Consider the following 116777-nt stretch of genomic DNA (forward strand, 5'->3'; position numbering starts at 1 on the left):
TTTTTGTTTTTTTTTTTTTTTTTTTTGTTTGTTACCAGTGGTCTTTTCCAAACATGGAAAACATATATATTTTATTTACTGTTATTCATCCAAGGATCATCTCACAATTAAATAGGATCTGCCATGGTAATACAATGACAGTCAATAGGCCAAAGTATACAACAAACAGGGTACATAACCTGTTTTATGAGGACAGGACAGGTAGCCTATGGGGCACAGAAATCTGTAGTAATTTATGGTCAATAATGGAGCTAATTCACTCATAAATTCTGCATTGAATTTGATACAGACTTCATCTGCTGTGACCAGTACTACTTACTATGTTACTCATCATAGCTGTAGTATGGTACTGAATGATATGAACATTCCTGGATTTTCCGTTTTGACGGAATGTTTGAAGAGTAATTCAACACTGCAATTTTGATTTGCTATTTTAATTTCTGTAGATCGATCTACGTGTCCCTGATAGCGCGAACATATGATCAAAATGACTTAAGAGTTTTGAGACAGAACTACAATAATATTTTGGTACAAAAGTTACTGAAGGCTTTACACAATGCCCTCTAGAAGCTGAGTGCATTTCAATTAAAATCTGCCTATTTGCAGATTTTTTTCTTGTTGTTGTACCTGTTACCTCTGAGATGGCACTGATGAATGACACTTCCTCTGACCACGTACTGAATGTTCCTTGTGTGTTGCAGGCTGTGTGACTGCTGCAGCGTACTGTAAGCAGCAGAATGGTCCTGCTGAGCTGGTGTTGTGTATAGCCAAGCAGATGGAATTGGTTGAGAGGCAGCGAGGCTATACCAAAACAAGTACCCTCACAGACACAAACCACATCACACAACATTTCAGGCCCTGTCTGTTCATCCGTGTGATCATTGACCCTTTCAGACAGATGAACATGCAGGGAGGTGGCAGAGTGTGCACACACTTGATTTGGAGGATTGGGTACTCCAGGATATTGAGACAAACCCTAGTACAAGCTCCAAATTTGGTGTATGCACAGTCTTCCATCTCCCTCCATGTTCATCTGTCTGAAAAGACCCCTGACCACACAAACGCCAAAAATGGGCTTGAAATGTTGTGTAGTGGGGTTGGTGTCAGTGAGGGTACTTGTTTAGGTATAGCCATGCTGCCTCTCGACTGTTTCCATCCGCATGGCCATACACAAACACCATCTCGGCTTGTTCCTGACATGAATACTGGACCATTCTGCTGCTTAGAATACACTATATCAATCACACAGCCTGTAACACACAAGGAACACACAGCTTTGTCAGATGAACTATCATTCATCAACACTATCTACTGTGGCGACAATGCATTTCTGGACACATGTTCATAGGATCATTTTTTGTGCATTTCCAGTCAGTAATCCACCCCTGCAGTTTGTCAGTTTTATTAATTTTTACCCTGTACCTTTTTCTAGAGCTTGGTTGACTATTTGAACCTCCATATGTGTTTACTGCCAGAATCAAATGGTTGTAACTGATTTCAGTTAAATGAGGTGTCCATTTTACTATGTATGCAGAAAAATCTGCATACTGTCTTAGTCATTTGTAGTTTAGTGCTCATGACTGCTGTAGCTGTAGCTGTATTGTAATAATTGATTCCTGTCTATTTGTACGAAATCAGGCCTGTTGGCAGTCAATAGGTTTAATATAGTTCCATTGTGGGAAGATGCCAAACAATCTATTCCTGGTAATTTCCTAAGAAAGCTTTTACAACTGTTTCAACAATATTTTCTCTCATCTGCCACTACTGTACTTTTTTTGTCTTCAGTCCTAATACTGATTGGTTGGTTGGTTGTTTGATTGATTCAGGAGAGGGGACAAAACAGTGAGGTCATCAGTCCCATGGGATTATGGAAGGGAGTCTGCCGTGCCCTTTCAAAGAAACCATCCTGGCATTTGCCTGAAACAATTTAGGGAAATCACAGAAAACCTAAATTAGGATGGTCAGACACAGGTTTGAACCGTTGTCCTCCCAAATGTGGGTCCCAATGTGCTAACCACTGCACCACCTCACTCAGTCCAAATACCTTGTTTGAAGTGGCTCCTTGCACTAGTCTATCATGCAAAGGCTTTTTCATCTTTGCGTAATTTGAACCTGCTTGCTGTACTCGAACATTGGTCTCCCTGTAGAACTTTTAGCCTCCCCCCCTCTCTATCTTCCCTCCCCCCCTTTCCCCTCTGATTACGAAACCGATGATTCCCTGATGCCTCAAGATATTTCCTATCAACTCACTCCTTCCTTTAATCAAGTTGTACTATCATCATGTGGCTGTAGTAAAGATTAACCAGAACTAAATGACTTACCTCTGCAATTCTGTGAGCAGCTTCAGAATTTTCTTGGCAGAGATGGGTTTGTCCAGCTGTCAGCTAAAGAGAATCTTTAAATGAAAAGCTGGAATGTTTTGAGCTGAATTGGAACTTTGCTGGGATAGGAGAAGATTCCAGGGGTAGAACCCAACTGATAAATCAAGGTTTATTTTATAGATTAATACAACATCTGAGACAAGGCTACACTGAAGTCCTTTTTCACCTTAGTCAAAACAAATCTTAAAAGGTTTACTTAATAACATGAATCTGATAACAGCTGAGTGTTCACACAGAAATCTATCAGTCATTCTATGACCATAAAACAGTGAAGTCTAACTTCTCACTCTTAACAAAGAGACCACCAAGTCTTAACAGATAAATCTGTTACAAACTCTGAGACTATCAAGTGTCAACATGTAACTGTGTTAGAACTCTTCAGAGAGACCACCAAGTCTCCATACACAAATTTGCTACAAGTATCACCAGACACAAAATGGTACAAGTTTTACATTAGGTTTTAATGAGAGAGGAGCATTATCTTAGCCGGGGATGCAGGCATGGGACCTGCTGTATGATAAAGTCAATGTGGATGCTGGAGTGAACTGCTCTTATTGTTCTTGGGACAGCTTTTATACTGGAGTGAGGGTCTCAGTGTTCTTTTTCAAACACTACCAAATGTCTGATGGGTGCAACCTTGCATTCTGTATTGCCCTCAAATTGTTACCCTACCTTGTGGAAGATTTTGTGCAGGAAGTAAGGTGTTTGTGCCCTTGCGCTTGGCCATGGTCAGTGTTACGAGCTGGCATCTCTCATGTCCACATACTGACTGCGGAAACCTAACTTGCTACTGTGTGTCTCTATATCTCCATATTAAAGCCTTTTAATTATCAGATAGAAATAACCATGCTGCAAATTTACAAGTGTTAGTTGCAATATGTGACACCATAAACTATTTTTTTCTTCACATTGGTTCAGTACCTTGTTATTAGTTATATAAACTACAGAATTCTTCTGCACCCCAACATTTCGAAAGCTTATATTCTCTTCTTGTCTAAACTGTTTCTTGTCCACCTTTTTAGTTCTGTACAAGGTTACATTCCAGCCAAATACATTCAGAAAAGACTTCCTAACATTTAAATTTATATTTTTTTTCTTCTGAAATGGTTTCCATTCTACTGCCAGTTTGCATTTGTATCCTCTCTTTTTGGGCCATTTCAGTTATCTTGCTGCCTAAATAGGAAAGCTCATTAATGCTTTTAGTTCCTCATTTGACAGAACTACACTGTCCTCAGGAGACCTCAATGTTTTCATTTATTATCCCTGAACTTTACTGTGCTTCCCAAATTTCTTCTTGGTCTCCTACACAGATTTTTAAACACACAGATTGAATAACAAAAGGGACAGGTCACAACCCTGTGTTGTGACTTAGCACGACAGCCAAGTCACAACGAGAGGAAGCCGAAAGGCACCCGTTAAGCTCACGCAGATTGGCGTGAGGTCTGGAACAGTTAAAAGGAAATGAGAACTTAGAAAATGGACGCAGTTGCTCTAATATTTAACTTTAATCCACATTTGTAGAACATCGCTCTTGACGATACATGCTTCACAATATTAATTATCAAAGGTATGGCGCCTTGCTAGGTTGTAGCCTATGACTTAGCTGAAGGCTATGCTAACTATCGTCTCGGCAAATGAGAGCATATCGGTCTCTGTAGCTTCGCTAGCAAAGTCGGCTGTACAACTGGGGCGAGTGCCAGGACGTCTCTAGACCCGCTGTGTGGTGGCGCTCAGTCTGCAATTACTGACAGTGGCGACACGCGGGTCTGGCGTATACTAATGGACCGCGGCCGATTTAAAGGCTACCACCTAGCAAGTGTGGTGTCTGGCAGTGACACCACACCCTGTCTCCCTCCCTTCTCAACTGCTGCTTCCCTTTCAACTCTGCAAATTGGAGCCTGACTTATGTAAAAGTTATGAATAACATTTCACTCCATGAATTTTATACTTGCTACCTTCAGAATTTCAGAGTGTATTTCAGTCAAAATTGTCAAACAATTTCTCTAAATCCACAAAAGCTATGAATGTAGATTATCCCTTACCCATCTTCTAAGATAGGAAGATATGGAACCCAAACTAATTCTCCCCGAGGTTCGCTTCTACCAGTTTTTCCATTTTTCTGTAAGTAATTAGAGACAGTAGTTTGCAACCATAACTTATTAAACTAGTTGTTTGGTAGCATTCACACATTTCAGTACCTGTCTTTGGAATTGTAATTATTAAATTCATCCTGAAGTCTGAGGATGTTTCACCTGTCTCATACAGGGTGTCCCAGAAGGAATAGTCACTACTTAGGGATATGGCAGGAATAATAGTAATAATAATGACGTCATCTACTCCAGGTGCCTTTTTCCACTTCCATCTTTCAGTGATCTGTCAAATGCTTCTTGCAATTTCATATCTCCCATCTTGTCTTCATTTACGTCCTCTTCCCTTTCTATAATATTGTGTTCAAGGTCATTTCTTTGTATATATGCAATATGCTCTTCAGCTTTCCCTTTACTGCTTAATGGTGACTTCCCATTTGAGGCCTTGATATTCATATAGCTACTTCTCTTTTCACCAGATGTTTCTTTAATTTTCCTGCAAGCATCAGCTATCGTTTCCCTAGTCATGCATGCCTCTACAGCTTTTCACTTGCACTCTAACCATTCCTACTTAGCCACATTGTATTCTTCTTCTTCTTTTTTTTTTTTTTAGCAGCTCAGCAAAGTTAATTTTTTTTGGTATTGTATTACAATTGTGCTCAACAGATCATATGTTTTGAGATTTTATTTTTTGTGATTCAGGACCAAAACTATGTTAGTATGTACAGGGTGTTCAGAAACAACCTGAGAAGCTTGCAAGGGTGTTGCATTGTATGAGTTTTCATTACACATGAAAAAATAAAAAATATCATTTTGTATTTTTATTTTACTTGTCACAACATGAAAAATTTCTAGAAACTTCATTTATCACAAATAAAAAGCAGCTGATACAAGTTCAAACAACATATATTGTAGACATAAAGCAATGTGTTCTGACTTCACATGTGACAACAGCAGTGAACTCATCACAAACTGATCATTGTAGCAATTTTTATACACCTAGTACAGTGTCAGGCACGTACATAGGTGGTAAGACATATTTCCATAAACTTTTTAAACTGCTAAGATGATGGTAACTATGCTACCCAAATTCCACAAGAGACATTAATTCTGTGGTAACTATACTTCCATGTCTACATCTACATGTAAACTATCCAAATCACACTCAACTGCCTGGAAGAGGGTTCATCGAACCACCTTCACAGTAATTCTCTTTTACTCCACTCTTGAACAGCATGCGGAAGAAACAAACACTTGTATGCATTTTCAACTTCTCACAGCGTAATGAATAGTCCATTAAATTTTGGGCATGGAGCAGTGCAAATAAAATTTCCTCCACCGATATTTCGGCATGTATTGTCTGACCATCCTCAGAGTGAGTCACAAGGCTGACAACAAGATGCCAAGCGCAGCCTTATATGCTCCACCAAGGCGGTACTGCTAATGTAGGTCACAGATTCTGGTTGGCGGCAAAGAAATACACTTACACATGTGCCGCCTGTGGCGAAGGTGTACAGATATTCAATTTGCTTATCGATGCATGATCGGCAGCAGTGACACCGTGATGACTTCTCTGCAGTTTAATTACCCCAAGAGCCGGATTCCATGCTTTGTCCAAATTAAAACCACTATCTCTATTTAATAAATTATTAGCTAATCTAATCTCTATAGCTCCCTTGAAGACAGATTCCCAAAAGGAAGAGGTGGATGTTAAAATCTTCACATCACTATAATTCATGGAATGCCCTGTATCAATACAGTGTTTGGCCACAGCTGACTTGTCTGGCTGTAATAAGCGTGTGTATCTCCGATGCCCCACACATTTCTCATGAACAGTGCGTTTCTTACGTGGTCTGGGTTACAAAGCTTTCAACAGAAAAAAATCCTTTCACAAACAGCTAGTATAAAAGAGTCTACTGCAAAAAAAGTTTCTTTTCTACATTTATGAAACCTGCTTACTGAAAAAATAAATGCGGAAGATCCCCTATGCAAAACATTCCCAACACAAAAATCGGAAATTAGCCTAACAATAACGAAACAACAAGCAGAAAGCTCTGTGGTACACCCTTCTGAGCATGCATGAGTTATCGTTGCCTACTGCGCAGGCGTGGATTGATGGCAGTTTAGAACTGCTCTCTATTCTGGTGCGTGGATAATGTGTCTGCTAATTTTGGTAGTTTCACCTGCTCTACCGCTAGACGGCTGTTGCGCTAGACCAGTGCCGTTCGCGGCGGATTGTCGTGTAATACCCGCTAAGTGTTCCGCCAATAAACAGCACTCTTTGGTTCACCTTCTCCACGAAATTTTCTGTGTGTTCTTTCCAATTTAAGTTGTTCATAATTGAATTCCTCAGCATTTAGTTGAATTTACAGCCTTTAGATTTGATTGATTTATAGTGTAACCAAAGTTTAAAGGATTCCTTTTAGCACTCATGTGGATGACCTCATACTTTTCATTATTTACAGCCAATATGCCAATTTCTGCACCACACAGCTATCTTTTCTAAATTATTTTGCAATTTGTTTTGATCTTCTGATGACTTCACTAGACGATAAACGACAGCATCATCTGCAAACAAACTACGATGCCTGCTCAGATTCTCTCCTAACTCATTTATATGGATAAGGGACAGCGGAGGGCGTATAGCACTACCTACCACAACACCAGAAATCACTTCTGCTTTACTTATTGATTTTCCGTCAATTACTATGAAATGTGATTGTGACTGTGTTGTGGGAAAACTACTTTGGATATAAGCATACTTCCGAAGGACCCCTAAAACAACATTACTTGGTGGTATGCATACTCCCTACAGCCTCAGAAGCTATATTTCACAACAACCAGAAACTACAGCTGGTGCAGCAGACTACAACTAGCTGCCCGCAGTGTACAGAGGTAGTAGGATGCCTTCCCACAAAAGCAGTAAAGAAACACAGTTACTGGTGAGTATATTTCCCATGGCCCACAAAAGAGTTAATCTACAGTTCAAAACATAAATTATGGTCAGAGTCTACATCTGCCCCTGGAGAGGTTTTGCAGTTTTACAGTCAAATAGAGACTGTAATTCAAGAGTAGAAAAAATTAAACAGTAGGAGAACAATGGCTGGGGTAAAGGAATGAAAGGGGAAGCTGTCTGGTGAATTTTACACAGAGTACAATTTAATTATTGCAAACATTGTCGTTAAGAATACTAAATGTTGCATACCTGAAGCCATCAAAAGGTTCCATATAGACCATATAATGGTCTAACAGGTGATCTGAAGGTGATACCACATTACTAGATTTCAGTGTGGCTTGTTCCTTCAAGCAGTATCTAATAAAATTGTGTGTGTATGTAGTTTCATCTCGCCAGTGTAATCTGCTGTCAATAATGTTACAGCCTAGTGACGGACAGTAACTCATTTCATGAAACTGAAGTTACTTCTGGAGTAAAATTTCTAGATTTTTTCTGTTGGCCATGAGATTTGGCTGTGGAAGTAACTGATGACTTCAAACAAAAATCAGATTCATAGTATGTATGTGTGTATTGAAATCATGCTAAATAACTGAAGATTTTAATGATTTCCTAATTGGTTGGGAAAATTATAGCTTCATGGACCTTTCCAATGTGTGATGGCTTGTATGCTTCAGTAATACATAGCCATATCATAGATGCAAACACAATGGGAGGCTATCTATGGAAAGGACTGACAGACCTAAAGAGGGAAAGCAGTCTTTTTCAGAAGTTGCTGGGGTACCACTCTGGATGATTGACTGATCTGCCATTGTAACATTGAACTAATGCAGACTTTCTATGTTATTGTGAACAGCTAAAAGCAAGGGGAAACTGAAACCGTTATTTTTTCTGAGGGCTAGCAGCACTACTTCATGGCTTAACGATGAAATATTCTTGTGTAAAATTCTCTGGAGATAACATAGTCTCCCATTTGGATGTCCAGGTATGGAGTACTCAGGAGAATGTCATCACGAATGGATCTGTGTGTGTGGAATGCTAGATCATTTAATCAGGTATACAGGTAAAAATAGAGACTGGAATTCAATAGCAGGAAAAAAGAAACACTAGAACATGGGATGGGGTAATGGAATGAAAGGGGAAGCTGCCTGGCAGAATTTCACACAGAGCATAATTTAATTTTTGCAAATATTTGATTTAAAAATAATGAAAGACATCTCAGTGAAATCACTGTCCAACTGGCATTTACTTTGACTGCTGCCAATGCACCAGAATCAGCATTGTGTCAGAGGGTGGACACCTCACCTTGCGGCATCCCATCACCTATCATCTGCAGCACCCATCTGCTCCACCACCTACCATGGTTTTATGGTCTTCACTGTTGTACACACATTTCAGGCAACATCTAGGATTGACTTTTCTGTTTCTAATTAAGTAGTGTGGAAATTTGTCCTGAGAAACTGTATTTTGTGTTTTATTTCTTAGTTTCTTCGCACCCCTTGGCCACGGTCACTGAACTGGCAATGTCGCTGACTCTCACGTGTGTGACACTCTTAGTAAATGTGAATTCTATTATTGATTATAAGTCCATGCTGCACCAATAGCCATCCACAATAGCAAAAGTGTTCCCGTTGCAGTATTTTATGCACAAACTGACCTCTTGATTATGTCTCATAACGGTTTGATGGGATTCATATTGGGTGATCTGAGAGGCCAATTCAGTTGCTTGATTTGGCAAGGCAGGAAAGAATGCCAGTGTGCACTCAGTGTGTTTGCCAGATGTCTCATCTGTGATGTCGAGGAGGTGCTGCCAGCAGCTATCGAGCACACTGGGTGCAACCAGCTGCATATAGTGGCACATGTTGGCACGAATGATGCCTGCCACTTGGGTTCTGAGGGCATCCTCAGCTCCTTTTGACAGACGGCTGATTTGATGAAGCAACTAGCATCGCACACAGGATGCAGGCTAAGCTGTGTATTTGTAGCATCATATCAAGGGTTGATCGCAGTCCTCTGGTTTATAGCACAGTTGGAGGTCTAAACCATAAGCTCAGACGACTTTGTGACAGTATTGGATGCAAATTTCTCGACCTCCACTATTGGGTGCAGAATTCTAGTTCACCTCTATAGGTCAGGCGTGCACTATGTGCAGAAAGTGGCTACTAGGGTAGCAGAGTACATGTGGCATGCAGAAGTTTAGAGGAATCCTCCCTTGAAATCTAAGCCGATTTGCCTGATAAATTAGCCACAACTTCCTCAGAGAATGTTCCTCGTCACAGATCAGAGACACATAAATGTTAATACGATTTTAGTAAACTGCAGGAGCAGCCAAGGAAAGGTCCCTGAATTAGTATTGCTTACTGCAGATTATAATACACAGGTAGTATTAAGAACAGGAAGTTGGTTGAAACTGGACATTAATGACGACAAAATCCCAAGTTCAGATTGGAATATTTATCATAAGAATAGGGTAGTCACCAATGGTGGTGGCATGTTTATTGCAGTAAAGAATTTGATAAAATCTAGTGAGGTTATCACAAATTCTGAATGTGAATTAATCTGGGTAAGTATCAAAGATAGGTCAAAAATGGCAATCAGATGCTTTTATAGACTGCCTGGGCCAGGAGCTTCAGACAGAACTTGCAGAACATTGTTAATAATTTTGCCGCTCATGCCATTGTAATAGGAGGTTACTTCAACTTGCCAAGTGTGGATTGGGAGTGCCCATGCTATCAAAACTGGTGCCAGAAACAGGGATTCATGTGACAATGCTCTAGACATCTCGTCTGAAAATTACTTTGAGCAGACAGAGAAACAACTCATGATGGTAATGCCTTAGACCTCCTGGCAACAAACAAACTTAAACTTATCAAATCAGTTAATGTAGAGGAAGGTGTCAGTGATCATAAGACTGTGACAGCATCTACGACAAAGGGTCTTTCAAAGGATGTTAGGAAAGTTAGGAAGATATTTTTGCATAGCATGAGTGACAGGATAAAAATTTCAGAGTATCTGAGTAATCAGCATCAAATATTCGGTGATGAGGACAAAGATGTGGAGAAAAAATGGAAAAAATTCAAAGGCCTCATGCAATATGCCCTACACAATTAAGTTCCGAGTAAGGCCTTAAGGGATGGGAAGGACCCAACATGGTTTAATAGCTGTGTTAGAAAACTACTATCTAAACAAAGAGAACTTCATCTCAGGTTCAAAAGTAAAAGCCCAGCTGACAAACAAAAGCTGAATGAAGTGAAAATGAGAGAAGTATTCAATGATTTTGAAAGTAAAACCTTGTCAGTCCATCTGAGCAAGAACCCGAAGAGGTTCTGGTTGTATACAAAATCAGTAAGAGGGTCAAAATCATCTATTCATTCATTGACCATATTGGCACTGAAACAGAACATAACAGAGTGAAGGCCGAAATACTGAACTCAGTCTTCCGCAATTGTTTCGCCGCAGAAGACCTCTTTTCAATTGTTGTAAAAATGTTGAGATAATCGATCATGGAACAGAAAAACAATTACAATTGCTTAGTTGTGGAAAGGCATTTGGCCCAGATGAGATACGTATAAGATTCTACAAAGATTATGCAAAAGAACTTCCTCCCCTTCTAGCAGTACTTTACCATTGATCACTCGTGCAAGGGTACCTAGTGACTGGAAGAAAGTGCAGGTCATTCCCATTTTTAAGAGTGACCATAGAACAGATACACACAATTATAGACCTATATTGTTGATGTCAATCTGTTGTAGAATTATGGAACATGTTTTATGCTCAAGAATTATGACTTTTTGAAAAACAAAAATCTCCTCAATAAAAATCACTGTGGATTCCACAAACAGAGATCCTGCAAAATTCCGCTCTCTCTGTTCCTCAACAAGTGCCATGGACAACAGCACTCAGGTTGACGCCATGTTCCTTGAGTTCAGGAAAGCATCTGACACCATCCCGCACTGCTGTTTAGTGAAAAATATATGAGCTTATCAAGTATCGGAGCAGATTTGTGACTAGATTCAAGACTTCCTTGCTGACAGAACTCAAGACGTCACTCTTAATGGAACAAAATCAACAGATGTAAAGGTAATTTCTGGAGTACCCCAAGGAAGTGTGGTAGAACCACCACTGTTTACAAAAATGTGTGTGTGTGTGGGGGGGGGGGGGGGGGGCTGTCCGTGTGCGTGCAGAGAATTGATGAACGGTGCAAGCTCTGGCAGTTGACACAGAATGTAACATACTACACAGCTACTGTACAGCTACACTATTGATAACAAACTGCTGGAAATAGCATCTAGACTTACCATAAAATATCTAGGAGTAACTATCCAGAGCAACCTTAAGTGGAATGATCACACAAAACAAATAAAGGGAAAAGCAAATGTCAGACACAGATTCACAGGAAGAATCTTACAGAAATGTAGCTCACGCATGAATCAACTGGCTTATAAGGCACTAGTTCGACCAGTTCTTGAATACTGTTCATCTATCTGGGATCCCTACCACGTAGGACTGATAGAAGAGATAGAGAAGATCGAATGAAGAATGGTATGTTTTATCACAGGGTCATTTAGCTGGCACGAGAGCTTTACGGAGATGCTCAACGAACTCCATTAGCAGACATTACAAGAGAGGCATTCATTGTGGAGGGATTTACTATTGAAATTTAGAGAGAACACTTTCCAGGAAGAGTTGGACACCATGTTACTTCCCCTGAGATACACCTTGTGTAAAGACTATGAGGAGAAAGTTAGAGAAATTAGAGCCAATACAGAAGCTTGCCGACAATCATTTTTCCCATGAACTATTTGTGTTTGGAACAGGGTTGGAGAGCTCAGTTAATGGTACAAAATGTACCCTCCACTACACACCATCAGGTGGCTTGCGGGGAGGGGGGGGGGGGGTATGACATCAATGTAGAATTGCCCAGAATGTTCTTCAAACCTATCGGGAATAATTGTGACACAGCATATTATATTAAAATACCACTGTTGTCTGGGAACATGAAGGCCATGAAATGCTGCAAATTGTCTCCAAGTATCTGATTTTAACCACTTCCAGTCAATGATCAGTTCAGTTGAACCAGAGGACCCAGTTCATTTTATGTAAATACAGCCACACCATAATGGGGACACCTCTAACTTGCACAGTGCCTTGTTGACAACTTGTTGTCAACTTGGCCTCATGGGGTCTGTGCCACTCTCGCACCCTACCATCAGCTCTTACCAACTGGAATCGGGACTCATCTGACCAAGTCAAGGTTTTCCAGTCGCCCAGGGTCCAACCGATATGGTTATGAGCCCTGGAGAGGTGCTGCTGCCATAACCCATTAATGCTAAATTTGTCACACCGTCCTAATGAATATGTTTGTTGTACATCCCACATTGACTTCTGTTTTTTCACACAGTGTTGCTTGTCTGTTAGCACTGACAACTCTATGCTAACACTGCAGCTCTCGGTCATTAAGTGACAGACATCAGCCACTGTGTTGTCCGTGTTGACAAGTAATGCCTGAAATTTGGTATTCTTGGGACATTCTTGGAACTATGGATCTTGGAATGTTAAATTCCCTAACTATTTCTGAAGTGGAATGTCCCATGCGTCTAGCTCCAACTACCATTTTGTGGCCCACGTCTTTTAATTCCCATCGTACAATCATAATCACATTGGAAATCTTTTCACATGAATCACCTGAGTGCACATGACAGCTCTGCCAATGCACTGAACTTTTATATGTTGTGTACATGGTACTACCATCATCTGTATATGTGCATATCGCTATTCCATGACTTTTGTCACCTCAGTGTATAGTAGTTTGTTTCACTGGAGCAGATTTTGTTTTCTCATCATTGTTCATATGAATTTTCAGACAAAACTGATGATGAAGATTGTGTCCTTGTCAGGACTCTCTTCTCATCTGCCACACACTACACATGTGTCAACGTGTTGTGGTTAGTTTGTTTCTATAACTGTGTGTGTTGATTTGGTTGTCTAGATTTTTGTGGGCATTCATTCTAATGTTGGTATACATGTCTTCCTAGTGAAGCTTCATGTTATCAAGTTTGCTGCATGTTGGTTTTGCAGTTGGTCCTGTTCCACTCAGTAAAGTGCAACACCCATTTTCTCCTGCAGTGACTCGCCCATCCAGCTGCTGCCTTTTCCAGAATGTGCTTGCACCATTACGGGCCTTCATTGAGGTCGTGGAGTGTGGCTTTCTTAATCCAGCTGGAATAGTATTTCGTGGCCTCCGTGATTTGTCAGGACTCTCGTTGTAGAACATTTCTCCTCCTCTTGTTCAGCACTTTAGCACATAGTATCCTTCAGCCTCTTAACCCTGGGATTGACCTTCCCGCCATTTTCTACAAGCACCTGTGGGACCAGCTCACAGTTTACTATGCTGCCATTTGTAGATCTCCTCTCCATGATCATCCATATCCTCTGCCACCTCAGGGTTCAACAACATAGGCTCCGATTCCTGTCAACACACTGGTGTCAGCCTGGATGATTGTGGAGACACCTTCACCTCCCCCACCCCTGACTCCACTCAGTACTGCCCCTTCTGTGCACCGACAGGTGCAGCCACTGCATTGGCATTGGTCCAGGCATCTGTAGAGAAGCCTTCACCTCCGCTGCCCCCAACATGGCTGCAGTGGTATCGGGCCAGCTGCCTCCAGAGGCGGTTTTCTCTTCCACCATCCTGCACCAATTGCCAATGGCTACTCTGTAGCCACCCGAGTTGGCACAGGTACTTGCAGACACACGTCCACCTCCTCTGCCAGCTCTTTCACAGCCGTCCCTGTCAATGCATAGGTATCAGAAGGGTGACTGCAGAGACACCTTCTCCGCCACGAACACAGACAATGGCCACAGACATTGACGAGTCACTGCTTGCTCCCACCATCAATATGGTTGGCTCCACAGAACAGCAAAGCTCTCTTGCTCGTTAATGCCAGCCTCGTGGCCATTCCTCTGCTTCCTGGACGTTTGGTTGGGCTCCTGTGGAGATGTTTTCCCCTCCGTTGCCCCAAACACTGCTCATGAGTCGCGTCTCACTACCTGCTGCTGGTGCGGCATCTGCCCCTTGCGATGCCAACCTGGTCGCCTTTACCTTTGTCACAATCAGCCCTGGTGGTGATGTGCCAGTCCACTCACTGCCGGCCCTCTTGACATTGGCCTGATTGATGCTGGCCCTGTCAGGGACACCCATACTCTCATTGCTAGCTCTTTTGTCATCAGCCTGGTTGACACTGGCCCTGTTCCACTCAGTCCTGATGAGGCCAATGCTGCCCCTCACATCATCTGCCTGATTTCCAACAGCTCTGTTGTGACTGACCCCACCACTGCCGGCCCTGTGGCCATGGCTGGTATAGCTATCCCTATCGAGTCACCCATTCCTCAGCTGCTCCTCTCACCATGTATTCTGTATTTCATGTGACCACTCTGCATGCACACTTCAGGGACTCCTCCCTTATGTTCGAAGGGGAAAGTGTGGCTCCTCCCACTGGCAGTGCAGGCTGTAGGTTGCTCATCTGTACCCACATTTTGGGTTTTTCATTCCTGGGAATTTTGCTGCAAACCCTTGGGGATGCCAGGCCCTGCCTGTCACTGCTGCCTGCTGACCCTGTCCATTTGTGGTTTTTCAGATCGTCAGCCTTCGTGACCTTTTGTCGACCACATCAGATCAATTGCCGGCCCACTGGCATTGTTGCTTTCCAGCTGGCCACCATCAATCGAGTACTGCTCTCCTTGGCAGCCAATTTTGCCCCCACAGCTGTCTGTTCACATGGTGCCACCTCCCGGGAGCTGCTGCTTTGCCCTTGAGCAAGCTGCACAACATCTTTTAAAAAGAAAGGATATTGTATGTCTGGACTATACTGCTACGTACAGCAGATGTGTACTGTGGGCTACCACCTCTCCAGGAGATCACATGTCAACAGCTGAAATTGACACAACTTACTGAGCTGCTTGGGCAGTTTATGTTGTAGCCTCACATGGCTTGGGCTGTTTACATCGTAGCCTCCATGGTGTAAGATGGCACCAATCTTGCTGATAAACAGTGCTCCTATCACAGTATACAGCACTACAGTCATGGGCACCACTTCCCTATGCAACCTGTTATTGCTAAGAAAAATAAAGTTCTTGGCATGAGCCAAAGGATATGTTGACATCATCAGCAACCTCTATGATGCCGATTCAGTGACTTTCCAGAACCATTTTCTTTACTACTTCCACTTTATTGTCAGTAATTTATATGCTGGGTATCCAAGGCAGTCACCATCTTCACCGTCTTCTCAACCCTGCCAGCTCCACACCGACCTTGAGAATGAATTCACAGAGATTTTGTGGGACCTTTTATGAATTTCTATTGGCTTCTTGTAACTGATGCATATTCCAAGTCTCCGTATGTGGTCCATTGTCCCTCTACTTCTGTAGTGACAACACTTTCAGCTCTGTCAAAAATTTTTGCAATGGAAGAATGGCCTCCAGTTCATATCTCATGAATTTGAAGATTTTTGTAAAAGAAGCAATGACTGAACAATAGGTAGTTCGGTTCAGTGAAGAGCGGGATCTTATTTCTGCAGATTCCTTCAAAACAATGTGGCACCCTTTTCCACGATAATGGTTTGTGATCTCTGCTTTTGTAACACAGGATTTCAAATTCCTGAGACTTTCAACATAGCCTCATCATCGAAGACAACAGTGAATACTATATAGTGCCAATGTCTCCACATAGCGAAACAATGCAAAGCATTCAATAATACAGGCAGATAGTAAAATGTAGAGTAATAAGTAAAAGAGTGAAATGTGGCTGAAAAGGGCACATCAGTTAATTTTGGGATAATGGGGAGCTTTTAACAGGGAGCTTGTAATATACAAATGTAAAAGTAGTGATGCATTAGTTCCACAGGGCCTGCTAGTTATGTCAAACCAAGGTATATTTGGCAAAGACCAGATGTCCATAACAGACATTCTGTTGTGTATAGGAACAATTCAGTGGAGAGGAAGTTCTGTACAGGCAGTAGTGATATCAAACTATCATGATTAAAAACTCATAAAGACAGAGTCAACTTCATATGAATGACACAAATGCAACACTTAAACAAAATATTCTAGCTATCAGGGCCTCATTGCATGTCAGTACATGAAATTACAACATAAAAGTAATAACAGGTATAATAAAATGTTTATGAACCCAAAAAAGACAAACCATATGTTTATGTAAATTTAATCAACAACGTAACAGAGGAACCAGCTTAATTTTTCAAGTAATTTCTTTACAGAATAGGAGTGACCCATGAGGAAACACTTCAGTTTAGATTTGAAAGCACATGGATTACTGCTAAGATTTTTGAATTATTGCAGTATCTTATTGCCCATCTAGTAATGAAGAAGAAAGGCTCAGTACAGGGCAACATGTGCATCACAGTACTTCAATATTATGCTAGGTACTCCATCATATCCATGAGGATCATCAGTGGCTTAATTATTGACTCAGTCTCCTCCTTTTCAGTATCACAGAGGGGTATTTCAGACATCAGTCTTGGAAAGGCATTTTCCAAAAGAATTATACGATTCCCTGTACAAATTCAGTTTTTATTTAACTCACCAGCAATGCTCAGAAAGCAACTGTTAAATACTGTACATATATCTGACTTATCAGTAACAGAAATATTTTTATTACGAACTGTGCTGCTGATTGGACACTTCCTTCATGACTGACCACATGGTTTTAATTTTAACCTGTGAATTAGCTATTCTATTTGCATACCACATACTCTTTGCCTTCCTAATAAAATTTTTAAGCACCTTACAATACTGCTTGTAATGGGCTACTGTAGTTTGATTTGACTACCTCCAACATTTTGATATAATTCCCACTTTGCTTCACACGATATCCTTATCCCACTAGTCAGCCACCGAGGCTGCCTTTTACTGCTAGTTCCCTGTTTAGAGTGTTAGAGCAACTTTCAAAGAGTGTGAGAAATGCGTTAAGGAAAGCACTTTATTTGTCATCTATGTCAACAGCCCTATAAACATCCTGCCACTCTTGTTCCTTAATAAGGTTTAAAAAACTGACTATTGCCACTGATTAGATTTTCTACACAGTTTGTAATTATATATAACATTTGTTTGAGTACAAAAACCTTTTTGTGTTAAAATTTGTGCATCATGGTCTGAAAGGTATTCACCCTTTTACTGACAGAATGCCCATCCAGTAATGAAGAATGAATAAAAATATTGTATATAATTGTGTTACTGTTCTCCTGCATCTCGTTTGGGGGGGGGGGGGGGGGGGGGGGGAACACAATCTGCATCACATCATATCAATTTAGGAGAACTTCCAACATCCTTTTTCTTCCACAGTCACATATAAAATTAATATTGAAGTCACCATACATAAATAATTTTCGGTACTTCCTATAAAGTGAACCAAAAACCCTCTCTAGCTTGAGCAGAAATTCTCTGAAGTCAGAGTTAGGGTGCCTATAAATAACAACAACAATATATTGACAATAAAATTCAATCTCAATCATTGGACACGGAGGGGTAGAATGTAAATTATAGTGACATGAACTCACTGGGTGCTGTGTAAGAGTTGTAGTGTGCATTGGCTATTTTACTGAATGGTTCTTTAAGAGTTTTTCTGGACCCGAACTACAGTCTTGTGATCTGGGAGCTGTAATTCAGCACTGACAGGAGATGTGAAATGCAATATCTGAAATGGTCCATCCCAGGGGCACATAAATTTCTTAGATCTGCCCGGCTTTTTGGTGGATTGTTAACATTACATAATTTCCTGCTTGGTGTAGCGGCACCCTAAAATTGTTGCGACTAAGAGCTGTTGTTTCCATGTCACAGTTGCGTTGTACTGCTACAATCTCTTCCAAATTAACTTTAATCTTTTAGCCAGGTGCTTCAGATTGCTGGAATTTATTTGAGGAGGCAACTTCTCTATCTCTTCATTTTGCAGCTGTAAATGACCTCAAAAGGATTAATCCCTGTTGCTTCATGTATCCTATCATTGTATGATGAAATTACAAATGTAAGTAGTCTATCCCAGTCAGAGTGTGACATGTTCACATAATGAGACAACATTTTAATGCCTGTTTTATGTGCAAGTTCAACCCTGCCATTACTCTTAGAGTGAAATGGCGTAGTTCTCCACTCCATTATTTTAAGTAGTCAAAATATCTTAAACCTTAAGATTGGACAAAGTTTGCCCCTTGCCCCATTATTATATCCTCTGGACTTCCAAATGGTAGTACTAAATGAGTGACGAATGCTTTCACAATTGTCTCAGTGGTCATGTCTTCAATAGGTATCATAACAAGATAGCAAGAGAAATGGCCAGTGATAGATAAAATATATTGGTTCTTTTGGGCAGCTATGAGGAACAGTTCGACTGTATCGAGTGCTAAGATTTGAGAAAGTTCTACTACCTCAGGCAAAATTTGAAGAGATATATTTGGTCTTTGTCTTGTGCTCTCCTTGCACACAGAAGACAATTTTGAACATTTTCTTTGACATCTTTCTTTCATTGTGGCCACCAATAATAGCCTGTGACATAGACTTGTGTAGCCCTTTTCCCATTATGACACACCTGTACGAGGTGTGATCAAAAAGTAATGGGAATTTTTTTTAATTCCACAGGCTTTATACATCTGATTTTCAAAAAAATTCCCTTGTTGCTAAATGTTTCTGATGTATGTTTACATTTTCAGCTGTTTTGAATATTTAGTTTATTGTTGGCAGTCAAAAAGGCTGCGTGTGTTTTTGAGGGCTCAGCGAAATTTTACTTTCAAAAAAGACGGATCAAGGAATATGCATTAAATTTTGCTTGAAAAATGGGATACAGTGCAGCACCACATTCAAAATGTAGACTGTAGCTTTTGGCACATCTACTATGAGTAAGACAAGACTTTATGCGTGGTATAAATGTTTTAAAGAGGGTCGAGGAGATTTTGAAGACAATGATTGTCTTGGATGCCCCAGCACATCAATTACTGACGACAATGTAATAGTAGTAGCAGTAAAGAAAATGGTTCTGGAAAATCACCATATCACCATCAGAGAGGGTGATGATGTTGGCATATCCTTTAGCTCATACCAAGCAATTTTTTCAGATGTTTTGGACATGAAATATGTAGCAGCAACATTTGTTCTAAAAGTGTTGACTTTTAACCAAAAACAATGTCATGTAGACATCACTCAGGAAGTGTTGAACGAAGTCGAAAATGATCTAGAATTTTTAAAGAAGGTTATAACAGGTGACATAATGTGGGTATATGGGTATGATGTCAAACCAAGGCCCAATGACCCAATCGAAACTGGCTGAATAGCTAATACTGAAAAAAATTTGACACATTCAATCACATGGGAAAGTTTGTTTCACTGTTTCCTTCCATTACAGTGGGATAGTGCATCATGAGTTCCCTCCTTATGGTTACACAGTCAGTAAGGAATATCACCTGGAAGTTATGTGCATGAGGTAATCCGAAGAAAATGACAAACTTTGTGGCAAAACCACTTGGGCAAACTGCATTGTGATAATGCTCCAACTCACACCTCAATGCTTAATCATGATTTTTTGGTAAAAAAAAAACAAAACTTTTGTGTTGCCTCAGCCACCATAATTGCTGGACATGGAGGCCCAACAGTTTACAAAATTTCAGAATGCAAATAACACTGGTATTAGTGCCAGTGAAGATAGTGAGCCTATCTCCAGCAAAACTGGAGGTTGTACTAATATCAGTATATAAGGCACAAGTAGCCAAAATACTCCCTTTGTCAGAAACGGTCCAGGACAGGCTTTGTTTTTAAGGAAAAAAAAGAATAGAAAATTGCACTTACCAAGTAATGATCCTACTTCCTATTGAAGTAGCTCCCTTGGCTATCTATACACAGTTGCAAACATTTCTGATTTCTGGAGGTCTTTGAAGCAAGCACAGAAATTTTCAGCTGTGAGGCTTATAAGCTCATTTCTCACAGCCTGTTTGATGTCTGCGATATCTTGACGACGCTTTCCTTTCAGTCACCTATTCACTTGTGGAAACAAAAAATCACAAGGTGAGGGGTTGGGTGAAATGGCTAATGTGGGATGACAATGAAGAATGTCTGACCAGATACTCAGTAATACAGGTAAAGCAGTATGAGGTCTGGCATTGTCATGCATTAAGACCAAGTCCTGAGAATGTCACAAATCAGGGCATTGTCATTGAATTGCTTGTCTCAAATGTTTCAAGACTTTGATGCAAAGAGTTCGGCTCACTGTTTGACCTGGAAGAACTTACTCACGAACGCTTCATGTGAAGGTCACATGGGAGCATCAACTTTCATTCCCAGCAATAATCTTTGACAGAAATGTGTCATCACGTCTGACTGTCCAGTAGTTCAGTAAAAATTCTTTGTCTTCCCTCTTTCTGTTTGTCTGTTATTGTGTGAGAGATGAGTTTTGCTTTTAGTTTCCATTTCCCTAAATCTTCTTGTGAAATTTTATGATACACATCATGATTCAAATTAAGTTGACCTGATATTGCACGCACAGTTACATGACAGTTTTCTTGCAATAACTGAGCTACACTCTTCATGTTTACATCAGTATGTGCTGTAGATGGTCAACCAGCTCTGGGATTGTCGTGCACTGAATCTCTGTCTTCAAGAAACCTTTTGTGCCACTCACAAACATACCCTCTTGCTTAATCTTTGTCCACATTTCACTGCGGATTTTTCTGAGTCTCGTGCAGAACTTAATGTTCACTCCTTGCTCACAATCTGCATTCATTGTGTCACAGTAATTAATGCACCAAGAACTCAGACAGTGTGTTGCTAAGCACAACCCTGCCACCTAGTGAACTTGCGTGGAAATATGCCTAACGTCATTTCGAGGATGCACACATATCAAGTAACATAAAAAAATGTTATTTGCTCCTTTTTAGTACTGTAAACTCAGAAATTAAAAAACCTGTCCTGGAACTTTTCTGACAAAGGGAATATGCTGAACTGGAAGTGACACACCACAAACTTCACAAAGTGGCACATCTTTCTGCTGGAGGTGGAAACTGTGTGTTAAAGGATTGTGTTCTATGTGCAGTCTGGTGAACAGCACTTTCTGCCATCAGTGAGTTTGGCATGAGGTCTGCCATGCCTTTGTGGGTGATTTGAGTGATCACAGTGTTTTCTGCCACCTCCAACCATTCAGTTTCCCACTGAAGCACGATTGGTCTGTCAGATTGTTGTGTCGGTAGCTGGGCCGACACCGCGAAGTTGAGATGGCTGAAAATGAACTCTAGACTAACGCTGTAGCCGATAGGGCACGCACGGCTAAAGCAGACGGGCGTGAAGTCTGGAACATGAGAACTTGTAAATGAATAAGAAGAAAGTATGTAGATGCTTATTACTTATCTTTTTATTAGTCCTTGGAATACATCTCTCTTGAATACTCGTAAGCTATAGGCACTGATACAAATGGCGCCTTGCTAGTTGTAGCCATTAAATTAGCTGATGGCTATTCTGTCTCTCGGCTAATGAGAGAGAAAGGCTTCGTACAACTGGGCGGTAGCTAGGTTCTCGTACAACTGGGGCGAGTGCTCTCTCGTATCACGAGACCTGCCTTGGTGGTGGCGCTAGGTCTGCGATTACACAGTGGCGACACGCGGGTCCGACATGTACTAAATGGACCGCGGCCGATTTAAGCTACCACCTAGCAAGTGCGGTGTCTGGCGGTGACACCACACAGATAATGTGATGACAGTGTGCAAGGTGATGGCACATTGACATACAACACCATTCCCACATGCTTCCTGAGCTGTTCTGTCCTGATGTGTACAGGTACACAGCAGAATATAAAATCCTTGCCACAGTGCTGGAGCTGCTGTACAGAGTAATGGATGGAACTGATGAGAAACCTTGTACGGTGATGCCAGTGAATCCACTCCAGTGCCATCATAATACCATACAACTCCGCATCATAATTTGTAAATTATTTCAGAAGGTGCACCTTGAAAACCATATTAGTGAAAACAGCAGAAAAACAAAGTATTCTCTTGCTGGGATTCATTCATATAAATAATGATAAAACTACAATACGTACTCCAAATTGAAGAAAACAGATTTGCAAAAATGTAATGTATAGTATAAGTTTTCTTATACTGGGTCAAACTTAAAATCACTTTGGGCCTCTGAAGATGCCAAGGTGGCAATTTATTCCATTCCTGGCTGTGCATTTGAACGTCTAATATATCCAGATACTTGAGACAGTCCATCGCACATATCCCAAATGGCTTGGTCGTATGGGGCCGGTTCCTGATGAGCTGCTCAAAGTTGGACTGGACCGCACTAAATACCAATGACTGAACAACCCTGAGATTTTCAGTGTCTGCTGAGCCAGGAGGCGGCGCCACCAAATCCAGAGTGGTGGTACGTCAGCCTCTGCACCCAGACTCTGAACTGGGCCCTCTGAAAGGTTCCAGTTGATATCCGAATGCCTTCATGGTGGACAGAGTCCAACTAATTGAGGTAGGAAATATGAGCTGATCCATGAACCATGCTGCCATAATATAACCATGATCTGACAAATGCCCTATAAAACTGTATGGGGTGGGACCTATCAGTTCCCCGCGACTTTGTGCTGAGGTACTGCAAAATATTCAATCATTTGAAACCCTTTGTTCGCAAGTCTTTCAGGCGTGGGAGCCAAGTAATTTCGAGTCAAACAGTAGGTCCAAAAAGCACTGAGTGTCCTCAAAATGTAAAATATTGTCCCCCACTGTGAACTCTGGTTGGTTAAAATTTTGACAAGCATTGTTAAAATACACACGCACAGTCTTTCCTGATGAAAACCTAAAACCAGTTTTATTGGGCCAAGCATCCAGCCTCCTGATGGTCAGCTGTAGTTGTCTCATTGCTGTCATAAGATGGGAGGAAGAGTAAAAGATAGAACTAAGATAATAGCATTCCATGTTAAGGAGCATTTAAAGGCAAAAATAATAATTGAATATAAACCGATGGAACTTTCAAATCCCTGGGATGTTAGATATCATATCACACCCAATGATCAAGAATTCAAATTCCAAAAATTCCAATAGTTGGGAAGTATTTTAAATCACACTCCCCTCAGAAAAGTTTATAATGGTATGGCCATTCCAGTTCTGATGTATGGGTCACAGAACTGGACTAACTGCTTGTCAATGGAGGATGGTTAAAGCAGAAGATGAGACTCCTAAAAGCACTAGCTGCTTACAAGCTCATAGACCAGAAAAAGAATAGTGAATCTGGAAATTAACTGGACATTAATAATGTACTTCAGATAACAGTAGTACAGAAAGAAATAGCATAAGCTCCTTAAAAAATGTCAGATTAACAAAAACTAAATTAATATACAAATAAAGCATATATCTCATGAGGAAAGAAATGTTGGGCATCTTAAGAAGAGATGGGAAGCTCATCTGGAGGCTACTCTTGCGTGTGCATGCACGTGTGTGTGTGTGTGTGTGTGTGTGTGTGTGTGTGTGTGTGCGCGACCTAAACCCTCCAGAATACAACTGAGTGTGAAGCATGTTACAAGCTAACTGAAATGACCTCCAGAGAATATAAGAACATGAGTAAAGTGGCACTACAAGTGACTAATGGAAGCACGAAGAAACAATTATGTTGATAATTACAATAAATGTAAATGAATAAATACTCAACAATATATAAAATGTAACATAGCACAAAATATTAGAAATTCATATGCATGAGTAACAGTCATCTTCAAAAGCCATAAAAGTCAAATTTAGGGGCATAAGAGGTAGTAAAAACAACACACTTTATAGATATAAGAAATTGTAAAAAATCCAAAAAAATTACAGCAAAAATGAAGGGGGCATCATACACACACACACACACACACACACACACACACACACACACACTAAATGAAAAAAATAGGTAGCGGAACAATGGGACAACGGGACGAAAGGGGGAAATATTCACAGATTATACAAAATTACACACAATTTGAATCAATATAATGTTAGATATATTAAAAGCAATATGCACCATATCACCCTAGAGCAATATACCCAAATATTAAAATTTTATTTTGTTGCGATAAAAGTAAAAAAAGGGAAATCGACAAAAGGGTGACCAGATACCATGCATAAGGAAACTGCAATGTGTGAAGTGAAAGGGCAATGGGAGCATAAAAATATACCAGGTGCACAAATGAAACGAACAGTAGAAATATGTAGGCAGTCAGTGCACCATTCCGAACAGACAAAGGCTGTGCCATCAGCAATCTGCCAAAAATACTAAGAAAGCTATTGGTGAGCAGGACCTGTCTAATTGCAGAAGGGTTAGCAGCATGATGAATATAAATTTCCAGCTTGCTCAGAAGACTGAGCTCTCATCCTTTAGGTTCAACACGTAGTACTTTCGTGCTCTCGTTTGTATCAAGCCATAAAGCCCTTTCCTGTTTGCCTACGTAGAAACCATTGCACAAGCAACAATGACTTTTTTATACCCCCGGTTTTTTAAAATTTATCTGGCTTGTCGTCAAGACAGTGACAAAGCCCAGATCACATAAGACACCCAATGACCGAGCACTTGCTCTGGCAGGCAACCCTCATCAGAAACAACAACCAGGTGGCAACAGCCTTACACAATTACTAATGGCATCAACAACTAGGTGGCACTCCATTTGGTGAAATTTGTGATACCTTTGCCTGACCAAAAGCAGCCCCAAGTTACTTCTCAATGGCTGGTGGCTGTGAAGTCCAGCTGTTTCCAAGATAACATCAATAGTCAACTGAGTCACTGTGCTGTGGAAGGACCAGGCTGACAAGTCTTGAACTTAAATTGTTCATATTTCCCATCAAAGATGATGAAAGGTAACATATGTGGGTTTTGAATTCAGATGAATGCATATTTTAGTTACGCATATGAATAAAGAATAAAGAGCCATAAGCACTCGATACTGTCCAAATTTTGTCAATTTTACACGTTAGTATAACATGGAAACTGCACTTCCTGCACAAAAACCATATGATACTTTTAAATGAAATCATTGCTGCTGTTTGACATTTATTTACTTCACTACACCCATTTCTGCTGTAGAGCCATTTTTAAGTGCAAGGTGAAAACTGAAACCTATAAAACACACAGAGAACAAAGTGCAAGGCATAATGAGGCAATGTTTGATAAACAATGTAATTTAAGGAGCAGTACTTAGTTGTGATCTTGCACATGGAAAATAGCTCCATAGCTGAAATGGTGAAAGTGAAATAATGAATAGTAAAAACTTATAGTCTAATGGCAGCAATGATTTCATTTGAAAAGTATATTATGACTGTGGTCCCCAGCCAAGGAAAAACCATCATATGATATCATTTGCACATCTTAAAGCCTGGTGCACACTACAGCGAATGGAAGTGGATGTGAGTAAACTAGTGTAAAGTCTCTTTTATACCACAGTGAATGGAAGCGAACAAAAGTGAATGAGCATTCAGATGGTTCACTGGCATTCACTACCATCTGTGTGTACCTGTGAACAAGTGGTTACACAGGAGAGAATGGGCATAGCGTGCCAAATCTACTAACACTGCGCCCCTCCCCCCCCCCCCTTTTTTTTAATAATCCTCACACAGGTTTCACACAATAACAGCACCGAAACTTCTTGGCAGATTAAAACTGTGTGCTGAACCGAGACTCGAACTCGGTACCTTTGCCTTTCACAGGCAAGTGCTCTACCGACTAAGGACAACTCACGACACGTCCTCACAGCTCTACTTTTACCAGTATGTTGTCTCCTACCTGACAAACTTCACAGAAGTTGTCCTCCAAAACTTGGGGGATTACTACTTCTGGAAGAAAGGGTATTGCAGAGGCATGGCTTAGCCACAGCCTAGGGGACATTTCCATAATGAAATTTTAACTCTGCAGCAGAGTGTGCACTTATACAAAACTTCCTGGTATACTAAAACTTTGTGCCACGTAGAAGATGAGGTACTGACAGAAGTAAAGCTGTGAGGATGGGTCATGGGTCATGCTTGGGTAGCTCAGTCAGTAGAGCACTTGCCTGTGAAAGGCAAAGGTACTGAGTTTGGGTCTCGGCCTGGCACACAGTTTTAATCTGCCAGGAAGATTCCTTTCTGGAATAACAGCACTAGCTATAACTATGATGTAAATCTTTGACACTGAGATAGTTTTTGCTGCTGTTTTTGACAATGAAAGCAAAACAGAAGAGCAAAATAAGCATGTAGGTGCCTGAATTTTTATGTGATCCTGAAATGCGTCGAGGCAGTGCACTTTAAACTGAATTGTAGATTCTTTAGTATTATTGCAAAACTTTGCACATATGTTGGCTGATGGCCTGCTGCCTTTTGCTGGCTCCTAATACTTGAGGAGGAAATTTAAAATCAGAGCATTAATTACTGACAATCACCATAAAGCTGTTCACACACACAACAGCAGAGGATACTAGTGCCAAATCTGAGAGGATGCAAGCTCCTTTTGATACTTTGCAAAAAGACCAACAACTAGCTGAACATGAGCAAACACCAGTGAATGCATATCAAACACAATGAAAGGTTTTCTCGTGCTCGGCCACTGTTTTTACCTCACTACGGTGGAAACCAGGCTCAGGTGAGGAAGACATTAGTGCTCTCTGCCATTCTTTTGTATTATTTGGTGTCCGTTTCATGAGCTTTTGCAAACATTGAGATTATGCATTCGCTAGTAAATTGTTTCTTGCTGTGAAAGCAGCTAAGCACTAAAGGGAAAACAACGTTAAAGACAGGGTTTGTTTCACTTACAAAATGCAGAAGTGTAGAAGAAGAGATTAGAAGCGAATTATGAATCAAACATAACAATGTTGTTTGCTCGCATCCACCTACCATTTGCACATGAGAGAACACAGCCTGCACTCATTTCTGTTTGCTTAGAGTTAACCAAACTTAAAATACCCTTGTAGTGGAGACAACATTCCCAGAATTTAAGGACTGAAATGTATTGTAGAACAGTCTCTGGAATGCATGCTAAATTATATGATGACCCAGTAATCAAAGTACTTAAATTAGTCCAAGAAAGCTTGAAAATAGTGAGTTCTGTTAGCAAATACTCAATGAAAGAATTTTTTTCATAAAGCCAACATTACTGAGCTACCAAAGAGATTAATGAAATACAAATATATATTTTACATTTTTCTGAGAGACTTATTGTTACAGGAAATGTCAAATTCCTAGATATGGATCCAGAAAAGTTGCACAAGAAACTCCTGTGCGGTTCTCATGTTGAAGAGAAATCATTTGTGTACAGTAGGGAACAACAGCTTATGCACACAGCAGTTCCTCTGACACTGGTTCTTCAGCAGTATGAGAGGGATCTAGTGAGAAGACTAAACTGCCATCACCTGAACTGAATGTGAGTACACCAAGAAGAACATACAATGCAGCTAGTCATCTTATGGCAGAAACCATCATAACATCACAAAAGTGTAAAGCATTTTCAAACCTGAAAGAAGTCATAGAAATGCCTGTGAGAAAAATTAAAAGAAAACTCTGTATGGTGTTTGATGATGATGACACTCTAAGGAAGCAAAAACGGCAACAGAAAATTTATACAATGAACAGATATTTAAAAAACAAATCTTCCTGTATGTTAAAAATTAAGGGTAGATTACTGCATTGTAGAAGCTCAAATAATATTGCCCACATGTTCAGCAGCTTCTGTTTCCTTTCTCATTATTCCGGGGCACTGACAAATCTAATCCAGGAGTAAAAAATGTCAGTGGTCACTGGTTGAGAAAAAGCTCTAACAGTATTTTAGAAATCTCCAGTAGCATATAAAGTTTGTGTGTGTGTGTGTGTGTGTGTGTGTGTGTGTGTGTGTGTGTGTGTGTGTGTCCACTGCTGACAAAGGCCTTAATGGCATCTCCACTATATGGTAAGTAGCATCTTTCCTTCTCTCATATTGTTTGATAGTTCTCAGACGCACAGGTTCAGCATAATGCACAGAAAAATGTTCGACTATGACACCGCAGTTAAAGAAAATAGCACTGTTCAAGGAAATACCAAGTACACCTACAGAGAACTGGTATCCATAGAGGCATCTGAACTTCGTCCAAACCTGCGAAGAAGGCATATGATGTCCAATGGTTGAAATGTCCTGTTCCCACCATTCTTGCTTCCATCGTTTTATTAAGTGGTGGACCCAGCCACGGAGCCGTTTAAAGGCATGAGGGTCTCAATTGATGGATGCCACTTATCACATTGGAGAGCCCACTATGATCTGTAATGGCCTCAGCAATTTCCACGTTCCAGCAAGGTACTACCTTCTGACGGGGGATCTCTAAGAATATGGGATCACTAAGTCAGCTGTCAATAGAATGGCTGCTGTCGCATTCTGGACAGCCTCATCAAAGCCTCCATTTAGTGGGGAGCTCAGAACAACAGTGGAGGTGAAAGCCTCCCAGTCAGCATTGTGGAGAGCCCATCTAGACATGTGCGTGGGGGAGTGACAATGAGGGAGGGACAGGAAGATTGGGAAGTGGTTGCTACTACACAGGTCATCATGCACCCTCAAGTGGATGGATGGAAGAAGACGAAGGCTACAAATGGAAAGATCAATGGCCTAATAAGTTCCATGTGCCACTGTAAAGTGTGTGGAAGCTCCAGTATCCAAGAGACAGAGGTCGAGATTTGGCAATAAGTTTTCAATATCTTTACCAGGCCAGTGATCATGGTTCCACCACACAAAGGTTATGGGCATTGAAGTTGACCAAGATTAGCAAAGGTGGGGGAAAAAGAAACCAATGCAGACAGTACATTCTGAGGTACTCCACCATCAGGATGGAGACAAACATTACAGGTGGTAAAATCCTGAAATGCCCTTACCCAAACAGCCACGGCCTTCAAAGTTGTATCAAGAGGCACAAGTTTGCTATATACACAGTTCAAAAATGTGCAAACGCTACCTGATGCCATATCGTAATCGGCACAATTCTTAAAATGTCCCCAGTAGCCATGGAGGACAGTGGTTCATGTTGATGGAAACCAAGTTTCCAGAAGGGTAATGTAGAATGCGGGGGAGGAGCTTACAAAATGCCATAGCTTAGCCAAGTGGTGGAAAAAACGACAACAATTCCACTGGAGAATCATGCTATCAGTATACTATGAGGGTGTAAAGGGCAGGTTATGTACCAGTGTCACATGTCACCACCGGTTCAAAGGTGATGTTATGAACACAAACAGGACCTGATAAAAGATGTGTGGTGAGATCTGGAGTCTCAGGACCACCAGGATCACTGCCATGGACACAGAACCAGAACATGAGGGATTCAGTGGCATGGGAGCCACTGGAATTTCCTTTATCTTGCAAGACTTCTTGTTGTCTTTCTCTTCTTTAGGGAGGCTGGGTGACTGGGAGGGCTTCCCTGAATTAGTTTCGGGGACTGAAGAGGACTGTTAAGCCCTACAACCAGCAGCCCTGGTTGGTGGGGGGCTATTGTTACCAAAGTGGGTGTGGTGGAAGCAGGAGGAGGAGAACCCCCAACCATCAGGGGGCAGGCATGGTCTAGCAGCCCTGAGGGCTTGCTGTAGGATGCATAATGGAAGGGAGTATTGTTGGCAGAGAGAGATGTCGTCATACCTGTAGCATATGATTCTGTCTTGTTCTTGGCTTCTTGGTACGTTAGTCTGTCCCGAGTCGTATATTTTTGTATTTTTTCTCTCCCTGAAAGACAGTGCAGTCTGGTGAGCAGGGAGAATATTGCTCCCAAATGTTGATGCAGATGGGAGAGGAGCACAAGAAACATTTGCGTGCACAGACGTCAGCGATGCCTACAGACTGGGCTAGCGTCACAATGTGCAGATATGTGCCCAAATTTCATACATTTGAAGCATTGCATGAGGGGGTGGGAGGGGAGAGACATACAGTTTCACCTTACTTCAGTATACCATCACATCACCTTGACCTTTTCATGCAACGAATCACCCTCAAAGGCCAAAATGGAGGCCGCTGTAGCAACCTATAGCCCTTTGGCTGCCTAGAACAGACAAGGAGCACACCCTGTTGCTCAAAGTTGGCACTTAACTCATCATCAGGATGCAAAAGTTCACAATGGAAAATGATGCCTTGAACCATGGTTTAGACTATTATGAGGAGTGGCGGTCACCAGAATACTCCCCAGCTTGTCACAAGCAAGCAATGCCAGTGACTGGGCAGGGGATGCTGTTCTAATCAAAACTGACCCACTCTTCATTTCAGAGATCACTGAAACTTCGCTGAACTTGTCCCCTATAGTCTCTACAAAGAATAAAGTCTTTATGGCCAAAATAATCGCCATCTGTCCTTGTACAAACCAGATATTGGGGCAGTATCTCTCTGCTTGTCCCTTGGCATAGCCATGGTAGGAAATGTTTTGGGGTCATACATCTCTGTGTTGAATGAGTTCTTTCCTTCTGAAGAGACTGGTGGGGCCATGTAACCAACGGTGGGAGAAAGCTTCATCCGCCTCATATTCAAGTCATCTGTCATTGTGCCACCCACTCCGAACAGGGGTTCTCCCCATGGGCACCACCCAGACTCGGCATTGGCTATCCAGCCACTACTCAGTTTATTAGAGTCCCCGTGGCCCAGTATGGGCACATACTCCTTGCCATACATGGGGAAGTTTCAACTCAGGCACCAACAGTGCGATCGCTAACAACGGGGACCATGTATTTATTACTGTAAAGGTGTTGAGAGTGCTGGAAGTGAAATGGAAAACCAGGGTTCTAAATCATGTACCAGGTCCAAGTGGGGTCTAGGCCAGAAAGATCGTCTGAGGTAAAAGCAGGGGGGGAAAGGCATAGTGGAAGTATAGGCTTGCAGCACAGAAAGGGAAGTAGAGATGCAAAGGCTGGGGACCCATGGTAGCCAAGCACGTACTCTCAAAAGACTTGTGACCTGCATGGAAGGTGCAATAACTGCATACATACTTTCATTGTTCATTTCATTTATGCACCTGGTATATTTTTATGCACTTGCTTACCCTTTTGTTTCGCACATTGTGCTTTCCATATACATGGCATGTTGTTAATCTGACTTATCATTTGAATCTTCCTTTTGTCCATTTCCCCTTCTCTTACATTTATTGTAACAAAATTTGAAAAATAAATTGTGATGTTTGGTACACTGCTCTAAGGTGATATGTAGCAAATTGTTTTTTAATGTGTCAAGCATTACAATGGTCCATGTTGTGTGTAATTTTGTATAATCTATAAAAATAGTATTCCCTTTTGTCCCGCAGTCCCACTTCCATTTTTTGTTTACCACATATCTGTATGATGCCCATTCATTTTAGCTGTAATCTTTTTGTATTTTTACCATTTTTCCATTTATACAGTGTTTTGTTTTTACTGCCTCTTTTTACCTTAAATTTGCCTTTTATGCCTTTTGAAGATGACTTACTCAAACATACGATAGTTCTAGTACGTTTTGCTGGGTTCTATTTTAAAAATTGTTGAGTATTTATTCTTTTGTATCTTATTGTTTCTTCATACTTTCATTAGTCACTGGTAGTGACACTTCACTCATGTCTTACCCTATCTGGAGATCATTTCTGTTAACTTCCTAGCTTGTAATGCACTTCCCACTCAATTTTACTCTAGAATGGTTAGGTCACACGACATAGAATTGTGTATGAAGAATTCCACCTTTCTTCTATGTTCATAGGTTTGCTTTGTATGTTTTAAAATTTTTTGTTAATTATGATTCAGAAAATCTTTATTACTTATTCGCTTATGACTCTTGTAATCTTTTGACACTGTTCTGATGATGAGTTCGTCTCAAAACATGTCTAAATGTGAATTACTGAACACCAAGTGAAAAATTTTTTCTAGCAACCTAATAAACATTGTTAAATATTTTATGAAACATATTTATTACTTGCAGAAAAACAGTGCACATTGCTATGACACAAAAAACTTTTTAATGATGTTATTTGTTCACATAAATTTTCAATTTCTGCATCAACACTCTTGTCAGAACATTTATTTATGATAATATAAGCAATTAAAAGGTTAACACAATGTTCTGAAAAAATCTCCCCAAATTTTCATCTTTGTACTTCTGTTGACAAATTAATCCACAACAAACAGTGAGACTTGCATTCTGCATGGGTCCTCGCATAAAGTTGAATCTAAATGACATACCAGACTGTCCAAGAATCACACCACTCCCTAAGAGTTGCTCGCAATAACTACCTCTTTAAGAAAATCTCAATGTTCACAGGTAACTTTCAAAATGACATGAAATGGTTCTTTAAATATTTGAGAAAATATTTGCACATATTCGTTGTCATGGAACTGACATTTTGAAAATTCTTTTCTTTTCCAGTAATGCCATTTCTTTTAAAACTGTTGCTACCACATATCTCAGATGATGGAATTTTGATACTGAAATTTCAAACTGCCTTTTCTCATTGTTAGACATTGAAATATCAAGGGTTACTGATGGCTCAAGCACACGTGATGAATAACTGAAACAACGAGATATACTGAATTAACATTAATGTGCTCCAAGTAACAATTAATTAACCTCATTTCTCATACTGTTAAACATACCATGATGCAATAGTTATGTTAATTCTCCAATCAACAGATATCAGCTTTGGCAGTATGTTACGTTTTGATGCAATGCCACTGAGAATGGCTGCTCTGGGTCCTGTTAAAACACTGGCCAAGTCTTGTGCAGATGCATTAGGAAATCTGCAAAAAAAGGGGATTTGATTTTTTAGAACACATCAGATAAAACCAATAATACTGTGTTGATATTAAAATACCTGATTTAAGCTACCAAACTTTTCATACTGGTAAAATTGAAGTATGAATGTATGTTTGTTTTGCATTAAACAAAAACATTCATTATTACTTCCCCACATCCTAACTAATCTGAGTGGGTCATTTTCACAATTACTTATCATACTAAACATGCTGACAAATATATGATTTTCAATTGTTTCTCGGAGACCTGCTGAATCAGACAGTAGTGAAATACTTTTCTCAGAATTTACAATAATTATCATAACAACATAAACAGAAAGGACTACTCATGGCCAAGGTTTATGAACAAATCACTTCTTTCTACACAATTTACAAGAAACAGGTAGAGAGATGAGAATCTGGTTTGAAACAGGGGGTAAATTTTGCAGCCTTAAACATATTTCACCACTTCTCTCATGAGCTAATAATGCTGATAAAGGTGTGTGTGTGTGTGTGTGTGTGTGTGTGTGTGTGTGTTGGGGGGGGACCTCAGGTTAAGTGTAATATCTAAACACAAAACAGTCATATAAATGGACGGAGAGTTACTTTACAAAATGCTATTATTTTAACTAATGAGTTGTCACTGTCTACACCATAGCGAGACACCACAAACACAATCTGTGGAACATCAAAGTACCTGTATTTGATGGAAAATTCCTCCTGGATGAAGGCAACAGTAAGTAAAGCAGTTCATCAAAGAAAATCTTTACAGATCTTCTCTAGTATGACGGAACACTTTATCTGCTACAAGCATTGTTACTTTGAATTAAACTAGGTTCTAGGGCTCAGACCCAAGGAAATCTAGGTCCAAACATTGTTTTAAGTCAGACACAGCTTTCTTTTACTTTACATCCAATCCCATTATATACACTGCTGGCCACCTTAAACGCAACACCAAGAAAGACAAGAGGTAGCACAACAAGATTTATTTTGTTGATAACATGTTGACCAAGTATCAAATGATTATGTTTACAGACGTCTGTGACATGTGGTTCCTGCCAGAATCAGTAGCCAGAGTAGCCGCCATTGTTGGAGATCACCGCTGCCACACGTCTCGGCATTGAGTCAACGAGACGTTGGATGTGTTCCTGGGGTACAGCAGCCCAAGCAGCTTCCACACGTTGCCAAAGATCATCTGGTGTGGCAGCTGGGGATGTAATCTGGGTCACTCGTTGAGCAACCATGGACCACATGTTTTCTATCGGCGAAAGATCCAGAGAGCGAGCCGGCCAGGGAAGCAATTCAATCTGGTTATTGACGAAGAACCTTTGGACAATGCGTGCCACGTGTGGTCGCGCATTATCCTGTTGAAATATGGCTGTGGCCGAGCCCTGAAGGAAAGGAAGGACAACTGGCTCCAGCACCTCGGATATGTAGCGCCGGCTATTTAAAGTACCGGCAATGCGTACTAGAGGCGTGCGAGAGTAATATCCAATACCACCCCATACCATAATACCCGGTGCAAGACCAGTGTGGCGGTGCATAATGCAGCTGTCCAGCATCCTCTCTCCACGGTGTCTCCACACTCGAATCCGACCATCGTGGTGCTGTAGACAGAAGCATGCCTCGTCAGTAAAGACAACGTCATTCCATTCTGCTGTCCACATCCGTCTGTCATCACACCATTGGCGATGGAGACGTCTGTGGTTCTGCGTCAATGGTAAACGAAGCAATGGACGTCTTGCGGACAGACCACTCTGCTGTAAACGGCGTCGAATGGTACGCGCAGACACTGGATGATGCGTTACAGACACAATGTGCTGTGCTATGGTTCGGGATGTCACTGAGCGATCCGTCACTGCCATGCGCACAATTTGCCTATCAGCACGTGCAGTGGTGCACCGAGGTGAATGCGATCGACCACGTCGGTCCATCGTACCCTCCTGCATCCAACGGTCACATATCCGCATTACAGTTGTTTGGTTTCGTCCAACACGACTAGCGATTTCTCTGTATGATAATCCACAATCTCGGTAAGCCACTATCCTTCCTCTGTCGAACTCGGATACTTGATCAAAAGACGTTCGCTGTTGTCTACGAGGCATAACTGATCGTCTTGTGAAACAACCACAAGGTAAACACGTGCCGAACGTACACTCGTCGAAATCACCAAGCCTTAAATGGCGCTATGAGGTGGCGCCACAGGCGCGCGTGATGTGCGCCTGCGCTGAAATTCTAATCAGTTGCATATCTCATCGCTGCAAACCCATGGTGTAAATTTCACTTGATTCGGATGCTTCCTTCAGGGTGTTGCATTTACGGTGGCCAGCAGTGTATAAACAATATGAATGAAAGCAACAAAATTTTTCTTAATCAGATATAATCACCTTTATCTTTTTTTATTTCTTTAATGGAATCTTAATTTTATATTTATGGTCATAACAAAGAGTGTGCATGCTTTTAGTTTTCCTGACATATTAAGCTTTGTACAAATAGTTTAACTGTGTAATGCAGCACTCTAGTCCAAGCCACTGGAGACAGCGGTCATGTGATCGTTGTCATGGTTGTGAGCAAGCACGTGTGTGTGTGTGTGTGTGTGTGTGTGTGTGTGTGTGTGTGAGAGAGAGAGAGAGAGAGAGAGAGAGAGAGAGAGAGAGAGAGAGAGAGAGATATGATTATGATGATGATGATATGAAGAAGAAGAAGAAGAAGAAGAAGAAGAAGAAGACAACTCTGCCACAGCCAGTCCCAAGGTGGGGGCCTCATCTTGTAAATGATCAGGAAGGAGGAGATGGAAGAGAAACAAAAACTCCTGTCAAACTTGTGTGAGATCCTCTGGGATTTCACCACCAAAAGCTCAATACAAACCAATAATCATGACAGAACAGTGGAAAGTATCCACTACCCTGGGACCCAGTCAATAAGAGCGGGTAATAGACTTTCTCATCAGATTCCAGAACATTAGGCATTTCATGACAAGAAGAATCAGAGCTTCTCAAAAATCCTGGAGACTATTTTCCATGAAAACACTCAACATGAGCACACTACTGAAACCAGATAAATTGAAACAACTGGCAAACACCACAGATAAACTCAATATCAAAATTCTGGTAATACAGGAAACATGATTCTCAGATGAGAATATACAGGGGAAAATCAGTCATAACCATTTCAGAAAGAAATCTCAAACTCTTCAGAACAGTATTTGCAGGACACAAATCGACACTGGCCTCTATAATAGATTTCGCTTCAAAATCAGAAAAAAAATATCAACACTCACAATTCGATATGGAAACAGAGTGTATACACTAATGAATGCATATGCCCTACAAATAACTATAACAAGAAAAACACACAGATGATAAAGATTTCTGGGGAGATCTAAAAGAAACCACCAACAAAATCCCCACAAAGTACATGAAAGTATTACTAGGAGATTTTAATGATCAATTAGACAGGGAAAGAAAATTCAAAAGACACAATAGGAAAAAACACTGTCCACAAGCAGACGGACAAGAATGAAGAGAACCTGATAAATTTCTGCAGGAATTTTGACCTCAAGATCTTGTCTACCCAATTCTAGAAACCACACAAGAAACTACAAACTTGGAAATCACCAACAATGCCCTATGAGAATTTCAGACAGACCAGATAGTGGTATCCATGAAAAATACCAGAAAAATTATGAATGTAAGAACAAGGAAAGGATTTTTTTAATCCGATCATCACCTGCCCAAATTAAAGCCAAATTTATACCCAACAAACAACTCATGAGAACCAACAGAACCAGAGTACCTACCATTAAACAAGGAATAAATAATAGGAAACATTAAGAAAATTGACAGTAATGACTCAACAGAACTGTCAGAAAAATGAAGAAACTGATAAAATTGGGGCAACCACGGAGAAAATGGAAATATCAGTGGCAGAACAGGACATGTGGCACAGCTACCCAAGACAGAATACAAGCCTGGAAAAAATTTAACATTCGTAGAGCATCTGAAAAATGGGAAGAATTCAACAGGATATGGAAGACCACTTCTAAAATAATCTGTAAAGGAAAAAGAGGTTATGGAAAGAACAGACTGAAAGAGATGAAAGAGGACTTCAACAAAAACAACACACACAATTGCTATAGGACATTTAGAGAAAATATGACAGGATATCAGCCACCAAGCTTATGCTTCAAAAGACAAGAGGGACACTGAAGACAAATCTGAAAAAGAACTTGAAATACTAGCACTATACTTCAACACATCTAAAATATGATAAACTGATGCACATTCTACAGTTTGAGAAGCCAGAACCTAACCTTGATTTCAAGCCGCCAACACACAAGGAGATCGCGAAAATAATAGAATCATTGAAAAATAACAGAGCACCTGGAGAAGACGGACTGACTGTGGGAATTTGGAAATTCGACCACAAAAACATCACACCCAAAATACACAGAATCATAAAAAACATCTTGGAAACAGAAAAGGTACCAGAAGAAAGGAAGTCAGTGCTAATACATGGCCTCCACAAGAAAGGAAACAAAACAGACCCTTTTAATTACAGAGGAATTTCACTACTGCCTGTGACATACAAAATTATCCAAAGCCCTGTTAAATCAACTAGAGCCTCAAATAGATACTGAGCGATATGGTGCAATGGTTAGCACACTGGACTTGCATTCGCTAGGATAACGGTTCAAACCACTGTCCAGCCATCCTGAGTTAGGTTTTCCATGATTTCCCTAAATAACTTCAGGCAAATGATGGGATGGTTCCTTTGAAAAGGCATGGCCGACTTCCTTCCCCGTCCTTCCCTAATCCAATGGAACCGATGACCTCACTGTTTGGTCCCCTCCCTCAAATTAACCAACCAACCTCAAATAGATTGACAGGTAGGAGAACACCAAGGATGGTTCATAAAGGGAAGATCAAGCAGTGAACATATCTGGTGCTCGAGAACAGTATTAACAACAAGAAAGTCCAGGAACACCACAATGACATTTGTTGACTTCAAAAAGGCCTACAATGCCATAGACAGAGAAGCAAATTTCAACAATCTAGAAGAATTGAAGGTGGACAACAAGACCAGAATACTAATCCCTGAAACATTAACAAACACAACATCCAAAGTGGGTTTATGGGAGAGATCTCTGAACCACTTGAAATCAAGACAGTGGTGAGGCAGTATGCTCTGTTTTGGAGAAAATAATCAAGACATGTAACACAGTAGTCAATTGGGTAAGCATGAGAAGACACAAGGACAGAACTGTCAACATAAAATGTCTAGCCTTTGCCAATGATGTAGCTCATAACAAATAACAGAAAAGAAGCCAAAGAAGCTCTAGAGACATGACATAAAATCTCAGCCAAAACAGGACTACAAATCTCATACGAAAAAAAGCAGTACACGGACACAAAATCAACACCCACTGGTAAAGCAAATAGAAAGTTTCAAATATCTGGGAGAGATTATTCAGAAAACAGGACTGAACTCAACACCCAATGAAGAACGGATCACAAAATTAAAAAAAGCATACAGACTTACACGGAACCATTACAACAAAAGAAGTATTATCATCAATGACACTATAGTAAAGTATTACCATCAATGACACTATAGTACAGTAGTCTTACCACAAGCCTTGCATGCCTCAAGTAATCAAGGGAATAACTAAAATCAAGGAGATGGAAAAACAAGAGAAGAAAATACTGACAAAGATCTACAGTTTGATTCAGAAAGAGGGGATCTGAATAACGAGACTGACAAAAGAACTGTATAAATAGACAGACGATTACAAACATCAGGAAAAGAAGGGCAAAGTTCTACAGACACATACATAGGATGAATGAAAATAGAGTGACCACGAGAATTTTTAACATAGTGACAACTCACAAAGTGGACACCAACTGGGTAAACGAAACCATGTAAGACCTCAAGAAACTTAACATCTCCACAGAAAACCTGACAGACAGAGAGAAAAAAAAAAAAATCAGAAAACAAAAATTTCAGCAAACACCCCATGAGAAGAAAACAGGAAAAAAGTGGACAGAAGAGAGGGAGGACAAAAACAGTGAATATATGAGAGGTTTTGGGTGGGGGAAAGGGACAGAAAAAGTGAAATGAAAACTGATTGTCTTTTAGTGCTCTCCTTAAAGGGAAATTGATGATATGATAAGAGTAATAATAATAATAATAATAATAATAATAATAATAATAACTACTACTACAATAATAATGAGATGGTCAGATGAAGTTAATCAACACCTCATGTTCTGTTATTACCAAGCAACAAACCTAGGAACCAACACAACTGGATACAGATCACAAGTATACACAACATTTATTACCAGTTACCCAGAATTAAAATTTTTAACAGAACAACGACTAGCTGATCACATCCGTGTAATAATAAAAAATAACAGGATACCCCAGTCAGAATTAGAAAACATCAAACAACAAGTACAACAAATACTGGAACAAAATAATGTGCAATCAGAAGAAGAAGAAAATACAGTAATGGACTTAAACATCCCAGACAAACAAAGAACAACACGCATCAATTAAACAGTCAGAGGAAAACGAAATCTTAAGACAGCCACCAGAACAAGCACAAATAGAACACGAAGTGACACACATGTTAGACACAGAAGAAAAATTTCAGCTGACATATATAGAATACAAAGACACAAATACAGACATTAGACCATTCTCGCATAGACCGCCAAATAACCCACAAGTCGAAACAACAATTAAAACTATCAACACAATCATACACAACAAAATAAATGAAAACACAACTATGGAAGAGTTACAACTACTGGTTTATATAGGAGCACTCACTACACTAAATATACACACTAGGCAGAGATCAGAACCAACCAACACACAGAAGAAACCCACAAAACCAGCATGGCAACACAGGCTACAGATCAGAATAGAAAAACTGAGAAAAGACATCGGACAGCTAACACAATTTATAAGAAATGAAATGTCAGAAAAAAAAACGAAAAAGGTTAGGTAAAATCTCACAACAAGAAGTGATAGAGCAATTAGATGAAAAGAAGCAGAAATTACAAGCATTGGCCAAACGACTTAGAAGATACAAAAAAAAGTGAAAATAGAAGGAAACAAAACCAAACATTCAACACAAACCAAAAGAAATTTTACCAGACAATAGATAACACACACATTAAAATAGACAATAGATAACACACACATTAAAATAGACAATCCACCAAACATAACAGACATGGAACACTTCTGGAGCAACATATGGTCAAACCCGGTACAACATAACAGGCATGCACGGTGGATACAAGCAGAAACAGATACGTACAAGATGATACCACAAATGCCTGAAGTGATAATTTTGCAACATGAAGTCACCCAAGCAATTAATTCTACTCACAATTGGAAAGCCCCTGGAAAAGATAAAATAGCAAATTTCTGGCTAAAGAAATTCACCTCAACACATTCACATCTAACTAAATTATTTAACAGTTACATTGCAGACCCATACACATTCCCTGATACACTTACACATGGAATAACTTATCTGAAACCTAAAGATCAAGCAGACACAGCAGACCCAGCTAAATATCGCCCCATAACATGCCTACCAACAATATACAAAATATTAACTTCAGTCATTACACAGAAATTAATGACACATACAACACAGAACAAAATTATAAATGAAGAACAAAACGTCTGTTGCAAAGGAGCACGAGGATGTAAAGAGCAACTGATAGTAGATGCAGAAGCTAAAAGTAAACAAACGTCGCTACACTGCGCATACATTGATTACCGAAAAGCTTTTGATAGTGTATCCCATTCATGGTTACTACAAATATTGGAAATATACAAAGTAGATCCTAAATTGATACAGTTCCTAAACATAGTAATGAAAAATTGGAAAACCACACTTAATATCCAAACAAATTCAAATAATATCACATCACAGCCAATACAGATTAAGCGTGGAATATACCAAGGAGACTCATTAAGTCCTTTCTGGTTCTGCCTTGCTCTGAACCCACTATCCAACATGCTAAATAATACAAATTATGGATACAATATTACTGGAACATACCCACACAAAATCACACATCTGCTATACATGGATGATCTGAAACTACTGGCAGCAACAAATCAACAACTCAACCATTTACTAAAGATAACAGAAGTATTCAGCAATGATATAAATATGGCTTTTGGAACAGACAAATGTAAGAAAAATAGCATAGTCAAGGGAAAACACACCAAACAAGAAGATTACATATTGGATAACCACAGCGACTGCATAGAAGCGATGGAAAAAACAGATGCCTATAAATATCTAGGATACAGACAAAAAATAGGAATAGATAATACAAATATTAAAGAAGAACTAAAAGAAAAATATAGACAAAGACTAACAAAAATACTGAAAACAGAATTGACAGCAAGAAACAAGACAAAAGCTATAAATACTTATGCTATACCAATATTGACCTACTCATTTGGAGTAGTGAAATGGAGTAACACAGACCTAGAAGCACTCTATACACTTACACGATCACAATGCCACAAATATAGAATACATCATACACATTCAGCAACTGAAAGATTCACATTAAGCAGAAAGGAAGGAGGAAGGGGATTTATCGACCTAAAAAACCTACATTATGGACAAGAATTAATAGAGGGAAACATTCCACGTGGGAAAAATATATCTAAAAACAAAGATGATGTGACTTACCAAACGAAAGCGCTGGCATGTCGATAGACACACAAACATACACACAAAATTCAACAAACTGTTGCCTCATCAGGGAAGAGGGAAGGAGAGGGAAAGACGAAAGGATGTGGGTTTTAAGGGAGAGGGTAAGGAGTCATTCCAATCCCGGGAGCGGAAAGACTTACCTTAGGGGGAAAAAAAGGACGGGTATACACTCGCGCACACACACACACACACACACACACACACACACACACACACACACACACACACACACACATATCCTAAATATGTCTACTTGTGTCTGTATATATATATATATATGTGTGTGTGTGTGTGTGTGTGTGTGTGTGTGTGTGTGTGCGCGAGTGTATACCCATCCTTTTTTCCCCCTAAGGTAAGTCTTTCCGCTCCCGGGATTGGAATGACTCCTTACCCTCTCCCTTAAAACCCACATCCTTTCGTCTTTCCCTCTCCTTCCCTCTTTCCTGACGAGGCAACAGTTGTTGCGAAAGCTTGAATTTTGTGTGTATGTTTGTGTTTGTTTGTGTGTCTATCGACGTGCCAGCGCTTTCGTTTGGTAAGTCACATCATCTTTGTTTTTAGCTACATTATGGACAGGTAGACAATTTAAGAAAATTCTTTATAGAACGAGCAGAAACTAGCAAAATACACAAAGCAATCACTCATATAAATACATCGGCTACACCACTGCAATTTCATAACCACTTCTACAACCATTTAGATCACATAACATCAACAGATACGAAGAAAGTAAATTGGAAAAAGAAAACACTACATGGCAAGCATCCGTATCATCTAACACAGCCACACATCGATCAAGAGGCATCCAACACACGGCTAAGAAAAAGGCAATATATACAGTGAGACGGAAGGATTCATGATTGCAATACAGGCTCAAACAATAAACACCAGATATTACAGCAAGCATATTATTAAAGATCCCAATACCACATCAGATAAATGCAGACTTTGCAAACAACAAATAGAAACAGTAGATCACATCACAAGTGGATGTACAATACTAGCAAATACAGAATACCCCAGAAGACATGACAATGTAGCAAAAATAATACATCAACAGCTTGCCTTACAACATAAACTTATAAAACAACATGTTCCCACATACAAGTATGCACCACAAAATGTACTGGAGAAGGATGAATACAAATTATACTGGAACAGAACCATTATAACTGATAAAACAACACCACATAACAAACCTGACATCATGCTCACCAATAAAAAGAAGAAATTAACACAACTAATCGAAATATCCATACCCAATACAACAAATATACAAAAAGGAAACAGGAGAAAAAATTGAAAAATACATCCAACTGGCTGAGGAAGTCAAGGACATGTGGCATCAGGATAAAGTTGACATTATACCAATTATACTATCAACTACAGGAGTCATACCACACAATATCCACTAGTACATCAATGCAATACAGCTACATCCAAACTTATACATACAACTACAGAAATCTGTAATTATTGACACTTGTTCAATTACCCGAAAGTTCCTAAATGCAATGTAACATATACCGTACAGTTAAAAAAAAGTCACGATTGATCAAGGTCCGCGTCACCTTCCATTTTTAACCAGACATAATGACTGAGACAAGAAAGAAATAATAATAATAAAGGAAACTAAATGAATAAGAAGGGTTCCTTTGCAGAAACACATTTCTAATTTCAAAATTCCCACGACTCCTTGTAAGAGGACTTTTTTCACGGCATTTCCTAATGGCAACCATAAATAAGGTATTGTGGTACAATTATCGTACCCCATAAGTTTTCTTACTAATGGTATGTTCATGAGGACTGACTAGTATCTCAAACTCTATTGATAGACCACATTTGTTGTCCACAGGAGGAAGTGCTTGAAAGTAATAATTTGGCTCCATAGTTTCCCTAAAAACTGCTAGGGAGATACACCTCAACCATGGCAACATGCTTGCATTCCTCAGTAGGCCTCATACAATTTGTGCACATAGTTCCAGAGGTTGTACACTAACTAGTGTTCCATCTTAACATTCACCTCCTCACCACTTTGCAGTTTCTCTAATGGCCAAGTTTACTTCCTCTCTCTAGAGGTTTCCATCATCACTGCCACCATAACCACCACTGGAACCAGACCTTGCATGAACACTGTGTCACTAAATACAACCCCAACCACTGCCATCTTAACTCCCTGAGGTGACAATAGCATCACATAGGTCCATTCTCTCCCCAAAAATCCATTTTTTTATGTAAGGATTATTATTCTTCCACTTGGACCATCTTTCAATTATTCAACAAATAAAAAAATCATGAAAATTCTTTTGGCTGTAAAAACATTTCAGTTATAGAATGATTGAAGAAGACACCTGCTGTAGCAATCAGCACATTTAATGCGATTTTGGAATTGAATTGGTGGCAAACCATAAGTTCTTTAAGAGTTTTCCCATATGATTTGGAGTTAGTGGCTATCACACCTTATCTAAGCATTAGTATCAGCAATTTATTCAACCAAGGATCATTTTACAAGGCTCACTGTTTGAAGTTAAATCAAAATATGTTTAATATGTTTCATTCTGACAGGTCAAAACCAATGTTCAGCAGAGTAATTTGTGACAGAATGTGTGTGTATCAATTTTACCCAGGGGAAAAAAAAAAAAATCTGAATTTTTTCCTTGCGTTTCTCTGTGAAAACAAATGAAGAAACCAAGGAGTGAGGGCAAAATGAAACTGCTCCCTTTACAGTAAGTGGGCACTAATCCGCAAGCAAACTTTAAGAAGGTAGGAGAGTAACTACATATTATCATACTGGCACACAGCCGAACAAAAACTACATAATATCTGAAGTTTTCACTAACACTATATGGACTATTCTGAGCTATCAGAAGAGGTACCAATACCAATTATGGAAAAAGCATTATCTGTGAATAAGAAACTTAAGCTTTAGTTATCAAACAATGTTTTATTTCTTACCTTAAGTCTTTCAATTCATCTTTCAATGTTTCTGGTTTTACTGCAGATGATTGATGATAAAAAAACATCTTCATCACAGAAAGCACTAATGCATACAGCTCACAGAGTTCATCACATGTTATTGTTTTTATTTGGACTTTAGTGAGTGCTCCTTCCTGAATTGGCTTCCCTTCAAGTGAACGTACTGCTACTGAAATGGGAAGATAATTAGCTAACACTGAATAAACAACAAAATTGCAGATGGAGATGAGGATAAGCATGTAAGGACAAGATGAATCAAATAGGGAACTCTATTAAAAAGAACACACCTTTTCATAGGAAATGTCTGATAGTGAAATCAAAGATACATTGGGATTAATTTTTATAACATCATAGAATCTGCACACAGCACACAATTGTGGACACTTTAAGACTACATTTCACAGTGGGCCTACTCAACAGTGGAGACAAATCAGTCAGAACACCAGCAACGTGCACTATGCTATTTATTTAACTTTATCCATACGACCAGTGTCCATGAAACAAAATCATGAAAAAAATCATTACATGTCTATAACCTTAAAGGAAAACATATCAAATCCCTGAACTATACTCTGACAAAATATTGTTGTTATTATTACTATTATTATTATTATTATTTGTGGTGGTGGTAATGATTAGGATTTTATTATTCTAATATTATATTACAATTATAATTGTAACAGCAATAGTAATAAACAATGAACAAAATAATTGACTCATTTTTACAAACAAAGATTTATGTGGGTAAGACGTCTGCCACAGTGTCTAGGTAGGAGTCAAATACAGGTTTCATTGCCCCATTAGTAGGAGACTAATCATTGGCTTTTATTGTGTAAGGATGGGAATGAAACCTCCCATGTCATTTCCGAAGAAAACATCCCAGTATTTACCTTATGTCATTTAGGAAAGTTATGGAAATTTAAGTCTGCGAGGGGATTTCAAAACTCAAGTTCCACATTAATACAACATGCTAAGTGACTTTTAGTGAATACTTCAAAGAGTGGCACTACTTCTTGACGCAGTCACCAAAGCTCTGTAAACACCATTCAGAATATTTTATTAATGATTCAATTCCCCTATGACAGAAATCTATTCCCTGTTCCCCCCCCCCCCCCCCCCCCCTCCAAATGTTGGAAATCGCACGTTGCAAGATCTGGATTTCCCAGTCAGCATCACCCCCACCTCTGTGGCCTTTGTCAAGATTTCTTGACACCATTTCACTACGTCTGGGTGCTACATTGTATTTGGTCCACGTAGGCTACTACCAGAATTTTGCAGCAAATTTCGGTGCAATTTAGATGTTTTGTCCACAAGAATCATACTGTCACATGTACTTAAACTTCGGAGTGTGTTTCCAGCTGCCATGCCCTTTCACTCCTGCACTGTGCTGCAGCTGTTGTCTGTATCCCAGATCTGTATATGCAGGAAACTCAACATGTACTCTCTTTCAATGCTCCACTCTTGTAGCACAATGGTCATAGTAGGAGACATTATGTGTATGTCACTTTCTGAAGTCCCTATTTACATCCCAGGATGAGGACTTGAACCTTCCTAAACAGAAGTCCAATGCCTTAATACACTGTGCTCCTAGCTCTGTTCAGTAAAACTGTAACAGCAACTGCCTAGAATGATAAATACAAATCAGGATGTCTGGATATGGTAAATTGATGAAATGAATCAAAAAGTAGCAAAAAATTCAGTTAGGTTTAAACACACACACACACACACACACACACACACACACACACACACACACACACACACTCACTCACTTTTCTCCTATTATGTACTTGTTACACTGAGTATATAATCAGAACAACAAAACCAAGCAGACCTGAAGTATTCATGTACAATATAAACAGTATTTTCCTACCCTTCTTTTCATTTATCTGAGTTGCTATTAACATACTGCAAATGGCATACATGAAGTAGTCCTCCATGTACTAGAATAGTTTGGGTCAACTTTGAGCATGATCAGAAAGAGAAAGACCACTGACTATATTTGTTTTTCATCTGTACTATGTTTTTTCTTTCTTTCTTTCTCTCTCTGAGTATAGGTTGTCGTGACAGGTTGATCTGTTACATAACCTGAGGTTTAGGTTAGGCTGAAAGGTCAGCTTGGTTGTGAGTTAGTAATGTTGCCAGGCTTCCATATTTCCCACCAAAAGACGGAGGTAGCAGCATCTGTACCATTGGAACAATGCTGAACAGCTCAGGGTCTATGGCACATAACTGCCCAGCTGTTCAATAATGATGAGCTGGTTTGTGCATCCTTAAATACTGGTGCCCATCCTGATTTTACAGTAATGGCGGTGTTAGTGTGTCATGCCAAATAGTCTGGAATGGGGCTATGACCCAGTTGTCGTAATCGTGCTGCAATACTCCCTGCAGGGTGGCCTGTCATCACAGACACATTGCAAAGCTGCTGATCACTGACTAATTTTGGCAGTGGCCCAATTTTGTCATGCCGTCGGACTGCTGGTTCTAAGTCTCATTTATAACTTTATTCTTTACATTTCCTCCCTTCTACAAAGAAAATTCACCCTCAAATTTTGCTGAAACAGAGACATTGGTTTATTTACAATTATTTAAATTTCACATTTCCATTTATGGTATCACTTTGTCCTTAGCACTATTTACATTATCTGTCTGGCTGCACTAGAATTTGGCTCTAACAGAGGTCTTTGTTATGGTTCACTTTGTCTCTCATCGAAGTAGGCGCCACTGACTAGTCTGAACCAGTAAGTTGAAGGTTGCCACGGATAGGATTTGGGCTAATTCTTGCTTGAATTGGTTATTTACAATTCCTATTACCATGAAAATCAGAGGCAGCTGAGGTTGAGGATCCTCTTTCTGGTATTCACTGTGGTACTTTTTCACATGCTTTACGATGTGTTCCACTGACATGTCGCCATGCTGAGTGGCTAACATTCGATCTAGGGAGGCGAGCAAGGTAGGGTCTAATGTGTTATTCAGGAAGCTTAGGTTTTCTATGGGTAAAATTTCAAGAGGCAGTTTGGGTACGTAAATTAATTTGTGGGTTATATCTAGGGTGGTTGTTGGGTAGCAGTAAGGTCGGTCCCGCCATGTCCCACTGGATATCACTGATCACCAACCTTGACCTTTTAGTTCTATTCACTGTGTGCCACTCTGTTGACCTTGCTCGTGGCAAGTATAGATAATGACTATTTGGTTTCCTAATGAGTACACCCACTGTAATCTGACTCTTTGGAAAAACTGTTTCGTCTGCAGAAGAACTGTAAGAATGGAACAACAAAAATTCACATGAACTCGGAACAGTATGTACCTGTTTTGCAGGGCAGATGGTGATTGGCCTGGTTCAGCAGTGTAGTAATTCCTGTGTGGAGAGCAGGGCATGTAATTGTTTGTTCAATGCCACTAGTAGTGTTTCATGCACTTTCAAATGTACAAAATTTTGTTGGGTTTTAGGTGAGACGGGGTATGCATGGCAAATGTAACACTCAAACCTACAGTTCTTACACATTAATGTTATCTGAACACGATTTTAAAAATGGGTGCCCACTTCTTTATTCTTAACTGTGGACATATGGTAGTATAATGATAGAAATTCTTTCCTTACTGATCTTACTAGTTCTAAGTGTTGTGAAAAGTTGTCACAAATGAACTGGGTTCTGAACAGGTGATGGTATGGTTACCGCATGTGTGAATACTCACCATTTCTGATACAACTTCTTTGGTGTGACAGTGTCTGATCATCAGCACATTTATATACATAGACAGAACCAGTCTAACACGTGTGCTGAAATAGGCTGTCATTGGTAATACAACTCTAAGCATTTTTCAATATAAACTCTTTCTCATAGCACTGTTCACAGACAAAAGTTCACAAACTCAAACTTGGACTCACAGATTAACTTGGATAGTCTAACCTGTTGTTTAACTCTGTTGTAGACAGACACAATATTCTTTTTGCTGCTTGCTTTGGACTAGGCATTGTCTGGAATGTAGCCTGACATAGAACAGACGTTATGTCTGTGTGTTGGTCTTTTTCAAGATAGCCTACCGACGGTTGTGCAGAGAACTTCTGTGGGCATGTCTTGCTATTTCCGTCTCATTGGTGCTGTCAGCGATGTTCTGATGACAAGCAGCATCTTTGTGGTGTTTTGTTTTGTTTTAGGGCACAAAAACAACTACGGTCATACACGCCCATGTCAGAACTGTAGAACACGAAGACAAAGGGAGGAGTTAACAATGGCTACACTTTAATCGCAAACAATAGAAGAGAAAACAGCTAAAAATAGGGACATGGAGAAAGGTCTATAAAATACACCATAAAGAAACAGAGGTCCTGAACTGAAAATTAAATGGCCTTCGCCATACTGCTATGACGGATAAAAAGTAATATGCGGTCGACAGCCCACAGGTCGATCGCTAAAATGGCTGATAACTCAGGCAGCAAACACAAACAATAATGTAATGGGTTAAAAAAGGGCTTTCCGTCAGGAAATGGTGGGCCATCAAAGGTTGAGTGCAGCGAGTACAAAGAGTGGGGCTAAAAAGATAGAGGCCAATATCAACCTAGCTAAAATGATCTCCTCACAGCGAGAGGGCCGAGAGGAGGTGGTCAAAGCTGCTGGCAGAGGCTTAATAACCTGGAGCTTGTTCCTGTGAAGAGATGACCAGTGGTGATGCCAGAGTGACACCACCTGCTGACAGATGGCAACACAGAGACCATCGGTGGGAATGTAAGAACTAGCGGGCTGAGGTACGAGTACTGTAGCCTTGGCAGCAAAGTCAACAGCCTCATTTTCTGTCAGACCAACATGACCAGGAACCCACATAAACATCACAGTGGCTCCATCAAGAGTGAAAAAGTGACAGCTTTCCTGGATCCATTGCACTAAGGGACGGGCGGTGTATGGCACACACAAGCTTTGAAGGACCCTGAGAGTGTCTGAGCAGATAATGCAATTGAAAAGCCTGTGTTGCCGAATGTATTGCACGGCCTGATAGAGGACGAAAAGCTCTGCTGTAAATACTGAGCAGTGTTTTAGAAGCTGATACTGAAAAACATCAGTGCCAATGACAAAGGTACACTCGACACCACGATCAGTCCGAGAGCCATCAGTGTACACAAAAGTACTGTCGTGAAGCTCCGTGTGAAGGTCGTGAAACTGAAGGCGATAGAGGAAGGCTAGAGTAGTGTCCTTAGGAAGCGAATGAAGGCCAAGGTGAAGACGGACTGACGCACGAAGCCCTTCAGGGTTCACACCCACTGGGAAAGTGGCAGGTAGCATGAAGTTAAGCTGGCAGAGCAAGAGCCGAAAGTGAACTACAGGAGGTAACAGAGAAGAGACCGCATAAGAGGGATGGATGTGCAGATGTTTAAATGAAACACTCATAGTCTAGTTTCGGACAGACAAGGGACCCATACAAACAGAGGTGGTACGATCTGCTCCCCAGGAAGTACCACTGAGGACATGTAGGATATTGAGGGACCGCATACAGCGTGTGCCACGTAAAACAAATGGGAGAACCAAGAAAGGTTCCTATCGAGCATGAGCCCTAAGAATTTCATAGTTTCACTGAATGGAAGAGCAACAGACCCAAGGTGTGAAGACGGAGGAAGAAACCAACTGCACCGTCAGAAATTCATACAAACAGTTTCGTCAGTGGAAAAATGAAAGACATTGTCGAGGCCCCATGAGTGAATGTAATCCATACATCACTGAAGATGCCGCTCAATGAGACATGTCCAAGGGGAACTGCAATAGATGGCAAAATCGTCAACAAAAAGAGAGCCGGAGATGACTGGCGGGAGAGAGGCCATGATAGGGTTAATGGCGATAGCAAAGAGGATGATGCTCAGGACGGAACTCGCACCGTATTTCTGGATAAAGGTGTCTGACAAGGCTGAACCCACATGTACTTTGAAAACCTGATCTTTTAAAAATTCCTGTAGGAAATGGGGCAGGCAGCCATGGAAGCCTAACATGTAAAGAGTACGGAGGATACCAGCCCTCCAGCAGGTGCTGTAGGCTTTCTACAACTTGAATAACATGACCACAGTCTGGAAAACCATTCATGACATGGGTGGACAAAGTGACGAGATGGTCAACTGCAGAACGGCGCTCTTGAAATCCACACTGTGCAGTGGTTAGTAAATTGCGAGACTTGAGCCACCATATCAGCTGGGCAAGTATCATATATTCCATCACCTTGCAAACACAGCTAGTGAGAGAAATGGGGCAGTAGCTAGAAGGAAGGTGTTTGTCCTTACCGGGCTTAGGTATGGGTATGACAGTGGCTTCACACCAGCGTCTGGGAAACATGGCCTCTGCTCAGATGTGGTTGTACATATGAAGCAGAAAGTGATTGCCTCCAAGAGAAAGCTGTTGCAATATCTGAATGTGAACATTGTCTGGCCCTGGGGTGGAGGAGCGGTATGAAGTGACAGCATGATGTAGCTTCTTCATAGCATTGTAACACTCACGATTCTGTGAAGAGAATGGTATTGCCCAAGCTGCCTCCACTTGTTTCCGATGGAGGAAGGCAGGGTGATAGCGGGATGAGTTCGAAATGTCTGCAAAGTGGCAGCCCAAGGTGTTGGAGATAGCAATAGGGTCCACTAAGACACTGTTTGCTATTGTCAGGTCAGAAATTGGGGAATGGATCTTGGTCCCAGAGAGCCGCCAGAGGTTGGCCCACATGATGTAAGAGGGAGTGGAACTGTTAGAAGAACAAGTGAATGAAATCCATCTAGCCTTTTTGCTATCCTGGAGAACATGATGACACTGTGCATGCAACTGTTTACAATAAGTGCAGTTTGACATCCCAGGATGATGGTGCGAGGAATGAAATGTTCTGCGACGGTAAGGATAATGTTTATACGATGTTCCACCTGGTCATCGCAACTGGGGAAATAATGTTCATCGAACAGCGCCGGGGACGAGTAAAGCCTCCAGTCGGTCATAGTAAGCTGCCATTTGGGTGCGCACATAGATGGGGTAAGTGTCAGCAAACAAATAGCACACAGGAAAAGGTCGCTCAAGCATTTGTCAGAGAGAACAGACCACTCGAGACAATAGGCAAGCAGGGCAGTGCAGAAGGATAGGTCCAAATGGGAATAGGTGTGGGAGGAGTCTTAAAGGAATGTAGGTGCTCCTGTGTTAATGCAGAGGTGGTTAATTTGATTGAGAAGGTCAGGCAAGAGGGCACCTCTCGGACAGGTTCTGGAAGAAACCCAAAGGGGATGATGATAATTAAAGTCACCGAGCACCAGAAACAGGTGAGATAGGTACACAATAAGCTGGAGGAAGTCGGCCCTGGTGACATCGAATGACGGATAAATGTGAACAGTACAAAGGGAAAAGTTCAAGTGAGGAAGGAAAAGGCGAATTGCAACAGCTTGAAGGTGGGTAGTCAGGGAGACAGGTTGACTATGATCATCATCCCATATGAGCAGCACCACAAACATTCCACTGAAGGAGAGCCATAATGAGGAAAGGGGAGGAGTGAAAAAATGAAGGCGTATCACCTCAGCAGTTGCTACAGGGCACAGAGGCTGCAGAATCCTGCTCCATGAGATCTACAGAGGCATCGGCACTCCCCCTCTGTCAACCCGCGGAGTCAAGGGCAGAGAAATGGTCGGTTGTGCGCTTCGGTGACACGGAGGTCAGCCAGGCAAGAGTATTGCATGGCGACACGGTCAATGAGGATCTCCGAGTCAGTGAAGGGGAAGATCATTTGCCTTTGTTTGACTTCTTGGAGCCTTTCTGGCTGGCAGAGGAAGACTCAGATGTTTGTTGGCTGGATGGACATAGGAAGTCTTTGTAAGAGTATTCTTTCTGTCATTTCCAGCCTGCTGGTTGTGTAGCAGCTAACTTCGACCTGGATGGTGATTGTCTGGTTGCTTGTTGCATAGCTGGACAAGGAGATCGCGATGCTACCATGACACTGGGCAATTTCACAACCTCAGTGCTGAATTTGTGGTCGCACGTTTGCGTAGCCATGTCCTTCATGGGTCGAGATGTAGCAAGAACAGTACAGTAAGTGCCAGATGGTAGAACGCAGGTTTTGTGACTAGCCAATGACTTGTGAGTGACTGTGTAAGGCACTTTTTACTTTACCCGGATCTCCTGGACAGCCCACTCATTTAGTTACATGGGACAATCTCAGGAGGAGGCAGCACGGTCGGCATTGCAGTTGATACAGCAGGGAGGAGGAGGCGGACAATCGCCCTTGTGGGCATCCATACCATAGGTTACACATTTGGCAAGGTGTTGACAGGGCTCTTGAGTGTGGTTGTAATGACGACACTGGTAGCAGCACATTGGGTTCCAAATGTATGATTGTACTGTGATAATTTCATCACCTGCTTTTATCTCTGATGGAAGCACCACTATCAAATGTGAGAAAAAGAATGCGTGTGGGCACTAAGGATGCATCTACTTTCTTCATCACCCGATGGACTGCAATCACACCCTGATCAGAGGTACATTTGGATTTCTGCCTCAGTCAGACCATCAAGCAGCCTAGTGTAAATAACACGACGGGAAGAATTCAGAGTTCTATGGGCCTCGACACGAACAAGATAGCTGTGGAAATGAGAAGTGGCAAGCAGCTGTTGTGCTTGAGAATCAGAAGTAGTTCCAACAGCAAAGTGCTATTGCATAAATGAGATCAGGATTTCACAGGTCCAGCCAGCAATTGCATCAACACCTTTCTAAATTAGAAACGGATTTACCGTTGCAAAGGACTGACCGTATTCAATACATGAAACCACAAGCAATTGTGGTACAGCTGGGAGGGTCTTTGAATTGTGAGTTTCATTCTGTTTACATTTGATAGACTTTGACTGCGAAGATGATGATTTGCTCATTGCAAGAAAATCTCCCATGATTGTCAGTGTCTCAATGGTGCACTCCTTCCACTCCCTAGTTAGATCTTTAAGTCCTGATAACCATTTGAGTGGTACATGATCAATTATTACTTTAAAACATCATCCGTATAAATACCATCAGAAATAGTTATTTCAAATATTAATGCCAGCATTTCTTTCTCAGCTGTTGAATAACTCTTTCCCACCCTATTAAGCCACTTGGATGCTTACAGTATGAGGTGTTCGTATCCATATGTTTAATGACTCAAAACACACACTAAAGTGAAATTGTTGGTGTCACAAGGCAGTACACACTGTTTCTGGTAATATGGAAAGGCAAGAACTGGACTAGAAAAAAATTTCCATTTTAGAAATGCTGCTTTACAGCCTGGTGAGCAATGGAACTGTATCCCTTTCCTTAACAACAGTGTGATGAGTCTTTAATTTCAGTGAATTTTAGAACCAATTTTTATAAAAATTTGCAAGGCCTAAATATGATTGCAATTCCTTCATTGTAGTGGGTGCCAGGAAATTTGTTACAGCATCAGTAAGTCATGTATCAGCTCTGACTCCATTTTGAGGCTAATGGTTAACTACGATTTACGTAAGCAACCAAAAACCTCACGTAAACATACTATATACTCCTGGATATTTTTGGACAACAATTACATCATCTAAATAGTTCATGCATTGCTCCAGATTTAATCACTCTACTACACCATCTAATAACAGCTGGAAAGTATCTGGTGCACTTTTCAGCCCAAAATGTATGCAACAATATTGGCAATGACCAGATGGGGTTGAGCACACGGTCTTCGGACGCTCTTGACGCACTATCTCCAGTTGATGGTATCCACTTTGTAGGTTCAAAGTAGTGAAATACTGACAGTGGCCCAGATTATCTATAAAGGCTCCTGTAACATTTGGCATCAGATAGGCATCGGATACTATTTGTTTTATTTAAGTAGTGGTAATCATAACAGAACCAGTACGCTTTCTGCCATCTGGCTCTTTTTAACAACAACAACAACAACAACAACAGTGCTGACCTGGGGCTATTACTTGTTTCTTCAATCCCATCTTGAAGTTGTTAGTTGCTGACCTATAAAGGCCTCTACAACAGGCTGTAGGTAGTTTTATTTATTTCATTTTACATGTCTAGTTCAGTATGACCAAACTGAGGAGCAAATCTCCAAGGTTATGGAACATGTAAGTACATGAAATTACAACATAAAAGCAACAACAGACAAAATAAAATGTTTATGAACCCAAAAAAGACAAGCCATAAGTTTACGTAAACACAATCAACAATATAACATAGGAATCAGCTTAATTATTCAAGGAACTCATTGACAGAACAGAAGGAGTGATCCATGAGGAAACTCTTCAGTTTCAATTTGAAAGCACATGGATTACTGCCAAGATTTTTTAATTCTTATGGTAGCTTATTGAAAACAGATGCATCAGCACATTGCATGCCTTCCTGTACAAAAGTCAAGGAAGTGCAATCCAAATGCAGATTGGATTTCTGCCCAGTATTAACCAAGTGAAAGCTGCCCAAACCACCCACCTCTAAGCCAAAAATATCCTTTGAGAATGGGAAGAGCTACCCCAAAATGCAATACCATACATCATAAGCAAATGAAAATAATCAAAGAAGACTACTTTTTGCATCAAATTATAACATACTTCAGACACCACTGGAATAGTAAAAAGGGCAGCCTTATGTCTTTCAACAACAAGATCCTGAATGTGGGCTTTCCACGACAGTTTACTATCTATCTGACATTTTAACTGTTCAGTTTCACTAATCATACGCCCATTCACTGAAATTAAAACATCGGGTTTTGTTGAATTGTGAGTTAGAAACTGTAAAAACTGAGTCTTACTGTGATTTAGTGTTAGTTTATTTTCTACATGCGATGAACTTATGTCTTGCACTGCGCTATTTGAAACAGTGCCAACATGGCACACAACATCCTTTACTACCACGCTAGTATCATCAGCAAACAGAAATATCTTAGAATCACCTATAATACTAGAGGGCGTATCATTTATATAAATAAGGAACAAGAGTCAGTCCAGCACTTATCCCTGGGGAATCCCCACCCATTTAACAGTGTCCCACTCAGATGCCACATCATAGCCATTCTCAACACTGTGGAGAATGACCTTCTACTGTTTGTTATTAAAGTAAGAGGTGAACCAATAGTGAACTATTTCCCGCATTCCACAATGGTCCAGCTTCTGGAGCAATTTTTTGTGATCAACACAATCAAACACCTTAGTTAAATCAAAAAATATGTCTAGCATTTGAAACTTATACTGTAATCCATCCAGTACCTCTGATAGAAAAAAGGGTATAGCATTTTCAATTGTTGAACCACTTTCAAATCCGTAAAGTAAATTTGATAGCAAATTACGCAAAATAAAATGCTCAATTCCTCTTACATACACAGCCTCTTCATTATCTTTAGCAAACACCGATGGCATAGAAATAGCTCTAGAATTGTCTACATTATCGCTTTCTCCCTTTTTAGGAAGCAGTACATTACTGAGTACTTCAATTGTTCAGGAAACTGACTATTCTTAAAGGAAAAATTATAAATACTGCTAAGTACAGGGCTAACATGTGCAGCATAGTACTTCAATATTCTGCTAGGTACTCCATCATATCCTTGAGAGTACTTAGTCTTCAGTGATTTAATTACTGACTCAATTTCCCCCTTTTCAGTATGATAGAATAGTATTTCAGAGATCAGTCTTGGAAAGGCATTTTCCAAGAGAACTATATGGTTCCCTGTAGAAATGAAGTTTTTATTTAATTTCAGAGATCAGTCTTGGAAAGGCATTTTCCAAGAGAACTATATGGTTCCCTGTAGAAACAAAGTTTTTATTTAATTCACCAGCAATCCTCAGAAAATGATTGTTAAATACTGTACACATATCTGACTTATCAGTAACAGAAACATTTTTACTATGAACTGACTATATCTTTGACCTTGTGCTGCTGGCTAGACACTCCCTTCAAGACTGACCATAAGGTTTTAACTTTATCCTGTGAATTAGCTATTCTATTTGCGTACAACATACTTAGTAACAAAACATGGTTTCTTAAAAACCAGAGCTTCATCCCAGTGGAAAAATAATGTTGAGCTAGTAGTGTGTCAAGAAATGGACCAGGAGGATCAAACAACCACATGTATTCCTCTGAAAGTATTTCCATGTCATCCTAGTCCTGTCCCTCGATATGTGGTACTTTACTTCTTGGTGCAGTCATGCTGACAGGCTGTTCAGGTGTTGTGTAATTTCATGTGAAATGCTTGTCCAATGTGTCTTCATCTAGTATTTATAAATTGGCTACCAGGGTACAACATGATAGCTGTACTTCCTCAGGACCAAAGTTATCAATACTGACAGGCACTACTCTGTTTCCATCAGTGTCCCGTACAAAGCATAAACTAGCCACGCAAAACATTTCACATTATTCAAGTCTTCATTTTTAGACAAAAGGTTCAACAATACAAAGAGAATTTACTTGAAGATCAGCTCCAACTTCAACCCAGATTATCTTTTCAGTATATTTTGGTATGTTATTTACAATTTGACTTTAAAGGACTTTTTATGCAGTTTCATTGGCTACCCCTGACCTAAGGGTGAACCTCACAACAATAATGGATTTCTTGCCATAAAACCAAGACTAAACAGTACTCCATCCAGTTCTACTACACACCATTCCAAGTCCACTTCAGTGTGATGTGAAACCAGGAAAACTAACCCAAGAATGATGTCACGGGTACTGCTGACCATGGAAAGAACTGTTACATCGACCGAGAAGTTATCTTCCACCACTCGGAAACTTACTACCATTGAACCGAGTGACTACACAACCCCCTTCCATGCCACTTAATTCCCAGTAGAGTGGATTTAATTTTACTTTAGCAAGGACAATCTTACTTGCCACATACCTGAGATACAGTAACTAATAAAAATTTACATAACTTTCCTTTTACATAACCAGTCAGAAAAAGTGTGACAGTGATCTCACACTTGCGCTCTCTCTTCCTGGGAGTATTGTACAGTGGACAATCCATCCCACTCCTTGTTTCACTGTTGGGTGTGAAGTTTGCCCTGTGATTGTCCTCCATGTCTCTGCAAGTTTCTATCATTACAATTCTGCTCAGAACGTCCAAAATGTCCAGCACTGTGGTTCTCTGTGATGATGAATCATAAGTCCTGTATGACTACATCTAATACACTTAACATCTGTGTTGGTTGGTTGGTATAAAAGAGGGGTGAAGGGACCAAACAGCTAGGTCATTGCTCCCTTGTTCCAAATAAAACAATGCCACAAGGGTGAGAATAAAACAAGCAAGACTGACGACACAAAATGGAGAGAAAGGAAAATCACAAGAATGACTGAAGTGCAACAAACACTTAAATGGAAAAAAAAGGTGAGACGAAAACCACACAAATGCAAGAAACAGGTAGAAGAGATTAAAACGACAAAACAGATTACCACGGCTGGCTGACCATGAGAATAAAAAGGAGAAGCCAGCCACTCTGCAACACATTAAAACCTCCACCCTAAAAGTACAAGGGTGGAGGACACAGAGGGACAAAGGACATGCACTAAAATTTAGATCAAATGATAAAAACACCCTCACAAATAAAATGTAAAACTAAATCAGCCGATGAGGCATTGTCAGATAAAATTAGCGGCAACGAGTCCTATAACAAAAGATTTCATCACAGGGCAGTCAAAGTGGGACAGTGCACCAAAATATGGGTCACTGTCAACCAGGCGCTGCATCGACACTGAGGCGGGCTTCAGGGCACAAGAGGTAGCAATGGGTCGCCCAAGCATGGCCAATGCGGAGCTGGCAGAGAACCACTGAGTCCCTGCGAGAGGCCCGTATCGAGGACTGCCACACATTCGCAGTCTCCTTAATGGCACACAGTTTGTTGTGCATACTGAGACTATGCCATTCCACCTCCCAAAGCCGAAAGACCTGGCGACATATAAACGAACGCAGGTCAGTTATTGGAATATCGATCTCCATAAGCAGTTTCCGTGTAGCCTGTTTGGACAGCCTGTCAGCAAGTTCGTTGCCTGGGATTCTGACGTGTCCTGGGGTCCACACAATCACCACTGAAAGACTGGACTGTTCCAGGTCATAGATGGACACTTGGATGGTCACTACCAAAGGATGATGAGGATAGCACTGGTCAATAGCTTGAAGGCTGGTCAAAGAGTCAGTACACAGAAAAAACGACTCCCCAGGGCATGAACAGATGTGCTCAAAAGCACGAGATATAGCCACCAGCTCTGCAGTGAAAACACTGCAGCCAGTGGGCAAGCAATGCTGTACAATATGTCCTCCATGGAGATACGCAAAGCCAACGTGACCATCAGCCATTGAGCCGTCTATGTAAATCACTTCATGGCCTCGGTACATGTCAAGAATCGAGATGAAGTGACAGCGGAGAGTGGTGGGGTGAACTGAGTCCTTTGGGCCATGTGAAAGGTCCAGGTGAAGCCGTGGCCTAGGTGTACAATACCATGGAGGTGTACGCGTCTGGACTTTGAGTATACATGGTAAGGCCAAGGACTCCAGTTCAGATAGAAGGGATCAGACGCAAACTGCAATTGTAAGCCCTGACCTGGGCCACCGATGCAGGATATGAACCTCCATGGGTGGGAAAAGGAGATGGAAATTCGGATGGGCAGGAGAACTATGAACGTGTGCAACATAACTGGTGAGCAGCTGTGCACGTCTGACCTGCAATGGAGGAACTCCAGCCTCTGCCAGGATGTTGGTCACCGGATTTGTCCTAAAAGCTCCCGTCGCTAGTCAAATGCCACAGTGGTACACTGACTTGAGTAAACGGAATGCTGAGGGCACCACTGAACCATAAATCAGACTCCCATAGTAAGACGGGATTGAACAGGAGCTCTGTATAGCTGCAGCAGCGTAGGGTGATCTGCAGCCCAGTTGGTGTTGCTCAGGCAGCAGAGGGCATTGAGGTGCTGCCAGCAGATCTGCTTAAGCTGATGGAGGTGAGGAAGCCATGTCAATCGGGTGTCAAAAGCCAGTCCTAAAAATTGATACGTCTCCACTACAGTGAGGGGATCATCAGTACGGTAAAGTTCTGCTTCCGATGAATGGTACAATGCCGACAGAAGTGCATAACACACGATTTTGTGGCCAAAAACTGAAAGCCTTGGGCTAGAGCCACCGGGAACACCTGTTGGGGTCTGGTACCCAAAAACTCATTTGATCTTTTCCCAGACTTGGGGAGGTGACATATGGCACCCAATGTTCAACACGTACCTCTCCCAGCACTCCTGTTTCTGCCTTTTGATAAGCTGGCGAACACGGGCATGGTGCAACTTAAAGGCTATGAGGTGCCCCGGGTAAAGGTGCCGCTTATGCCATTGTAGAGCTCACTGACACTCCTTAATTGCCTCAGTGACTTCCGACAACCACCACGGGACTGTCTTTCACCGGGGGCACCCTAAAGAACGAGGGATCACGTTTTCTGCTGCAGAAACAATCGTTGTAGTTACCTGCTCAACCACCAAATCGATGTTACCGTGTGGGGGATATTCAACGGTGGCAGCAGAGGTCAAAGTTTTCCAGTCCGCCTTGTTTAAAGCACATCCGGGCAGGTGTCCGTGGGCCTGACACCGGGGCAGTGACAGAAGATGAGGAAGTGGTCACTACCTCACTGCAAACAGAGAGATCAATGCCCGAATTCGTGCCATGTGCCACACTGAAATGTGTGGTGCCCCCATATTTAAGAGGCATCTCTTCATCGCCCAGTAAGAACTGTGCCACGCCACAAGGGGTTATGAGCGTTAAAATCTCCCAAAAGTAGGAAACGTTTAGGGAGTTGATCAATCAGTGCAACCAATGTGTTCAGGGATATTGCACCATCTGGAGGAAGATATACATTGCAGACAGTTATTTCCTGAGTCGTCCTTATCCTGACAGCCACAGTTTCAAGAGAGATTTGAAGGGGCACAGGTTCATTGCATAATGAGTTCAGGACATAGACGCAAACACCATCTGACACACTATTATAGTTGCTACAGTTCCTGTAACATCCCTTATAGCCAGGGAGGGCAGGGTCTGCATTGCCGGGAACCAGGTTTCCTGAAGGGAAATGCAGAAAGCAGGTGTAAAGCTTACGAGTTGCCATAGTTCAGCCAGGTGGTGGAAAAAACCGCCGCAATTCCACTGCAGGATGACGTTATCATGAGGCTGGGAAGGCACAAAGCGCGCATGGAGGCAGGTTATGCCTCAGGGTCACCTGCTGCCACCGACTGAGTATTTGTAGTGATTTCTATGATGGATGAGGCAACAATGAGATCCAGGTCTGCAGGGGATGCTAATATCTCCACTGCATCTTCAGATGCAGGATTGATAGGGAGTGGTAGTGTCGGGGCCACCAGCGGTCCTGTTTCGTAGTAGATTACTTCTTGGTTTGCTTGCTCTCTCGCTACTCTTTAAGGGCTTGCTGGGAAGATTTCTCTGAGGCAGCTACAGGCAGGGAGAAAGACCGTGAAACTCTTCGTCCAGCAGCTTTTGGCTCCTCGAGCCACTGGCGAGTGTCTGCTGTGGCATTAGTGGAGGCCTTGGGAGAGAGGGCCCCAAGGGACCCCTTCCACACGAGAGGAGGCGGAGGAGGCTGTTGCTTCTCCAGCAGAGGGGAGGGGACAGATGTGTCTTGAGTTTGGGGGGGGGGCTTCCCCTCAAAGTAGGTGCTCTGGGAGCAATGGAGGAAGATTTGCCCCCTACCACCAAGGGGGCAGATTTATTCTGGTGGCCCAGAGGGCCAACTGTTCATGTCACAGAGTGAGGAACCACTGGCACTTGGGACGGCGATGGTGATGTAACTGCAGAATATGTCAACGTCAACCGAATGAGGTGTAATCTTTCAAATTTACGTTTAGCCTCTGTGTAAGTTAACTGGTCCAGGGTTTTGAACTCCATAATTTTCCACTCCTTTTGGAGTACTTGGGCAACAGCCTTGCCGCAGTGGATACACCGGTTCCTGTGCGATCACCGAAGTTAAGTGTTGTCGGGCGTGGCTGGCACTTGGATGGGTGACCATCCAGCCGTCATGTGCTGTTGCCATTTTTTGGGGTGCACTTAACCTCGTGATGCCAATTGAGGAGCTACTCGACCGAATAGTAGCGGCTCCGGTCAAAGAAAACCATCATAATGACCAGGAGAGCGGTGTGCTGACCACACGCCCCTCCTATCCGCATCTTCACCTGAGGATGACACGGCGGTCGGATGGTCCCGATGGGCCACTTGTGGCCTGACGACGGAGTGCCTTCTCTCTCTCTCTCTCTCTCTCTCTCTCTCTCTTCTTTTTGAGTACTTGGCTGTCTGGTGAGCAGAGGGAGTGGTGCTCTCCACAGCTGATGCAGTGGGAGGTGACACACATAGAATATCTGGGTGCAGTGGACGTCCACAGTCTCGACATGTGGTGCTAGAAATGCAGCGGGAAGACATGTGCCCAAACCTCCAGCACTTAAAGCACCGCATAGGGGGAGGGATGTTTGGTTTAACATTCCATCAGTAAACCATCACCTTGGTCTTTTTAGGCAATGAATGAACCTCAAAGAACAAGATGAAGGCACCGGTAGCAAAACCTGTTGTCTTTGAGTCGCTGGATGAAATGAACACCCCGCCATTCTATATTGGCGCAGAGCCTGTCGTCAGACTGCAAGAGGAGGTCACAATGGAAAATACTCCCATGGACCATGTTGAGGATTTTATGGGGAGTGACGGAAACAGGAATATCACCCAACTTGTCACAGGCGAGTAAACCTCGGGATTGGGCTGGGGATGTTGTCTGAATGAAGACTGCACCATTTCGCATATTGGACAACACTGTCACTTCTCCAAACTTATCATCAAGGTGTTCAATGGGAAATTGAGGCTTCGTCAGTAGGAAAGAGTCCCCATCGGTTCTGCTACAGACTAAGAATCGAGGCGAATATGGGTCTCTCTGTTCTGTACCTCTACATTCCTCCCACGGTGTAGCGAGGGAGGGAAACGATTTAGGGTCATACCTGTCGGCATTGTATTCTATCTTGCAAGAGATGGCTTAGTCTGCTTCATTGTGGGTTATCCGCCCTGATGCTACCCACTCTGATCAGGGACTCTCCCCATGGGTGCCACCCAGCCACAGCAGAGGCCAACTGGCATGATGGCTGTTGCCAGGAGTCCTGATGCCCTAGGAAGACAGGCATCTACTCCTTGGCATACATGGGGAGTTTACAGCTCAGGCATCAGCAGTGCGATCCCTGTGTTGTCAGGGGGCTACCACCAAATGGGTACACGATGGCCCCACAACAACGGACTGGCTACAGTGCTGGATGTTGGGTGCAGAGAAATCCTATTTGTCATGGAGGCAAAAGAGGACAGGAGACAACAGAAGAAGATGACATACCTCCAAAAGTGTCCTCACCCAAATAGTTGAATCGCAGGTGGAATGCAAAGCCATGACAAGAGATTTGGGAGATCGAATCGAAGGGCAGTCATGCACCATGTAAGGCATCCTTCCCCATATGGGCTGCACTTCTGTAGAATTTTGGAAGTAGCAGGTCAAACCATAGAATGAGACCTGAACTCATAGGGCCGAAAAGTGAGAGACTCCTTTTAGTCACTTCTTACGACAGGCAGGAATACCTCAGTCCTATTCTAACCCCCCAGATCCGCAGGGGGATAACATCTGTGTTACATATTGCCATCTTTTCCCGTGGTTCATCGACCACATCAATTTCAGCTAGCACAAATGCAGTTTCTACTGCTTCATTCAGAGTCTTCAATAATTCTATCTGAACTCTGTGACATTTCTGGCTGCAATCCCAATACACATGTGCCAAGTGCTGTCTCGTCAGCTTCCTGTAAAAAGGTTTTGTTGACATTACCATTCTCATATGTATTGACATTAATTTTGCAGATACTGTCTACAGAACTATCAATCATATTTGAAAAATACTGTCAAGTTGCTCACAGTAGTATAGCCATGTATTCCTCCTTGTATATCTGTCCACCAACCCTTTCCTTACATCATGGAACAGCTGTGCTTCTCTCAACTTTTCATGGCATATAATATACGTCTTAGTGTCCCCTGCCAGATTTAGCTTGCTACACTCAACAACTGTTCATTACTCCAATGTCTCAACACAACAGGTGTGTTTATATTATCGAAGAAGACAAAGACATCCTTCTCTTATTTTCCTGAACATGGAGTGCCAATGCAGCAGCATTAGTGGCCAGGATAGGTGTGCAAGTAAACAACAGTTCCCTTCTTTCCTCCCTTATTTGCCGTAACTGTCCCTGTAATTGAGATACTTTATTTATTAACTGCTAAATACCTTCCTGAGCCAAAATTTGCTTCTCCATACTGCCTACTTACAACCAATTGAATTGTACAGTATACCTAAAATAAAAATGAAAAGGAAGAAGGAAAGATAAGTAAAAACCCTACCGGATCAAATGAAATTTTGAGTCTGCATGTTACTGTTATTGCTGCACAGGACATCTCTGCTGCAGGTGGTCCATGGTTCCGGCTGTTCATCTTCAATAATCAATCTAACACCAGTTGTAACTTTGGTGCAGTTGGAGAAGGTCCAGAGGGTAATTACGCAGGCTCATTTACAACCACTGGCTCGTGGGATTAAGATTATCTGCATCTAAGCGTATACTCCATGCACCGCTCTGAAGTGCATGGTAGAGGATATGGCTCACCGCACCAGTTATTAGGGTTTCCTCCAGTTCTACTCGTGTATGGGATGTGGGAAGAATGACTGTCTAAATGTCTCCTTGCATGCAGTAATTAATCTAATCTAGTACTCCCAATACCAAAGGGAGCAATGCAAAGCAGGTTGTAATATACAGGGTGATTATAAATAAAGTTAAACTTTCAAACTGCTGTAGAAAGAACACCACTGGTCAGAATGATGTCAAATTGCAGCGGAATATTATTGGACAGGAAAAATAAATAGTTACAAAATGTAGGAATAGATGGTGCTGTAAGCATCATAATTTAATAGTGGTCGACTACAAATGAATCGTACAACACTGCCTAAGGTGTACGTTTGACATTAAACAAACTGTACTACTCAGTGTGCACGGGTGTACAGGTGTGATACTGTTAGTTATGTAAGCCCATCCACCACTGCAAGGTCATATCACATCAGATGGGAAAAAATCGGTTTTTAATTGTCCTGAGGCCAAAAACCGCACAAAAAGCATCCATCACATTGGTTTTTAATTGCCCTGAGGACAAAAACTGCATAAAAAGCATCAATCACATTGGTTTTGAATTATCCTGAGGGGAAAAAAAACAAACAAACAAACATTAATCAAAACCAAATCAGATTATTAATTTCTGTGTGACTGGTGCAAAATCATGTTCAATATGCTGTCCACCATTTTCTGCAACACGTTGAAATCGAGAAACAGCACGTCCCACAACTGATCGGAGTGTTTCCGTAGTCATGTTCGGAATGTGTTGCGCAGTGCGTGCCTTCAATGCAGCTAAGTTTGCAATCTGAACACTGAACACAACGTCTTTCAGATAGCCCCACAGCCGGAAGTCACACAAATTAAGATCAGGTGATCAGGCTGGCCAGGCTGTAGGGAAATGGCAGCTGATAATTCTAGAATTTCCAAAATAGTGCTTCAGCAGTTGCTTAACTGGATTTGCAATGTGTGAAGGTGTGCCATCTTGCATAAAAGTGATACCATCCACACATCCATGCTGTTGGAGAGCTGGAATGACGTGGTTGCGCAAAAGACACTCATAGCGCTTACTAGTGATGGTACAGGCAACAGGACCAGAAGTACCTGTCTCTTCGAAAAAATATGGCCCTATGATAAATGATGCCATAAATCCACACCACACAGTGACCTTTTCAGGATGAAGTGATACTGGTTGATTTGCGTATGGATTTTCCATTGCGCATATTCGACAATTCTGTGTTTTGACATATCCTGTCAGTTGGAAGTGGGCTTTGTCTGGCCACAAAATCTTCCACGACCAATCATTGTCCACTTCCATGCGAGCAAGAAATTCTAAAGCAAAGGTCTCTCTTGCTGGCAGGTCAACAGGAAGCAACTCATGCACATGAGTAATTTTGAATGGATAGCAAAGAAGGATGTTTCATAGCATTTTACGCACTGTGCTCATGGGTATGTCCATTGTTCGGGCAATTCTCTGTGCACTACACGTTTGCACACCACCACTCGTCTCCTCCTGTATTGTTGTGGCCACTGCTTCCACTGATGTCAAATCAATTCATTTCCTCTCTCTACCAGGTTGCACACCAAAATAAACTGCCTTTTCAAATTATCGAATCATTTTCTCCAGACCCACGGCAGTCATCGGACCAACACCCTTTTTCAAACCCTTCAGTGTCGGGAAGTTCTGCCAAGCGATGTGTGCACAGTCATCATCCTTGTAATACAGTTTTACAATCAGAGAGTGATGCTACATTGAAACAGTCATGGCGAACGTCGCAGACATGAAAGGAGGAAAAGCCGTGCACCCAGCGTGTATATACCAACTTCAATTGGTTGTGCGCAAGACAGGTGTTTTCATTTGCGTATTCTTTTTTCTTTTTCTTTTTTTTTTGTTATGGTTTTTGGGTGCAAAAATGCTACGGTCATTAGCGCCCAGTCTGTGACTTAGGAAAAGGCAGAAATGGGAACGAAACTCAAAAAATTGGAGAAATTAAAAATAGAAGGAAAGCTTAAAAAACCACTAAAGAAGGGGGTTGTTGTCCCCAAAAAGAGTGTAAAATGACTGACATCATCTCAAGGGCACTAACAGACTCAAGAACGCGATCGGCTCAGCGTGTGTCATCTGCTAAAATGGAAGATATATCAGATGACAGCTGTAGACGGACATGTAACGGAGTAAAATAGGGGCACTCAAGTAAAAGGTGTCTTACCGTCCACAGCTGAGAGCAGTGGGGACAGAGTGGGGGAGGATCGCCGCTTAAAAGATGTCGATGGCTAAAAAGACAGTGCCCTATCCGGAGTCTAGTTAAAATTACCTCCTCCCGTCGACGCGTTCGGGAGGAAGAGGTCCAAGCACAGGGAAGAGCATTCACGTCCCGCAATTTATTATTGGGAAGTGTCGAACAATGTGCGTGCTATAAAAGAGTAACACGACGACATAAAACACTCAGTAGATCGCCAAAGGGAATCGTGCGAATAGCTAGCTGAAGAAGAGAGACTGCAGCCTTGGCCACTATATCGGCCGCCTCATTTCCACAGATACCAACGTGTCCTGGGATCCAGAGGAACGCCACGGAGACGCCCCCCAAGTGGAGCAAGTGGAGGCAGTCCTGAATCCGGTGGACCAGAGGGTGGACAGGGTACAGAGCTTGGAGACTGAGGAGAGAGCTGAGAGAATCTGAACAGATAACATACTGTATCCGCTGATGGTGACGGATGTATTGGACAGCCTGGAGAATAGCGTGAAGCTCCGCAGTATAAACCGAACACTGGTCGGGAAGCCGAAATCGATTTGGGGTGTCGCCAACAATATAGGCACTCCCTACACCTAACGATGTTTTCGAGCCATCAGTATAAATAAACGTGGCTTCCTCCATTTGTGCACATAGAGCAGCAAATGCCCGACGATAAACAAGTGAAGGGGTAGCATCCTTGGGAAACTGACAAAGGTCACGGAGCAGGCAGGTCCGGGGACGGAGCCAAGGCGGTGCTGTACCCCAAGTTGTCAAGAAGGCTTTAGGAAAGCGGAAGGAAAGAGAATGGAGCAGTTGACGGAAGCGGACTCCCGGTGGTACTAGGGAAGAAGGGCGGCCTGCATACCCTACATCCAAGGAGGCGTCGAAAAAAATGTCATGGGCCGGATTAGCAGGCATGGAAGACAGATGGCTAGCATAACGACTCAGAAGGACTGCTCGCCGATTGGACAGCGGAGGTTCAGCAGTCTCAGCATAAAGACTTTCCACAGGGCTGGTGTAGAAAGCTCCAGACACTAAACGTAATCCACAGTGGTGGATAGAGTCGAGACGCTGAAGAATAGACGGCCGAGCAGAGGAGTAAACTATGCTTCCATAGTCCGATTTTGAACACACTAAGGCGCGATAGAGGTAGAGAAGGACCACTCGGTCCGCTCCCCAGGAGGTACCATGCAGGACACGGAGGGTGTTGATGGATCACAGATAGCAAGCCGAAAGATGGGAAATGTGGGAGGACCAGCACAGTTTTCTGTCAAACATAAGACCCAAGAATTTAGCAACGTCCAAAAACGGAAGGTTGACAGGTCCTAGATGTAAGGAGGGCGGAAGAAACTCCTTACGATGCCAAAAATTAATACAAACAGTCTTACTGGGAGAAAAGCGGAAGCCGGTTTCGATGCTCCAAGAGTGGAGGCGATCAAGACATCCTTGAAGACATCGTTCAAGAAGGCTGGTCCGTTGAGAGCTGTAGTAAATCGCAAAATCGTCCACAAAGAGGGAGCCTGAGACATCGGGAAGGAGACAGTCCATAATGGGATTTATGGCAATGGCAAACAATATAACACTCAGCACGGAGCCCTGGGGTACCCCGTTTTCTTGGGAGAAAGTATGGGAGAGAGTAGTGTTCACCCGCACTCGAAATGTGCGCTCCGCCATAAATTCGCGAAGAAAAAGGGGCAGCCGACCTCGAAAGCCCCAAGAGAACAGTGTGCGGAGGATGCCTGTCCTCCAACAGGTATCGTATGCTCTCTCCAGATCAAAAAATATAGCTACTGTTTGGCGTTTCTGGAGAAAATTGTTCATGATATAAGTGGAGAGAGCAACAAGATGGTCAACTGCAGAACGATGCTTTCGGAAACCGCATTGGGCAGGTGTTAAAAGATTGCAGGACTCCAGCCACCAAGCTAAATGGCAATTCACCATACACTCCAAAACCTTACATACACTACTCGTGAGAGAAATGGGGCGATAGCTAAAGGGGAGATGTTTGTCCTTTCCAGGTTTCGAAACAGGAACGACGATAGCTTCCCGCCATTGTCTGGGAAAAGTACTGTCGGTCCAAATTCGATTATAAAGGCGAAGGAGGTAACGCAGACTATGGGTTGATAAATGCAGCAACATTTGGATGTGGATACCATCCGGTCCTGGGGCGGAGGAGCGAGAAGAAGAGAGTGCATGTTGGAGTTCCCGCATGGAGAAAACCGTATTATAGCTTTCGTGATTTTGAGAGGAGAAAGCAAAAGGTTGCACTTCCGCTGCACGTTTCTTCGGGAGAAACGCTGGCGGGTAATTTGAAGAGCTCGAAATCTCAGCAAAGTGTTGACCCAATGCGTTAGAAATTGCGACAGGGTCCGCTAACGTATCATGCGCGACAGTGAGCTCAGAGACCGGGGAGAAACTAGGCGCGCCAGATAACCGTCAAATCCGACTCCAAACTTCCGAGGAGGGAGTGAAGGTGTTAAATGAGCTAGTAAAGAAGTTCCAGGTTGCCTTCTTGCTATCGTGGATGACGCGACAGCATCGCACACGGAAATGCTTATAGCGAATACAGTTGGCCAAAGTAGGATGGTGGCGGAAAATGCGGAGAGCACGTCGCCGCTCACGTATTGCGTCACGGCATGCCTCGTTCCACCAAGGAACTGGGGGCCGCCGGGGCAGTTCGGAGGTGCGTGGTATTGAACGTTCCGCAGCTGTAAGAATAACGTCGGTAATATGTGTGACCTCATCGTTGACGCTAGGAATGTCGCTAGAGACGAAAAAAGTGTCCAATTGGCTTGGGCAAACTTACAGCGTCGCGGGCGCGTACATGGCAGTTGAGGCTGCAGTCTAAGGAAACATGGAAATTGGTCACTAGAGTGTGTATCATCAAGGGCGAAGCATTCGAAGTGCCGAGCTAGCGGAACAGTACCGACTGAAAGGTCCAAATGAGAGAAATTTGTCGTGGAGGCAGACAAATATGTAGATCCGCTTGGTGGAAGACGTCTAGCAATAGTGAGCCACGCGGACAAGGATGTGGAGATCCCCAAAGCGGGTGGTGGACATTGAAGTCCCCAACTAGCAAATAGGGGGGTAGAAGCTGACCAAGAAGATGAAGGAGATCAGCTCGTGCCATTGGTGCGGATGATGGAATGTATACAGTACAAAGAGAAAAGGTGTATCCAGAAAGGGAAAGACGGACAGCGACAGCTTGGAAGGAAGTGTTTAAGGGGATTGGGTGATAATGGAGAGTATCATGGAGAAGAATCATAAGTCCTCCATGTGCTGGAGTGCCTTCAACAGAGGGGAGATCAAATCGGACGGACTGAAAATGGGGGAGAACAAAGCGGTCGTGGGGACGCAGCTTTGTTTCCTGAAGACAGAAGATGACCAGCGAGTAGGATCGTAAGAGGATCGATAATTCATCCCAATTGGCTCAAATGCCACGGATATTCCAGTGGATAATGGACATACGGTGAACAGAAAATGGAGGAATGGGACCAAGGTTGCTGTCAACTCAACGACTGCTCAGAGCTTGCGAACGACAGCATGGAACGGCATTCAGCCGAAGGCAGAAGATCCTGATCCATAGGTTGTTCAGGAGCAGCTCCTGTCACCAGCGATTGGCCGGCTGATCGGCCGCCAGCAGTGCGCCTCGGTGACACAGAACACGGCCGAGGCTGGTTACCGCCAGGTGGTGCTGTAGATGAGACACGACTTGGCGGAGAAGGAGAGGAACTGGGTTTCTTAGTAGCCTTCTTGGAAACATGATGTTTAGATGAAGGAGGAACCGATGGTTGTGAAGTTGGGGTACGTAAAAAAATCTTCACGAGTATGCTCTTTTTTTGAAGTCTTGGTGTCTGACTTTTGGGCTCAAGATTTAGCAGAACCCGATGAAGGGTGAGCCATAGAGTGAGCAGGCGAAAGTGGGGAGGTTGAACGGGCAATCTTTGCACTGGCCGATCTGACGACCGTGGCACTAAAGGTGAGATCACAAGACTGCGTGGCCGCCTCCTTTGTTGGCCGAGGAGAGGCAAGGACAATGCTGTATTTTCCTGTCTGAGGCACAGTGGGCTTTCGACTGGCGAATAATTTTCGAGTAGCAAAGGTGGACACCTTTTCCTTCACTCTGATTTCCTGAATGAGCTTTTCGTCTTTAAAAATGGGGCAATCTCAAGAGGAAGCAGCGTGGTCACCCATACAATTGATGCAACGAGGGGATGGAGGTGGACAAGCACCCTCATGGGCATCCTTGCCACACGTAACACATTTGGCCGGATTGGAACAGGACTGGCTGGTGTGATTGAACCGCTGACACCGATAGCGACGTGTAGGGTTTGTGATGTAAGGACGAACGGAAATTATCTCATAGCCCGCTTTGATTTTCGATGGGAGTTAAACTTTGTCAAATGTCAAGAAGACAGTACGGGTTGGAATGATGTTTGTGTCAACCCTTTTCATGACTCTATGAACAGCCGTTATAGCCTGGTCAGACAGGTAGTGTTGAATTTCCTCGTCGGACAATCCGTCGAGGGAGCGTGTATAAACGACCCCACGTGATGAATTTAAAGTGCGGTGCGCTTCCACCTGGACAGGGAATGTTTGTAGCAGTGAGGTACGCAGCAATTTTTGTGCCTGGAGGGCACTGACTGTTTCTAACAACAAGGTGCCATTTCGTAATCTGGAACAAGACTTTACAGGACCTGCAATTGTGTCGACACCTTTCTGAATAATGAAAGGGTTGACCGTGGAGAAGTCGTGACCTTCGTCAGACCGAGAAACAACAAGGAATTGTGGCAACGATGGAAGGACTGTCTGTGGCTGAGACTCATTGAACTTACGCTTGTGAGCAGACATAGTAGAAGATGAGGAAACCATTGCGAAAGTATCCCCCATGATTACCGGCGTCTCCGATGGCACGCTCCTTCCTTGTGGGGGCCCTCTCTGAGGGCACTCCCGCCTTAGGTGATTGTTCACACCTCAGGTCACACCTCCCGAGAAACGGACGAAGGGACCAATCGGCACTTTCGGAAGGTATCAGCTCGGGTAATCGCCCCTCCCTGGGCCTGGCTGTTACCAGGGGGTACGTACGTGTCCTACCTGTCTACCCGGGGTGGGGAATTATGCGTTATCCCGTCACTGGCTACGCATGAAAATGCGTGGGTCGGCCTTGAGACACGCACAGGGAGGAGAAAAGAGAAAGGGAAAAACAAAGAAAGGGAAAGGAAAGAAGAGAGGTCTCAAACGCCGCAGCGGAGAAAAGGGTAGAGAGAAGAGGTAAGGAAAGGAGAAGGACAAAGGAAGGATGAAGACATGCAAGCAGAGAAAACGAAGAATGTGTGACATTTTTGAGCGTCCATCTCCGGATGTAGGCACAAAACATACTCCCAGAGGGGGAGAAAGGGAAGGAAAGAGGCGATGGTGAGGGGAAGGGGGGGTGGGGGAGGCGAAGATGGGGGATAGGGAAGGATGCGGAAAAGGAAGGTATGAGGTATGCAGCCTGGGAAGGAAGGAGGGCCACATTAGCTCGGGGTCCCGTGCTCGCTACGCACGTATCCACAAAAGATTTGTGGACCCCCTGGGGGGATTTGCGTATTCTGACACAGACAGTGCCGTCTACCGATCAATTTTCACACTATTTTTTTTTCTTCTGCCATATGTTTTCACCCTTCTCCGACAATATTCCGTTGCAATTTGACATCATTCTGATCAGTGGTGTTACTTCTACAGCGGTTTGAAAGTTTAACTTTAATTATTATCACCCTATATTTCTACAGTCATCATTTGAAACCAGTTACTCAAAGTTTGTAAGGAGGCTTTTCAGGATTGTTTACATCTATCTTCAAGAGCCAGTCAGTTCAGTTTCTTTAATATCTCTGCGACACTCTTCCATGGATCAAAGAAATGTGTCCATTTGTACTGCCCTTCTCTGAATATGTCCAATACCCTGTGTTAGTCCCGTCTGGTACAGGTCACACAGACTAGAGCAATATTCTAGGATGGGTTACACAAGTGGTTTGTGTTGTGGGTTGGCAGGAGAGCCAACACCGTGATTATTAGAGGAAGCCAAAAGGCACGCGTTTTAGCTCACGCAGGCTGGCGTGAGGTCTGGAACAGGACAAGGAAATTAGAATTTAGAAAAACGGACGTAGCTGGTGGAATACTTAACTTTAATCCATTAATGATGAGCGTCGCTCTTAACTGGACATTATTCACAATATCAATAGTAACTGAACATGGCGCCTTGCTAGGTCGTAGCAAATGACGTAGCTGAAGGCTATGCTAACTATCGTCTCGGCAAATGAGAGCGTATTTTGTCAGTGAACCATCGCTAGCAAAGTCGGCTGTACAACTGGGGCGAGTGCTAGGAAGTCTCTCTAGACCTGTCGTGTGGCGGCGCTCGGTCTGCAATCACTGATAGTGGCGACACACGGGTCCGATGTATACTAACGGACCGCGACCGATTTAAAGGCTACCACCTAGCATGTGTGGTGTCTGGCGGTGACACCACAGTTTGTATGCAATCTCCTTTGTTAACTGATTGCATTTTCCCAGTATTCTACCAATAAACTGAAGTCTACCACCTGCTTTACCCATGACTGAGTCTATGTAATCATTCCACTTCATATTTCAGCGAAATGTTGAACTCTGGTATTTGTACTAGTTGACAGATTCCAATTGTGACTGACTGATACTACAGTCATAGGATCCTACATTTTTCTTTTTGTGAAGTGCACAATTTTACATTTCTGAACATCTAAAGCAAGTTTCCAATCCCTGCACCACTTTCAAGACTTATGAAGATCTGACTGAATATTTCTTCTGCTTCTTTCAGACAGTATGTTATAGATTATTGCATCATCCACAAAAAGTCTGAGGTTACTATTAATATTGTCTGCTAGACCATTAATATACAATATCAACAGCAAGCATCCCCACACACTTCCCTGATGTGCACCCTAAGTTACTTCTACATTTGTTGATTATTCTCCATCCAAGGTGACTTGCTGCATCCTCCCCACCAAGAAATCCTCAATCAAGTCACAAATTTCACTTGATACCCCATACAATCATACTTTTGACAATAAGCACAGATGCAGTACTGAGTCAAATACCACAGAATTTCCCCAGTACGACAGCCTCCAGTTGCTGGCTGCGCATTCTGCTGCTGCTGCTGCCGCCAATGCTGGTGCAGCAACATTGCTAGGTTCCTGTATTTTCCAGCAGTAGCAAATGTTGCCGGTGGTGGCGTCTATGAGGATACCATGCTAAAGTCACGCTCCGGGGCCTAGAGTGTACATCTTCTGGTGATACCCTGACAAACCCAGATGTGGCAGGACCCTCATATCATACTCTCAGGACTGCAGCAAAGGGTGGCATTGGCCCTGGTGCACAGATGTGTAGGTAGCATGCAGTGGTTCGTGTCCCAGCAAAGATATAGGATACTGTATCACTGACATGACACTGGACAGCTCAGGCTCGACATCAGGCCACTTGTTCGATGATGAACTGGTACACGTAGCCATCAATACTGCTGCCCCTCATGATTTCACAGTAACGATGATGTTAGTGAGTCATGCCAAATAGTCTGGGATGGGGCAAAGACTCAGTTGTCATAATTGGGCTGCAATACTCTCTGCAGGCTGGCCTGCCATTGGCACGTGTGGCCTGTCACCACACAGGCACTGCAAAGCTGCTGACCACACAGTCCACTGGCATTTACTGGCCGACTTTAGTGGTGGCCGAATTTCATCCTGGTGCTGCACTACTGATTCTAAGTCCCATTCATAACTTTACCCTTTACAAAGTTCTACAGTAAGTAATTAATGTGTGTCTCCCACAGGAATTTAACATCGGCCCTCAGTCCAATAGGTGCTGCACATTTTGCTTCACTAATGATGCCGCTATTGTAGAGGAGCTGAATGTCGCCAGAATCAGATATAGTGAAAAACTGAATGTGATGATTTTGTTTTGTTTTTTATTGCAATTGAGTGTCAGTACAATGATTATGAACCAATAATTACATCTGCCATACTATTCAGTTCCTGACCTGAATCGGTAACCATTATTAATAGAGTGCTTCCAGGTGTTCTGCTGAGCTGCTGTTCCCATTTTATGCACACAATTTTGATGCTCTACCTCTCTGTAGTACTTACATTCCACAAGCTGTGCTGTTACGTGTACCTGCTGTCTGAACTCCAACCACAATATTCCTTCATACGGTGAGGTCACGGAATGCATGATACACCTAGAAACACTGACATGACGAACACAATGGTTTTGTGGTTCAAGTGCTATTGTGTGGGTAAGCATAATGTTGCATGGGTGCACTGACCTCCAAATCTTTGAACACGGTACACTCACTGGTCAATGTTATTGTGACATTGTATTGCTTTCCTAGTATGTCTTTCCAAGGTTGCATTCAGCCCTAAATTCACTTTCATAGGCGACAAAGCATTGGACTGTGCAGGTGGAGCAGCCCTTGGAGCGAGAGGATGTGCATGGATTGGACTAGCCTGTCCATTCCCCTGACTTGATCAAGTGTGGAATGTGTTGGGAAGACATATTGCAGCACACACACATACACCAATGACCATCCAGCAGTTGTCAACCATGCTGGTGGAGGAATGGAATGCCCTACCACAAGAAGTCCTTACCAATCTTGTGGTTAGCATTGGAGCATATTGCAGAGCACACACAGCCACCCATGGTGATCACACACCCTATTAAGGGCTACGTCTCACCTTCTGCAACGTCCAGGGGAACATCATGAATCAAGGTGACTCCAGCATAATTATTTTCTTTGAATACAAGTGCCATTACATATTCCTTTCAGTTATCTTCTGCACTATGCTGTTGCACTTCTTTCTATGTAGGATCCAAGTTTCAATGAGCTATGTTACTTGGCAGTGACACATCACGAGAAAGTTAATTTCATCCTTAAGTGTTGGACACCAGCGTAGTTGTGGTAAAACATTGTATCAAAATAAATGCAGGAGTGCAGTCTCTCCTGTGCCTCACTAAATCTCAAATTACTCTGGGCTCCTTCAATAACCAGAATGGTAATTAGTTCCCACCATCAGTTTGGGTTTGGTACTTGCCCCATAACAAGGGACTCTCGAGTCATGCTTCACATGGATTCCGAATGGCCTCAGGTTTGGACGATTTTGAGGAAAGATGCTCCATTGCCAAGTGAGTGAGGGAAAAACTATTGCCTATATACCTCTGCAAGAACGCTAGTTTCTCGTATCTTATATTTGTGGTCCTTATGTTAAAGGTACGTTGGTGGCAGCAGAGTCATTCTGCTATCTACTTCAAATGCTTGTTCTCTAAATTTTCTCAATTGTGTTTCATGAAAAGAATGTCATCTTCCTATCATCATCATCATCATCATCATTTAAGATTGATTATGCCTTTCAGTGTTCAGTCTGGAGCATAGTCACCCTTATAAAATTCCTCCATGATCCCCTATTCAGTGCTAACATTGGTGCCTCTTCTGATGTTAAGCCTATTACTTCAAAATTATTCTTAATTGAATCCAGGTACCTTCTCCTTGGTCTACCCCGACTCCTCCTACCCTCTACTGCTGAACCCATGAGTCTCTTGGGTAACCTTGCTTCTCCCATGCATGTAACATGACCCCACCATCTAAGCCTGTTCGCCCTGACTGCTACCTCTATAGAGTTCATTCCCAGTTTTTCTACGATTTCCTCATTGTGGACACCCTCCTGCCATTGTTCCCATCTACTAGTACCTGCAATCATCCTAGCTACTTTCATACCCGTAACCTCAACCTTATTGATAAGGTAACCTGAATCCACCCACCTTTCACTCCCATACAACAAAATTGGTCGAAAGATTGAATGATGCACAGATAACTTAGTCCTGGTACTGACTTCCTTCTTGCAGAAGAGAGTAGATCATAGCTGAGCACTCACTGCATTAGCTTTGCTACATCTCTCTTCCAGTTCTTTCACTATGTTGCCATCCTGTGAGAATATGCATCCTAAGTACTTGAAACCGTCCACCTGTTCTAACTTTGTTCCTCCTATTTGGCACTCAATCCATTTGTATCTCTTTCCCACTGACATTATTTTCGTTTTGGAGATGCTAATCTTCATACCATAGTCCTTACATTTCTGATCTAGCTCTGAAATATTACTTTGCAAACTTTCAATCGAATCTGCCATCACAACTAAGACATCCGCATATGTGAGACTGCTTATTTTGTGTTCACATATCTTAATCTCACCCAACCAGTCAATTGTTTTCAACATATGATCCATAAATAACATGAACAACAGTGGAGACAGGTTGCAGCCTTGTCTTACCCCTGAAACTACTCTGAACCATGAACTCAATTTACCGTCAACTCTAACTGCTGCCTGACTATCTATGTAAAGAGCTTTAATTGCTTGCAAAAGTTTGCCTCCTATTCCATAATCTCGTAGAACAGACAATAACTTCCTCCTAGGAACCCGGTCATATGCCTTTTCTAGATCTATAAAGCATAGATACAATTCCCTGTTCCACTCGTAACACTTCTCCATTATTTGCCGTAAGCTAAAGATCTGGTCCTGACAACCTCTAAGAGGCTTAAACCCACACTGATTTTCATCCAATTTGTCCTCAACTAATACTCGTACTTTCCTTTCAACAATACCTGAGAAGATTTTACCCACAACACTGATTAAAGAGATACCTCTGTAGTTGTTACAATATTTTCTGTTTCCATGTTTAAAGATTGCCATGATTACTGCTTTCGTCCAGGCTGATGGAACCTGTCCCGACTCCCACGCCATTTCAATTATCCTGTGTAGCCATTTAAGACCTGACATTCCACTGTATTTGACGAGTTCCGACTTAATTTCATCCACCCCAGCCGCTTTATTGCACTGCAATCTATTGATCATTTTTTCCACTTCCTCAAATGTGATCCTATTTCCATCATCATTCCTATCCCATTGTACATCGAAATCTGAAACATTACTGATCGTATTTTCACCTACATTGAGCAACTCTTCAAAATATTTCGAAGACTGCTAATTACATTCCAGAATGGTTTTCCAGCAGCTTGACCCAAAGTCTCCAACCTGTTTCCAAAGTCTTCCCAAGATTTCTTCTTGGATGCTGCAATTATCTGTTTGGCTTTGTTTCTTTCTTCAACGTAACTTTCTCTGTCTACCTGCATTCTAGTATGTAGCCATTTTTGACACGCCTTCTTTTTCCTTTTACAGGCTGCCTTGACTGTGTCATTCCACCAAGCTGTTTGCTTCATCCTACCTTTACACACTACTGTTCCAAGACATTATTTAGCCACCTCTAGTACTGTGTCCCTGTACCTTGTCCACTCCTTTTCCAATGACTGCAATTGACTACATTCAACTAACTGGTACTTTTCTGAGATCACTGTTATGTACTTGTGCCCGATTTCCTTATGCTGAAGTTTCTCCACTCTTATCCTCCTACATATAGACCTGACCTCCTGCACTTTCGGCCTCACAATACCAATTTCACTGCAGATTAAATAGTGATCAGTGTCATCAAAGAATCCCCCGAACACACGTGTGTCCCTCACAGCCTTCCTGAATTCCTGATCTTTTATTATATATTATGTTTAAAAAAAGGAGTTTGTGATTACTAAGTCCATACTGGCACAGAAATCCAAGAGTTGTTTCCCGTTCCTGTTGGCCTCCATATCCTCTCCAAATTTACCCATACGTTTTTCATACCCTGTCAGGGATTCCCATTTGAGTTCACGAAGCATCTCTGTATCACTCGCAAATTGACTGTCCTAACTGGTCACAAATCTAGCATCATGCCTCTTGGGTTGCAAAAGTGTTCTGTATGTGGTCTCATCTGTATTTGAGCTGCACTTACATAGAATTCTCCTAATAAACCTAAATCAATAATTCACCTCCCCTACAACAAACACAAATACTGGTTGTATTTCACGTTATTTTGCAGCATTACACATAGATATTTAATTGACATGACTGTGTCAAGCAGCACACTACTAATACTTTATTTGAACATTACAGGATTATTTTTTCCCTACTCATCTGCATTAACTTACATTTTTCTACATTTACAGCGAGTTTCGATTCATCACATCAACTAGAAGTATTGTGTACTTCATCTTGTATCCTCCAACAGTTACTCAATGATGGCACCTTCCTGTATGCCACATCATCATCAACAACTAGCCGCAGATTGCTGCTCACCCTGTCTGTCAAACCACTTATACGTATCCTTGTCTCTGATGAACACTCGCTGCTAAGGACAACATAATGCATTCTATTACTTAAGATGTCTTTGAACCACTCACATACTTGGGAAGCTAATCTGTATGCTCAGACATTTGTTAACTGTTTGCAGTGGGGCAACATGTTGTTGAATGTGTTGCGAAATGTAGGCATATGGAATCTGCCTGTTGACCTTTAACCATGATTTGCAGTGTATCATGCGAGGCATGGGCAAGCATTAGCAATGAGAATATGTTCAAGAATTCTGTAGCAAACCGAGGTTAAGGATATTGATTGTAATTTTGGGGGTCTATTCTTTTACCCTTCTTATATACACTAGTCACCTGCACTTTTTTCCAGTTGTCTGGGACTTTGCTCTGGGTGATAGAGTTGTGGTAACTGCAAGCTAAGTACGGGGTCAATGCCATAGACTACACTCAGTAAAACCAAATTGGGATTCCATCCAGACCTGGTGAGTTATTTGTTTTTAACTCTTTCAGTTGCTTCTCTATGCCTGGGATGCCTATTACTATGTTCTCCATATGGGAGTCTGTGCAACAATCAAATGTATGATTCTTCTGCATAAATCATTTCTTAAATGTGAAATTTAAACACCCATGGGCAGTCTGACTGCCTTATAGTGGATAGTATCAATGATCTTTAAGTAAGAAATTCTCACTGATCCATGCTCTGTGCACCCATAATCTAGCTGGTATCTCTCAAAATCCTAATAAAACTGGGAGCAGACATGCTTTTTCTGCTTCCCAAGACCCATGTCTAAGGCACCTTTAAGATATTCAATGCTAGCGGGGTTCTTACCTTGCAGTCCTGATGGGGTAACCAAGACAATTTTTAACAAAAAATGAGGCCTAGAAACTTCAAGTCTTTAAACACACACACACACACACACACACACACACACCTGCAGGAAATCTCTCTTAACTGAGAGTTTATGTTGGAGGAGGAACAAAAAACTACAAAATCATCCGAAAAGTAGAAGCACTGCACAGGACTCATTACTGTAGATGTTATACAGTTTATAACAATGGCACAGAGGGTGTGGTTATAATCTTTCAGGCTCCATACTCCATCATCCTTTAACAAGTGAATTAGAAAATTTATTCCATTGGAGTAAAAAAATCACTATCTCGTTATTCAAGTTGTTCTTTACAAATTAGGTGGTACATTTCTTTGCAGACATAGAAAATGTTATTAAGAGCCCCAGAAGAAATAAGAGAATTTGAGCATCAAGAGGCCAAAAGAAAATTGTATTGTGACCCAGACGAAGATGTGAGCGAATATGAAGATGGCCTATCACAAATGACATGGAGGTTTAAGAATTTGATGAAACACCTTTTGAGGCTGATTCATCAGATAAGGGGATCAGCAGGTAGGCACAATTTTGTATGGCAACAATGGGAATTGTTGGAACACACACAATTTCCATAAAAAACATTGAGAGTGTTAGCAAAGAATGTAGTAGTATGAATACCTGATGTGCTAGGCAAAGCAAGAAATGAAATGTCGCCCCTGAAATTATTTGAATTCTTGCTTACTAATGACTTGGTTTCACCAATAGTTATGTACACAAAGAAAAAAAAATGCTAATGCAAGGGTGAAAATATCATCCCCCAGTGGTATATTGGAGATACCAAACATAAAGAAAAATAATAACTATTATTTGGCATACTTTTTATGAATAGGTCTCAAAAAAAATGCTTATGTCAATTGTGCTGATGTGTGGTCTGTGGTATATGGGTCTTCACATTTCCGAGATGTTATGACCAAAAGTCAGTTCGAATTTTTGATCCGTGAATCACTGTTTCCAATCAAGAATAGACCAGTTTCTTCATTTGCATTCATTTATGGGAAAGAAAAAATGTTAGAATCATATGTTCAAAATGAAATACAACAAAATAAAATAAAAACTTAATTCTGTTGTCAACAATTCATGAGGTAAGTTAAGTAGATGAGGAGACAAAGAAATCAAACATATAACTTTTCTATGATGATAACAAAGGGAGATAGTTAATGTATTTGATTTACTATGCCTCAATAAGACCATGGCACAAAAGAACCAGGTGCTGGCCAATGTGATATACACTGAAGAGCCAAAGAAACTGGTACTCCTGCATAATATTGTGTAGGGTCCCCGCGAGCATGCAGAAGTGCCACAACACAACCTAGCATAGACTCGACTAATGTCTGAAGAAGTGCTAGAGGGAATTGACACCATGAATCCTGCACGGCTGTTCATAAATCCGTAAGAGTGCGAGAGGGTGGAGGTCTCTACTGAACAGCATGTTGCAAGGCAACCCAGATATGCTCAATAATGTTCATGTCTGGGGAGTTTGGTGGCCAGCAGAAAAGTGTTCCTGGAACCACTCTGTAGCAATTCTGGACATGTGGGGTGTTGCATTGTCCTGCTGGAATTGCCTAAGTCCATCAGAATGCACAATGGACACAAATGGATGCGTATGATCAGAGAGAACGCTTACGTACAGTCACCTGTCGGAGTCATATCTAGATATATCAGGGGTCCCATGTCACTCCAACTGTATATGCTCTACACCATTACAGACATTCCACAGGCTTGAACAGTCACCTGCTGACATGCACGGTCCATGGATTCATGGGGTTGTCTCCATACCGTACATGTCCATCCACTTGATACAATTTGAAGAGAGACTTCTCCGACCAGGTAACATGTTTCCAGTCATCAATGGTCCAATATCAGTCAGTGTTGATGGGCCCAGGCTAGGCGTAAAATTTTGTGCCATGAGCAAAGGTACACAAGTGGCCTTCGGCTCCGAAAGCCCATATCGATGATATTTCATTGAATGGTTCGCACACTGGCACTTGCTGATAGCCCAGCACTGAAATCTGCAGCAATTTGCAGAAGGGTTGCACTTCTGTCACATTGAATGATTCTCTTCCGTCATTGTCAGTCCCATTCTTGCAGGATCTTTTTCTGGCTGCAGTGATGTTGGAGATTTGATGTTTTACCGGATTCCTGATATTTACGGTACACTCGTGAAATGGTCATACAGGAAAATCCCTACTGCATCACTACCTAAATGCTGTGTCCCATCGCTTTTGCACTGACTGTAACACCATGTTCAAACTCACTCAGATCTTGATAAGCTGCCATTGTAGCAGCAGTAACCGATCTAACAATTGTGTTAGATACTCGTCGTCTTATCTAGGCGATGCCAACCTCAGTGCCATATTCTGTCTGTTTACATTACTCTGTATTTGAATACACATGCCTATACCAGTTTCTTTGGCACTTCAGTGTATATGTATAAACTTTTAGATGCATCAGGGATAAACATTTAAGAAGGGGAATGGCAATACAATGAGCTAAAGCAATTTTCTCAGAGAAATAGCGACACAAACAGCCAAAGGAATTTTGTCGTCATTGGCATATGGGCTGGTCAAAGAAGAAATGAGAGAGAACTGTAAAAAAACATTTACCTAAAGAGCTTCACATGATAGAACAGATTTTTCCAAGAGATATTCCAGGATAAGTAACACAACCACAAACAATCACAAGAAAAAGGTGGGCAATGCTTTCTTTAAAGTCTTAAAGAAGACCATAAAAGTTCCTTTGAATGCAGTGTACGTTCAAAACGAGTTTGTACAGACCATCAGAAAAGTATTTGCCAAAGTTGCTGTAAAAGTTTGGTTTCAAAATGTTTTACATATTCCAGATTCCATCAAATTTTGAAATTTATTAATAAAATCTTTATTTCCTTTTACACGATGAACTATTTTTATTTGTAGCTGTTAGCTTTACATTTTTTACTAATACATATTATTATTTGTCATACTGTGCTAAATAATATTTGGTTGTTTCAATGGCTCATCTAATATTTTTTAATGGTATGTTCTACTGTGTTCTGGAATACTATAGTAAAAAGGTAGTTGAATACAAAAGAAAAGTACAATCTCTTATTTCCATAGATCACAACGATGATATAATACAAGACACTGACATAATAATTATCAGTCCTGACATAATGTAAAAAATTTAACAATACATTATAGTAAGTGTTAATTATTACTTGTTTATTACTTTATATTCCTACAGAACCTTTATTTTAACAGAGATAATTTAAAAAAGGACATGGGTTAAATTTTTACCCCCACCTTGTTATTTATGTCTCTGAATTAGCACCCCGATATTCTAGGGTTAATAACTTTCACTTGGGTAGCCTTCACTGTCTCAGCCGGTTCTGTAGAATACAAAGCCTCTTGATAGACTTCAGTTGTGCTGCAATTATCTCTAATGCTTTATTTATGTAGAAAGGTAACAATTTCTTAAATGTACCATTTACATGTTTGGTATTATGAAAAAATTCAGAACGGTATCTGGTCTGTTACTGCTGCCGATAGGTGTCTCAGGTGAAAAAGCCACACACATTCCTTTGGAGTTTGGGTGTTATGTACTGTCCAATGGACCACCCAAACTGCCGAGAGTGTTGGAATTCGATGAAAGCTTTCCACAAACAGTTAGGGAAATAAAGGTCCAGCCAGTCAAAGCACCACTTGCCTCATTAAGCCTTGTATAACTGAAGTGCAACAGATTCCCCAAAGGTTGCTAGCTAACTACTATCCTGCCTTGATAACCATTAATTGGTGAGAAACACACCTTAAGATTAAGACGTTTTTTATAGAGGTTTGTACAGTCCTAGTCATCTGGGTAGTTAAGCCAAAATCCCTATCCCTTATGGGACACAACATTACACCATCATTGCACATGGCGATATGTCCAGAATTGGCAAAGTTCAAGAGTCTCTAGGTCAGGAAACCTGGGTTTGCCAAACTTTATGCAGCCAATGAAGGTTAAGCCCCATGAGGTGCTCACCATCTACAATGGCCCAGGGCACACGTGTAGCCTTACTAAAAATATCATGAGCAGGGCTAGTGTTACATCCCCCCCCCCCCCCCCCGCCCCCCTCCTTCACAGGCCTGCCCCAACAAAAATGAGTGCACCGAAGTTTGCGATACAGCTGTTCTGGTTTGACAAGCAACACTGATGCATTGACAACATTACGTACTGTGGTGAATTCCTAAGAAAACTTAGAAATAAAGAAGCGACACATCAATTGTGAATTAAGTTGTATCAAAGCTGTTCAATCCAAATGAAATACTTCCATAACCATGGTAAGAACTTTGTATTCACGCAATCAGAAAGCCAGTTTTGCACCATTATAAAATGTAGTCAACTGATATTTACAGTACCATGCCTCGGCTTTGACTCGTGATGTAATGACGAGGTGTTACGTGGCACCATGTATGGGCAGTATATTTGAAGAGGATGTATGATAGGATTTCGTGGGACTCTAGTGTCAAATTTTGATGTTTCAAAACTTGTTTGTTGTGTTGTTATTAGTGCCTACTTGCATCTGAAGGTAAACAGCGATGAGTACTTTGTGGACTCCATTCTAGCTATTTAGGTCAAGTGATATTTTTTATACCGGTTTTTGCAGGGAATTTTGATTCCTTGGTATTGTTGACTTTACTATGCCTATTTAAGTAAACAGATATTTTTAATATTAGTTTCTGCAGATTTATTCATTCATTGATCTGAGAGATCAGTTTACTTCTATAGTTTAAGTAAAAGTGGTGATATAAATTTTGCAGCATTTCAATGGCCTCTAAATAAGGTTGGCGTAACGGATTTTTCTTCACTTGATAGATAAATGCTTCCATCTATGTAGTATGTGACCATTCACAATTGGCATCTGTCTAGTCAATTTGATTTGACATTAACCGTTCTGTCGTGACATGTGGTTTTACATTTGATATCTGACAACACCCCCTAATCCTTTGACCATGTACCCTGTTGCAGTCCTTTACAGATTGACATTAGGCCAGTGTATAACAAACTGCCTTGGTCATGTTGTGCTCTGTGTGTGTTGACAGACACTGTAATTCCTATTATACTTTGGCTTTTAGTTTTTACACTGATGAAACCTTATGATTACTCATCACTACTGCTGGTGTAAATTTTTTTTACTGGTTTTATGGATGACACGACATGCACGTAATTTCATGACACGATGACCTTACTCATTATACATGGCCCCAATACTCAACTTTTCCTGCTATAAAGTTAGGTTCAGCCTAGCATCATGTTAACTATTTTATTACAGTGTGGCTGGCAGTTTTAACAAGTTATCATTTAATGTATTCTGTCATTTTATGTTTTAATGTACGATACACTATACACATTTATGATGTGTATGTCTTTGTGATCTGTGGATAACAAAAAGGTCCACTCACATTAATGTAAACACTGCTTATGTTCGATGTCAATGTGCAATGCCCACTCACAGACAGCAGGTGGCAGTACTAGCAGTGGAAGGTACATAAAGTGTGTCAAAGGGACATAGGAAACAGTGTAGTCATTGTCATAATGCGGAAACAGAGACACTTATCTGACGTCCAAAAGCCATGATCACTGGCTTTCAGGCCACGGGTGGAAGTATTTCAGTAACACTTCAGCTTGTAAAATGTCCGTGTGATGCAGTTGAAGTATACCGTGCATGGCAAAATGACACTATCCAAAACCAGCACCAAACCAACTAGGGTGCACCACGGACCATATATGACGGATAAAGAACAGCTCCGGAGATACATATGGTGGTGAATAGACATGCAACTGTTTAGCAACTGACCACCCAAATGAACCAAGTGGCTACTAACAGTGTCCTCAATGACTATCCAGTGAACATTGCTGCTTATGGGCTGCTACAGCAGGCACCTGGTTGGTTGGTTTAAAAGAAGGAGGGGCAGGGGGGGGGGGGGGGGGGACAAAACTCAAAACTGCTAGGTCATCGGTCCCTTGTTTTGAATAAAACAATGGCACAAGGATGAGAATAAAACAAGTGGGATTGACAATACAAAACAGAGAGAAAGGAAAAACCGCAAGGGCAACAAACACTTAAATGGACAAAAGGGGAGAAAAAAAAAACCACACAAACGCAAGAAACAGGTAGAAGAGATTAAAACGACAAAACAGATTATCATGGCTGGCTGACTATGAGAATAAAAAGGAGAAGCCAGCCACTCTGCAACACATTAAAGCCTCCACCCAAAAAGCACGAGGGTGGAGGACACAGAGGAACAAAGGACATGTGCTAAAATTTAGACCAAATGATAAAACCCACCCTCACGAATAAAACATAAAACTAAATCAGCCGATGAGGCGTTGTCAGATAAAATTAGTGGCAACAAGTCAAGTAACCAAAGATTTCGTCGCAGGGTATCGACACGGAGGCAGATCTTCATGGCGCAGGTGGTAGCCATGGGTCTCCCAAGCATGGCCAACTCTGAGCCGCCAGAGAACCACAGAGTCCCTGCGAGAGGCCCACATGGAGGACTGCCACACATTCGTAGTCTCCTTAATGGCACTCAGTTTGTTGTGCATACTGAGACTATACCATTTCATCCCCCAAAGCCGAAAAACCTGCCGATGTAAAAACGAATGCAGGCCAGTTATTGGAATGCCGATCTCCACAAGCAGTTTCTGTGTAGCCTGTTTGGTCAGCCTGTCAGCAAGTTCATTGCCTGGGATTCCTGTGTGTCTGGGGTCCACACAAACACCACTGAATGACGGGACAATTCCAGAACATAGATGGACTCCTATATGGTCGCTACCAAAGGATGACGAGGGTAGCACTGGTGAATAACTTGTAGGCTGCTCAAGGAGTAAGTACACAGAAAAAACGATTTCCCAGGGCATGAATGGATGTGCTCAACAGCACGAGCTATAGCCACCAGCTCTGCAGTGAAAACACTGCTGCCATTGGGCAAGCAATGCTGTTCAATATGTCCTCAATGGAGATATGCGAAGGTGACATGACCATCAGCCATCGAGCCATCGGTGTATACCACTTCATGGCCTCGGTACATGTCAAGAATTGAGAGGAAGTGACAGCAGAGAGCCAGGGGGCTAACTGAGTCCTTTGGGCCATGTGAAAGGTCCAGGCAAAGAGATGGCCTAGGTGTACACCATGGAGGTGTACGTGAATGGACCTGGAGTATAGGTGGTACAGGCAAGGACTCCAGTTCAGATAGAAGGGATTGGATGGGAAGTTTAATTGTAAGCCCTGACCTGGACAACCGATGCGGGAAATGAAATGCTGTAGGTGGGAAAAGAAGACGGTAATTCGGATGGGCAGGAGAACTACAAACATGTGCAACGTAACTGGCGAGCAGTTGTGCACGCCTGACCTGCAATGGAGGGACTCCAGCCTCCGCCAGGACGCTGGCAACAAGACTTGTCCTAAAAGCTCATGTCGCTAGTCGAACGCCACAATGGTGCACTAGGTTGAGTAAACGTAATGCTGAGGATGCCACTGAACCATAAACCAGACTCTCATAGTCAAGGCAGGATTGAACAAGTGCTCTGTATAGCGGTAGCAGTGTAGAGCGATCTGCATCTCAGTAGGTGTTGCTCAGGCAGCGGAGGGCATTGAGGTGTTGCCAGCAGATCCGCTTAAGCTGAGAAAGGTGAGGAAGCCACATCAATCGGGTGTTGAAAACCAGTCCTAAAAATCGATATGTCTCCACTACAGTGAGAGGATCATCAGTAAGGTAAAGTTATGGTTCCAGATGAACAGCACAGCGCCAACAGAACTGCATAACACATGACTTTGCAGCCGAAAACTGTAAGTTGTGGGCTAGAGCCTATGACTACACCTTGTGGATGGCTCCCTGTAGGTACTGCTCGGCATCACCAGTACTGGTGGAGCAGTACGAAATGCAAAAGTCGTCTGCATACAGAGAGGGTGAGACGGACGACCCTACAGCTGCTGCTAGACTGTTAATGACCACTAAAAATAGATACATTCAATACAGAGCCCTGCGGGACCCCATTCTCCTGGATATGGGGGGGGGGGGGGGGGGCCTCAACTATGGGAGGCACCCACTTGCAAACGGGAAGTACGAAGCAACAGGAAATTCTGGATAAAAATCAGGAGCAGGCCTCGGATAACCCACTCGTATAATATGCAAAGCATATGATGAAGAAATTGAAGAAATGTATGATGAAATAAAAGAAATTATTCAGATTGTGAAGGGAGACGAAAATTTAATAGTCATGGGTGACTGGAATTCGAGTGTAGGAAAAGGGAGAGAAGGAAACATTGTAGGTGAATATGGATTGGGGGACAGAAATGAAAGAGGAAGCCGCCTGGTAGAATTTTGCACAGAGCACAACATAATCATAACTAACACTTGGTTTAAGAATCATGAAAGAAGGTTGTATACATGGAAGAACCCTGGAGATACTAAAAGGTATCAGATAGATTATATAATGGTAAGACAGAGATTTAGGAACCAGGTTTTAAATTGTAAGACATTTCCAGGGGCAGATGTGGACTCTGACCACAATCTATTGGTTATGACCTGTAGATTAAAACTGAAGAAACTGCAAAAAGGTGGGAATTTAAGGAGATGGGACCTGGATAAACTAAAAGAACCAGAGGTTGTAGAGAGATTCAGGGAGAGCATAAGGGAGCAATTGACAGGAATGGGGGAAATAAATACAGTAGAAGAAGAATGGGTAGCTTTGAGGGATGAAGTAGTGAAGGCAGCAGAGGATCAAGTAGGTAAAAAGACGAGGGCTAGTAGAAATCCTTGGGTAACAGAAGAAATATTGAATTTAATTGATGAAAGGAGAAAATATAAAAATGCATTAAGTGAAACAGGCAAAAAGGAATACAAACGTCTCAAAAATGAGATCGACAGGAAGTGCAAAATGGCTAAGCAGGGATGGCTAGAGGACAAATGTAAGGATGTAGAGGCCTATCTCACTAGGGGTAAGATAGATACCGCCTACAGGAAAATTAAAGAGACCTTTGGAGATAAGAGAACGACTTGTATGAATATCAAGAGCTCAGATGGAAACCCAGTTCTAAGCAAAGAAGGGAAAGCAGAAAGGTGGAAGGAGTATATAGAGGGTCTATACAAGGGCGATGTACTTGAGGACAATATTATGGAAATGGAAGAGGATGTAGATGAAGATGAAATGGGAGATACGATACTGCGTGAAGAGTTTGACAGAGCACTGAAAGACCTGAGTCGAAACAAGGCCCCCGGAGTAGACAATATTCCATTGGAACTACTGACGGCCGTGGGAGAGCCAGTCCTGACAAAACTCTACCATCTGGTGAGCAAGATGTATGAAACAGGCGAAATACCCTCAGACTTCAAGAAGAATATAATAATGCCAATCCCAAAGAAAGCAGGTGTTGACAGATGTGAAAATTACCGAACTATCAGCTTAATAAGTCACAGCTGCAAAATACTAACACGAATTCTTTACAGACGAATGGAAAAACTAGTAGAAGCCAACCTCGGGAAAGATCAGTTTGGATTCCGTAGAAACACTGGAACTCGTGAGGCAATACTGACCTTACGACTTATCTTAGAAGAAAGATTAAGGAAAGGCAAACCTACGTTTCTAGCATTTGTAGACTTAGAGAAAGCTTTTGACAATGTTGACTGGAATACTCTCTTTCAAATTCTAAAGGTGGCAGGGGTAAAATACAGGGAGCGAAAGGCTATTTACAATTTGTACAGAAACCAGATGGCAGTTATAAGAGTCGAGGGACATGAAAGGGAAGCAGTGGTTGGGAAGGGAGTAAGACAAGGTTGTAGCCTCTCCCCGATGTTGTTCAATCTGTATATTGAGCAAGCAGTAAAGGACACAAAAGAAAAATTCGGGGTAGGTATTAAAATTCATGGAGAAGAAATAAAAACTTTGAGGTTCGCCGATGACATTGTAATTCTGTCAGAGACAGCAAAGGACTTGGAAGAGCAGTTGAATGGAATGGACAGTGTCTTGAAAGGAGGATATAAGATGAACATCAACAAAAGCAAAACAAGGATAATGGAATGTAGTCTAATTAAGTCGGGTGATGCTGAGGGAATTAGATTAGGAAATGAGGCACTTAAAGTAGTAAAGGAGTTTTGCTATTTGGGGAGCAAAATAACTGATGATGGTCGAAGTAGAGAGGATATAAAATGTAGGCTGGCAATGGCAAGGAAAGCGTTTCTGAAGAAGAGAAATTTATTAACATCCAGTATTGATTTAAGTGTCAGGAAGTCATTTCTGAAAGTATTCGTATGGAGTGTAGCCATGTATGGAAGTGAAACATGGACGATAAATAGTTTGGACAAGAAGAGAATAGAAGCTTTCGAAATGTGGTGCTACAGAAGAATGCTGAAGATTAGATGGGTAGATCACATAACTAATGAGGAGGTATTGAATAGGATTGGGGAGGAGAGATGTTTGTGGCACAACTTGACCAGAAGAAGGGATCGGTTGGTAGGACATGTTCTGAGGCATCAAGGGATCACCAATTTAGTATTGGAGGGCAGCGTGGAGGGTAAAAACCGTAGAGGGAGACCAAGAGATGAATACACTAAGCAGATTCAGAAGGATGTAGGTTGCAGTAGGTACTGGGAGATGAAAAAGCTTGCACAGGATAGAGTAGCATGGAGAGCTGCATCAAACCAGTCTCAGGACTGAAGACCACAACAACAACAACATGATGTCACCAGGTGGTGTCATCACTTTTTGTAAATCATAAAAGGTGGCAATCAGGTGTTGGCGCCTGGAAAAGGCTGTTCGGATGGCAGACATGAGGGACACAAGGTTATCAGTGGTTGAGCAACCCAGGCGAAAAACGACCTGGCATGGGGCCAGTAGGCCACGTGACTCCAGGACCCAACCCAACCGCTGACACAGCATACGTTCCAGCAGCTTACAAAGAACGTTTGTGAGGCTGACAGGCCAATAGCTATCCACATTAAGCGGGTATTTGCCTGGTTTGCACAATGGTATGATGGTGCTCTCCCGCCAATGCGATAGGAAGATGCCATCACACCAGACCCGGTTGAAGATTATGAGGAGATGTCACTTGTAGTCAGATGAGAGATGTTTAATCATCTGACTGTGGATACAATCGGGCCCAGGAGCTGTGTCCGGGCAATGTGCAAGTGCACCGAAAAGCTCCCACTCTGTAAATGGTGCATTATAGGGTTCACTGTGGCGTGTAGCGAATAAGAAGACTTTCCCTTCCATCCGCCATTTGAGAGTGTGAAAGGCTGGGGGTAATTATCAGACACAGAGGCGCGAGCATAGTGCTCAGCCAAGTACTCGGCGATCGCATTTGCGTCGGTAGGTAACACGCCATTTATGTTAACTCCGGGAACACCTGTTGGGGTCTGGTACCCAAAAACTGGTTTGATCTTTGCCCAGACTTGGGAAGGTGACGTATGGCACCCAGTGGTCTAGATGTCTCTCTCCCAACACTCCTGTTTCCAAGTTGGTGAACTCAGTGCCATTTAAAGGCTATGAGATGCTGCAGGGAAAGGTGCTGCTTATGCCGCTTAGAGCTTGCCAATGGTCCTGAATTGCCTCAGCTACTTCTGGTGACCATGTAGAGACTGCTTTCTCCGGAGCCACCTTAAAGAGTGATGGATTGCGTTTTCCACTGCAGAAACAATCGTTGCAGTTACCTGCTCAACCACCACATCGATGTTACCATGTGGGGGAGATTCAACGGTGACAGCAGAGGTGAAGGCTTCCCAGTCCACCTTGTTTGAAGCCCATCTGGGCAGGCATCTGTGGGTATGATGCCAGGACAGTGACAGGAAGACGGGGAAGTGGTCACTACCACACAGCTCGTCATGTGCTCTCCAGTGGATAGATGGGAGAAGGCCAAGACCGCAAACCCAGAGCAAAGGCCGAATACGTGTCATGTGCCACACTGAAATTAAGAGGCAGAGGTCATGTTGTGACAGTAAATTTTCGACATCTCTGCCTCGGGACAGTAAGCACAGTGCCACCCCACAAGGGGTTATGAGCGTTAAAATCCCCCAAAAGTAGGAAACGTTTAGGAAGTTGATCAATCAGTGCAGCCAATGCGTTCAGGGATACTGCACCATCTGGAGGAAAATATACGTTGCAGACAGTTATTTCCTGCTTCGTCCTTATCCTGACAGCCACAGCTTCAAGAGGGGTTTGAATGGATACAGGTTCATGGCATACTGAGTTTAAGACATAGACACAAACTCCATGTGACACTCTATTATAGTCACTACAGTTCTTGTAATATCCCCTATAGCCATGGAGGGCAGAGGTCTGCATTTCTGGGAACCACGTTTCCTGAAGAGCAATGCAGAAAGCAGGTGCAAAGCTTAAGAGCTGCCGTAGCTCGGCCAGGTGGTGGAAAAAACTGCCGCAATTCCATTGGAGGATGATGTTATCATGAGGCTGGGAAGGCATGAAGCGCACACGGAGACAGGTTATGCCTCTGGGTCACCTGTTGCCACCAATTTAGTATTTGTAGCCATTTCTATGGTGGATGAGGCATCGGTGAGATCCAGGTCAGCTGGGGACGCTAAGATCTCCATTGCATCCCCAGATGCAGAATTGATACGGGGCCACCAGGGGGTCCTGTTTCATATCAGACTACTTCTTAGTTTGCTTGCTCTCTCGTTTCTCTTCAAGGGCTTGCTGGGAAGATTTCTCCAAAGCAGCTTCAGACATGGAGGAAGACCATGAAACTCTTCGTCCAGCAGCTTTTGGCTCCTTGAGCTACTGGCGGTGGCATTAGTGGAGACTTTGGGAGAGAGGGCCCCATGGGACCTCTTCCGCATGAGAGGAGCCAGAGGAGGCTGTTGCTTGTCCGGCAGGGGGGCGGGGACCGATGTCCCCTGCATTTGGGAAGGCCTTGCTCCCGAAGTAGGTGCTTTGGGAGCAACGAAGGAAGATTTACCCCCTACCACCAAGGGGGCAGACTTATTCTGGTGGCCCAGAGGGCCAACTGTTTGTGTCACAGAGTGAGGAACCACTGGCACTTGGGACGGCGATGGTGATGTAGCTGCAGCATATGTCGACGTCAACCGAATGAGGTGTAATCTTTCAAATTTACGTTTAGCCTGTGTGTAAGTCAACTGGTCCAGTGTTTTTAACTCCATAATTTTCCGCTCCTTTTGGAGTACTGGGCAGTCTGGTGAGCAGAGGGAGTGGTGCTCTCCACAGTTGATGCAGTGGGAGGTGACACACATGGAATATCTGGGTGCAGTGGACGTCCACAGTCTCGACATGTGGTGCTGTTAGCGCAGCGGGAAAATATGTGCCTGAACTTCCAGCACTTAAAGCACCGCATATAGGGGTAGGGACGTATGGTTTAACATGACATTAAACCATACATGGTAAACCATCACCTTGACCTTTTCAGGCACTGAATCACCCTTAAAGGCCAAGATGAAGGCACTGGTAGCAAATCTGTTGCCTTTGGGTCCCCTGTAAAGGCACTAGATGAAATGAACACCTTGCCTATCAAAACTGGCATGGAGCTCGTCATCAGACTGATAGAAAATAATCTCCTGGACCACGTTGAGGCTTTTAAGGGGAGTGATGGAAACAGGAATATCACCCAGCCGATCACAAGCGAGTAACGCCCAGGATTGTGCTGGGGATGCTGACTGAATCAAGACTGCGCCGTTTCGCATCTTCGAAAGTGTGGTCACTTCTCCAAACTTATCCTCAAGGTTTTCAACGAAAAACTGAGGCTTCGTAGGTAGAAACGAGTCCCCATGGTGTAGCAAGGAAGGGAAATGGTTTAGGGTCATACCCGGTGACATTGTATTCTATCTTGTCCTTCTTAGAGACTGCTGATGCCGTACGGTCACCATCAAGAGATGACTTAGTCCGCTTCACTGCCGGTCATCTGCCCTTATGCCACCCACTCCGATCAGGGGCTCTCCCCACCCAGTAACAGCAAAGGCCAACTGGCATGATGGGTGTTGCCACTAGTCCTGATGCCCTATGAAGACAGGCATCTACTCCTTGGCATGCGTGGGGAGTTTACAGCTCAGGCATCAGTAGCGCGATCCCTTTGGCTACTACCAAATGGGTACATGTAGGCCTCACCACAACGGACTGGCTACTGTGCTGGACATTGTGTGCAGAGCAACCCAATACTGTCATGGAGGTGAAAGAGGACAGGAGACAACGGAAGAAGATGACATACCCCGGAAAGTGTCCTCATCCAAATAGTTGAATTGCAGATGGAGATGCAAAGCCATGACAAGAGGTTCAGGATTTTGAATCTAAGGGCGCTATGGATAACTCGTGCACCACGTAAGGCATGCTTCCCCACATAGCCAGCACTTCTGTAGAATTTTGTAAGTGGCAGGTCAAACCATAGAATGGGACCTGAACTCACAGGACCGAAAAGTGGGAGACTCCTTTCAGTCACCTCTTACAACAGGCAGGAATACCTTGGGCCTATTCTAACCCCCACAGACCCGCAGAGGGAGCAATGCCTGGTTCATGCGCCCATACTGACTCCTGTTCATCAGCGATGAAAACTGGAATTTGCACATCAATACCGCAACTGGATCTCCACTGAGTGGTTACAGGTAGCCTTTTCAGATGAATCACACTCTATGCTCCACAGGACTGAATGCAAACACTCTGTAGCAATCGTCAGAAGTGTTCAGGTTGAAGGAGAGAGTGTTGTTGTCTGGGTAATGTTTTGTGGCATTCCCTAGGTGATTTCATCATTCTGGAAGGCACAATGGATCAACACAAGTATGTGTGTATAGTTGGGGACCATGGCCACCCCTACATGTAATTTGTTTTTTTTTTCAGCACCATGGCATCTACCAGCAGGACAATGTAACAAATCACACAGTTCCTAATGCACATGTGTGGTTCAAAGACCATCAGAATGAGTTTGCGGTGTTCCCCCGGCCACTAAACTCGCCAGATGAAAACATAATCGAAAATCTGTGGGACCACATCGTTCGGGCCGTTCACACCATGGATCCACAACTGAGGAAGTTAGCGCAGCTGGCCATTCCACTGCAGTTTTTTAGGCTAGATGGCCTCGGGCAAGTACAGAAAGAGCAACAGCCTCAAAGGGTGCGAGGCAAAGTCAGGACATGCGGGGACCAAGCAGCAATCAGTATTGTAATTGTAAACTGTCGAAGCTGTGTTGGTAAAGTACCGGAACTTCAAGTGCTGATAAAAAGCACCAAAGCTGTAATCATTATAGGTACGGAAAGCTGGCTGAAGTCAGAGATAAATTCTGCCGAAAATTTTACAAAGGCACAGACGGTGTTTAGAAAGGATAGATTGCACGCAACCGGTGGTGGCGTGTTTGTCGCTGTTATTAGTAGTTTATTCTGTAGTGAAGTAGAAGTGGATAGTTCCTGTCAATTGTTATGGGTGGAGGTTACACTCAACAACCGAGCTAGGTTAATAACTGGCTCCTTTTACCGACCTCCCGACTCAGCAGCATTAGTGGCAGAATAACTGAGAGAAAATCTGGAATACATTTCACATAAATTTTCTCAGCATGTTATAGTCTTAGGTGGAGATTTCAATTTACCAGATATACACTGAGGCACTCAGATGTTTAGGACGGGTGGTAGGGACAGAGCATCGAGTGACATTATACTGAGTGCACTATCCGAAAATTACCTCGAGCAATTAAACAGAGAAACGACTCATGGAGATAACATCTTGGACCTACTGATAACAAACAGACCCGAAATTTTCGACTCTGTAAGCGCAGAACAGGGAATCAGTGATCATAAGGCCATTGCAGCATCCCTGAATATGGAAGTAAACAGGAATATTAAAAAAGGGAGGAAGGTCTATCTGTTCAGCAAGAGTAATAGAAGGCGGATTTCAGACTACCAAACAGATCAAAACGAAAATTTCTGTTCCGACACTGACAATGTTGAGTGTTTATGGAAAAAGTTCAAGGCAATCCGTAAAATGCGTTTTAGACAGGTACATGACAAGTAAAACTGTGAGGGATGGGAAAAACCCACTGTGGTTCAACAACAAAGTTAGGAAACTACTGCGAAAGCAGAGAGAGGTTCACTGCAAGTTTAAACGCAGCCAAAACCTCTCAGACAAACAGAAGCTAAACGATGTCAAAGTTAGCGTAAGGAGGGCTAGGCGTGAAGCATTCAGTGAATGCGAAAGTAAAATTCTATGTACCGACTTGACAGAAAATCCTAGGAAGTTCTGGTCTCACGTTCAATCAGTACATGGCTCGAAACAGCATATCCAGACACTCCGGGATGATGATGGCATTGAAACAGAGGATGAAGCGCGTAAAGCTGAAATACTAAACACCTTTTTCCACAGCTGTTTCACAGAGGAAGACCGCACTGCAGTTCCTTCTCTAAATCCTCCCACAAACGAAAAAATGGCTGACATCGGAATAAGTGTCCAAGGAATAGAAAAGCAACTGAAATCACTCAACAGAGGAAAGTCCACTGGACCTGATGGGATACCAATTCGATTCTACACAGAGTATGCGAAAGAACTTGCCCCCCTTCTAACAGTCATGTACTGCAAGTCTCTAGAGCAACGGAAGGTTCCAAATGATTGGAAAAGAGCACAGGTAGTCCCAGTCTTCATGAAGGATCGTCGAGCAGACGCGCAAAACTATAGACCTGTATCTCTGACATCGATCTGTTGTAGAATTTTAGAACATGTTTTTTGCTCGCGTATCATGTCATTTCTGGAAACCCAGAATCTACTCTGTAGGAATCAACATGGATTTCGGAAACAGCGATCGTGCGAGACCCAACTCGCTTTATTTGTTCATGAGACCCAGAAAATATTAGATACAGGCTCCCAGGTAGATGCCATTTCCCTTGACTTCCAGAAGGCATTCGATACAGTTCCACAGTTTCACCTGATAAAGTAAGAGCCCATGGAATATCAGACCAGTTGTGTGGCTGGATTGAAGAGTTTTAGTAAACAGAACACAGCATGTTGTTCTCAATGGAGAGACGTCTACAGACGTTAAAGTAACCTCTGGCGTGCCACAGGGGAGTGTTATTGGACCATTGCTTTTCACAGTATATATAAATGACCTAGTAGATAGTGTCGGAAGTTCCATGCGGCTTTTCGCGGATGATGCTGTAGTATACAGAGAAGTTGCAGCATTAGAAAATTGCAGTGAAATGCAGGAAGATCTGCAGCGGATAGGCACTTGATGCAGGGAGTGGCAACTGACCCTTAACATAGACAAATGTAATATACTGCGAATACATAGAAAGAAGGATCCTTTATTGTATGATTATATGATAGCGGAGCAAACACTGGTAGCAGTTACTTCTGTAAAATATCTGGAAGTATGTGTGCGGAATGATTTGAAGTGAAATGATCATATAAAATTAATTGTTGGTAAGGCGGGTGCCAGGTTGAGATTCATTGGGAGAGTCCTTAGAAAATACAGTCCATCAACAAAGGAGGTGGCTTACAAAACACTCGTTCGACCTATGCTTTAGTATTGTTCATCAGTGTGGGATCCGTACCAGGTCGGGTTGACAGAGGAGATAGAGAAGATCCAAAGAAGGGCGGCGCGTTTCGTCACAGGGTTATTTGGTAAGCATGATATGGTTACGGAGATATTTAGCAAACTCAAGTAGCAGACTCTGCAAGAGATGCGCTCTGCATCGCGGTGTAGCTTGCTGTCCAGGTTTCGAGAGGGTGCTTTTCTGGATGAGATATCGAATATATTGCTTCCCCCAAATTACACCTCCCGATGAGATCACGAATGTAAAATTAGAGAGATTCGAGCACGCACAGAGGCTTTCCAGCAGTCGCTCTTCCCGCAAACTATACGCGACTGGAACAGGAAAGAGAGGTAATGACAGTGGCACGTAAAGTGCCCTCCGCCACACACCGTTGGGTGGCTTGCGGAGTATAAATGTAGATGTAGATGTAGTCAGTATGGTTCCCCATCCCAGCTGGTACCCTTCAGAACCTCATTGACACTCTTCTTGCATGTTTCGTAGAGATCTGTACTGCAAAAGGTAGTTATTCAGGGCTTTGACAGATGACCACATTAATGTGACTGGACACTGTAATTTTTATGAAGCTGTGTCACATTCTTAGCTCACCTTGTCATCATTTATGAATGTAAGTCATATTATTTCTGTATTTTATGTCTCGCACAGTGTTATAAATAATTTCTCAATAGACACCTGGTCTATATTTAGTAATTATAGCAGCCAATATGCCACATGAGATCTCTATTTTTGTTATATTATTTATATTTCATTCTGTGTACTACGTAACTCTTATTTTTTAAATATTAAGCCTGCGTGGTTACTCCATGGTTTTCAAATTATATAGTACATAATTTATGTTCAGTGTATGATCTCCTGCTGGTTACATTTTTCAGGATACATTGATGCATAACCCTGACAGAAAATTCAAGGTGCATGCTAAGATTTTAAATACAAGTCTTAAAAAAATAGCAGAAGCAGTACTGCATGAGTAATAAATGGGTTTTAGGGAAGGACATTTTACAATACATGCAGTTTTTATTCTACAGAAAATAATAGAAAAACTGAGAGAGTATAATAAAGAAACACACATTGCTTTTATTTACTTTAAAAAAGCTTTTGACAATATCAACAGACTTAAACTTTGGGAAATAATGGCAAATCACGGATATCCAAAGCATCTAGTAAATGCGATAAAAAGTTTATATCAAGACACAAATATCACTCTAGATCTCAATGGTAAAGCAACTAATGAGATACCAACTAACAATGGGGTACAACATGGCTGCTGCATCTCTCCAACTTTGTTCAACATCTACATTAATGAAGTAAGACATATATGGAAATCAGAATTTCAGAAAGGCATCCGCCTATACAGGAACATTCTTTTAAGTAATTTACTATATGCTGATGATGCAGTGATCCTAGCAGATAAGGAAGATGACCTTCAGAAAGGAATCTACTTGCTAAAACAAGTAAGTGCAAAATTTAACATGAAAATGTCAAAAGAAAGCACTAAGACAATGGCCTTCATGGGGAAAGAACCAATCAGAACCAAAATAGTGATAGATCAGAAGACTTTAGAGCAAGTAAACCATTTCAACTACCTCGGACATGGTATGACATATGGCTATAGCAGAGATACTGAAATTAAGCTCAGTAAATTCAGCCAGGTATGAGGAACAATTAACAGAAACCTAAAAAACAGAACCAGAAAACACACACTAATTAAATTTTACAAAACTGCTGCAGTTCTCACACAGCTCTATGGAAGTGAGATCTGGGTAATTACCAAGAAGCAAGAAAGCTGGATTCCGGCACAAGAAATGAAATTCCTTAGAGGTGTTAGAGGTTGCACCAGAGAAGACAGGCTAAGAAATCAAGATATTAGAGAAGAACTGCAAATCTTTAGCCTCAATGAAAAAAATCGAGATTACATAAGAAAATGGAATGAACATCTACAAAGAATGGAGAGAGAGAGACTTCCCTTAAAGGGAAGAAATTATACGTGCAATGGGAGAAGAGACAGAGGAAGCCTACCTAATACCTGAAGAGAAGAGGAAGATTGATACACTGTATTAGTTACCAAATGCTATCTGGTGATAGCAGTTGTTTTCCTCACCTTTACTGATTTCTATGCACAGTCAGTTTGGCACGAGACTTCATATATGTATGAGCTCTTTTCAGTACCGTATGTGCCCACTACCATGTTGCTTGGTCATGTATTTCTTTGTAAGTACTGATGCAATGGACGACCAGTGCGCATGTAATTGTTCTGTGGCATTTCCTGTGGTAATTCTTGTTTTTTCTTTTACCACAGCTATATTCTGCTAATGATGTATCAAAATGCATCAATAAATTAAATTGTGACCAACACTTTTAACAAGTCATTAAGTACCAGTAATGGATTTTTACATAATTTTTTGTACGGATGTGTATATTAGTGGAGGAATGTCATTTTCTTGTGTGTCTTCTCACCAAAATTCCCACTGGTGTTCCATTAGCTTCATTCTCTTCTTCAAATAATTTTGATTCAATTTTTTATTTTGGAACTGTTTTTGTCTGCTCGACTATTCAATGTGTGACATTGCCATACCACATAATGGTGACATGGCTATGTCTGCCATCTCGATGACATCACAGGTCAAAGCTGACAGCTAGTATCTGACATTTCAGTATTTCTACTAAAATAATGCGATGTATCAAAAGAAACTCGGGAAGGCTCTTTGCAGTAGGGGTATAATCACTATACATGTACCATAAGTATTATTTCACACTGTTTATAATGTGATTATTATTCTCAAGCCTAAATGAGACACTTCAACATTTTTCTTGAAAACTGTTAAATTAGTTTTCAGCAAATGGACAAATTAATTAGATAAAAAAAACATGAAATTTTGCCCTGCATCAAGCTACACAAAGTGATAACACACTTCAGAGACGAAAATTTCAAAATGTTAAGTTAACTCTCCCGTTCATACACTGTAGCAGTTTGCCGCTTTACCTCGGACAATATCTCCCAAAGTCTGAGACGAAATGTCAGAGGAGACTTTATACATTGACTACGGCCTATCACCTTGGATGTTTTAAGCAAAGGTTACTCTCCTGATTTCAATCACCGATGCCATCATAATATTGTGGAATAACTCTTTGTTAAGGAAGAACATGTAGAGGAAGTGTACAGAGCACTTGTGCAGGTCATCGTTGAATTCGGTTAGTGTGTTCGGGACTCCCAACAGGTAGAACTAAAGGAAGACATTAAGCAATTGAGAGACAGTCTGGTAGATTTATTGCTGGTAGGGTCAATTAACATGCAATTACTATGAAAATCTTCAATAAACACAAATGGAAATCCCTGGAGGGAAGATAATATTATTTTCACAAAGGAGTATCGAAAAAGTTTAGAGAACGGGCATTTGCAACTGACTGCAAAACAATTCTACTGTCGCTAATATATTTTTCACGCAAGGACCATGAAGACATGTTAAGAGAAGTTAGGGCCCATAACGAAGTATACAGAAAGACAGTCCCCCCCCCATTCATGAGTTAAACATGTGAATGGCTATAGAGATGTGCACAGAAGAAGATGGTGCATTGTGCGCAGAGAGAGAGAGAGAGAGAGAGAGAGAGAGAGAGAGAGAGAGAGAGAGAATGACTTGCAGCATGCCTGTGCACCATTTCCATGCCAGGCCACACACTCCAGATGTTTCCTACCCTGGTAACTGGCAATGCTGGGATAAGCACTGCACCTACCCACTGTTTCTGCTTCTGACTCTACCTAGCAGAGTCCACAATGTGTGTTCTAGCGATTAGTGTCACTCTCTTTAGATCAAGGGGTCCCTGATTCAATTCCCGGCCAGGTTGATAATCCTAATCATCTTATCTTCATCAACACGCAAGTTGCCAAAGAGATGTCAAATGTAAAGACTTCCACAAGGCATATGAACAACCCCATATGGGGTTTTCCAGCAAATAATGCCATCATAATATTGTGGAACAACTCTTTGTTAAGGAAGAACATGTAGAGGAAGTGTACAGAGCACTTGTGCAGGTCATCGTTGAATTCGGTTAGTGTGTTCGGGACTCCCATCAGGTGGAACTAAAGGAAGACATTAAGCAATTGAGAGACAGTCTGGTAGATTTATTGCTGGTAGGGTCAATTAACATGCAATTACTATGAAAATCTTCAATAAACACAAATGGAAATCCCTGGAGGGAAGAATAATGCCATATGATAATTTAATTTATATGCTTGGAAAACTATAGCTATTGCTTCGTAACTTAATGCTTCCCGTATATTCCTTTTGTCACCCATAATGAACACTCAGTGAACTTCTGATGTTATCCACAAGGTCATTTATATATATTGTGAATAGCAACGGTCCTACAACACTCCCCTGCGGCATACCTGAAATCACTCTTACTTCGGAAGACTTCTCTCCATTGAGAATGACATGCTGTGTTCTGTTATCTAGGAACTCTTCAATCCAATCACACAATTGGTCTGATAGTCCATATGCTCTCACTTTGTTCATTAAACGACTGTGGGGAACTGTACCAAACGCCTTGTGGAAGTCAAGAAACACGGCATCTACCTGGATACCCGTGTCTATGGCCTATGGCCCTCTGAGTCTCGTGGTCGAATAACACGAGCTGGGTTTCACATGATCGTCTTTTTCGAAACCCATGCTGATTTCTACAATATTAGTGGTAAAAGGTACCCTCATCAAGCAGCACATGGTGGCTTGTGGAGTACGCATTCTGATGTAGATTGGGCTAAATCAAAGGGGCTAACATTAAAAGATATTGTTAACAGCTCTGTAAACAGTTTGGCACACTGATAAGCTCATAGTAAAGCTATATTATAAAGGCTACAGTGCGGAAAGTAAAGTAACATTAATACATGTACCACTATGAATCTTAAGTACATGATACTATGTGTCATATGGTCTTAATGCAATATGGACTGGGATGGTATATTCAGTTGTAACAATCCTGACCAGGGTCAGGAGGAATATTTGATACAAGACATCAACTTTGACCTGTGACGCAGTATTAACAGCTGCTGTGACGTCACATTTTACTGTGTATATTCAAATCATCTTGTTAGTTGGCAAAGCCAATGAATGTGAAAGCAACAAAAACCTTGTGGAGACAGACTGATCTGTAGCTCTGCTCGAAGACTAGGTTAGACTTGAAAGTTTCGAGTGAGCAAAGCCAACTAAGGTGAAACTAAAAACTTGGCTGGTGTGACAGACTGATGTTGAGCTTACTCTGAAAACAATCGCCACTGATATGTTACAGTAGCCATGTTGTCCATGGTGTTTGTCCCATTGTTCCTACATCACCGGTCCAAGCTGATGACTTGTAGAGAATCCCTATTAACCCTTTGGCTACAACCAATACTGCAAAGAATTTAAACACAGAGTCAAGTGTTCTTTATGTAGATCATTTACAAGGTCAGTATGCAGCCATATTTGTCACTGAGAAAATCTATACTACTATGTAAAGACAATCCATTGTCTAATGTTGTTACCAAAAATCTCCAAAAGTTCTTGCCCGATTTAATTCAAACTTTTATAGAAGATTATACTAAATGTTCGGACACAAATGGACTACATATTCCTTTATTGAAACAAACACTCTCTCTCTCAATAGCAGTGCATTTAAACATTAGACAGATTGCTTCTCCCTTACATATTCTTCCTCCTAAGATATCATTTTAAACAAAAATTGTATACACAACTATCTGTTTTGTTTTTCTCAGAATCTGAATCACCTGAAACTTTCTACCCCAACCTGTTTGCATACAAACTACGTGAAATAATGTTCTTAAAGCTACTACCTTCACGGATGCAGCAACAAAGGAGGTCTGTCATATTCCATATACAATTTACTCATTTGTTTTAAGCAAACTCAATTTCCAATCACAGCTCAATTGGCAATAACAATTAACAAAGTTCAAGAAGGGAGAAGAGGAAAAGGGCGGAGTGGGGAGGGATGGAATGGATATAGAAAGGGGGAAGCAGGAGATGAATGAGAGAGGAGGGGGAGCAGATGGAGAGAGAGGTGGGGGATAGGAGGTGATGGAAAGAGAAGACTACAAACAGATAGGGGGAAGGGAAGATGGACACATCCAATTACCTCACATATTTGACAATCATGAAGCTTTGCCAGATTTGCTAGTGTATTATATTTGTAAACACATTTCACATCATAGTGACATAATGTAATTATTCACCCAAAGATCATCTCACAATGATACACAATTAGTCAACAACGCAAATTACTAAGCCAAAATATACAACACACAGCATACATAACATGCTTTATGTATATAGGATGGGTGGTCAGCTGTGGCCTTGATTAAAGCACCACCCCAGCAGTTACCTTAGCCATCCAGGAAAATCCAAATCAGTATGGCTGGACAGAGCAACTGCATTCTTCCAAATATGAAACTTACTTAATGGGAGAAAGTCAATGAAACTAACTTACAAGCCACAGGAATTAAGGCGTTACCGATGGTGCCAAACTAATTATACAACAACGAAGATATACCAAACTAAATACAAACACAAAAATCCTGGAAAAACTGATATTGCTGATTTCAACTGACCCGATAACTGAACCCTGGTGTAAAGTTGCTCCCATAAAATGTAAATAGAAGTCTGTATGAATTATATTTATCACCCAAGTTTTGTGCACTGTATCCCTCTGGCCAATTAACAGGTCCTTCAAGAACTGAACAGGTGATTTTCTGCAAGTTGCTAATGATCAAATGGTTTTCATACCACGAGGGAGAGGTCAATGAGATATAGAAGTAAAGTCGTTTTCTGACACAACACAACACAACACAACACACTCTCTCCCTCTCTCTCTCTCTCTCTCTCTCTCTTCTAGGGTCAGTAATTATTCACTACCAATTATTAGGCTATTTTTTACAACAGTAAATCCACACCGAGTGTAATGTGTTGCTAATTATAGCTTCCCGACTCCATTTTCTTTTGGTACAAACGAAGGAACATGGTAACCCTTGCCTCAACTATGACCAACACATTACTTTGTCATTCGAGAAAAAAAACATAAAAATAGCGTTTTGTCCCTTGGAGAAACAAACCGATATATTAACGGGCAATGCCCCTAGAGAAATGGATTGGAAACCAGTTTTTTCATACAAAAACAAAATCCATTGTCTTAAGCTCACGACGATCAATGATAGCCCTGAACATGGAAAAACGATTATGGTGAGAATCGGTATTCGCAATGCATACATTTACACAATTCCAATACTTTCATATGTGGATATCTGCGATTCGTATTTCTTACTTACGTTGTATTAACAGTCTCACGCCATTTCTAGAATCATCTGAGTTCAGTTTCTCAGCAATAGTTTGAGATAAAGGAGCTAGTGAACGAAACAACGACCCTTTTTTCGAAACCATTGGCCCTATTCTCAAACGTCAGCCGCACGGCAAGAATAAACAGTTAATATACATCACAATCACATACTACAGTCTTCTTGACAGTTCCGACAGGCTGTACATTAAAAACAAATACAGCAATAATCGACTTCTAGGCAAATGTTTACTTCATGCGCCAGTATCATAACTTAAGATTCCACACGCATGAAAATCTTGCGCAAGTATACCAAGACTCCCTATGCGTCCACCAGTACCACCCCCTAAAGACGACAGCTGATTTTTCGACACAGTATGATCCGAAATTCTAATGGCATAGTTTCACACATGTAAAAAGCTGATGTAGTTAATCGGAATCATCGTAGTAGTGCCGATATTAGCTGAAGAGCTTATAAAATTATTTTCAGTGAGAACACTGGTAGATAGTCTGTTGACCCATCTCCTCTTTCCTTTCTCTGTCCCTCTCCTTCTCTCCCCACTTTCTTCCATCTCCTCTTTCGTTTCTCTGTCCACCTTGTTCCATCCCATCTCTCTGACCATCTTTTTCCATTTCCCTCTTCGATTCCTCTTCCCTCTCCCTCTGTCCACTTTTTCCTCTGCCGTATCTCTGTCCATCTCTTCCTTCTCCTCTTTTCTTTCTCTGTATATCTGCTCCTTCCCCTCCATCTATCTGCTCCTTTCACATCTTTCCATCTGCTCACTCCCCTTCTTTCTACCTGTCTCCTCCCCCTCACTCTGTGCCCATCAGTTCCTCCCCTTCTCTCTGTCCATCTCCTCCACCCACCTCTCTCTGTCCATTACTTCCTCCCCCTTTCTGCTCATCTCATCCTCTTCCCTTTTCTGTGTAATTCTTCCTCCTACCCCTCCTCTCTACCTCATCCTCCTCTCTTTTTCTGTCCATCTTCTACTCTCCCCTCATTCAGTCCATATCCTCCTTTTCCCTTTCTAGCCAATCCCCCTTCCTCTCTCTCTGTCAATCTTCTCTCCACCCTATCTGTGTCCATCTCTATGTCCTCCATTTTCTCACCCGTAGCCCAATAGACGGCTGCTGGTTCTTACCTCCATAGTATTTCTTTTCAGATATGAAGTGATATGGGTGTACGTAGTGACCTTGAAATCTAATCAGTGGGCTGGAAGGAGCTTTTTACCTCTGCTTTGCCTGTGTATGTACGTCACATATATTTTCATATATACTGAACGTATCTAACACATATTTGTCCCCACACTGTACGTGTATCTCTAGCGAATTTCGCCCTGCAGTTTCGTTTTCATGCAGCATAATGTTTACGACGTCATATCACTTGAACTATGAGTCATATAATGGTATAATTTTGTAGGTACTTTCAGTGTCATATGGGGATACTGTCTGCATAAAGTGTTGCAAATTGAGTTAGTAGCAAAGAAGTAATAAATCTAAACGTTTTGTATGATGCGACAGTTTTTCGCGCGTCTCTGTGTTTATGACGGGATATCTCATGAACTATGTATCGTAAAATGTTATAATTTTGCGTGAACATCCTGTAGTACATGTGAATCCTGTTTGAAAAATGTGTAGAGAACATAGTTAATAGTAAACAAACAATGAATTGAAACGTCATGCCTGATGTGGCAGTTTTACTGCATGAACAGCGAAAATGTGGTAAATGGCAAACTTTCTTCCTTTCAACATTTTGTGGGGGTATCAACGAGAAAAAAGTTTCATATAGGTGTGTAATTATATAAAGTTTGTTGCAAGTCACCAACTGCTCTCACTGTCACACAGTGGATGAATGAAGTACGGGTATTTGTATGGCATGGACTACAGTACTTTTTCATCCTCAGCCCCGTCGCTACAATAGGAAGCTTGTCCTTACCCCCACAGTGATTCTTTCCAGATAGTAACAAATAAGACGCTACTGTAATTTTCTGTGACCTGTCAAAAGCCTTCGACTGTGTGAATGAAAGCGTCCTTTTAAGTAAATTACGACAGTATGGTGTCACTAGCAGTGCTGCAAAATGGTTTGAATCTTATCTAACTAACAGGAAACAAAGGGTGTCTTTGCAAAGTACTTGTGCAATAAGCAGTCAGTCTTCATTTGTTTGGCATTTAATTACATGTGATGTTCTTCAAGGTTCCAGCTCGGGTCAGTTGCTTTTTCTTGTGTATATTAAATAACCTCCCATCCGTTACATTGTCAGATGCTAAGTCTGTTTTGTTTGCAGACGATACAAACATTGTAGTAAGTAGCAAATCAAGTACAGATTTACAAATGGCTGCTAATCAAATGTTCACTCACATTAATAAATGGTTTAAAGCTAATTCATTAGCATTAAAATTTGAAAAGACCCGCTATATCCAGTTCAGAACATGTAAGAGATTTCACTCTAGCATGTGTATACATATTGGGGCATGTAAATCGAAGAGGTTGACAGTGTTAAATTTCTGAGACTACAACTCAAATATAAATTCTGTTGGGAAGGGCATACCACAGAGTTGCTGAAGCGCCTAAACAAGCCTGTATTTGCAGTGAGAATAATGCCAGATAGAGGAGATATAAATTTAAAAAATCTTGCATACTTTGCTTACTTTCATTCTATTATGTCATATGGGATCATATTCTGGGGTAATTCATCAAAGCAAAAGTTTTTAGCATGACAAAGTGGGTAACAAGATATCATTTATAATGTAAATTCAAGAAAATCATGTAGAAACCTGTATTCTAACTACCGTTTCTCAGTATATTTATTACTTAAGGGAGGTAGGACGTCAAGCGGGCCGTCTTGGAGCAGTCGGGGCATCACAGGACATTTCAATTTCCACTGCCTATACTTTTACAAATAAATTCATAAAACTTTGCCAGCATGACCAGGAAGGATTCAGAATTTACACTCATAGCAGTGGAAGTTTTAAAACATAACGAAGTAATTTTTTTATGTGTGAAATTTCATCATTTTTTCACTTACTATTAGCAGCATTTGTTGCTGAAGGTACACATTTTTTCATAAGTAAGAGAGATTCTTCAATGAATTTTGCACAGCATACAAACCATACTTAAAGGTGTATGAAACTCTAGAATTTTCCAAATCTATTAAAAACTGTGGTAAAAATTGAGGTAATTAACTATAAAATTTGTGTTTTTTCTAAACATGAAGTTTAAAATACACTCCTGGAAATGAAAAAAAGAACACATTGACACCGGAGTGTCAGACCCACCATACTTGCTCCGGACACTGCGAGAGGGCTGTACAAGCAATGATCACACGCACGGCACAGCGGACACACCAGGAACCGCGGTGTTGGCCGTCGAATGGCGCTAGCTGCGCAGCATTTGTGCACCGCCGCCGTCAGTGTCAGCCAGTTTGCCGTGGCATACGGAGCTCCATCGCAGTCTTTAACACTGGTAGCATGCCGCGACAGCGTGGACGTGAACCGTATGTGCAGTTGACGGACTTTGAGCGAGGGCGTATAGTGGGCATGCGGGAGGCCGGGTGGACGTACCGCCGAATTGCTCAACACGTGGGGCGTGAGGTCTCCACAGTACATCGATGTTGTCGCCAGTGGTCGGCGGAAGGTGCACGTGCCCGTCGACCTGCGACCGGACCGCAGCGACGCACAGATGCACGCCAAGACCGTAGGATCCTATGCAGTGCCATAGGGGACCGCACCGCCACTTCCCAGCAAATTAGGGACACTGTTGCTCCTGGGGTATCGGCGAGGGCCATTCGCAACCGTCTCCATGAAGCTGGGCTACGGTCCCGCACACCGTTAGGCCGTCTTCCGCTCACGCCCCAACATCGTGCAGCCCGCCTCCAGTGGTGTCGCGACAGGCGTGAATGGAGGGACGAATGGAGACGTGTCGCCTTCAGCGATGAGAGTCGCTTCTGCCTTGGTGCCAATGATGGTCGTATGCGTGTTTGGCGCCGTGCAGGTGAGCGCCACAATCAGGACTGCATACGACTGAGGCACACAGGGCCAACACCCGGCATCATGGTGTGGGGACCGATCTCCTACACTGGCCGTACACCACTGGTGATCGTCGAGGGGACACTGAATAGTGCACGGTACATCCAAACCGTCATCGAACCCATTGTTCTACCATTCCTAGACCGGCAAGGGAACTTGCTGTTCCAACAGGACAATGCACGTCCGCATGTATCCCGTGCCACCCAACGTGCTCTAGAAGGTGTAAGTCAACCACCCTGGCCAGCAAGATCTCCGGATCTGTCCCCCATTGAGCATGTTTGGGAGTGGATGAAGCGTCGTCTCACGCGGTCTGCACGTCCAGCACGAACGCTGGTCCAACTGAGGCGCCAGGTGGAAATGGCATGGCAAGCCGTTCCACAGGACTACATCCAGCATCTCTACGATCGTCTCCATGGGAGAATAGCAGCCTGCATTGCTGCGAAAGGTGGATATACACTGTACTACCGCCGACATTGTGCATGCTCTGTTGCCTGTGTCTATGTGCCTGTGGTTCTGTCAGTGGGATCATGTGATGTATCTGACCCCAGGAATGTGTCAATAAAGTTTCCCCTTCCTGGGACAATGAATTCACGGTGTTCTTATTTCAATTTCCAGGAGTGTATAACGGTTCATTCGTTTTTTCATAAATTAAATAAATTCTAGACTATCGTACACCTGTGAGTATGGTATGTATGCTGTGCAAAATTCATCGAAGAATCTCTCTAACTTATGAAGAAAAGTGCACCTATGGCAACAAATGCAGCCATTAGTAAGTGAAAAAAGATGAAATTTCGCACGTAAAAAAATTATTTTGTTATGTTTTCGAACTTCCATTGCAATGAGTGTTAATCCTGAATCCTTCCTGGTGATGCTGACAAAGTTTTATGACTTTATTTGTAAAAGTATAGACACTGGAAATTAAAATGTCCTGAGATGCCTCTCCTGCTCCAAGTCAGCCCGTTTGATGTCCTACCCCCCTTAATGAAATTCGTTGCAAGTAATATTTCTCTATTTCCAACCAATAGCTCAATGCATGGTATCAATAATACGAACAAGGACAATCTACATAAAGACCTAAAATCACTTACTTTGGCCCAAAAAGGGACCCAATATTCAGGAACACAAATTTTCAATGAATTGCCAGCAGCCATTAAAAATTTGGTTTCAGATAAAGTACAGTTTAAACAGAGTTTGAAAGACTTTTTTATCTGCAACTCCTTCTACTCTCTAGATGAATATTTAATCAGGGACTGTTAGTTCAGCCTCAGTAAGAATGTCTATTAGTTTTTAGTTTTGACAGCACTTGGTCACTACAGTCAAGATTAGGTATTTTGTGTGTGATAAATTTATTAAAAGTGCCTAACTATATTTCATTCTGACAGTATATTAATTCTGACAGATGATCAAGGTAGTGACCATTTATATTCAAATGTTTTATGTTTTTTATGTTATAGTTTCTGACATGTTCCACACCCACGAGAATCATCTCATTTTTGGGTCTATGGAACGAAAACTGAATCTAATCTAATCTAGTGAATGATATTTGTACCAAGTTCAGTTGAAATCGGTCCAGTGGTTTAGGAGGTGATGTGGAATATGCTTAAATACACAGACTTTTGTAATATTTTTGGAGTTTTGTCTTTTTCTACAATTTATATTAAGTTGATAGTTTCTTATCTAGAATGCAAGAACTACATTCAACTGTTTTGGTTTAACATGGTGCTCATACCTATTTTGTAGGTTTTAAATATTTAAGAAAACCATGTAAAATTATTGAACTTTCATCTGCATTTGTGTGGTGGAACTCTGAAGTCTACATGTACACATACAGTCACAATCTGCAAATGGAGTGTAGCAAAACTTACTACTTAAATGACTTTGTGTGTCCTGCAGTTAGTCTAATCTTTTCTTTAACTTCGCTATGGAAGCGATACACAGAGGAGTGAAGCATGGGCACATGTTTCACAGACCAGAGCATTGAAATGCAGCAATATTGCTACAAGTCTACTACAACTAGAGGCTGAATTCAACATGGCACAGGACCGACCCACTCATTCCCCTACACCTTCCCCCAAGTCAACAAATTCAACCAACTAGCTACAATTTTACTTGTAACTTGTTGAGTGTGGTCAACTTAAACAGAAGGTAATTCTTCAGTAAACTGTGAATTGGCAGCATACTGAGTGTAACTGAATGACGTTTCAAAAATTTCAAAGATTGTATAGGATGTAATTTTGAACTTTTTGATGTAAGGAACTTACAGCCAGAAATGCGAAATGAAGTGTCGACAGCCTTCATGGGACTGCTGAAAATTCACACGCTACCTGTACAAGAAGTTACTAGACTAGATTCGCAGTGAACATTTGAGCTGGAATTCTTGGAGATCACCTTACTGGACCACAAGTCTTTCCATCTGATTTGAATGGTGGATGGCATTTAATGTTTTGAATAATACCTTGCCGAAACTTCTGGAGGATATTCCCTTGCAATTGTGCACTAGTTCATGGTCTCAGAGTAATGGTTTTTAGCGCACTGTGATTGTTGGGCCATGGTATATCTCATAGACAACTTCATGCAAGGAAGCAACTGGAAGAGAATGCAAAGCCCCTTGGCTGTGCACGCTGCAGACCTCAGCCCTCTAGATATTTTCCTCTGAGGTTATGTAAAGTTCCTTGTGTGTTCAGCAAAAGGAAGAACAGTACCTGACCTTACTGAATCCATCTTTACAGCCTTTGATACTGTCTGAGGTTTGTGCAGAATCTAACAGAGAATCACACTAAACATAGTTCATTGTTCCACATTATTTAATGAGCTTGATTGTCATCACATTGAACATTTATCCCACAGTAATGAAGCCACCGATTTGATTACAGTATTTGATTGTACTCTGTTGTCAATGAACGTTTTCCAAACTACAGTATTCTGGTGTTTTATTCCGCCTGCTGAAATGTAGAGAGTGCACTGTGCTGTAGAAACTTTATTTCACATTCATCGCTATAGGACCATCATATCAAAATGTTCAAAATTTCACCGCCTTCAATCTCCCACAGTTTTAAAATATCGTTCTGTTACACCTTGTATAGTTTTTTATTACAAAAGTTAACATCTCATTTATAAAAAAACAATCATGAGAGCATCACCAATACAAAGCAACAGACATATGTACAGGTTGCCGCACAATAAGTAACGAGATTGAATTTTGATCCTACAAGTATACTACTGGGGCAATAACTTTCAAATTGTGCGCTCAGCTTCGTGCAGTTCATCGAAATTTCGTCAGATGTCGTTGCGAGTTCATCACTTCCGTTGTGACTCCGCCATTTTATTTTGCCGCGATGGCGGACAAAGGACAATTGACTGTCGTACAAAAGACGAAGTTTGTGTTACTGTTCGTGGCGATGAACAGCGTTACATTGACACAGAGAAGATTTCGTGCTTCTTTCGGCACACGGTGGGCTCCCAGCCGACAGACAATACGTGGATTACATAAAAAATTTCATTTTGGAATGTCAGCGGCCATATGCACATACCGTACGTTCGCAGCAAAACATTGAAGCAGATCGAGTGGCTTTGACTTGTAGTCCGAGTAAATCACCAAGAAGAGCCAGTACCTAGTTGGGAATTTCACGCCGATCTGTACAAAGAATTATTCTATCCGACCTTCGAGAGGAGCACAGACTGTAGTTTGCAAGGCGGGAAATCTAGCGAGGCCAAGAGGCAGTCCTACACAACACATGGTTTTCTGACGAAGCTTATTTTTATGTGAACAATGTTGTGAACAAACAGAATGTTCAATTCTTGACACGTGAACGTCCGCGAATAATCCACACGAAAGACACGTACAGGGAGAAAGTGTGCATGTGGGTGCGATGTCAAGCCATGGAATCATTGGTCCATTCTTCTTCGATGCTACAGTAACCGGTGAATGCTATTTACAAATGATGCAAATGCAGTTCTTTCCTCAACTCATGGCCTTATGTCTTCCATTGCAGACACAATGGTTCATGCAGAAGGGAGCACCCCTCCATAATGCCAACATTGTGCTTGATTTCCTACACAAAAGACTTGGCCTTATGGTATTGCCAAACAGATTTCCAGAATTTTATGCAAGAGAAGGAATGTGGCCGCCCCACAGCACAGACATTAACCCATGTGGCTTGTCCTTTTGGGGGCTCCTTAATGAGACGGTGTACCACAGAAAATCCGAAAATGCAGTGCAACTTAGGGCCATCATTGTGGAGCTATTCCGTACCATTCCAGACGATTTGTGTCGGAGACTTGTCACAAATGCACGTGTGCAACTTGAAGAAGTTGTAAACCAAAACGGCAGTATTATTAGGCTCAGAGACAGCAGGCCTCATGGGTAGCAGCACACGGTGTTTTACATTGGCCTAGCTTCAATAGGTGGTCTCGTAAACAGACATATGGCCAGGACAGCAGTGTGCTGACCACTTGCCTCTTTGTATTCGCATCCACCGAGGCCTGTGGGATGAGGATGACACGCTGGCCGATAGGTACCATTGGCCCTTCGTGGGCTGTTTGGGCGAAGTTTAGCTTCGTCTGGTTTTTACCTCCAATGGGAGTGTTTTCTCCAGTCCATGGCATATAGGCTGCCCTGTACAAGCATGTTTTCTGGGAACAGTATATGCCTGGCAAATAAACCTGATTTGCAGGGCACTCTAAATGAGAAGGGCAAGAAATGATTTCTGGACCGTGACATGCAGGGTGACCTGGATGATAGCTGTGTTGTGCTGGAGTAGTATCGGCTTGCTTTATCTACCTGCTTTGCACAGCAGCCTGTATGGCAGGGTCAAATAAATAATTTTCAAACCCCTGATGTGTAACTTGCCCTGAATGACAGGCATGTGGTAGGAGTAGTACCAGCCTGCTTTCTTGAACTGTATTGCATGCTTTACATGAGCTGATGGCATTGGAGGGGACAGATTCAGATGGATGGTGGAGGGGATGTACAGTGTGAGAGGGAGGAGAAAATGGGCAGAGATAGGGGAGGACGGGGAGATACATGAGGCAGGCAAAGTGTGTAGAGAGTTAGTGGGCAGGTACAAAAGGAAGGGCGGTAGGTGGAGATAGAAAGATATGGGCAGAGAGAAGGGATGGAGGAAGGAGAATGAGAGGAGGAGGAGACGATGAAAAGACAGGGTTGAGTGGGGAGGAGGAGATAGACAGGTAGAGGTGGGATGATGAGGTGGAGAGAAGAAGGGGGGAAGGAAGAGGTGGGCACAGAAAGAGGGAGGAGCTGGTATGTTCAATATATGAGTTGCACACATACATGGGCAAAATCATGGGGAAAAGGCCAGTGTATGTGGACACGACAGACATGTTGTGTTGTAAAAATGAAAACACTTGTACTTTTAATCAAGGATGTTCAGGTTGCAGACACCCCCACACCCCCCCCCCCCCCAAAAAAAAATCACTTAAATGAAATTACACATGACCTATTTGCCATGTAGTGAAATTGAAAGATGTTTTGATTTTCAAACATATGACGGAAAACAAGGCCATCGATAGATATAAGGTATCGACACATCAATAACTCCATAGGCTATCGCCCTATCATATTTCAGCCAGGACCAGCTAGATTGTCGGTCTTATTTGAGCTCAGTTGTTGTTCTGTTAATCAGTTCAGTTATTACTTTCATTTGATTTAATGTAAGCACTGCCTTTTATTCCTTTTGTGCTATGTGCTGTTATGATAGCTTCTAATTATGGGTAAGTTTGTAACAAGAAAGAACAGGAAAACAGATTTTGATTTGCCCACTAGAGTTACAGCAAGTTAAAAATATGTATGCACTACTATAACAGCGAAATTACCTATCTATAGCAGTTAAAGGTTAGCACTGGAGTCGTTATTTGGAGACAGGCAGTATACTGAGGTTGCAATGTTTCAGTATTTATAAGGCAGTGGAATGGTAACCATAATTATAAATAACATTAAATTAAAATCAGTCCATAAAAATATGCTTATATTTGCCTGTGTAGCCCAAAAATTGAGGTTGAGCAACAAAACAATCGCCACAATGGCGATGGTTGCATTTCTTAAAAAAAAAAAATTGTTTAAAATTCTATCATTAGTAGCCCAAATGGCAAAATGTCACCAAATCTGCTGGTGTGGGTGTTGCTCAGTTATGAAAACGTTTTCTGATACAGAACGAAGGGGGAGGGGTTTTTGGAGAGTGGAAGGGCTATGTGATGACAGCACATTCTATATTTCGTCGATTCTAAGAGATTTTTTCAGGGTGTTGCATGAATTCGTCGTCGCTGAGCACATACCCCTCCTCTTCTGGTCCAGAATCTGTTTACACTATTGTAATACTATAATAACTGAAGCTTTTCAGATTTTCTCTGATTATCTTCAAGCTGTAAGGTTTTAAGTTGAAGATACAATGATATAAAAATATTTTTGTCGTTAATTTTCTAATAGTACGGTACTTATCTCGGTTAAGGGAATAATTGTATATTTCTTGGTCAGAAAGTATTTAAGTTTAATGTTGGTTTTGGTAAGACTTCGACAATATGCAGAGTTCAGCGTTATTTACTTTGGAAGGCGGTTAGCGATAGACATTTTGCACTGTGTGTCTGTGGACAAAGATGACTCATTTGTGGAATGGCGATAAATCATATATTCAAGTTTTTCTACAAGAATGATGTTCTATTGCAAAATGTGTTATATGTAATATCCTTGGAACACTGAGTCCTACTATCGCAGCTCTAACATATTTGTAAATAAATGTCATAGAGATGATAATGTATGTTGCACAGGGTAAAGATGCTTATTAGCATAAAAGAATATAATCCATATTATCATACATAAATAGAAACTGATTTACAAGATCCCATACATAGAAGTCTAGTTGGAATCAATGTGTAGACCAGTGCTAATATCCCAAAACAGTCGCTCATAGTACTTGTGTATTTCGCTTTATAGTATTGGGTGTTCAAAAAGTCTCTCCACAGTGCCGTATGATTGTTAGCCGTGCGTGCCGTATGCCTCAGTGAATATACCGAAATGAGACTCAGTGAAATACAAGATATTAGTTTATTGAATATTGATTTTCACATTAAATGTTGAAAGTGTCCCCCCTGTTGTTGAACACACAATTCAATACGTCTAATCATGTTTCCAAACACAAGCTATAACATTTCTTCTGTAACAGAAGCAGTGAAAGTGGATGTTGCAGTTTTCAATTCATTGATGGGTTTTGGATGGTTTTTATAGGCAGTTGCTTTCGTTGCACCCCAGAAGAAAAAGTCAGGTGGTGTTAGGTCAGGCGATTGTGGAGGCCAAAGTCCCTGTGAAATTATGCGATCACCAAAAACATCAGCAAGTGGTGACATTGAAACGCGAGCTGTATGAGCGGTTGCACCATCTTGTTGAAAATAGCCGTCAGTATTTCACTTAACACAAGTTCTCGTGTGAATGGGTACAGAATATCACTGGAGTATCGTTGTGCGTTTACTGTTTCGTTGAAAAATATGGGACCCACGTCGAGAAATTGCAATCCAAACTCCTATTTGCACAGAATGAAGTCATTCCTCACGAATACACAATGGATTTGCAATACTTCACATACGAGAATTTTGCGAGTTCGTATACCTGGATAAATGAAACCATGCCTCATCAGTGAAAAACGTTTCATTAAGAATATCCCTTCCATTTTGTTGAACGAAATTTCTGAACCACTGACAATAATGCAGTCTCTTGCCGTGATCAGTATTTTTCAGTTCTTGCACGACTGTCACTTTGTATGGGAAAAGTTCTAATTTTTTCCTTACAGCTGTGTGGGCCGTTCCTACACTAACATCAATTTCCTGAGCAAGTTTTCTAACTGACATGTTTGGACTCATGGACGTTTTATCGGAAATATCGAGTAGTTTATCCTCAGACAAAACGCTAGGACGACAACTTCTCGGTGCATCAGTCACTGAACCCGTACTTCGAAATTTGTTAATCAAATCTCGGACAGTATTGCGATGTGGGAGTGTTGTCTCCGGGAAAACTGAATTAAAAGTTTGACGAACTGAAACTGTGTATTTACCGCCAGCTTTGAACACTTGTTCGA

General features: G+C 41.9%; 1 protein-coding gene across 1 annotated transcript; it reads right to left on the bottom strand.

Moving 5' to 3' along the window:
• Positions 1–32297: 32297 nt before the first annotated feature.
• LOC124722061 (COMM domain-containing protein 5-like) lies at positions 32298–104931 on the bottom strand. The gene is made up of 4 exons (XM_047247257.1): positions 104666–104931; positions 44853–45042; positions 32999–33142; positions 32298–32913 (listed from the first exon to the last, which is right to left on the bottom strand). The coding sequence occupies exons 1-4, from the start codon at positions 104775–104777 to the stop codon at positions 32733–32735; spliced, it is 627 nt and encodes a 208-aa protein (XP_047103213.1). The 5' UTR covers positions 104778–104931; the 3' UTR covers positions 32298–32732.
• Between the last annotated feature and the right edge of the window lie 11846 nt (positions 104932–116777).

Source organism: Schistocerca piceifrons, chromosome X, assembly GCF_021461385.2.
Source record: "Schistocerca piceifrons isolate TAMUIC-IGC-003096 chromosome X, iqSchPice1.1, whole genome shotgun sequence".
Taxonomy (NCBI): Eukaryota; Metazoa; Arthropoda; class Insecta; order Orthoptera; family Acrididae; genus Schistocerca; species Schistocerca piceifrons.

What these genes read in the sequence shown, in the direction of transcription:
- LOC124722061 (XM_047247257.1), bottom strand. Translation starts at nt 104,777, where the DNA reads ATGGTTTCGAAAAAAGGGTCGTTGTTTCGTTCACTAGCTCCTTTATCT. An exon ending in CGTGAGACTGTTAATACAAC is followed by an intron (nt 45,043 to 104,665) that starts GTAAGTAAGAAA and finishes TTCCCATTTCAG; the next exon opens with TAGCAGTACGTTCACTTGAA. An exon ending in AACATAACTATTGCATCATG is followed by an intron (nt 32,914 to 32,998) that starts GTATGTTTAACA and finishes TCGTTGTTTCAG; the next exon opens with TTATTCATCACGTGTGCTTG.